This window comes from Wolffia australiana, chromosome 15 (assembly GCF_029677425.1).
Source record: "Wolffia australiana isolate 7733 chromosome 15, ASM2967742v1".
In the NCBI taxonomy this organism is placed as follows: Eukaryota; Viridiplantae; Streptophyta; class Magnoliopsida; order Alismatales; family Araceae; genus Wolffia; species Wolffia australiana.
Window position 1 is genome coordinate 13,505,500 of NC_135849.1, and position 143,626 is coordinate 13,649,125.

The 143,626-nt window shown below is 40.8% G+C and overlaps 8 protein-coding genes across 18 annotated transcripts; 2 read left to right on the forward strand and 6 right to left on the reverse strand.

Annotated features, from left to right (window-relative positions):
- Nucleotides 1-4,426: 4,426 nt before the first annotated feature.
- LOC144712935 (methyltransferase) lies at nt 4,427-6,177 on the reverse strand. Of its 4 annotated transcripts, XM_078587355.1 has the most exons (8): nt 6,033-6,139; nt 5,881-5,927; nt 5,714-5,783; nt 5,492-5,634; nt 5,281-5,347; nt 4,967-5,044; nt 4,731-4,876; nt 4,427-4,555 (listed from the first exon to the last, which is right to left on the reverse strand). In XM_078587355.1, exons 4-8 carry the CDS (start codon nt 5,620-5,622, stop codon nt 4,516-4,518), a joined length of 462 nt encoding a protein of 153 aa, XP_078443481.1. In that variant the 5' UTR covers nt 5,623-5,634; nt 5,714-5,783; nt 5,881-5,927; nt 6,033-6,139; the 3' UTR covers nt 4,427-4,515. The 4 variants fall into 4 exon arrangements, with proteins under 4 accessions (XP_078443481.1, XP_078443480.1, XP_078443482.1 ...); XM_078587354.1 differs by lacking the exon at nt 5,714-5,783 and having other exon boundaries at nt 6,033-6,177; XM_078587356.1 differs by lacking the exons at nt 5,714-5,783; nt 5,881-5,927 and having other exon boundaries at nt 5,492-5,632; nt 6,033-6,151.
- A 16,147-nt stretch (nt 6,178-22,324) lies between these two features.
- Nucleotides 22,325-23,563, forward strand: LOC144713168 (Plastid-lipid associated protein PAP / fibrillin family protein). Its single transcript, XM_078587676.1, has 4 exons — nt 22,325-22,615; nt 22,736-22,859; nt 22,951-23,130; nt 23,247-23,563. Exons 1-4 carry the CDS (start codon nt 22,340-22,342, stop codon nt 23,435-23,437), a joined length of 771 nt encoding a protein of 256 aa, XP_078443802.1. The 5' UTR covers nt 22,325-22,339; the 3' UTR covers nt 23,438-23,563.
- Nucleotides 23,564-38,236: 14,673 nt separating this feature from the next.
- Nucleotides 38,237-39,135, reverse strand: LOC144713185 (uncharacterized). The gene is made up of 2 exons (XM_078587697.1): nt 38,631-39,135; nt 38,237-38,506 (listed from the first exon to the last, which is right to left on the reverse strand). The coding sequence occupies exons 1-2, from the start codon at nt 39,118-39,120 to the stop codon at nt 38,433-38,435; spliced, it is 564 nt and encodes a 187-aa protein (XP_078443823.1). The 5' UTR covers nt 39,121-39,135; the 3' UTR covers nt 38,237-38,432.
- A 2,023-nt stretch (nt 39,136-41,158) lies between these two features.
- On the reverse strand, nt 41,159-46,523 carry LOC144713214 (putative clathrin assembly protein At5g57200). 2 transcript variants are annotated; one of them, XM_078587729.1, is made up of 15 exons: nt 46,243-46,523; nt 46,010-46,079; nt 45,650-45,747; nt 44,832-44,970; nt 44,587-44,714; nt 44,407-44,499; nt 44,264-44,314; nt 44,007-44,072; nt 43,871-43,936; nt 43,715-43,795; nt 43,484-43,564; nt 43,218-43,376; nt 43,049-43,127; nt 41,505-41,599; nt 41,159-41,415 (listed from the first exon to the last, which is right to left on the reverse strand). In XM_078587729.1, the coding sequence occupies exons 1-15, from the start codon at nt 46,321-46,323 to the stop codon at nt 41,293-41,295; spliced, it is 1,410 nt and encodes a 469-aa protein (XP_078443855.1). In that variant the 5' UTR covers nt 46,324-46,523; the 3' UTR covers nt 41,159-41,292. The 2 variants fall into 2 exon arrangements, with proteins under 2 accessions (XP_078443855.1, XP_078443854.1); XM_078587728.1 differs by having other exon boundaries at nt 43,197-43,376; nt 46,243-46,514.
- Nucleotides 46,524-50,996: 4,473 nt separating this feature from the next.
- On the reverse strand, nt 50,997-75,284 carry LOC144712791 (Tetratricopeptide repeat (TPR)-like superfamily protein). 6 transcript variants are annotated; one of them, XM_078587106.1, is made up of 16 exons: nt 75,086-75,284; nt 74,924-74,993; nt 74,615-74,697; nt 72,501-72,561; nt 69,559-69,728; nt 69,349-69,456; nt 60,108-60,290; nt 59,687-60,008; nt 59,408-59,601; nt 54,622-54,717; nt 54,121-54,300; nt 53,031-53,258; nt 52,792-52,935; nt 52,528-52,716; nt 51,716-51,835; nt 50,997-51,646 (listed from the first exon to the last, which is right to left on the reverse strand). In XM_078587106.1, exons 1-16 carry the CDS (start codon nt 75,149-75,151, stop codon nt 51,233-51,235), a joined length of 2,628 nt encoding a protein of 875 aa, XP_078443232.1. In that variant the 5' UTR covers nt 75,152-75,284; the 3' UTR covers nt 50,997-51,232. The 6 variants fall into 6 exon arrangements, with proteins under 6 accessions (XP_078443232.1, XP_078443233.1, XP_078443236.1 ...); XM_078587107.1 differs by lacking the exons at nt 72,501-72,561; nt 75,086-75,284 and having other exon boundaries at nt 74,924-74,968; XM_078587110.1 differs by lacking the exons at nt 72,501-72,561; nt 75,086-75,284 and having other exon boundaries at nt 69,612-69,728; nt 74,924-74,967.
- Nucleotides 75,285-95,458: 20,174 nt separating this feature from the next.
- Nucleotides 95,459-98,995, forward strand: LOC144713238 (NAC domain-containing protein 100-like). 2 transcript variants are annotated; one of them, XM_078587764.1, is made up of 3 exons: nt 95,459-95,833; nt 97,008-97,294; nt 98,510-98,995. In XM_078587764.1, exons 1-3 carry the CDS (start codon nt 95,665-95,667, stop codon nt 98,918-98,920), a joined length of 867 nt encoding a protein of 288 aa, XP_078443890.1. In that variant the 5' UTR covers nt 95,459-95,664; the 3' UTR covers nt 98,921-98,995. The 2 variants fall into 2 exon arrangements, with proteins under 2 accessions (XP_078443890.1, XP_078443891.1); XM_078587765.1 differs by having other exon boundaries at nt 95,460-95,833; nt 97,017-97,294.
- A 23,582-nt stretch (nt 98,996-122,577) lies between these two features.
- Nucleotides 122,578-127,061, reverse strand: LOC144712836 (uncharacterized). Its single transcript, XM_078587172.1, has 5 exons — nt 126,532-127,061; nt 125,526-125,629; nt 125,124-125,300; nt 123,538-125,045; nt 122,578-122,802 (listed from the first exon to the last, which is right to left on the reverse strand). The coding sequence occupies exons 1-5, from the start codon at nt 126,699-126,701 to the stop codon at nt 122,701-122,703; spliced, it is 2,061 nt and encodes a 686-aa protein (XP_078443298.1). The 5' UTR covers nt 126,702-127,061; the 3' UTR covers nt 122,578-122,700.
- A 2,797-nt stretch (nt 127,062-129,858) lies between these two features.
- Nucleotides 129,859-136,208, reverse strand: CRY3 (cryptochrome 3). The gene is made up of 13 exons (XM_078587626.1): nt 135,797-136,208; nt 135,577-135,716; nt 135,298-135,495; nt 135,073-135,222; nt 134,784-134,858; nt 134,569-134,685; nt 134,445-134,491; nt 134,270-134,346; nt 132,432-132,507; nt 132,271-132,340; nt 131,134-131,257; nt 130,997-131,046; nt 129,859-130,191 (listed from the first exon to the last, which is right to left on the reverse strand). Exons 1-13 carry the CDS (start codon nt 136,191-136,193, stop codon nt 129,994-129,996), a joined length of 1,719 nt encoding a protein of 572 aa, XP_078443752.1. The 5' UTR covers nt 136,194-136,208; the 3' UTR covers nt 129,859-129,993.
- Nucleotides 136,209-143,626: the final 7,418 nt, after the last annotated feature.

Consider the following 143,626-nt stretch of genomic DNA (forward strand, 5'->3'; position numbering starts at 1 on the left):
TTTTATTTTAGATTGTTAATCAAGAATGTATCTGACTAGTTGTATCTGGATGACACTCAGACATGGTCTTTCTGTTTGCTTTGTGGAAATTGGAGCAAATTTTGCGTTTTTTTTGGATTTCCGAACAGAACAAAATCAAATTCGCACAGAACATCGCACGAGCCCGTGTGCAGTTCGGTTTGTGCGAATTGTGCAATTTTTTTGTATTTTTTAGAAATAATAAATAAAAAAATACATCCCTCCTCGATCCCTCCCTCGTCGGCTCGATACTCTCCCAGTCTTCCCCCCCACTCCCTCGTCGCTCTCCCGTCGTCTCTACTCTCTTGTCCCCCTTCTCAATTTTTAGGTGTTTTTCAGCCCCCCTTCTCCCTCCGTGCCTCGTCGGTCGTTGCTCTACCAGCCCCTACTGCTCCCTCTGACCCTCATTGGCCATCACTCTCCCAGTCCCCCTGCTCCTTGCGTTCCTCATCGGCCATCGCTCTCTCAGTCCCCCCTCGCTCGTTGCTCTGGCCGTCACACGAAAAGCGCACCGGAGCTTTTTCGGCACTGAACCTTCTCAGATCACCAGCTGCCTGATCTCTCAGTGAGGTACGAACTTGCCCACTCTCTCCCTCTCCCTCTCCCTCTTCTTCTCTCTTTCACTCACTCTTCCTCTCGCTCTCCCTCTCCCTCTTCTTCTCCATTTCTCCCTCTCCCACACTCACTATCACTATGATTCTCTGTCTTCCGCTGTATCACTCTCTCTTCCTCTCGCTCTTGTCGCTCTCCCAGTCTCCATTTCTCTGTCTCTCACTCTCACTGTCACTCTCATTCTCTCTGTCTCCCTCTCTCTCACTCACTCTTCCTCTCCCTCTCCCTCTCCATTTCTCTGTCTCTCACTCTCACTGTCACTCCCATTCTCTCCCTCTCCCTCCCCCTCTCCCTATTCTTCTTTCTTCCGCTCACTCTTTCCCTCTCCCTCTTCTTCTCCAATTCTCTGTCTCTCACTCTCACTGTCACTCTCATTCTCTCTGTCTTCCTCTCTCTCACTCACTCTAACCCTCTCCCTCTTTTTCTCTCTTTCACTCACTCTCTCCCTCTCCCTCTCCTTCTCTCTTACTCTCTGTCTCTCACTCTCACTGTCACTCTCATTCTCTCCCTTTCGCTCTACCTCTCCCTCTCCCTCTCCCTAATTTTCTTTCCTTCACAAACTTTCTCACGCTCTCCCTCTCCCTCTTCTTCTTTCTTCCGTTCACTCTCTCCCTCTCCCTCTCCCTCTTCTTCTCTAATTCTCTGTCTCTCACTCTCAGCGCCACTTTCATTCTCTCTGTCTTCCTCTCTCTCACTCACCCTTACCCTCTCCCTCTTCTTCTCTCTTTCACTCACTCTCTCCCTCTCCCTCTCCTTCTCTTACTCTCTGTCTCTCACTCTCACTGTCGCTCTCACTCTCTCCCTCTCCCTATCCCTCTTCTTCTCCAATTCTCTGTCTCTCACTCTCACTGTCACTCTCATTCTCTTTGCCTTCCTCTCTGTCACTCACTCTAACCCTCTCCCTCTTCTTCTCTCTTTCGTTCACTCTCTCCCTCTCCCTCTCCTTCTCTCTTACTCTCTGTCTCTCACTCTTACTGTCACTCTCATTCTCTCTCTCTCGCTCTACCTCTCCCTCTCCCTATTTTTCTTTCCTTCACACACTTTCTCACGCTCTCCCTCTCCCTCTTCTTCTTTCTTCCGCTCACTCTCTCCCTCTCCCTCTCCCTCTTCTTCTCTAATTCTCTGTCTCTCACTCTCAGCGCCACTTTCATTCTCTCTGTCTTCCTCTCTCTCACTCACCCTCACCCTCTCCCTCTTCTTCTCTCTTTCACTCACTCTCTCCCTCTCCCTCTCCTTCTCTCTTTCTCTCTGTCTCTCACTCTCGCTGTCGCTCTCACTCTCTCCCTCTCCCTCTCCCTCTTCTTCTCAAATTCTGTCTCTCACTCTCACTGTCACTCTCATTCTCTCTGTCTTCCTCTCTCTCACTCACTCTAACCCTCTCCCTCTTCTTCTCTCTTTCGCTCACTCTCACCCTCTCCCTCTTATTCTCTCTTTCAATCACCCTCACCCTCTCCCTCTTCTTCTCTCTCTCACTCACTCTCATACTCTCCCTCTTCTTCTCTCTTTCACTCACTCTATCCCTCTCCCTCTCCTTCTCTCTTACTCTCTGTCTCTCACTCTCACTGTCACTCTCACTCTCTCCCTCTACCTATCACTCTCCCTCTCCCTTTTCTTCTTTCCTTCACACACGTCCACACACTCTCTCCCTCTCCCTCTCTCTCTCTCCCTCTTCTTCTCCAATTCTCTGTCTCTACACATGGCTGTTCGGTTATCCAAACTCTCACTCTCTCTGTATGGTTTCTGTTGGCACTCGGCAGACTCGCTGTTCTGGCACGGATTCGGCTGAGGAGCACATTCTTTTCGGAATTCGGGTTGCTTAGTTTTTGGTAAGTTTTCTTTTTGGATTTTGATTTCAGTTCGTGTTGATTTGGCTTGCTTTTTTCATATAACTTCCTTTTCTTTATGTTGATTTCACTCTCTCTCTATATTTCTGCGTAAATTTTTGGTTGTATTGATCATCGCTTAGAAACAAATCTTCTTTATGTAAGAACAAGCAAGATTCATGAAGGGTATCTCTCTCTATGTAAGAACAAGCAAGAAAGAAGACTCTTAAGTGGTCTTAGATATTTGTGGGATGCATTGGCAAGATTATATTTGGTGATTTCATGTTAAGTGGTCTAAGATATTTGTTTTTGAACATATCTTTGATCACAAATCTGTCAGCGGGAAACTGTTACAAAGTGGAGCAATTGAAGAGATAGAGATTAAATATTGCAAATATTAAGAACAAATACCTAAATATATTATTATTGAAATCTAATCATTCCACCCTCTAACTAAATTCTAGAAAAATATAGAAGTACACAAATTTTCATATAAGTCATTTTAATGAAATTAATTCTCAAAAATCTATTAAATCCATTCATTCCTTTCTTTTAATACCGAATGAATTCAGTGAAGTCACCAAATGAATTACCAAAATGAATTCAGTATAATCCCCTCTTCTGAATAAATTACCAAATGAATTCATTAAAATAATCCAAACTTTTTTCTTAAATCTAAGTTACAACAATGACATAAACCCCTGACATATCAGGTACCATTAATCTATAGATGCCATTATCACTAGATTCAATGACCATTAGATTTCTATAGATAGAAATTCTACTGTATAATAAATTAGAATATTTTTAGTATAATATATTTTGCTAGATGCATAACAATTTTTTGCAATTTTGTGCAGTTTTATGTAATTTACGAACAATTATATGTAATTTTTTACTCTACGTGCAAATTATGTTCTTTTCGTGCGAATTTTGTTCGTTTTGTGCGAATATGTTCGTTTGTGCGAATTCTGTCCGGTTGTGTGGATTTGTTCAGTTTGTGCAAATTTGTTCGGTTTGTGCAAATTTTTGCGAATTTGTGTGAATTGTCCGAATTGTTCGAACATCTGTTCTAATTTTCACACATAAAGAGAACAGCACAACGAACAGACCCCTGTGCGGTTCGTTTGTGCGGATTTTTTGTTCGTTTTAAACTAACAGAACAGAACGATCATGTCTAATGACACTAGATGTCTATAGGAATATCACAAATAAATATTTATATTATAATTAAGACAGAACATGTAAGTTTATTAGAAATAGGATTTTTCGAAGAGCAATGTTCTTACTACCACATTTATTAGAAATTTAGTCAAGCGTTTGTTTTTCATTAATTGCACATTTTTTAACTCAAAAAGTTGGTGCCCGATTGGCACAATGGTTTAGTCAGCTAATCATTGGGCACAGGTAATGATTGGCAACAACCAATATTTGACCTCAATTTAAATGAATCAGATAATGAAGAATGGTAAAATGGAGGAATCGTAGTAAAATTCTTTTAAAATTATAAAATAATTAGATAAATCCATAAAATATATTGCGAGTTATTATCATAGTGGTGCTAGTCTCAAAAAGGAATTCATTTTTCTTCAAATTTATCATATTGTTTTAGCTCGTACCGCACTCTCACTATGACTCAACCATTACAATTGGATCATTTATAGAAAGCAATCCATAGTACCAAGCTTAGGGAATGAATTCTTTCATGATTCTTACAAGATACAGATGCCAGAGGGGTCTTGTTACAAAGCTCATGATGCCTAAACATATGTATATTGACTTATAGTATACTACGCATAAAAAAACAACCATGAATTCAAAGGGAAAGTAAATAAAGCTATCAATGGAGATAAGAGAGTCAGGATTGCAGGAACGCAATGAGCACTACCGTTAGGCTTGCTGACGCTGTCACTTCTTTTCCTCCCAACAGATTTTCCATTTCCAAAATGTTAGTCTCAACTTCAGAGGCAGGGTAATCCCAATAACTGGGTTCATTCCATTTTAACTCAGAATTTACAATCAAATCAAAATTTAGATAGAAAATTTTCTCCTCAGCCAGGGTCTAGTGGTGATATTTTTGCCCTTTGAGAATGGTCCATGCTCTGAAATAATAGGATGCAAATAATCAGTAGAAATGATATACTTTTCCAAATTCCGAGGACTAATGGCATCATAAGGCTAATAGAAGGCTCTAATGTTTCTTTTGGGTTTTCATTGAAACAGTTGATTAGATTGCAGAAAGAAAAAATTATTAATGATAGATGGATTGATGATCACCTGTAAAGCTGTTCCAGAAGCACTATCAATGCAATCTGGTGATTCAAGACCATGGAAGATAGCTTGATGGTCACATTGGCCCGAGCCCTCAGCTGAGGTCCATGCCCGTACGAGCCGCCAATGCAAAACACTAGCCTAGATGATCCCTGAGATTGAGCGGATGAGTTTCATTTCGTGGATAATGGCGCATGTTTTTCTTATCACCCAGTTAAAAATATATGGAGTCATAAGCATACCCTTTCCCCGGCATCTCTAACTAATTCAGCGAGGTCAGTGGAACCCATATCTAGGCCTCTCTCATCTAGCATGATGACCTGCACACATTTCATGTGCCGACCTGGTTAATAATCAGATTTGGAAAGTAGGATATGATACACAGTTGATTAGATAAACAGAGAAACTGAGGAATAATGGATGTTAAACTTGAGGAGTGCGATAGTTTTTTATTTGAAGAATAAAGAAGTGTGATAGTGGAAGATAAAAAAGGCCCTGAACCGCGACAGCCAAATTATTGGATAAGCTTGTGCCTGCATAAAGAAAAACTAAATACCATGTCTTCAGGCCTGATATTCTGAAAGACAAGGGCGTCCTCTCCCTCAATTTGAGCTTTCACATCACTACAAAATTATAAACACCAAACAAAAGGTCATCCTGAATGCCTCGTGTTATTCCAGAGGCATAATAATTATGACTGTCGCAAATTTCGAATTATTGAAGATAATATAGAACAACCAAAAAGGAGGAAGAAGGAAATTGGATACCGGGTATTCTTTGGGTTGGATTTAAGCTGGAGGATGTCCATATTGCAGTAGAGTCTTATTTTTTCTTCATACTCTTCCACCAGGAGCTGCACCCCTTGGGACCTCTTCTTGCTTACAGATATTATACGCATAGGCACCGATCTCTAGTAAGAATTGGAAAATAAAAGATTGCGTCAGAGTAAATCATCGCAATAACCTATGTTTAGTACAACAAAAACTCACTCCACCAAAATCAAATTGTTAAATGGAGATTTTCATTTGGAACTCAATCTAACTGTGCGTCGCCAAACGTCTAAAAAAAATCATGGAACAAACAAACAATCATCAAACAAACAAATAAACGGCCACGCCTGCGATGAGAACGACTCAAGGGAAGATGGGCAGCTCACCACGGACTGTCCCGGGCATCTTACGTTGCTCTTACCTGAATCCGCTCCTGGGCGACAAATTCAACCCCAAACAGACACTGAATTAAGAATCGTCTCCTGCGCAAAAATCACTTGAACACAAACAAGAAAGAACGAGTCTTTCGATTCCTCACCTGGCAGAAGATGCGGATTCGTCGTCCGGGCTCTCATGAGAACCTCCATTATCGTAGATCACTGCCCCGCCTCTGCTCACTAGTCGATTCTATCGGGCTTCTCCTCCTCGGTCTTGTTGATGTTCTTCAATTGAATCCGATAAGAAACCGCTTATAGGCTAAATTATCCCTGCTTTCATAAATATAAATATAGTTCCGGAACGGGACGGGGCGAAGATCGTCCCGTTCGATGTCCGGAATCAGTGCAGGTACGCGGACGGGACGGTTTTTTGGTCCGAGACCTCCGAACGGGATGGTTTTTTCGTCCTAGTGGACGAAAACCGTCCCATCCGGAGGTCTTGGGATGAATTTCTGTCCTGATTTTTTCGTCCTACAACGGAAAAACTGTCCCGTCCGCGTGCCTGCAGTCTCTAGTTCTGGGTGGAAATTCATCCTGAGACCTCCGGCCGTCACGTCCGCGTCCCTGCAGTATACTTACCAGTTGGACATTTAGGTCTGAGGACCAGTTTGACCGGACTAAACCGGGACCGTAGGTACTCCATTTGAGGGTGGACTAGTTGGTCAGACACGTTGAGGTCCAAGGGACAAACTAATGGAGTGCACCCTAACCACATCGACAAAACGTCTTCAGAGTCATCATTGCCATCATCAACATCACCACCGGCCCGTGTCCAGCCCGATCGGCAGGCCAAAGCATCCGTGAAGACGCCCGGGTTTAAATACCCTGGGTAGAGCTTGTCCGCATTTGTATCACCATGTTTTAATTATCTGTTTTCAGTTGTTTGATTTCATGTTCGTGTTCATCATGACGATTTCACCATACTAGTCCTGATGCGTCCATATTGTCACATTTCATCTGTCGTTTGTTTCGAGTCGCTTTATTATTTCGCCACGTTTTTTCATTTTCAGTGTTGTAAAGGGGTCCCTTATCGGGCCCCTATGTGTCATGTGTATTGGGTGCATCATGGCCCTTATAAGGCTATCATGGCCCTTATTCCTATTTCAGTTATCACCCAAGAGAGAGAGAAGGAAGAAGAGTGAGGAAGAAGAGAAGAGGAAAGAAGAGGCGAGGGAGAAAGGTCTGTGCCTTCTTCCCATTGCTGCCTAAATCAGATCTGTTGGTCGCTTGCTCTACCGCCGCGACTAAATCAGATCGACCCTTACCCACGATCTGTGGGGTTTGACGCATAATCCCGTGGTGTTGTCAGTTCATCCACGGATCCGCTGAACCAGATTCGGTGACCGCTTGACCCCATCCACACAACGCAAGAGTCTCCGCCATCGTCATTGCACCGTTTACCGCAGCCGAAGTCTTTCATCTTGTTCATTCGCGTTGGCGTTGTTTGCTGCAACCGAAGTTTTCCACCCCACGCGATCGCATTGGCACTTTCGACTGCAGCCAAGGTCTTTTCATCCCGCGCAGGGTGCGGTGAACTCTTGTGTCACGCTCCTCCCTTCAGCGACAATCGCACCAATAGTCGGTGGTGACCAGTCGCAAAACTGCTGCGACGTTTTCCCCACTCTCAGCCACGGATCAAGCGTTGACCGCTGACCAGTCATCGCCAACAGTACGTTGTCGCGGATCATTACCTAGGGCCGGTGTTTTCACCGCATCCATGATCATCAGTCTGCAGCTGGCACCCCCTGACTTCGGTTAAGGCGTCCCCCACCCCCATTGCTTGCGCGCAATGGCCTTGCCTCGGTCTTCGACGTCACACTCCAAGCCTTTTGCCATTGCGCTGTTGGGTGCTGGCGCGTGCCCGCACAGTTGTCCGATAAGTTGTGATAACTGGTTGTGCATGACTCGACCTGATGACGTTTTCTTGTCTGTGGTCCGCTCTCGGGTGTGACAGAACAGCAATGACAACTCGGTGGCTGCCTGATACTGGTCACCATGCCTGGCCGACGACGCGCAAGTCGCCCTCGCACCGCAGCCACGTTGCATAGCCCATCGTTGCCACGGCCTCTCGCTCCGGCTGCCAATGTGTGCCTGACGCCAACGCCTCACCGCTCCCCTTGTAACGAGCCCTTGGCATGACGTTTCTTGCCCTGCGCAGTTCTGCCATCACACCGGCAGCACGTACCACATCCTTGTGGCGCTGCTTAACGTGTTGCGTCGACCATTTGAGCCCCTTGTTGTCAGCTGTCACTACCTCTCCTTCTCGCTCTTCCTTCCTCCGACCTCCACCCCAGTGCTGCGCTGTAGTCATCTCTCGAGCTCGCCATATCTTCTCCAATGGTACACACTCACATACCTGCCTGTACCGGCCTGTGCTCCGACGAAAATGCCAACGACGAACGCAGTCACCGACGAGGTACTCTGTACCCCTTGCTCATTAGCTGCATTACATCTTTTAGTATATTTTTGACTGCACTCGACCGCGCTCGGGTTAGTTTAGGTGAAAGATTACTGAGAAAACTACGTGTTGAGCGTCTTCCTAAGTATGGGTCGAGCATGTCTGATACGTGCGAGCCCCTACGGAATTATTCCGTTCGGCACCGTAGTCGTCGTTGTCACTCTAACGAGGGTCGAAAGGTCACCGTCATTGTCATCGCTCGCCTGCTCCGGAGCTCAGAACTCGGCGAATCCCCACTCCTCGGCCCTGCACGTACACTTCACCTAGGTCATTCACATCATGTAGTTACATTCACTCTAGTGACTTACCCGTCGGACGAAGTCATTGATGACGTCTGGCATCACAAACCGGAACGGAACCCGGGTAAATTATTAAATATCTATTTAATATTTTTTGTAAAATTCTAAAAATATCAAATCCAACTTGATGGAGAGGTTTATGTTGAGATCAGCATAGGCAACATATATTTGACAATCTTTGGGCATCCACTTGATGTATAAGATATTCAAAATTACTATGAACTTAAATTTTCTACTTGTCAACCTAATCAGACTGGGACCGGCCTGGACTGGACAGGGACCGAACAAGAGTAGAACTGAATCGGACTGAAGTTTAGGTAAGGTTTAGGTCTTTGCCATCAAAATCTATTTATACTCGCCAGAAAGCCACTAAGAAGAGGAAAAATAAGGGTCTAGCCCTAGGTCCCCTATTTTCTTCTTGAGTCCAATTTAGGGAGCCAAAAGTGGTATCAATGTCCATTATATGATATATAATTCTTTAAGTTTGAATGAAATACTTAGTAATATTGATAATCCATATCCTCTTATCCAGTAAGTCAAGCCCCCTAACTTAAGTTTAAACTAAGACCCGACCCTACCAGAAAATCTCATAATTGAAGTCAACATGAAATTGAAGCCAAAGGTAAAACCTTGACATTCAATCAAATTTTATTGTTTATAAAACAGGCTATAACGTCCTCCATTTCTACAACAAGATGTCTGAATCAAAGTAACTTCATGGGCCTAGTGTGAATTGAACTGAGCTGGTTAATGATGAAGCAAAATAGGGAGTTAAACTATGTCACTGTGATTTTAAATGGCACCTTCAGTCGAATAAGCACTAGAAAAGATTCAATTAAGCACTAGAAAAGATAATGGAAGAGGGTATTATGATAAAAATATTTTAGTGGGACAGGAATATGAGAATATGTAGTATATATTAAAAAAGATATGCGCTGTATTAATAAGAGAATAAGAATTGTGTGATATAACATATGAGGAATAAGAGTATATAGTATGTATATAATTGGATGATTATTAATTCGAGGGAAAGATGTAATAATACATTAAAAAATTTGTGGTTATGTTATTACTTTGAGATGGAAAATATAGATGAGGCTGAAGCAGATAAGTGATGAAAATAATTGGATAGTAAGAAGATAAGATGAGAGAAAAAATACTACTTTAAGATGAGGAGGGAGAAAAGGTACGATGTATTTTGAATCTATTTAACATAATGAAATAAGGGATCAGGAATGTTGATTGAAATAGGGAATAAGTAGAGGATAACGAGAGGGATAAGAGAATGATAGAAAATGTGTCATATTTATAAAAGATAGAGATGTAAAATAAGAATAAGAATGTAGAAATTTTTAGAGATTAGACAGGAAAGGAATATAAGAGCTAGGAATTTTAAGAAGGATAAGTATCTATCTCTTACTCAACTTTTGATCCATATAATTACATTCTCTAATGAAACCGCAAATTAGGGATAATTTGATGTAAGTTGACATCACAAAAGGAATGACACCAACATTGGCTTCCAGCTGAATGTCTGTTTCAGGATGGTGTCTCTTTACAGGTACAAATTCAACTTCCCATTATAAAAATAAATAAATTAGTAAACACATTATGAAAATTTGCAACAAAACAAGAGTGACCATCTCCGGCTTGTGAATGTCATTCCTATTACATGCGACAATTTCACTGGTACCTCTGCAAGCTTTGCTCCTGCTGTCATCGTTGTCAACTTTTCCATCCTCTGTAGTCCTAATTTCAAAAATTTACACCATCTGAGATACCTGCATCAGGGTTGATAAAAGAAGATATAATTTGGTTGTTTCCTTGTGAATGTTCAATATTTGTAATGAACATTCAATGGGTCGTATTAATGTGTTTAATTGTCCAGTCCAGCTGATGATAAAACCTTCTAATCTCATATGGAGATAAATCAGAAGATTAGAGACTAAATTGAAGGATAACTCATTTGATCTAAACTTCACAACTAACAAAGGCCATGTCCGTGTACCAGTACGAACCATTACTATATTGTACAAGTCCACCAATACAGGGCTGGTTCTAGATGGTGCTTGAGGGGATTTTTACTGATATGTCTAGTATGCCCTCTACGCTGTTGATGTCAAGAATTTATTTGATATTATATAAATTGCATCTTTTAAAACCTTAATTAAACATATAAACATGAATGTTTGCATACATTTGTATACATTTGTTCATGCATTGTCATACTTGAACCTAGGTCTTGATTGTAATCAAATTATCAAAATTAGTGAGTTTATTTTTTATTAACCTTACATGGATTTATAGAATTAATGCGGTCAATATGTATAAACAGCTTTACCTTTAATGCAGTCAATATGGGCAATATATTAATGAGAAGTGAATGATGGAAGCAAAATGGACCTAAATTGGTGCATATTGAAGCTCACACATGGGACTAGTGGGCCTTAGAGGAGCATCTGAACCTAGAGCACAAGTAGGCTTAGAAGGTTCACAAACAGCCAAAGTCATTTCTGACCCAATCAGTCACTATGCGTTCATGCTTCATCCTGTTACTTCATGTCAGATCAAAAAGTAATGAAAGTGCCCCAAAAAAGTACATCTAGCTGGAACACTTAAACAAGAGCATAGAAACGAGAGCTATATTTGAATTAGAGGGGCTTGAAAATGGAGTAAATGCATAAGGTAAATGATTTGTACATCAGTCAAAATTGAAAGTTTCAAGTATCTGAATTCCCAGACATAAAAAGCTGCATATTTTGTGAAGAACAAGATACACGAGATGGAGATAGAATAGAGCAATATTCAAGACAATATTAAGGATGTATTAAAAAACTATGTGGTCGTGCTCTTTCAGAGTTGAATCTTACCGGGGCTTGTATTAAAAAACCATTTTTATTAATATTATGGAAATATTAAAAAATTCTAGTGATGTTCTCTCAGTTTTCAAACTCCACTCAGAAAGGTATTCTTGATATTTATAGGTGTTCCAGACAATTTTTAGTGCTTCTTAGTCAGACTTTGTTGATTTTAACTTTTTTGATACAAATCTCCAAGTTTGGGTGAAGTATACAAGACCTGGTCAGAATCAACTGTGAAAGGACATCACTAAGTATCATTTTAACATATACATAATATTTTCTTGCATATTTTTCTATTTTATGTCTATCTTCCACATCTTGTTCTATATATACTCTACATTTAACACACTCTCTTTTCTCTTGGATACTCCTTAATCACACTTTTCAATCATGATATTTTTTCACTTCTCTGCCCTCTCTCCTCTTCAGTTACTTATCCTTACTTCTTCATCTCCCTTGATAAAAATTGTAAACATTTCCTCTAAATGATTTGACCGCTTATTCTACACTTAGTATTGAGTGGTTAAGGTGAATTTTATAAATATTATTACCTACGTCTAATTTATCTCCGTATCAATCATAACCCCTAAAAATTGGAGTTATTAGCTCACAGCATGTGCCCACTTTATGAGATTACGTTAATCTTCCTTATCTTATTTTTATGAAAATGAAAATATTGATCAATTTTTAGCCTCATTTTAACTATATCATATCCTCTTTCAAAAAAATGGACATCTATTTCTGTCTGAAACCCATTCGGTTAAAATAATAATATTAATTTCATGAATTTCATAAAAAATCCTGGTTATTTTATTCCCTTTAATGTTATCTACCCATATATCCTCCTGTTTGAGTTCGTCTTAATTTTTTTCCATTAAAAATGCTATTTTGTTCTTAGATCCTAGTATTTAATATCATGAGAGATGATTAATAATTTGAACCTAGTTTTAATATTTTTTAAATCATAATATCTACTGCTGAGATTTTTTTCTGAGGAAGAATTTGATATATAAAGGGATAAGAATCATTTTGTTCTTTATAACAAGAGTGATGCAAACCATTTTAAAAGATCTCACATATTCCTATTTTTTATTTTTGTTTATCATACAAAATGTCGTTTAATTTCATGATAGGATGTGCTTGAATCTTATATGGAATGAATGAATATTCTTCTTCTAGATTGTCGCTTCTCACAAATTTTCATGTTCTGATATTTCAACATAATTTTTGGCATTCACTATGAATGTAAAAATGATATTCTTGAAATTTACACATTTTATATTGATCAGTTTCAATCGTTCTATGATACTCTTAATGAATTTATGTCTTCAAAATTTTTGAACAAGTGATGATCTATAAGGTGAATATTAATTGATCCCATATAAGATAAACATAGATGCAAGGCACATCATATCAAATTGTAGTTCATTTTCGATGGTAAAACTTCACTCTGAAATAGGAATATCTGTCATCTTTAATATTGTCCCCATCACTCTAATGATAGGGAACAAGGGATTTATCTTCGAGTTGGGGTCATACTCAAGTAACTTTAACTTTATCTTATATTATGAACTTCTATTAAATGTTGACTGATCACCACTAATTTCTATCCTAGCATGAAAGTTACAAGGCTTATATAGATCATCACTTCCTCACTTCAACAAGTTTACTATTAATTTTGAAATCCCAGAAAATCTTGTTAAGATAATTTATTGTAACTCTAGATTACTTGATCAGAAAACTACTTACGGATAGGGTTCATTAGCCAAAAAATTTGCAATCTCCAAATCTTTAACCATGATAAGTTTAATCCCTTTTTTGAGTTAGTCTCAAAGTTAAACACGAAATCCAGGACTATTGATTAGTCCCGGATTGCTTCAATCAAGTCTATATTGAGTTCCATCTAGTGAGGACATCTTTGACAAAAAGTTATTGGTTTTCATACACAACTCCTTTAAATAATAAAATATATATTCTTTGTTAAACACATATTTGATATAATTTTTTTAAGCTGATAGAAATGTAAATAAATGTCCTATGTATATTTCTGTTGAATTCCTTGCTATCCTCACCATATGAAATTCGTGCCAATCTAGTCAGGTCGAAATGATCATGTTTAGAAAATTTATTAATTATCATATCAATACAATTTATACTCAATTAATCAAATATTTAGACATTATAGTACCATGATCTTTTAGATGAGCCTTTCATGACACATGGCCCTTATTCTTGAAACTCAACTAGACATTCAGTAAATATCCAATTTTTTTGTCCTTTTCTTGATGTAATACCCCAATATAAGGGGAATCAGATGATTATTAGTTTTTAATTACTTAAAAAAGGGTAAAAAATATTACTTCAGTCGTGATTCTATTGAAGTCATAATTCTGTAGTACATAATTCAGTATGCTTACTAAGAACGACCATTCATGGGATTTTAATATGAAGGGTCCATTTTTCACGAGCCCTATTAAGTGTGAGCTCAAAATTCTTCATATGACATAGTTTTACAAGTGTTTGCTATATATATATATATGTGTGTGTGTGTGTGTGTGTGTGTGTGTGTGTGTGTGTGTGTGTGTGTGTGTGTGTGTGTGTGTGTGTGTTAATATCACGGTACATCCCAAACCAGGTCGAAAGTCTGCAATCTAACCTTAGCTTTTTTTTTGGTACGGTATATCTCAAACTCACTAAGTCGTCTGCGATATATCCTGGTGATGATGTGGAGTCCATCGTGGCTGCCAGGTGGATCTCCGGCCAGATTTTGACCTGGCGGAACCCACCTGGCAGCCACGCTGGATTCCACGTCATCACCAGGATATGTCGACCTGCCAAGGGTTTTTCGATAAGAGAGAGAGAGAGGGGCATTCTAGAGAGAGACAGAGAGGCGGCCTAGAGAGAGAGAAGGAGAGAGAGGCTCTAGAGAGAGAAAGAGAGGTGTTCTAGAGAGAGAGGCATTTTTTAGAGAGAGAAAGGAGAGAGAGAGGCGCTCTAGAGAGACCCGACCTCTCTCTCTCTAGAAAGAGAGGTGTTCTAGAGAGAGAGGCATTTTGTAGAGAGAGGTGCTCTAGAGAGACTTCTCTCTCTCTCTAGAAAGAGAGGTGTTCTAGAGAGAGAGGCATTCTGCCGGACTTTGGTCGGGTCTCTCTAGAGAGAGGTGCTCTAGAGAGACCCGACCTCTTTCTCTCTCTAGAAAGAGAGGTGTTCTAGAGAGAGAGGCATTCTGCCAGACTTCAGTCGGGTCTCTCTCCCTTTCTCTCTCTAAAAAATGCCTCTCTCTCTAGAACACCTCTCTTTCTCTCTCTAGAGCCTCTCTCTCCTTCTCTCTCTCTAGGCCGCCTCTCTGTCTCTCTCTAGAATGCCCCTCTCTCTCTCTCTTATCGAAAAACCCTTGGCAGGTCGACATATCCCGGTGATGACGTGGAATCCAGCGTGGCTGCCAGGTGGGTTCCGCTAGGTCAAAATCTGGCCGGAGATCCACCTGGCAGCCACGATGGACTCCACGTCATCACCAAGATATATCGCAGACGACTTAGTGAGTTTGTGATATACCGTACCAAAAAAAAAGCTAAGGTTAGATCGCAGACTTTCGACCTGGTTTGGGCTGTACCATGATATTAACCCTATATATATATATATGGTCTCCTAACTAAGCAAGTGTTTGTGGATATATCTATATATATAGTTTACTAACTAAACATAGCAAATATTGAACCTTAGACCTATGTAGAACAACCAATTTTCAGGATATAATTCCTTTTTTAAAATAAACTTCAAGACATGCTCTATTTTTCATGAAGAATAAATGTTTCCATGATTTGGGATATTAAAAAAAGGATACTGATCAAATCAAAAAAGGTGTAATAATTTATCATTTTTATTGATTTAGTCAGTAAATAATCATAAATCAGGACTCATAAAATGATTGAACTACTAAGTGATGAGCAAGGGTCATCTAAGGCTTTAAAATTCCTTTCATATGGTGATTAGGGGATGAGCGGTCTGTATAAATTAAGAACATGATGAGATGAGTAGGGTAATAGGTAAATATAGTCACATGTAATATTTAATAAATAAGTAGAAAAATTGGGTATTGTGAATGATGATGACATACATGGACAAATGTGATGGATGAGATGGATGTGGATGCTTAAAGATGAATGTATTGATATATTATATGAATATGGATGAATAAATATGATTGGATGTATTTGAATTGGTGCTTGATGGTGAGAAGAAGATCATGAAATAAATGCAAGAATACTCATTGAAGATCTCTCATTTCTCTCTTTTCACCCTCTCTCTCACTCTGTCACTCTCCCTTTCTCTCATTCCATTTCAGCAGCATTATTTCTCTAATTCTCCCTCTCTTCTCTCGTTCTCTCTCACTCTCTGATTCTTTCTCTCTTTTTATCTATAATTCGCCCTCTCTCACATTCTCTCTCCCTCTATGATGCTTTCTCTCCTTTCTCTCTCATTGGCCCTCTCTCTCACTCTGTCACTCTCCCTTTCTCTCATTCCATTTCAGCGGCATTCTTTCTCTAATTCTCCCTCTCTTCTCTTGTTCTCTCTCACTCTCTGATTCTTTCTCTCTTTTTATCTCTAATTCTCCCTCTCTCACATTCTCTCTCACTCTATGAGTTTTCTCTCTTTTTATCTCTAATCCTCCCTCTCTCACATTCTCTCTCACTCTGTGATTCTTTCTCTATTCTTCCCGAATCCCTAATTCTCCCTCTCTCACATTCTCTCTCACTCTGTGATTCTTTCTCTATTCTTCCCGAATCCCTTCTGCTCATTTATTCTAAGTTCCTCTATTTGCTTCTTATCATTGCATAACCTTTCTTCTTGGACATTAATCTAGAAAGTTGATCCGCTGTCTATACTTTTTCTAGATTGTTGAATTTATTTAAATAGTGTTCAATATCTTTATTGCTTTATCTTCATTGTATCTCTTACTTTCTTTAGAGTTCTAAGCATAGTTCAGCATCTTGTGTTGATATATTAAACAATCATTGCTTATCAAATTATGCCTTCAGAACCATGAACCCACCCAGAGGTAGTGCCCCAGCCCAAGACAGGTCTGGGTCAGGAGCTAACTATCCTAGACATATGAACACGGGAACATCTCGTGCTATACGGAGTTACCCTCGTTCAAACCGTTTAGTCATCATTGACTACTATGCATGCTTACTGTGCAAGGAGAAGAACCTGCACAATAAGAGAAAAGCGATAAAGCGGTAGGTCGATAAGAGCACCAATGTATTTTGGAGACATTTCAAAGCTTGTCATCCTGCTCGTCATGCGAAGCTCAAGGGCGTGGTGTTGGAAGACCCTGATCAGCCGCGTATATCAGAGAAAATGCAAAGCAAACAACATGGAGAGCCAAGCCGACGAGGGCCGATTAGAGGGCATACGCCAAACGAGACGAAGAATGTCATTGCACGTTTTATATTTATGACTGATTCACAGTGGATCATTATTCAGAATGTCGCGTTCAAGGAGCTATGGTGCTACGCGACACAGTTCGACTTGGATCCCCCTAGTGTGAAGGTCATGAAGTAGTGGACCATCCAAATGCATGGACGCATGAAACAAGATGTGAAGAAGCTATGGGAGAACGTGGACCGATTGTCCCTCACTATAGACGTGTGGACTGCGGAGAATGGTACTGGAGTTCTGGGCATCATCGTTCATTGGGTGGACGATAAATAGGCGTACCAAGAGCGGGTACTTGCCATCCGAGAGATCGTTAGCAAGCATGATGGGGACAACATGGCGTCCATTGTTCTCCAGGTCCTAGATGAATTTTTTCTGCAGCCAAAGGTCAGCATTCAACATCAAACTTATCTTATTAATTAAACATGTGATTTTACATGTGACCCTATTTATTCAGGTTTACGCTATGACTATTGACAATGCCTCAATGAATAAAAGGATGTTGTCATTAATGGCGAAAAAGATAAAGAGTGTCAACCCGACGTTTAGCGCTAGAAGGCATGTCCCATGTGTTGCACACATTCTGAACATTATCGTGTAAGCGACAATAAAAAACTTCGCCATTCCTTCGGCCCACATTTTAAAACCCGAAGAAGGTGATGTGACCAGGACAGCAAACCAGTATGATAGCGACAAGGACAACCATCTTAGAGATATATTCTCAGCATCTAACGACAATGACAGAGCACGCCGACTATCATGTTTGGGTGATGCAGTTGTGAAGGTGCGGACACTAGTGCGTAGTATTCAGAGCTCTAAGCAACGGAGAGAGGAGTATGAAAAGGCATGCGAAGATGACCCCAAAGTCGAGGACTCTAACATGGTCGTCTTGGGCTATCCGACCCGATGGAACAACAATTACGCTATGTTGTTCGTTGTCGTGAAGAAACGCGATGTCATTGATGAAGTGTCGAAGACCTTTGGCTGGAAGGGGAAGACGACAAAGATGTCAAAGGACGAGTGGGAGTTGGTGAAAGAATTTTGTCGCATCCTTGGACAGTTCTCTGTATCTATCGATCATGTTTCCAAGATAGTGACGCCGACCATATGTGACATATTATTTCTCATAGATGGCCTCAAAGAACACATGGAGGAAGTGGTCCAGCAAATTGAAGATGGCATTTTTTTCACATGTGTACGACGGTTACATGAAGGAGATCATTCCAACATGGCGCAAGCGTGTAAGGTGGTGCAATGCAAGCTAGCACAATATGCAGAGATCTTGTGGAGAATGAGGCAATCACCGGCATGACATTGATGGATCCATTCCACAAAGGATCAATGCTCTGTCAATGCGTCAGAGAAGCAACCATTGCATATGTATGATCCTTGTTACCATGTGACTCACCGAGGCATGGAGCGAGTGGGCACACTGAATATGGGCACTCAAAAGGTAAAGAGTTGGACTCTTGGCTACAAAATATTATGCAAAAAGTCCAACTGACACATGCGTCAACGAAGTTGGCATGGGACGAGTTTAACCAATACCTAACAGAGGTTGTGCCTAATGAGGGAGTGTTCACCCCAGTATCTTGGTGGGCCAGCATAGCGGCGAAATGCTTCCCCTTGCTTCCATTACAAGAAAGTTGTTGTCCGTATGTGCAACAAGCGCTCCTACTGAGTGCATGTTCTCGATGGGCAATGCTATTGTCACGTACAAGAGATCATGTTTGTCCTTGATAAGCATCTAAACACTCATCATTGTGAAGTGTTGGCTGTGTGCAGACAACAAGCGATGGTACACTGATGTGGAGCTGGATTCGGATGGCGAGGATGGACAAGATGGGGTAGTCGCATGTGCTCGAGGTACACATCACCTCCATTGACTACATTTTATGCATATTTTACGTAATCATCATTTTTTATTTGTTATCTTTCACTATGCAGGTGATGATCAAGTAAGCACAAATCTTTGACAGAGCTGTGGGGATATTCTCAAACGAATGGCGTATTTTGACGGTTACATATTATAGAAGGCATCTTCTGTTAAAAACATTGCAACAATTTCATATCTATTTCTTGAATTTTGTTAAAAATTTACACTTGACCAAATTAGTAAATTACATATTCCAAAATTGCACTTAATTCACTAATATACAAACCATGTCAAAGCACCAAATAGTGAGGGTCAATTTTGTTAAAAAAATTGTTGAATTTTCCAACACTAAAAATTTACACTTACCCAATTAGTAATTTGCATATTTCAACTTTTCACTTAATTCACTAATATAAATATTATGTATATAAACCATGTTAAAGAGCCAAAAAATGGGGGTCAATTTTTTAAAATTTTGGCAACATTTTCCTGAAAATTTGTTGAACTTTCCAACTTAAAAAATTTACAGTTACCCAATTAGTAATTTACATATTTCAAAACTATAATAAAAATATTAGGTATATAAACCATATTAAAGCACCAAATAGGGGGGGATACTTTTTGTAAAAATGTTGCAACATTTTCATAAAAAAATGTTGAATTTTCCAACATTAAAAATTTACACTTACACAATTAGTAATTTACATATTTCAAATTTTCACTTAATTCAATAATATAAATATTAGGTATATAAGCAATGTTAAAGCACCAAAAAGTGGGGGATACCTTTTACAAAATTTTCATAATTTTTTTTGAATTTTCCAACATTAAAAATTTACACTTACCCAATTAGTAATTTACATATTTCAAATTTGCTCTTAATTCAATAATATAAATATTAGGTATATAAACAATGCTAAAGCACCAAAAAGTGGGGGATAATTTTGTTAGAATTTTTGAAACATTTTCCTAAAAATTTGTTGAATTTTCCAACATTATAAATTTACACTTACCCAATTAGTAATTTACATATTTCAAATTTTCATTTAATACTATAATATAAATATTAGGTAGATAAACCATATTAAAGCACCAAATAGGGGGGGATACTTTTTATAAAAATGTTGCAACATTTTCATCAAAAATGTTGAATTTTCCAACATTAAAAATTTACACTTACCCAATTAGTAATTTACGTATTTCAAATTTGCAATTAATTCAATAATATAAATATTAGGTATATAAGCAATGTTAAAGCACCAAAAAGTGGGGGATACCTTTTATATAAATGATGCAACATTCTCATAAAATGTTTTGAACTTTCCAACACTAAAATTTACACTTACCCAATTAGTAATTTAGATATTTCACATTTGCACTTAATTCAATAATAGAAATATTAAGTATATAAGCCAATAAGCCATGTTAAAGAATCAAATAAGCTTCTAGTTTATTTTCAAATTTTGAGATAAATATTTTACATATTCCTTAGTCGGTTAGTCCCCATAAAAACTATAGGTTATATGTTGCTCGATTAATGATCAAAATAATTTTTTATGTGGGCTTAATGTATACTTTTTGTCTTCGTAAAGTTCACTTATACAAATTTAGACAATATAAAGTCATAGAGGCATTTCTCTAATAATAGCCACAAGTAGCATTCGTTGGTGCAAGCAAGTCATAAGAAGGATTTTCATTGAAGACGGCTGGAGAAACTTTAAACCATAAATATTTTAAAAATCTACCATATGGGATTGTGACAGATTTGGAAAAAAAATATCAAGTTATCGAAACCAATATCTGGATATCGAAACTGATATCCAGATATCGATAACCGATATCAGCATCTGGTATTTGTTGCGTCCCTATATCTACGGTATCTGTCACCGATATCCGTCTACCCTTCAGAGATGGATATCGACCGATATCCGATATCTGGCACCGTCCCAATTTTCTTACCGATATTGGATATCGATTGTCCGATATTGGATATCGGTTGTCCGATATCAGATCGGACGGATATCGGTTGGCCGAACACTAACCTGAGCTATCTAAAAAAATAAGTGCGTCTCCCATTTCCTCTACCTCATTTCTTAGATAGAAAACTAATTAAAAATAAAAAATAATTTAGACAGAGAACCTAATTCACCCTCATACCCCCATCTTAGGTTATTCCTTGGCCACCAAAAGACATAGTTTCAATAATTCTTGTTGCACGAAAACAAATGGGACAAAAATCTAAAAAATATATTATTTAATATCAGGAAAATATCATGAAATTATAAATATACAAGTATTTATTGGCACTAGTAAAAATTTGGAATTCAATTTATTTATAACTACTGTGAATAAAATTCAGATTATATGTCTTATCAATTATGTGTAAGCAAGTTGAATTCATTTAAATGTAGGAATTTAATCTTATAAGAAGTAATTCCATTTACTGAAATTATAATAGGAAAATGTAACTAAATTCAATAAAATGATGTGTTGACTCATCAAGTGAAGCATTACCTCCAATACACGGATCTGTCACATGTGGTCTAGTTAGTATTTGGAATATCAGATGAATGCTCACGCTAATTTATTATTAATGTACAATAAAGATATCATTGCATATCAGTTGAACTCATATCATGGTATGTAAACAAAGGCGTACATTCCTTTTTTATCAGAGTTTCATCATGGCTCATTGTATAAAATGTACCAGTTAACACTTTTCAAAAAAACCATCCAAAGATCAGATCATTAAATTGCAAACACTTAAAAAAAAATCAGAATGTTAGTTTTAACATAATTTTAAATACATACAATATTAATTGGTTTTAGGATTAATTCACTCACTGAATAAAAAACATAGCCCTAAGGTTTATCAGAAGACTCCAAATTTTATTATATTTTGTACAATTCTTGATTCATCACAGTCCTCATAAATAAATAATTATTAGTTCTATGAGATATATCATCAAACTTACGGACTGATTAAATATCCTTAAAAAGTGATTTCCCCATTTATGTCATGACTGAAGAAAGTTATTACGTTTTCAATTTATTCCTTCTAATTCTCCAAGAAGTCTGATCAAGGTCAAGCCCAACATATTTGAAATATGTTCATCAGTTGTATTCATCGACTCCGTGATTGGATCTGGCGATCAAAGAAAATGTGATCCAGTCTGATCTGAACTCCCAACCCTAATTAAAACCTTTGGATTTTCTAAATAGAACAGTATTCCACTTCCCCTTACGAAACCGTCTCTTCAAATTTGGGAGGAAACTACAGAAAGTTGGTCAGAAGGAAGATCAAACAGAGAAGAAGACCACTAGAAGACTTAATAAAACAAGCCAATTTTTTCAAGAGTGAAAGTTTTGGGAAAAAGTGGAAGAGGAACCATTCAGCATATTATCTGCTATGAAAATTTTATTTGTCCCTTAGTTACTAGAAAGAATACTAGTGGAAGAGGGTACAAACGGGCTGATGACGTGGACCAATCAGCGCTTTCCTTGCGATTTCGTCGAGATAAATCCGAAACCAGAAGAAATCGATCGAGCGAGCTTCGATAGTTCAATCATGGCGAGCGCCGCGTCGTCGGCTTTCCTCCCGGCTCTCCCTCGCCCTCGCGCTACCTCTGCAAAGCCCCTTCTCCGACGAACCTCCTCTACCGTCCGATCTCCGCTTCGCGTGATCTCCGCCACCGCCGCCCAGCCTTCCGTGGCGGCTCCGGCGGAGCTCGTCGAATCTGTTCTATCCAAGGTTCCAATCATCATCCCCTAATTCAATCCTCTTGCCGGGTTTTTTTTCTTTTTTTCGATCTTGGAGATTCATCGGAAGAGTGAGCGAATTCAGCCTTCTTGAAGGGATTGATGGTTGCAGGTTAATGGAACGGATAGGGGTGTCTTGCTCAGCAAGGAAGGGCACGCCGATGTGGATAGATTAACGACGGATCTCTCCAAGTACTGCGTGGAGGAGCCGGTCAAGAATCCCCTCATCTTCGGAGGTGATCCATCGACCAAACGGATGGTTTCAGTCCTCAATCAGTTGATCGATTTCCGTCGAATGATTAAATTTGGTTTTTTGGGGATGGGCAGAGTGGGACGTGGCGTACTGCTCTAACCCCACTTCTCCCGGGGGCGGCTATCGAAGCGCCATTGGGCGGCTGATCTTCAAAACCAACGAGATGATCCAAATCGTGGAAGCTCCGGATGTTGTCAAGAACACGGTTTCCTTCTCGCTCTTCGGCAGCCTCGCTGGGCAGGTTTCCCTCAACGGTGAACTTCTGTCCCCCCCGTTTTTTATGCAATTGGGTTTTGTTTTTTGTGGAAGAAATTGTTAGATTTTGATGTATTTGATCTTGTTCTTGTTCTTGTTCTTGTGGTTCTTGCAGGGAAACTGAAGGTTTTAAGCGAGAGGTGGATTCAGGTCGTGTTCGAAGCGCCAGAGCTGAAGATCGGCTCGTTTGATTTCCGATATGGCGGTCAAAGCGAGGTTAAACTGGAGATCACCTACGTCGACGAGAAAATCCGACTGGGTAGAGGATCTAGAGGTTCTCTCTTCGTATTCCGTAGAATTGGCTGATACTTGTACAATTATTGATTCATCCATGGACGGCATGTGTGATTGATTGATAGATTGATATTGCTTTCACTTGTGGGTTTAAATGTATAGTGGGCAAGGAAATTCAAGCTCAGTGTTATTTTATTATCCTTTTTCCGACTGAATTTCTTGCTTGGTTTCCCTGCCCAAGTAAATGAGAAAAATTCTTGCTTGATTGACTGAGACATGAGATTAAGTTCTCTTGTTATTAGCATTCATTAGACATTGTTGAGTAATAGAGGCACCGGCGAGAGCAGCTCCACTGAAGCCAGCCGTGGTCTACTGACCTACAGACTCATAAGATAGTGAGGTGTTCTTCAGTGCTCATCCATGTCACTGGCTAACCTGAAAGAGACATATACCCCATCACTTACTCATCAAGATCATGCCTTCCTAATGGTTGAGGTAAGGGGACACTGTCACCAACGCATGGCCCTTCTTTTATTTATTCTTTAGATATACCCCCATGAAACAAGAACTTCATCTTCACTCTTCTCCATCCTCCCTCTGGTCCATACAGACTTGTCTATCCTCCCAGTGTTTTTGTAGTGAATTCGGCTTGGGGAGTTTTCTCACAGCTGCCAATGCGTGTAGAAGCCGCCACATCAAACTTTCCTGCTGCATGAGTTGCTTGTAGCAGCTAATGTTCTCGTCTCGCAAATCACTCGTGCAGCTTGCGCCACTCATGCAGCCAGCAAGGTTTGTATTGCCTGCACTGCTTGCGCTGACTTCGCCATTATTGCCTCTTGAGTTGCTTGTGTCGCCATGGCCATCAGCACCATCCTTGCCATCCATGGACCCATGCACCGCTGGTATGCCTGCTATGGCTGCCACGCTCTGCACGTGCCCGCTCCAGACCATTACTGTTTCCACTATAAAGCCCACTACTCATCTGCCACCTGCTGCCCGTCTCCTATCAGCACTGCGCCGGGACTGAAGGTCCACCGTGATCTCCCATCCTTGTGGTTAGGAATACTTTTTCTAGTTTCATTGCCTCTTGCCATGTCATTGAGGTTCGATTTCCGATGGTGATTAGGATCTTATGCATTATATAGTTTTGGCTTGTTTTGAGCTCTGATCGAGGATATTGACTATGGGAGCTGCTCTATTTTGATTACCATGGTGATGAGAGGTTGCACTCATACCCTCAAAACAGAATCAAGCTGTTGTCATAAGTCTCAGAATTAAGTGATTTTATCCATGCCTGTTTACATTGAGGCCACTTAGAATCCATTCCACTCATTATCCTGCATCAGTTTGGTAGTAGAACCAACATGTGTCCCCACCATCTCATCATGTATCCTCCCCTCATTTTGGTCCTCATTTCATCTTTTTTTACATGTGTACTCTGAGAAAATCTTATTCATGTGGGGGATCAATTATGACATACCAATGAGGCCACAACCCCCATCCTAACTTCCAGATTGATAGACCATTTTAATATGATAATGGATATACTTCGTGGTATGAATACTCATCTCATCCACGTCTGAGATATGTTGACCAGTTGGCTCAATGCACCACTCATCTAGGTTCCGAGTCTTCTAGTAACGGTAACAGCTGAGGTCAACCTACGTTGAATTATCTGCCTTCAAAACTGCACCGACCAGATCATATGTTGAGAGGTCGTGATAGGAACCATATGATAATCTCAATTTTTGGGGTTTTAATTTCGTCGTTGGTAATTTAGATTATTCAATAAAAAATATATTTAACCATACTTACTTTTTTTTAACCATATTTACTTAAGAATATTTAGTTAGAGATGAGTACGGATCGTCTCCATAGGGAACGATGATTAAGGATTTAATTTTCTCACTATAGTGATTATCGGTATGAGAATAGATAAATACGAGAATAAAATAGGCGACATAGTGATATCAAGGAAATATAAGAAAAATTACGCGAAGTGTTACGGGAATAAGGTGGATGGTGCAACAGATACTATAGTGATTGACTGCGCGAACAGTATGATAATAAAGATAGAGACTAGATAATGGAGATGCAAGTAAGTGAAATGATAGATGAAAAGATGATAACAAACTATAATTATGATAATGATGATGTCGGGAGAGAAACAACGTAAGGCGAGGACACTTACCTAAGATCTTTATGTTCCGCTAGGATCACGGCGATTTGCGAGTGCCAGTAAGCTCCCCCTCTTCTCGTATGCTTCTTCCAACACACCCAAGACACCAAGAACACACTTGATATATCTCAAAACTTACTATCTTTCAATCAACCCACACAAGTAGGAGGCAAGTTCAAGATGAATTTCACAATGATCTAGGCCTCTATTTATAGATCGGAGGTTATAAATGGAAAGAGGAGGGGAAGACGAAGCGGTGTTGAAAATTTTAGCTCAATCAGAGTTGTAGATCAAAAGTTATGGCCGTTTTGTTGGGTCCTAGAGGCCTTGACATGGATGAATAGATCAAAATATTCCGTAGGGGAAGACTTGAATGGAATCGAACGACATCGATAAAATCATGCAACGAAGTACTATTGCACGGATCGCATCCGTGATTTCTTAGATCCCAAAGCGAGACGAGTCGAATTGCTCAAGTGTGCATCCTCTAGACGTATCCACGCAATCCTCGGTACGTCGAATCTCCTCCTTCTCGTTGGCGTGCCTCGTTCAATCTCCATCTTCGTCGTTATGTCGTCCCGATCGATCCGGGAATGGAGAGGGGGTGTGGGGAGAGGGGAGAAGAAAGGGGAAGGCCCCTGAACAATTCTGTTCTGGATGAATTTCGTTCAGGCATTCTCCTATTTATACTAAGTGGGTATTTTTTCATAAGAACCCCCAAAACTTAAGCATATCTTCCAACGTTCAAAAGACCATTTGCGTGTGACCCTCTAGGCCAATGTATCAGTCTAGTTAACGACTCTGGTAGCCCAATAACCTTTATTGGCCTTCCAAATTAATTAACTATATCATCATATAAATTAATTAATGTCGGATCGATTCAACCCAATCGATAGGTTGAGACTCCAACATGTGGGGTGCCAAGCTACACCTCACGTTCTAGAAGATACAAAGGAGTGTGTATCGACTCACTCATGGAACCTATTTGTCATCGGTTACCATGTACGTATAATCCTTCATCCACTTGACGCCCCTTGGACAACTTGGGGTATGGTCAACCGTTAAACCCTAATCGGTCATCCAAGTTAGTATTGATTCATTCAAAAATCATCGGAGAACTTTTCTCTCGATATTTTACTACCTTGACCAAGGACTTCATCGAATCATCTTCCTTGAGCTGTCACCTCTTATACCAAGGTAGGACAATCCCATGTTGACCACTCAATCGTCTTCATGAACTTCTTGTTGTACCCAAACTAAGACTGTTTAGAATCCCATGATTAGAAACTTGTTGGCCATAATCAAAGTACAACCGTCCATCCACAAGACGTCTTTGGTGTCTCAAGTCTAAGGACCACTTACATAGCCGTGACGTGAATCGACCTGATTGACAGTTTGGTATAATACCATTCAGGGATTCGTACGGATCAATTCAATGAACTTTTTCCACTAACTAGCACACACTATCTATCCTTAGTGTCTCCGCACTAATGGCTAATGGGACCGGCCATACTCTTCATATGAGTGCAGTTAGATAGTGCAATTCTATCTGGATACTTCGATGTCCTTCTCGCATATCTATTCGAATAGGTATGTTTAGAACACATGCTTAAAGACTACTGATCTCCGTATTACGATCTCATCATTATTCATTAAGTCCGATCATGTATTCATGGACTTCATTATAAGCATCATACATGCACTATAATGAATATGTTCTATAAAAGAACATGGAATGAGATGTGTAAAGTGTGATTGGCTTGTTGGCCACATATATTTCCATCACGTTTGAAGTTGAAGAAATCTTAGCCTTTGAATTTTTTTCTCTCCTCGTCATCGTCATCGCTTTCTGTGTTAGTTGAGAAGTCAAACCGCTATGTATTACGCACTTTTCGTATTCTGTGTGTCGCTTTTCATATTCCTCGCCATGTGTACCTAGGATAAAGAAAAAGACAAAAGAGAGAAAAAAAGAAAAAAAAAGATTAAAAGAATTATTTCTCGAGGCTGATGTGGCGGCGCGTTAGCGCGCCACGTCATTTATTCTTTTTTCTTTGTTTTAAATGAGTGGATGTGCGCGCGCCATGTCACCCGGCGCAAAAAAACCAAAAATACTTTAAAAATTCATATTAGATAAAATAAAAGCCCAAACAATTAGTATAAATATATATTTCAACTTAGAAAAATCATGTCTTTCCAAATTTAAGGTTGAAAAATTCCAGAAAAATCATACTATGTCTCAAAAATTATTCCAAAAATAGATTTAATCATTTAAACTTAATAACATACAAATATGAGTGATTTGATGCAAATATACATTTAAATATGATCATATTAAAGCGTTAAACATGCATGTTATCACCATACAGACCCGTTGAGTTTCTGGATCATGTCTCGAGGAATGTTTAGTTAGATGTTCCTTTGAAGGAGCCTGTTATTCACAAGATAGCCTTGATTGGCAGTCCAAGATTAACAACTACTAAAAGTGGTGCAATATACCTTGAGAAAGAAGAAGGTCCAATTTTGTAAGATGCAGCTGGAGATTCATGGTGGCAAATTACATGTATGTTTACTGTCCTGGTAAATTTAACTTGCTTAAATCAAATAAAATTTGTAATTATGCAAACTCGCTCAAATTTATTTATAGTAGGAGTGACGTCGTCTCCACAGGAACCAAACTTCAAAGTTGAATCTAATGAGATTTAGGGTTAGTAATATAAAGATGATGAAATAAGTGTTTAGGGGAATTAAGTATATAACAAGATAATATAAGAGATGGGTAATAACGGTAGAGAGAGTGCTAGGGTAGAAGATGAGAAATCAGTATCTGGGAGAAAAAAATTAAGAAAATATGTGATAATAAGTGATTTTAATGATGTTAGGGAGACTAGGGAAAAAGGAGAGATAATATAAGATATTCTCTATATTACTTATATGGGTATTATTTTCATCGATATAAGAGTTAGTTAAGAAGTAGGGTGTTGACATGAATTTATGGTATTATGATTCAGGATGGTATTAAGATCGATAATAGAAGAATTATGTAGATTTTAAATTAAGAAGTAATAGAAATAAGGTGAGTAGAGAGATTATTATCCTATTAGTAGGTTATATGTAAGGTGGAAGATAGAAATTGTAATCATGGATTATTATGTATGGAGTTTGTTAATAGGAGAGTTTATTTTAATGAATTATAATAAGAGAGATGACTGAGAGATATGAGAATAACCATTATGATGATAATAAGAAAGGAATTGTCTAATTCAACATAGCTTAGTGAACGAGATAAGTATATAAATATAATACGACTTTAAAAGTAAAGAAGATAGGGAGAGTATATATTTCATTCGATTTTGGAAGATTTTATTTAATTTGATAGAGAGGGATAGGATAAGAAATTATAATTAGTGTTAATAAAATTAATTAAGAGGCGAATATTTATAATATTATATGATTTATAGGTAGATTATAATAGTAGAATGCGGTTTACATAGAATTAAAATGGCATTTATATTATAACAAGTTGCGATTAGAATGCTACTTATGATGCGGTCCATTATGACACGGGCTTCGGGCCAGGTGGGCTCGAAGCCCGGTCATTGCTTCTTTGTTATTTTCTTAGGATGACTCCCCAACTTGTTGGCCGAGTCCTGTGTGAATATGAAATGTCAATTACTTCAAGAATCGCATATCGGAAAAATCCAAAATAACAGTCGTAATATAAATGCCATTTAAGAATGCTAATTGAATTAAAACACCGTCCCCCGTGCTTGTGCTGCACTCTCTTGACTTTGGCCAGCTGATGACAGGCCGACTTTGTGGGCCTACTATGGGGCTTGTAGGCGCATCTTGTGGTGGCCCTTTCATGCTCAGCTTACGCACTAGTGGCTGTCGCCTGCGGCTTGGCTTGAGCATTTTGCACTTGCTGACCTGTGGCAGGCTTGACCTCTCGCGTGCCTCTCACAACTGCGGGTGCCTCACATAAAAACCAATTTTTTAATGTTTTTGTCTTATTCTATCTCTCTTTTTTTATGTATTTGTTCAACTTTGGCTTCATCCCTGAAAAATATAAACTAACATACTCCAATGAAAAATTAAACTTATTAACTTTAATAATGTTTTAAGCACATTTTCAATAAGAATTCATGGGCATGTAAAGTATGTAGAAGTTACATTAAAAATTGTTGTTTTAATAACATGGTCAACTTAATGCATGGTATGAAAATTCATATAGAAATGGAGATGTTATAAGTAAAATGATCCAAAAAATGATCTTACGATGATTATGTTTTATTTACTCATTTTGGGTTCATCAGAGATCACGTCAAGATATTTTGGGAAAATGTCAAATTATTTGTCAGAAAACATAATCTTACTGAAAATTAAGTTCCTCTAGCCTACTTGGGTAACTTGATCAGTTCAACGCATTATCTCAAGGCTAGAGGTTGATTGTCAAGTACATTAACCAGTTTGAGGAGTTATATATTTGGTGCAAGATTATAAAGTACTCCCATGTTACACTCTCTCATTTTCAAACTAGCTTTAATCATTACCTATGAACTGGTCATTCAAAATTTTGCCACAATAGAACATGCTTATTGTTGGGTTCTGTAGTTTGGTTCATCCATAAAAAAAAAATATATTTCATGGATGCGGAAGCGTGGTCGATTGATTCTCAATCTATCTATCAAAATGAAATTTTGTAGTACCTTTTGGGGAACACATTCCACCCTTGACTTTGATGTTCCGAGATCGTTCTGAAGCCGTTCACGCGTCCGGCCTCTAGAAGTATCCACGCGATCACTCGGTGCTTGGATCTCCACGTCTTCTTCTTCACTTCTTCTTGAGAACCTTGAAGATCTCCTCACCATGAAGACAATCTTCCTTGGAAGTGTAGAAGAGAGTGGAGAGGGGAGGGCTCTCAAATGAAACTTGCATGGGTGTCTAAAATGAGACCCCTTTCCCTCTTTATATTTCACTTAAGGTTTATCTCAAAAACCCTCCAAAGAAAAATATATCCACCAATGCCCTTATGACCTTGTGCGTGTGACCCTCTAGGCCCATGTATCGTTCTAGTTAATAACTTAAATGGCCCAATAACATTTATTGACGAACCTTATTAATTAACTATATCAACATATAGATTAATTAAATAAGGATCGATTTAACCCAATCGACAGGTTAACTTTCCAGCCCGTGGGGTGCCAAGCTACACCTCGTGCTCTAGAAGATACTGAGTAGTCTCAAACTCTCTCATGGAACCTTTACCGTCATCGGTTACCGTATATGTATAATCCATCATCCGCGCGAGACTCTCGAATGACTTAGATCATGGTTTATCGTAAAACTCTAATCCGTCATTCGATTAGTACTGATGCGTAACGGGGATCATCAGAGAACGCCTTCTCCAATATCCTCACTACCCTGGCCAGGGATTTTCTTGCATCGTCTTCCTCGAGTCAATCTCCTCTTATACCGAGGGCGGATGGTCCCATCTTGACCACTCAATCATCTCCGTAAGCTTCTTACTACATCCAATCTATAACTTATTTGAATCTCATAATTAGAGACTCATATATCACAGTCAAAATGTAGTCGTTCGCTTACGAGATGTCCTTGGTGTCTCAGGTCAGTGGATCACTTATACAATCGTGACTTGAATCAACCTGATTGACGTTTAGGTATAATACCATTCATCTTCCTCGAGTCAATCTCCTCTTATACCGAGGGCGGATGGTCCCATCTTGACCACTCAATCATCTCCGTAAGCTTCTTACTACATCCAATCTATAACTTATTTGAATCTCATGATTAGAGACTCATATATCACTGTCAAAATGTAGTCGTTCGCTTACGAGATGTCCTTGGTGTCTCAGGTCAGTGGATCACTTATACAATCGTGACTTGAATCAAACTGATTGACGTTTAGGTATAATACCATTCAGGGATTCATACGGATCAATTCAGTGAACTCTTTCTCCAAAGAGCACCCACTATCTGTCCTTAGTGTCGCCACACTAATAGCCACAGGATCAGCTATACTTATCGAATAAGTAGGATCAGCTAGTGCTATTCTATCCGGATAATTTGATGTCCGTCTCGACTATCCTCTAATAGGAGTATTTAGAATACATGGTTAAAGACTAGTGATCACTGTATTATGATCTCATCATAATTCATTATGTCATTGCACGTATTCGTGGACTTCATTATTAACATCACACGGAATAATAATGAATGCAAATAATTTATTCAATGAACTTAAATATACATGGTAGTGTGATTGGCTTGACGACCACATAATATCCATCAATTGCTGATAAAATGGGCATGTAATATTATGGTATTGGACAAGGACATGATTGCAAACATCTTGAGAGATAGTAATGGTAAGGAAATGAATTGGGAGACATAATGAACAAAATTTAGGGGTTTTAATTTGTAATTTTTATTTGATTAAATAAATAAAAACATTAAATCTTGGCTTGAAAAAAGTTTAATTAGTTAATGATGAGAAATTGTCATCTCTGTAGGAAACAAAAATTAGGGTTGAAAATGCCTTATGTATGGTGATTAGATGACAAGAGGAAATATTGATAAATCATGAATATGATGACATGAGGAGGGTCATAATTCAATATAGTCATTGGAACAACTAATTTATATAAACGAATGGAAAATGGGCACAACAAATAAGGATGACTGGTCAAATAGATATGAAATATGCGTATGGGTCAAATATGAGACAAATGTGGATGGTTATATGTGAAAGGATGTACACAATATGGTGGATGATGTTGATATAATAAAATGAAGAAAGAACAATAGTATCAAGGCAATCCTTACATTCTGCTAGGATCAAGGCAATCTGCGACAACAAGAGAGCCCCTCCCCTTGTCTTTTGCTAACTAACTAACTTAAATCTATGATGAATAACATGAAAAATGGATGGATTTTTTTGAACAAAAGAAAACTTAATGGATCTCATAATCACCATATATAAATTTACATAGATATACCGAAGAGTATGGGCTGATAGAGGAGAGAGGGAGAAGAAACTCCAATATAGTTGTTAGTCTAAAACATTACGGTTTTAATTTTTTGTTGGTATTTTTGAGATTAATCAATAAAAATATAAATTTGTACTCATTTAAGTAAATTTAGCTATTGATGCTTATAGATCGTCTTCATAGGGAATGATGATTAATGATTTAATATAGTGATTAATGTGATGAAACAAGTTATATATAAGATACGTAGTTGATTGACAAGAAAATGTGAGGTGAGATAATGATGATTAATACTAAAATTAAGATGATTATAATATATAGTATATAATAGATAATGACAATTAGGATTTAGAAGACTGAGTAAGAGCGAGGATGAAATGACGATAATCGAGAGAAATTCATGGAGTGATGTAAAGACCGAGTCAAATGAGTAAGGTACCGATGAGATGATGACATGAAAATGGTAAGACATGACAGATGAATATATGGACGCAAGGCGATGGTGGGATTTGATGGTGAAATTGATCTATACTCAAAATGATGTCGAAAACAATCAATGTAAGATAAGGATACTTATTTTACATCCTTAAGTTTTGCCAGGATCACAGGGATTTGTGAGTGCATGTAAGATCCCCCTCTTCTTTGTAGCCTCTCCCCACATAGTAAGGACACCAAGAACAAGCTGGATGTATCTAAGAAACTCACTAGGTTTCAGTCAGCTTACACGAGCAGGAAGTAAGTTTAAGGGGAATTTTGATAATCATCCACACATCTATTTATAGACTCGACGATATGGATGGAAAGTGATGTAGGACAGCTAGGGATAAGGGCGACTGAGAGGATGGATGGGACAAGAGGGGAGGAGGGGATAGACGGGTTTGGAAGGAGGGATAAAACAAACCACAGAAATCCACACGATCAAATTCGGAGTTTAAAACCGATCAAATGCTGGTGGTGCAGGCCTGTTCCTCGTCGAGGCGGGAGTACAGTCTTCAACCACAGCGACGATGCCGAAGCACCAAAATCAATATCCGAATTCACGTCACGAGGGTAACTCACGAAAGAGAGGGAATTTGGGAAATAAAACCAAATCAAATCTGATGGCGGTGGAAATTCACGCAGAGTACTATACGAGGAACACTTCGACACCAAAGAGTTCAACCGTACCTCGGCACCGTAGTGCGTGAAGAGGCTGCGGGGAATTTTGATCGTGACAAGACCGGGCAAATCTGGGCGTTGAACGGCCCAATGGATGACAAAATCTGGGCGTTCCGGGCGTTGTACGGCCTTGATAGAGAGCGAGACTAACGAGTGCGGACACGGGCAAGACGGGGGCGCACGGGCAGGCTGGGGACGGTCGTCTTGGAGCAGCCTGGCGGCGGCCTTGGGCAGACCTGGTTGGGGTGGCCTGGGCGGCCTTTGGGCGGCCCTGGATAGGCGGCCTGGGGGCGGCCTCGGGGCAGCCCTCATTGGGCAGCCTGGGCGGCCTTTGGCGGCCCTTGGGTGGCCCTGGCTGGGCAGCCTAGGGCGGTCCTTGGGCAGTCCTAAGCGGCAGCCCTGGCCAAGGGTGGGCAGCCTTGGCACTCCTGGGCGGTGGAGAGAGAGGGAAGAGAGAGAATAAAGAAGGAGAGAAGGAGAAGAGAGAGATGCAGAGGAAGATGGCCGGCAACGTGAGATGGCGGCACCAGCGGCGGAGGCGACGGTGGTAGGGTTGGAGAAGGGGTAAGGGAGGCTGGGCAGTCCTCCAAGAAGAGTTACAAACAAACTCAATTCCTGAATAATGACTGCCTAACTGTTTCTTGAAACAATGGCATATACATATAGGCCTTGGAGGAAAGAGAAAATACAACTTAACGACGAGAAATTAAAGACGAGAAATTGAAGATGAGAGACGTGACTTGTGTCACGTTAAGGGGCAGTTGTTGATCTGCCGTTGGCGACGTATCATGATGCGTGAAGGAGCGTGCATGCATGGAGACGTGCATGACGCCGGTGTGTTGACTTCGTCCGATGATGGTGGCGACGTGTCCGTAGCGCCGGCGTTGACTTCGGTTGACGGTAGTGACGCGTCCAATGTCAATGCGTTGGCATCCTCACCATCAGAAAGAGGGATTGAATACGAAGCGTCCCTCAAAATTTTAGCTCAATTGATCTTATGGATCATTAGATATCAAGATTTGAAGTTGGACCAATCCATTATCGACAGTGAACGCTTCATCATTTTTCATGGGGAGTAAGATGTCCAATCATCAATCATTTAGTGATTGATGCAATTGTCTCATCTTCTGCAATCACGAGATATGCAGGTGCCACATATAACTGTGAGGAAGAAAAGACAAATATTTGAATATCATTATTTAATCCTTGTGATGTGGTGGTGCTTCACCGTGCGTCACATCATAATATTTCCCCTTCGTCCATTTCTAGTGAATGAAACACTAACGCATGTCATTCATGTCACTAAGGGGAAATATTCCCTAATGACTGGCTGGCATGGCACGCGGTTCTGCGTGCCACTGCATTATCTATATATTTTTTCATCAGTTGAAGTGGTACACGTGTTATGGCATTGAAAATCAGGATGCCATAATTGCACCTTTTTTCAATGATTCATGCAGCTAATCATTGTGAATGCTTTAGATTGGTCGCCCTTTAATGGAATCTAATGGCGACGCGTGGGGGGCACATTTTTAAGTAAAAATAAACTAATCAATCATTATAAATAAAATACTAAGCCAATATATATATTTGACCTTGTAAAAATCATATCTCCATAGGTCAAAAATTCTAAAAAAATATTCTGAATCAGAAAATTATTTTTTTAAGAGTATAATGTCGGAAAAATCCGTAAAAGTACCATTGAATCCACAAAAAATCAGAATATCACTTTAAAGATAGATTTGATCATTAAAGTCTGATAAGACACATTTATATTATTTTAATGCATAAAACAATGTAAATTTCAGAGAAATAACCCAATTATTTGTGTGTTATCTGTAGTCGGATACAATTATTTGAAGTTAAACTAATTCTAAATTGTCAAACTTTCTCTCTCCTGTCTGACATATCTCAAATGTGGTAAGGGATCTTCAGAGTTTCCAAAGCTTTATTCATGTTTTTTGGCCTTTGGCCATTTGCCAATGCGTGTTAATCAACAGTTTAAGTTCTCCTCAAACTGTCCGTAAAGCACGCATCATTATCTGTTAAATTTTTTCTCTGAAAATATAAATATGCTGTGTGCATGCGCTTTCTCTAACTCCAAAATGGCAATGACTGCAATTTAAATCCAGTTTTCCTCCATTGGTTGACATCACCATACTTTTTAAAGTTTTGAAATCATATTGATTGTGATGGAAATTGATGCAATTTTTTATTGGTCCATGTCGTCATACAATAAAAAATAGAAATAGTTGAAAATATGATTGGTCCTAGAGGTATCTAGATGTGGAAAGTATGATTTTTTTCATAATCAAACTGCAAATCATGGCTTGAGCTATGATTGGCTGTGTACAACGATTAATCGCACAAATGTGGGGACATCTAAATAAGCCCAAAATATTATAAAATATCTTTAAATAATTGTAATTTTTTTCACTTAGAAGATCATTTAGTATATATTGACCTAGAAAATTGTTTCTTATAATTTTAGTACCAAAAATTCTAAATAATATATTCTGACTGAATATTATTATATTCAAAAATAGGATGCCAAAAAAATCCAGAACAATATCCAAAAAATCATGAAAGTAATCTAATAAATAGGAAGTTATCGAGTGTCCCACAAACCCAATTAGAGGAGTGTCTAGTTTCTACTTCAGCTCGAGATAACTTTTCTCTCGAATCTAAGTTCTCATTGAAGCTAGACTAAGGGACATCACTATTTTGCTTGTGGCTTGATGATTGGTCATCCTGAGACATGTCATAGAAGAGGTTCCCGCGCCTATTTCCTATGGCACGGAGCCATCAAGCATCGGGTAGAGAATGTCAGGACTACACATGGAATCAGGTTTGGAGGGCATTCTTTCATAGCATAGAGTGGAAGAATTCTTGAGCATGCAACAATCTTAGTTACTTTTGCAGCCTTCAACTGGGACATGGGATGGTTGGGTGTGGAGAGTCCCATTCCATTCTCCAGAATACATAGAAGAATATCCACGAGGGCCCCATGGAGGAGTTAATCATTCTCCAGATGCACATGTTCCTAAATATCTTGGTAGTGTGCCCTACATGTTCCCAGATATACTAGCATGATATGGAGCCCACATAAGTTAACCAAGGTGGATGATTCATGTTGGGGCTCAATTTGCGGAACGCTCCACTTGGTTTTATGGGCAATATGGCTGCACCACAAAGAGGTTGTATTTAAGGTAGGCGGTCTCAATGGGCGTCGTCTTGCATGATGTTCTGAGTTTATTTCATACTGGTATTGAAGAGGACCACTATGATCTGTTATTTTTTACATGTTTCATGTATATTATTCAATTCAGGTCTGATCCTCCCTATTTTTTCGAAGAAAAACGAGAGAGCGAGATTAGAGAGATATGATTAACGAGAAGAAAGAGAGGCGGAACAAGAGGGCCGAAGAGACGAGAGACGAGCAATGAGAGAGACAAAGAGAAAGATGAGCAAAGACAGATAGGAGAAAGATAAGGAAAATAGAGAAAGGGGCAATGAAAGAGAGAGATAAGATAGAACTGAGCAACAAAAGACAGATAAGAGAAAGATGAGCAATGAGAGACCAGGATGAGCAACGAAAAAGAGAAAAGAAAGATAAGCAAAAAGAGAGAAATGAGACAGCCATATGAGAGCAATGAGCAACGAGAGAGAAGAGAACCAGAAGAGAGAGAGAGAGAGATAAGAAGGAAATGAGCAATGATAATGAGAAAGAAATTAGATATAGATGAGCAGCGAGAGAGCAAGGAGAAATGAGAGAGAGAGATATGAAAGAGACGAGTCGCGTGATAGAGAGAGATGCAAGAAATATGAGAGAGAGAGAGAGAGATAAGAAAGAGAAGAGTAACACCATAAAGAGAGATGCAAGAGATGCGAAGGAGAGAGTATATTAATGATAGAGAAATAAGATATATATATATATATATGGAAGAGATGAGCAACGAGTTAGAGATGACGCATGAGAGAGAAATATAAGAAAGAGACGAGCAGAGAGAGAGAGAGACCACAAATGTGTAAGAGAAATAATAGTGAGATGCGCAAGGAGAGACGAGAAATGAGAGAGAGAGAGAGAGAGAGAGAAAAGAAAGAAATGAGCAACAATAGAGAGATGAGAAATCAGAGAAAGAGAAAGATAAGATAGAGATGAGCAATGAGAGAGAGATATGCGCAGGCAGAGATAGAGTGCGACGAGAGACGAATGAGACAAAGACACAAAAATGAGATAGAGAGAGAAAAGAGAGATGAGCAAGGAAAGAGACAGATGCCAGAAACTAGATAGAGAGAGATAAGACAGAGATGAGCAACTAGAGAGAGAAAAAAATCGAGAGTTGGGAAACAACAGAGAAAGATAGAGAGATGAGATCGAGAAAATTGAGATAGAGAGAGATAAGAAAGACAAACCAAAGAGAGGAGAGTTAAACGAGAGGATGGGGTAGAAAGAACCATCCCTATTCACATCTTCAAGAACGAAAGAAAGAACGCAGGTTTTCAGCAAGAACTTGGAAAAGATCATTGGAGAGCAACGAAGAAGATGATTAAGTGTATAATTAGTAATGATTACATAATAATGCGGACTTTAACAGATATTTACATGATACATCGTAAACAGAAGAACAAATTTATCAAGGACTGATTGAGCAGGAAGCGATCCAAACCAAGAATAATCCGCGATGACGGCTTCTCCTCCTTTCCATGTTCTATGTGCAATTTAAGAATCTTCATCCTCGGACAGCGCGATGGCCTCTTTGATCAGATTCTTCTCCGCAGGATCCGGCGATAAATCTGCACAAGGGGGAAAAAAAATCACAAACCTAAACCTAATCCCAACAACCGAATGTCGTAATTCGACAAAACAAATCGCGATTGAAACAAGCGAAATCAAACAAATTGGCGACAAAGCAAGTACCTTGGAGGTGGGCGGGGGAAGGCCAGCCTCTGGCAGTCCGGATCGAGAGAAATTCCTCCTCGGCCATGGCGCTGGACGCGGCGCCGAGGATTCCGACCAGGCCGCGGGAGCGCTTGCGAGGGGGTGGAACCCAGTAGGAAGAGCCGGGGATGAAGGGGAGCCAGTCGGGGGCTGCTCGGCGGACGACGATGCCATGGATGACGTCTTCCAAGCGCTTGGCAGCGGCAGATCTGGAAGCGCCGCCGCGGCCATCGATTTCTTCGTCGATCTCCAGCTCGAAGATCTCCGCGAGCTTGCCCGATCCGCCGGACCTTCCTCGGAGGTTGATCAGGCGCGAGCTCGGCGCCGGGGCGCGGTAGGGGAGCGGCGATTCCCCGATTAGGGCTCGCGCGACGGTCCGCGCCATGGCCGAGTTGAGAAGAGAAATTGGGACAGGTGGGGCAGGTATTTGTAGGCTCCTCCTGGGACAGGGAGGTGGCCTGTTCGTCATCCCCCAAAATTTACCCGCACTGAGCGTCCCGTCACGTCATTTTCCGTCCCGTTTCCGTCCTTTTTCCTTTCTGTTCGGTCTCGTTCCGTCACGTCATTTTCCGTCCCGTTTCCGTCCTTTTTCCTTTCTGTTCGGTCTCGTTCCGTCCCGTTCTATTCCGTCACAATGAGTCGTTCCGTTCCGTTCTATTCCGTCACAATGAGTCGTTCCGTTCCGTTCTATTCCGTCACAATGAGTCTCGTTCCGTCCCGTTCTATTCCGTCATAATGAGTCCCGTTCCGTCCCGTTCTATTCCGTCATAATGAGTCCCGTTCCGTCCCGTTCTATTCCGTCAAGATGAGTCCCGTTCTCTTCCGTCGCAATGAGTCTCGTTCCGTCCCGTTCTATTACGTCACAATGAGTCCCGTTCCGTCCCGTTCTCTTCCGTCGCAATGGGTCCCGTTCCGTCCCGTTCTATCCTCGATCCGTCCCGTCCCATTCAATCCCATCCTGTTCTCTCCCGTCCCGTCCCCGATTGGGTGAAAACTGGGACGGAAATTCGTCCGGGGACAAATACACGGGACAGAAATTCGTGCCGAGATGAACAGACGGGACGGTTTTCCTATCGTCGGACGAAAAAACCGTCGTCCAGAGGTCTCGGACGATGGACTGTAAGGGATGGACAAAAATCTGTCGGATTCCATTCCGACGGTTGATATCTTACTATGTGGCATTGCGTAATCAATTCCTTGACATTTTGCATCAAAGTTCATGTTTTTTTTAGGGCGCAAACTGACGCCGCCAAAAAGTAATTGCACATATGTCACTCCGCTTTCTCTCTCCTCCATATTTCCCAAAAAACTTGGAAAAGTATATTAAAAATGTTCAAAGTGATTTTTTTCCGTCTAGGATGAAGGACGGGACGGTTTTTCTCCAGATGGGACGAACCTGGCAAAGTCAGGACGCAGACGATTTTTTTCTTTAATGGATGAATCCCTGGACGGGACGGTTTGGATGAAGTTGAAATATCCGGACGTCAGATGCGACGATCTTCGGGAACTATAATCCCATCCTGTTCTCTCCCGTCCCGGCTCTTTCCATCCCTGACCCATTCTCTCCCATCCCGCCTCATTCAATCCCCATCCCATTCTGTCCGTCCCATCGCGTTCAATCCCATCCTGCTGTCCCATCCAGTCTCATTCCATCCCCACCCCATCTGATCAGGATGGACAGGAAGCAGCACACAAGGAATTGAAGAGGGCTATGATGTGATCCGCACTCGCTCCTACGAAACCCCTCCGCCCAGTCAACAATCAAGCCGGACAGGCCCAACAATCAAGCCGTCTTAAGCCACGTGAACGCGGGTGATTAGGGGCTTTTGACACATCAGAAGTCGTTCTGACATTTACCATCCTCAGCTCCTATGGTCACGGCTCCTTTTGCAGACGGCCATCCTTGCAATCAAGGACACTCTTCCATAAGCAATTGGTGTGCACCATCCCGCAATTGTATCGACGTTGCTCACCCTGCTGATTCTCTTATCATGTTCTTTATCTCTTTGATTCTCTTCTCGAACATGTTCAAGTCGAACTAAGATTATCATAGTTGAATTTAGAAGATAGACAACATATCAGGCCACAACAAATGAATGATTGACAACTTGTTACGGTCCACTAAACCCACGAGGGGCATTATCGTCTTTCTACATTCCCTTGATGTTTCCTTCTGGTTGGAGGGCAGGATATGAGTTATCAGGGTTGTTTCCTTCCAGTAGTATCTCTTTCTCTCCCTTGACGATGTCCACTCCGTCAAACCCTCTGGTGACGTCCACTCCGCCAGGGTTCACCCCGTCCTCGATACGATCCCGGCTGGGATCCTATCACAACTCCAGTAAACAGGATGGTGATTATAATTTGTCATTGTTCACTCTTTGACTCAGGAGTAGGGATTGTTGAGCAGCATGTTGACTTAACATATAATTTTCTTTATTAGTAACTGATCAAAACCACCTGTTGGAAGCGTCCCAGGCCCGGGGCAGTAGGCAGGGAAAATGCTCAGCTGGGTTGGAAGGGCAGTTTAAAAATTCAAACCGTACCACACAACGACAGCGCAACGGCCCAATGCCATGGACTGGTCTATTCCTAACCAGAACCTGTTTTTTACAGGGGGGGGAGGGTGGAGAAGGGGAAGGTGTTAGAGCAAGCTAGGAGTTGTCTTAGCAGGGAGGGAGACAAACAAAGGGTTGGATGTGGGAGCTGCCACTCCATTCACTCCGCCGTACAGGTCGTCGAGGAGATGCCAATCAAAGCTCCCGCCCTGAGGGGAAATATAAGAGAAGAGAGATAAGGAGAGAGAGATGGATGCATATAAGAGAGAGAGATAAGGGGATAGAGAGAGAGGGAGACCAGCTTGGTGCCGGTGAGGTTGCCACTGACAGGGGAGGAAGCAGAGAACAATGCGAGCTCCCACCCTGCAACGGGGTTTGGCTTCTTGTCCTCCTCTGTACGAAAGAAGAATCAGAATGGAATAAGAGATAGGGAGGAAGAGAGAGAAAGATAAAGATTTATGAAGAGATGAAGGAAGAGGAATATTGATGGAGAGATAGAGGAAGGAGTTAAGATGAATAGAAGATCGAGAAATAAGATAAGAAGTTTATGATAGAGATGATGGAGAAGAAGAGAAAAGATGATAGAGATGGAGAGGAAAAGGCAGAAGAAGGGGATGGACGAGGAAGGAGAAAAAAAGTAAGAGAGATGGGGGAGGAAAAAGATGACCCATTGAGAGAGAGATAGGTAGATGGAGAGAGAGAGAGAGACAGAAGAAAAAGAAGAGGAAGAAGAGAAAGTATTAGAGAGCAGGGAAGAGGAAATAGAGAAAAAGTATTATAGAGAGGGTAACAAAAAGAAGAGAAAGGAGAGAGAAAAGTATTAGAGAGCTGAGAGGAAAAAGAGAAAGAATGATAAAGAAAGAAGAAGCGGGAAAATACATTGATAGAGAGGAAGAAGAAAAATACTAATATTGAGCGGAAGAAGGAGAGAAAAGGAAATAGAGACGGGGAAGAAAAAGAAGAAGACAAAAGAAGAGGAAGAAGTTGAAGAAGAATAAGAAATAAGTAATAGCGAGGGGGAGAAAAAGAAAAAGACAGAGAGGGAGAAGAAGAATAAGAGGAAGAAGAGAAAAATTATTGGAGAGGAGGAAAAAAATAGAGGGCGAGGGAAGAGAAAAAAGAAGAAAAAAAAGAGAGAGGAAGAAGAAGAATAAGGAGAAAATGAGAAACAGGGAGAGAGAGGAAGAAGAATAATAAGGAGAAAATGAGAAACAGGGAGAGAGAGGAAGAAGAATAATAAGGAGAAAATGAGAAACAGGGAGAGAGAGGAAGAAGAATAATAAGGAGAAAATGAGAAACAGGGAGAGAGAGGAAAAATAATAGTAAGGAGAAAATGGGAAACAGGGAGAGAGAGGGAGAAGAATAAGGAGGAGAAAATGAGAAACAGGGAGAGAGAGCAAAAGTAATAACAAGGAGAAAATGAGAAACAGGGAGAGAGAGCAAAAGTAATAACAAGGAGAAAATGAGAAACAGGGAGAGAGAGGAAAAGTAATAACAAGGAGAAAATGAGAAACAGGGAGAGAGAGGAAAAAAAATAATAAGGAGAAAATGAGAAACAGGGAGAGAGAGAGAGAGGAAGAAGAATAATGAGAAAATAAGAAACAGGGAGAGAGAGGAAGATGAATAATAAGGATAAAATGAGAAACAGGGAGAAGATGAAGGCAGAGAGAGGAAAAAGATAGAGAGGGAAATAAGAGGAGGAATAAGATAGAGAGGGAAAAGAAGAAGAATGAGAACAAGGAGAAAAAAAGGGAAGAGAGGGAGAGAGAGGAAGACGACAAAGGGGGGATAGGGGAAGAAGAAGAAGAAGAATAAGGAAGATAGAGAGAGATATAAATTTACCAGGATGGGCAAAAGCCGAGGAATGAACAATGACCCTGGTCTTCATCTGGGTTGGCAGTGGCTTCAGGTCGCGCAGATCCTGGAAAAAGACAGAAGATATTAAATGATTCTCCTGAGAAGAACGCCAAAGAAAATATCACTGGCTCACCAGTAAATCTCCCGTCCTCACCGGTACAGGCAGCTTTGTGGCACGATCACCTTCTCCTCCCAGTGTTCCTTCTTCAAGCGGCAGCATCCTTGCTCTGGTATTGGCTGCAGTATCAAGGCCATTGTTTGCTGCAGAGTTCTCTAGTTTTTGAGAAAGACTTTTAGATTTATCCTCGTGCCCCTGAAGTTCCCAAAAGAAATAATTTTTTCGCAAATTACAGCTCATGAATCTTATGGTTGGGAACTATCGTTTTCATTATTATTTTTATGACATTGAAGTTTACTAACCAGTTTACTTTCAGAAACAGAACCCGCTGGAGGAGCTTCCCCTATGTATTCATCCATGATTTTCAGAAATGATGGCGGAGGCTGTCGAAAAGAACAGACAATATTTCTTCAGACGGTGGCATAAAAAATAAAACTTTGCTCCTTAAACGAGATAAAATTAAGAGGTACTCTAAAACAATTGAAAGTCATAAATTAATGGAACTGTTTTCTATTGGTGGGAAAGTATGGAACCTGTTTTAACTGAGGGAACTGAAAATTGCGACAGAGCTCCAGATTTTTGGCTAACTCGTAGAATTTTGAGAGACTTTCCACCTAAGTAGGAAATCCTGAGTATGAGCGAATTCCTGAGAGATTCATAAAAAATAATTTCTGAACAACTAACAGTACCTGAAGGCCAGCTTTTTTGTAGATGCAGAGGGCTCTCATAGCATCATTCCTTGACATACCAAAGAACTGAAAATGGTAAATATTAGAAAAATGGTGGTAGTAGAGAAAATACCGGCACACACACAGCCAAACTTACCAAATCTACTAGGTTGATAATTCCGTCGCTGATAGCACAATAGATTTTGTAACTTTCCTTCACCAACTGCACAATATTTTAATACTTGTTGGTTAGACAACCACACAACTATAAAAGCTACCAAACAGATGACGTAGACAGATACCTAATGAAAGAACACAGAAGTTGCATAAACTTTCTATGATAAAATTTCTCATTCCCCAAATCCAAGATAAAAAAAAAAGATAAAACAAAAGAAAAAACAAACAGGATCTTACCAAAGCTAAAGCATACTGGATGAGCTGGTTTCTATATGCTGATATTTCAGACTACAAGAAAAATGAGGAATCAGAAACATAAATAGGAGGGAATGTACTTCTGGCACGAGAAAAAAGAAAAACCATGCCGGACTCTATACTACCTGACACCCAGTAAGACGGAAAAGAAGCTGCTGTAGAGAAGGAAGTTTCGTCAGGAGTTCATCACAAGGCATTAATCTCATCCTGCTGTGAGCCTAGAAAGAAACCCCAAAAAGGATTATAATGAGCTCAAGAGATTAATAAATAAAATTAGACAATAATCCGTAGGCAGACTTCTCCACCTTGGCAGACCCAGACGAAGAGTTGATCAATGACTCAGTTTCAACGTCAAATTTTAAGGTACTTAAACATTCAAGACGTTCCTCTAGAAAGAGGGCATATGCTGACACCCAGGAAGAACACTCCCTAGCTGCAGAGGGGTAAAAAGAATCATAAAAGGAAGCCAAGATCATTGGAAAATCTAGTGGAATGCAGATCCGGAAATAAATGATTTTTTCATGCATGATCTAAGCGACATAAAAATTACCAAGAGGGGAAGAATTGTCCGTGAAGTTAAATGAGTGGAAAATATGTCTTCGATGAGCATAGTTCATAAGTTCTTCCCTGAAAGTCTGGTCTCCGTTCCTCAAACTTCTGTGAATAATGATTAATATCTTCAAGGCAACCTGCGAGAAACAGGAATATTAGAGCGATGCTATCACCGTGCTCGTCTTCTTCTGTGAGGAAAAGTAATTTTCTCGAGAAAAAATGAATAATAATGCAATTTACAAAACATGGGAACGCTCTAAAATGAACGATCATACAAATAAATATTAGGTGACTTGGAAAAAAGTTATTCAAATAGGATGAATAACTTCTTCATAAAACTAAGACATCTGGGGTTAACATAATGATAGAGTACTGATAGGGACTCATCAAAGAAAACCCACTCAATGAGCCTCAGGCAACGACCGAGTCATGGGCAGGAAAATAACCAATTCTTGAACAGCCTTAGGATTATAAATACTCCATTGTTTTTCTTCAATAAAAAATGGATCCCCCTTTGTAAGTTTATTAGAAACACTTTTCATGAATGGCTATTCAGTGTATTCTTGGCACAAGTATCTGTATCCGTCTGTCATGAAGACAAGAACTCCCAATTCCGAAGTTCTTGAAGCCTAGGCCATTCTAACTCCACATATTCTTCTTCTCTCCTCCTATCTTCCTCTTATTTTTCTAGAATTTCATCGGATATCCATGTGGATCATAACACATAGCAGAAACGATTTGTATAGAACCAGATAACGATGAGATTTTTTTATAATAATTAAATTAAAAATCAAAAAGGTGGGAAACGCAACGAACCGTCCAACTATGGGTCTTGGCTAACCTCCTTGCAAGCTTATGAACACAGTAAGCCACATCAGATGGAGGCCGAACTGAAGATGTGGCAGCCAAAATTTCTGAAACGAGATGTAAAAGAAAATTAAGAAACCTCAGAAAACAAGAAAAAATTGAAAAAAAAATCGAAGAAAACTACAATCAAAGGTTGAAAAGATGAACACCTATTTTCAACAAAGGATCAAATATAAAAAAACCCAAAACTTCGGGCCACACACACAATCCCTTCGATGTCACAATCCAATCCACAGTACAGTAGGATTCCGAATAGAGATCAAACAAAACAAGACCAAAACTCAAGAATTTGGAGAGAGTCTTGCTCACTTCTGATACACCGCTCTTTCGGAAGCGATTCGGCGTGCCTGGTGGCCTTCACGATGGCAACATCGATATCCTACGGAACATGCAGAGCAAGATAAAGCAACAAAACGAGGCCTTCACTCCAATCACGGGCGCGACACAATACAAGAGATAATGACAGACATTGAACACAAACGGAGGGAGAGGTAGAGAAAGAGAGAGATTCGGATCTTCGTAGAATCGATGGAATTACTGACTTTGAACTCGCTGACGATCTTTGCACGGCCAATCAGAGCAGAATCCTTGATCGCATGGTAGACCTTTCGCCAGGCCTTCATCGTGGAGACCACGACTCTCAAGCGGCAGTGACAATCGCGATCACCTCGGCGGAGAGCAGGAAGAAGAACTGAGAGCAGGGGAGGAAGAACTGAGAAGAACACCTCCTCTCTTCTATTCCTAACTACCTCACTCTCTCTCTCTCTCTCTCTCTCTCTCTCTCGTTGTCTCTCTCACTCTCTCTCTTCTATCTCTCTCTTGTCTCTCTCACTCTCTCTCTTCTATCTCTCTCTTGTCTCTCTCACTATCTCTCTTCTATCTCTCTCTTGTCTCTCTCACTATCTCTCTTCTATCTCTCTCTTGTCTCTCTCACTCTCTCTCTTCTATCTCTCTCTGTCTCTATCTGTCTCTCTCTGACTTTCTCTCTTTTCCTGTCTCTCTCACTCTCTCTTCTATCTCTCTGTCTCTCGCACTCTCTCTCTTGTCTCTCTCACTCTCTCTCTTCTATCTCTCTCTTGTCTCTCTCACTCTCTCTCTTCTATCTCTCTCTGTCTCTATCTGTCTCTCTCTGACTTTCTCTCTTTTCCTGTCTCTCTCACTCTATCGGTCTCTCCCTGTATCTCTCTCACTAACTCTTTCTCGGTCTCTCCCTGTATCTCTCTCACTAACTCTTTCTCGGTCTCTCCCTGTATCTCTCTCACTAACTCTCTCTCTGTCTCTCCCTGTATCTCTCTCACTAACTCTCTCTCGTCTCTCCCTGTATCTCTCTCACTAACTCTCTCTCTGTCTCTCTCTCACTCACTCTCCCTCTGTCTCTCTCTCTGTCTCTCTCTCTATCTCTCTCTGACTCTCTTTGTCTCTCTCCTCTTCTCTGTGTCTGTCTCTCTCCTCTCTCTCTCTTCTCTCTTCTCTCTTCTCTCATTGTCTCTCTCCTCTTCTCTGTAAGTCTGTGTCTTTGTCTCTCTCCTCTCTCTCTCTTCTCTTCTCTCATTGTCTCTCTCCTCTTCTCTGTGAGTCTGTGTCTTTGTCTCTCTCCTCTCTCTCTTCTCTTCTCTCATTGTCTCTCTCCTCTTCTCTGTGAGTCTGTGTCTTTGTCTCTCTCCTCTCTCTGTGTCTTTGTTTCTCTCTTTTCTCTCTCTCTTCTCTTCTCTCATTGTCTCTCTCCTCTTCTCTGTGAGTCTGTGTCTTTGTCTCTCTCCTCTCTCTCTTCTCTTCTCTCATTGTCTCTCTCCTCTTCTCTGTGAGTCTGTGTCTTTGTCTCTCTCCTCTCTCTGTGTCTTTGTTTCTCTCTTTTCTCTCTCTCTTCTCTTCTCTCATTGTCTCTCTCCTCTTCTCTCTGTGTCTTTGTCTCTCTCCTCTCTCTGTGTCTTTGTTTCTCTCTTTTCTCTCTCTCTTCTCTCATTGTCTCTCTTATCTTCTCTGTGTCTTTATTTCTCTCTTTTCTCTCTTTTCTCTTCTCTCATTGTCTCTCTTATCTTCTCTGTATCTTTGTTTCTCTCTTTTCTCTTCTCTCATTGTCTCTCTTATCTTCTCTGTGTGTCTTTGTTTCTCTCTTCTCTGTCTTTATCTCTCTTTTTTCTCTCTCCTCTCTCTTCTCTCTCTGTCTCTCTCTCTCTCTCTTATATCTTCCTCTCTCTCCCTTCTCTCTTCTCTTTCTCTGCCTCTCCTTTCTCTCTCCTCTCTCTCCTCTCTCTCCTCTCTTCTCTCTCTGCCTCTATCTCTCTTTATCTCTCTTATATGTCCCTCTCTCTCCTCTTCTCTCTTCTCTTTCACTGTCTCTCCTTTCTCCTCTCTCTCTCTCTGCCTCTATCTCTCTTTCTCCCTTATATGTCCCTCTATCTCTCCTCTTCTCTTTCTCTGTCTCTCCTTTCTCTCTCCTCTCCCCTCTCTCTCCTCCCTCTTCTCCTCATAACTCCCTCTCTCTCTCTCTCTCTCTCTCTCTCTCTCTCTCTCTCTTTTCTCTTCTCTTTCTGTCTCTCCTTTCTCTCTCCTTTCTCTTCTCTCTCTACCTCTATCTCTCTCTCTCTCTCTCTTATATGTCCCTCTCTCTCTCCTCTCTCTGCCTCTCTCTCTTATGTCCCTCTCTCTCTCCTCTTCTCTTTCTCGTCTCTCATTTCTCTCTCCTCTCTCTATCTTCTCGATCTGCCTCTCTCTCTCTTCTCTCTTCTCTTTCTCTGTCTCTCATTTCTCTCTTCTCTCTCTCTTGAATGTCCCCCTCTCTCTGCCTCTATCTCTCTTTTATATGTCCCTCTCTCCCTGCCTCTATCTATCGCTCTCTCTTATATGTCCCTCTCTCTCTGCCTCTATCTCTCTCTCTCTCTTATATGTCCCTCTCTCTCTGCCTCTATCTCTCTCTCTCTCTCTTATATGTCCCTCTCTCGCCTCTTCTCTCTTCTCTTTCTGTGTCTCTCCTTTCTCTCTCCTCTCTCCTCTCTCCTCTCTCTTCTCTCTCTGTCTCTCTGTCTCCTCTCTCTTCTCTTTCTGCCTCTATCTCTCTCTGTCTCTTATATCTCCCTCTCTCTCCTCTCTCTTCTCTTTCTGCCTCTATCTCTCTCTCTCTTATATCTCCCTCTCTCTCCTCTCTCTTCTCTTTCTGCCTCTCTCTCTCTCTCTCTTATATCTCCCTCTCTCTCCTCTCTCTTCTCTTTCTGCCTCTATCTCTCTCTCTCTTATATCTCCCTCTCTCTCTTCTCTTCTCTTTCTCTGTCTCTCCTTTCTCTTCTCTCTCTGCCTCTCTCTCTCTCTCTTATATCTTCCTCTCTGTCTTCTCTTCTTTCTCTGTCCTCTTTAATTTCTCTGTGTGTCTCTCTTCTATATCTCTATGCCTCTCTCCTCTGTCTTCTCTTTCTCTCTCTCCTTTCTCTCTCCTCTATTTTTCTCTTTCTCTGTATCTCTCTCCTTCTCGCTCCTCTATCTTCTCTTCTCATGTCTCTCTATCTCTTTTCTCTCTCCACTCTTCTCTTTTCTCTGTTTCTCTCTGTCTTTCTCTCTCCATTTTTCTCTCTCTTCTCCCTCTCTCTGTCTCTCTCTCCCTTTCTCTCTTTCTTCTTCCTCTCTCTGTCTCTCTCTCCCTTTCTCTCTTTCTTCTTCCTCTCTCTTTCTCTCTCTCTCTCTTTTCTCTCTCTCTCTCTCTCCCTCTCTCTCTCTCTCTCTCTCTCTCTCTCTTTTCCTCTCTCTCTCTCTCTCTCTCTCACTTCTCTCTCTCTCTCTTCTTCCTCTCTCTGTCTCTCTCTCCCTTTCTCTCTCTCTCTCTCCTTCCGCTCTCTGTCTCTCTCTCCCTTTCTCTCTCTCTCTCTCTCTCTCTCTCTCTCTCTCCTTCCGCTTTCTGTCTCTCTCTCCCTTTCTCTCTCTCTCTCTATCTCTTTTCCTCTCTTTTCTCTCTCTCTTCTCTCTCCCTTCCTCTCTCTCTCTTCTCCCTCTCTCTCTATCTTCTCTCTCTCCCTTCCTCTCTCTTCTCCCTCTCTTTTCTCTCTCCTCTCCCTCTCTCTCTTTTCTCTCTCCTCTCTTCTATTTTCTCTGTTTCTCTCTGTCTTTTTCTCTCCATTTTTTCTCTCCATTTTTTCTCTCTCTTCTCCCTCTCTCTGTCTCTCTCTCCCTTTATCTCTCTCTCTTCTCCCTCTCTCTGTCTCTCTCTCCCTTTCTTTCTCTCTCTCTCTCTTCTCCTCTCTTTTCTCTCTCTTTCTTCTCCCTCTCTCTGTCTCTCTCTTCTCCTCTCTATTTTCTCTCTCTCTTCTCCCTCTCTCTGTCTCTCTCTTCTCCTCTCTTTTCTCTCTCTGTCTCTCTCTCTTCTCCCCCTCTCTCTCTTCTCCCCCTCTCTTTCTCTCTGTCTCTCTCTCACTTTTTCTTTGTCTCTGTCTCTCTTTCCGTCTCTCTCTTCTCTATCTCTCTCCGGCCCCAATCCAGCCTCCCCTTCATTTAATAAATACTCGATTTTTTTAAATTTTTGGGTGGAAATTCTTCCGTGGCAGGCCGTTGGCCGCTGACAATAATTATGGGGCCCACCCTCGGCCTGGCACTCATGACACGTCACCATCAATTGACACATGTCTCAGTAACCATGTCTCGCTAGGTATGGCCCTTAAGTATACCCAAGGGTCAACGGTGGGGCCCACAAATAAAAATAAAATAACTCCTATTTTAATAATCACATCATTATCCTCATAATTAAAGGACGAGGAGGAGCTAAGACCTCGTGATCTGTGCCAATCTAGTATTGATTTTGCCAAGTGGGCCCACTCAGAGCTTGGGCCCAATTAACAAAAATCCATGACCTGATTGATGGGCAGAACCCTCACCAAGTCAACGCGTCGACAATATTGGCATGCGGATGGCGATATCACAGTGATTGCTGGGCAGAACCGCCTCGACGATATCGGCATGCCGATGGCGATATCACAGTGGTTGACGGTGTGGTCAATCCCTCTTCGAAGTCCTTAAAATTCATCGTCATTCACGTCAACGACAACATCATCAATGACGGTTATCGATGACCATTATCGAGATCTGATCTGGTAGTCTCTGGAAAAGGAATTCATGGTCACTGGCCGGGTCCTATTTGATTTCCGGTATCCAGTACAGCATCCGACCCGATACTGTAATCCGATGTCGGCATCAGGATGAGCAATCCCTTCTTTCTGGCGTGACTGTTGCCCTTGCTTGAGGCTGGAATTGGCCATCGCTATTTCTCTCTTCCTCACCCCGACCAGTGCTTGTATGTTTTTCCAAATTTTCATGATCTTGGTCATTAACCATGCCATTTTTAAAAAAAAAGACCAAAAATACAAATTACAAACTCGGCTGACTATGACGGCAACGTCATCGTCACCCATCCGCGATGAAGCCGTCTACGTCATCCTTCACGATGAAGCCGTCTACGTCATCCGTCGGCGTCATATTGGGCACTGACGGTCATTGTTATCATCGACGTTGTCACAGGCCAACAACGTTGACGGACAAGTTTGACTGGGATGGTCAAGTTTGACCAGCAAAACCAGGACCATAAGTGGAAGCAATTCTTCTGGCCCAGGAGCTCTCCTCGGGACTTGAGAAAGACATGGAGTGGCCGGCGATGGCGCACCACCTGAGGCTAAGCAACGCAACAGCCAGCGACTCGTGGCCACGGTCAAAGGCGTTGACTATCCATGAGTTGATGTCTGGGTCTTCACCATGAATAAGCTCCTCAAAGAAATGCTGTTTCTCAAACAAAAGTGCTCTCTCAGCCTCGGAGATCATCCTCAGGCTCAGCACCTGCAGAGCTTCCATGGCAGAACTGTGCAAGCCCGTCTTCGTGTATGCCGAGAAAACATGCCCACAGGTCGCGGGATCAGGCTTTACCTTCCACCGTTGCATCAGCTCGACAATCATCTCAACGATGTCAATGCGACTCTGAAAAATAAATAAGTTCGGCATCGACTTTAGTTCATATCATTTAACATATGGCAAATATTGGTGCACCTTTCTCTCGGCTGCCAACAGAACAGTGTTGAATAAAACAACGTCAAGCTCAAAACCCTCTGAGGTTGACTGCTCCAGGAGAGTAAGCGCTGAGTTGAAATCTCCTCTGGACAGAAGAATCTGGAAAAAATAAAAATCCCCCATAATATTGATGAATAAGATAATTGTAATATTGATATAATCGATTGACATCTATAATTCAGGGACGCGGATGGGACGATTTTTTCGTCCGGGGACGATAAAGTCATCCCGTCCAAGGATACGAACGAATTTCGGGACGAAAATTCGTCCCGGGACCCACCGGACAGGACGGTTTTCCTTCCCTGGGACAAAAATACCGTCCATCCGGAGGTCTCGGACGACGGACGGATGGATGTGGACGAAAAACCGCCAGATTCACATCCGACGGTTGAGATCTCGCCACGTGACCTCGCTATGACAATTTGCATCAAGGTCCTTGTGTTTTTTCACGTGTGCAAACTGACGCCGCTCAGAATTAATTATACATATGTCCATTTGCATTCTCTCTCCTCCATATTTCCCTTAAAATACCTAGATAAATCTATATTAATATATTAAAAATATAAAATGGGTTTTTTTTGTCCGGGACGAATTTCGGGACGAAAATTCGTCCCGGGAGGACTGGACGGGACGAAAAACCGTCCCGAGATTATTGGACGGGACGGTTTTCTTGTCGGTGGACGAAAAACCGTCCCGTTCTTCGTCCCTGAGCTAACATCGGACGAATTTCGTCCCGTCCTCTCCTTCGTCCACGTCCGGGATGATCCAGATCTATATTGACATCATAATACCTTGATCAGCGTAGTGTAGGTGATGGCCTGTGGGAAGTAACCGCTGCGGAGCATAACAGACAGAAGGGCGCAGGCGGATTTGAAGCTGCCACGCAAGCTGCAGCAGTCGATCATGATGTTGTACGTGGCAGAATCCGGAGGAGAATCACTGTCCTTCATTTCCTGGAAAACTTCAACAGCCATGCGACCCTGAAACAATTTTTTTTTTAAATCAAGAAAATTCAATTAATTATCATTAACTTGTTTTATCTTAAACAGAAAGACCTGCTTGGCCTCTACTAGAGAGTGCAAGACATTATTGTACATTGCCCTCCGGCAATAAGACTTTGGGTGGAGGAAGAGCGTCTGGGCCAGGTGAAAGTACTGGAGCATCTCTGCTGCCATACCTTCGTTTCCAAATACCCTTATCTGCATGAAATAAAATAATTGATCAGTTCTGGTTGCCTTCCATGTGTAAGATTTTTGTACATGAAGAATGATAAATAGATGAAGAACATACATACCAAAATTTCTAAGGACACAAAACTGTGCTGAATCCCACGATTGATCATATCATTCTCTAAAAGATCTACTCTTTTTTTAACTTCTACGCGAGAAAATATGTTTCCCTCCTCGTAGGGTGCATTGACATTACCAAACAACTGAAATAACAATTCGTATGTCCTGATGTTTGGTTTTACATTTAGGTCTTTCATCTTTTGCAATATGCCAATCGCACGTTCTGGTTGGTCCTGCATCACATTTGAAACAAAACCAGCATAACTTTCAATTTAAATTAATAATTAAATGGCAAAACGGTCATATGATCAAGCACGATGCACAGATGGATGGGTAGAAGAATGAAGTCAAATCCCAAATATTGACCTTCATAAAGAAATCTAAAAGCCAGATGTTAAGGGAAGTATAATAATCTTTTTTTAAGAAAAAGGAAGTGTTATAGTTATTTGAAGAATAATATCCTGCCTACAAGGACAATGTTACGATCCCCATGGAGATCTAACAAAATCAAGAAATGGGACGAGGGGTAGAGAGGAAAATAGGAGAGATGGAGGAGGTAAGAGAGAAGAAGAGAGAACGATAGGTGAACAAACTCTCAAGAACCTCCGAATGGGGAGTTCTTGCCCTTACGAAAGCCAGATACAGCTACTTGTGCCAAGAAACCACAAGTTTATCTTTCATTCAAAAGTCCCTCTAATGACCTTACAAGGGGGTATTTATCACCCTACGATTTCAAAAATCAGTTATCTCATCAGGACTCTTACAGACAAGTGGCCTCCATGCTATCAGCTACAGCTTTTGGTACAGCTGGTAGGCGATTGAATCTTAATATTGTATCAGAACCAGAATGCAGTTTCAAATCCCAGAAGCAACACACTGTGTTTGGGCAATAAATAGGTCAGCAGTGGGTGTTGTGAGGCAGCATTCAAAAAAAAAAAAATCCTGTCTGAAAGGAAAAATTGGACCCCTGCTATCAGCTATAGCTTCAAGCACAGTTGGTCATATTTGAATCATGATAGTTATATAATTAAAAACCAATCAGAATACCAGTCCATGTGTTTTGTGAAATTTCATAACCTCGAGAGGTTAACTCACCACCACATTGCAAGCAGAGAGAAATGCGTTGAACGGATGTATATACTTGAATGAGTTGCTTAAAATTTGTGCCAAAAAATATTCTGCCATGTCCAATTCCAAATTTTCACTGTAAGCTATCGAGATGGAAGATAGTGTGTTGTTCTTCGGATTCAAGTTCCTCTTCTGCATTTCATTGACCTGAAAAAATAATATTTAAAATTATGGAAAGATTTGATGTTAGCTGAATAAAGTTTGGCGAGATTTTCTTTTTCATAAGAAATACTATGGGACATTCCTCTGACAGAATGTTGAAACGTTCAAAAGCAAAGTTTCCTAGCCTTGAAGAAGGACAAAAGTCAAAGTATGTAATTTATCTTATATGATGAACCAGACATTTTTTTAATTAAAAACACTTTCTCGTAACCAGAAATATATGATGAACCAGACTTTTTTTTTGAACCAGACATATATTAGCATGAGCATCCTTCAATGGGAATGACTTCAAAAAGTAGCACATACCACTCGCATTGCACATTCAACCCCTTTCTCGGAAATAACAGCTCGCACAAATCCATCATATGTGTGAGGCGATGGTTCCAGTCCCAGCTCATGCATCTGAAAACACAATTAACAAAAGTTACAAACAAGAGAAAACGGACAATAGCGACAGTTGAATGTTTTTGGAAGAAAATCTATGCTGAATTATAGGTAGGTGTACAAAAATGACCAAGATAGAATATTGTAAAATAATAAATATGTTCTATTTTTTATAACTTCTAAATATTAGGAAATCATCAACCAATTGGTTTTGTATTTCAGGGTGTGTCAAGTCCAATCCCAACCCGGAGCATCTGCTGCCACACGATTGATTTTTTATTTCACACTCATTGACTGGTGATATGATAACCCGATGCTGTTATGCCAAATGCTGGTCCCGTACTGTATCAAGACCCTTTTACCAGCCCTAAGAGGCCCAGACATCCAACAGTAGAAATACCGCTGAGCAGAACTGCTCGGGGAAATTGATCTCACCATAAGCTTTCCCAACTCTCTCTCTCTCTCTCTCTCTCTCTCTCTCTCTCTCTCTCTCTCTCTCTCTCTCTCTCTCTCTCTCTCTCTCTTGTTCTCTCTTTCTCTCATCCTCTAGCTGTAACCACATATTCTCTCTATTGCCCTCTACACTCACTAGATCGACTCATGGACAATACGCCCCAGGGATGTCAGTGGCGAATCTTTGTCATTCCTTCCTCCACTTCTCTTGTTGTTCGAGCAACTCTTGAAAATTCTCGTTCTATTAAAATCAAGAACAGAGTATCAAATTTCATTACAATCAGTGATCGACAACAGGTACGCTCCAAGAAACGTAACATTGGTATCAGAGTCAGGAACTTCTGCCGAAATCGTCCAAGAACGTATCAATAATAGGTCCAAGGTGCCAAAGGGAACAGCCAAGTGCGTCACTAAAGCGGCGATGGATGAGCTGGATTCCCATCTATCGGATTTGTGTGACCAGGTCGAATGAGATCATGAAAATATTGCGGCGTGAATAGGAAATTGGACACCCTCGTCACCAATACAGGAAAGCAATCCAAACAAGACTCATCGTCCCGACGGACATCATCTGTTTCCTCGTCGGCACAATGTTCACTGCCCAAAGGTGGCTCAAAGGAGAAGTCCTAATATCAACCACCACTAGAATGGTGTCCTTGCCAGAGATCGAAGGGCAGGTAGAGACGACCAAAATGCCGCCCATCTTGATTCCACAGGGTCTTATTACATCCCCACAGGCAGGTCCAGAAATGGAATTCTAACTCTGAAGAAGTTGATTCCACCACTGCAATCCCTACCATCACAACCGTGACCCTTGCTTTCACTGCCGACTAGTGTGCCAAGCCAGCGACCAATTCTTTGGGCACCAAGTCAAAAGGAAAAGTGCAAGGACCACCAGCCAGCTGTTGTTATGTTAATGTTACAAGGTCAGAATCTAAACCAACTCTCTGTGTATGGTCTCTCTATTGACATGTGGCGTACCAAAACAAGTCGAGCATACCACAATTAAGAGATCCGAGCATATCCCTACCCCTACTGCCAGACCCAACCCAGAAGTGATGGATCTGGATCCAGGGATCACTAATCCAGGTTCCATTATTCTCCGATCTCCGAATTCCTAGCGATTCCAGGATGCATAATGGTCCACCCTGGGCGGCGCCGTTGGACCAAATCCTATGTGCAGAATAACCAGTTCCATCATCTCTCTATCCAGGAAAGCCCCGTATCACGGGAGGAACCAGCTACCACATGGAGTACCAGTCATCGACCCAGCCGGCCGGCAGCCCAGCCTACTCGCAGCTCTGCTCATCAAAACTGAAACAAACAAGAGGATCTGTTCCCATTTCATTTAATTATGCTACGACTGATAGGGATGCAAGCCATGTGGATAGCAGCCTTGACCAATTACTGCCGTGGCTGATGATGGTCAACGTCAGGGCTATATCTGGCCGACACCTGCCAAGACCTGCAGAACTCTATCCCTCCACTGGCCGTATATCCTGCTAATTAACTGTCTTACCATCCACTACCGGGGCTTGCAAAGGTGCCTCCATGCTCTACTGAAAATGCACTACCTATGACTTTATTGCCACAATTCACCAGAGACTGGGAGACTTAATGATTTAACGCCAACAGGAACTGCCCAAGACTGTATCCACCTCGTCAGCATGGCCCGATGCATAGAGTGCCCAAGAATCTGCTCAGTTAACGATCCACTACACACAACACTGCAATTTCAGGAGGGAAGCCAGAATGACCGACCTTCAGTAATGGCACGACATGAGAGTGAGGCACACCGAGAGGACAATGAAGAGAAAGCCGAACTATCAGACAGATTTTTTCAGAGTCTGCTGTTCAGAAGCGAACAGACTAAGCACAAATCTCATCCTCAAATTCAAACAGCAGTAATTCCAACATTATCAGAAGTTGACCCAGGAATTTGGTAGAGCATTATTTCTGATCTTTTCCGGCAGACAATCGAGAGTGACTCCGGGTCGGATCATTCTACCTCGTAAGCACAGTGGCAATATGGTTCTGCTGAAAAGATGATCAAATAGGTTTCCAAAACTGGCATGAGTTCTAAGAACAACTGTGTTGGTACTTTGGCCTCAAGCCACACCAAGCAAATGCGCGTCTTTTCAATCTACAACAGCTGGGAGATATGATCCATCAGCACATCTATGTTCAGAAGAAGCCACGCTAGCAGCCCTATTCAGAAGCCCATGCCCAGCCCGTTTTGGAATCCATTTAAACCTTCTCTCTTGAGAGAAGGGCAGGAAGAAGTTCATTTTGAGTTCCCAACTCTCTCCTCTTTTCCCTCTGGTCGCAACCCTCCCTCCCCGTGCTTGCAGGTAGAAGTTGTCAACCCTACCGCGTGACGCCCCCTTTATCGGCAATCCTTTGCCCTTTCTCATCATTCCCGTTCTTCCCTTCCGATACTGTGGCATCATCAGATGTAGAGACAGATGGAGGACCATGTGACATCATCAGATGGAGAGACAGAAGACAAAAATCAGGTGGCATTGGCGGTGGTGTCCCTAAACTCAGCATTGGGTATATCATCCCGATCTTCTCTCTTGATTAAAGAATGGATTATGAAGCAAGAGGTGGATATCCCCATCGATACTGGGACTCCAATATTTATCTTGTCTGACATGGGAGGGATATTCATTAACTCCTTGTGGGGAGAGCTCCATAAACTAAAAAGTACTATGTTACCTATTAGCTCGGTGTACCCACCCTGAGACAGATGGACAGCCAGTGGTTCAACAACGGAGTTGAAACCCACCTCAAATGTTTATAAGGAAATGAAATCCAAGGGATGAACTAAAGTTTTAGCAGACAAAATGTGATCAGATGCTAATTATCAAATGGGAGATGGCGTCTATGTGAACTCATATATTGAAGGTTTTGGCAAAGAGCAATGCTAAACTATTGACCAAATACTAAATGGACCTTTCTCCAAGTATTGGAAGCATGGATATCAATTACAGCTGTCTAGAGATAAGTTCATCCAGTCTCCTATGTGTCCCAATCACACAGAGCAGTGGGAAATTCTGATCAAGTGGCCACTATACTGCCCTCCTTCACAGCAGAGTTGGACTGGTAATTGTCTCCAGAGAACATCCTCACTATTAGAGAACCAAAGGATGGAGTTGAAGCAAATGACTCATGGAACCTATTGCCAGTCTGCAAAGGCAATTTGCTGATCTTCACCTTGAGGACAATGTGAAAGTGATAGGCAAAGACTAAGAAAGGCACCAACAGGAGAGGGAGAGAACAAGTGCATCAGAATGAAGGACATGCTAATCAGGAATCTGTAAGCTTGTGCCGCACTAAGAGGTAGTGCTGATTAATTTGAACTGATGGAGGAAAAGTTGAGAGAAAAATGTAAGTGGTTACGGGCTAAAAGAGGCTGCTGAGGCTTAAGGTTATCAGTCCATTGAGGCAGAATGCAATCACGATATTGGGATTTGGAGGGGAGATTCCACTCCACGGTCTTCCTATTACTCCTCTCACAATTTCTCATATACTTGAAGATATGACTACTCCAAGACATAAATATTTGGTAACTGATGAATCTTTGGTTTTCCCAAAGTCCTATTGTTTCTAAACTATCATATCTCAAACCCCCTGTAAGCGTTATTTCTGTCATTTAAATTTTAAATACTATGGCCAACGCCGATGGAGGGCACTCTTGAAGTTGTTGAGTTGGGCCAATTTAGAACGGTGGATCCTGCCCAAGGGGCTATGTAGCCATCACTATCTTTCTACATTATATTTCTATATTCCATTCCAAGATCCTTTCTTCATGAGACCTAAACCAAGTCTTCCTCACAATATCAAGGTTAATAAGGCTAAACCTTCACAGCCCTTTGTCCACGCAGCTATCAAGGCTAAACCTTTCAAAGTTGTGCATGTTACATACCCCTCTATCCTTGTCGCATAGAGACCGCTTTCCACTGCGGTGGCCTTCGAGTCGAATCTCTAATGAGAAAGATCAGTAAATTGACTACATTTGATGGTTCCTACAAATGATCAATCTTTAATTTAATACATATCCATACATTCTGCCATACATTTGATGGTCCCACACAGCTATCAAGGCTATGTAGATATTCCCTTTATTTACAAGGGATAAATCTTTTCGAAGAAAAAAATATTATTTCTTGAAAATATTCCAAAATAGCAGGATCGATACACATGAAGCAATGAAATATGAAAATTGAATATAAATTTCACCTCTTGATCCTACCTGGAGGAACAACTGCTCAGTTTTATCATACTCTCTGCATTGTGAAAACGCATGGATCAAATCATTGAATGACCACCTTAAAACTCTTTTCATTTCTGGAGACAAGAATTTCTTATAAGTATCAAATGCGATACTTTTTACTGTTTTCCCCTCACCCAAAATGGAGGACTCATTTATTACAGAATGTCCATGCACTGCGACATCAACAGAACACAAAGAAAAATGATTCGTAAGAGCAAAAAACTTGGCAAAAAAGAATCAAAATTATCTGGACATTACCTTCGTTACCACACTTGTAGTCAAGCTTAGAAGCTTCACAGCTACCATCACTTTTGTCATGGTTGAAATAAAAAAGTAGAGGAATGGGAATATCTAATCTTGAAGATCGAAACTTTTGGCTAGAAGATACTTTCAAGTGATCAACCTCATGCAAAGATTTGGAGATCATATGCTGCAAAAGAGAGTGTGCTGCTTGGAGGTCCCCCAGCTTTGTGAAAGACAATATGAATTTTCTAAGAGATATTAGACTTGGGTTATAGTAATTCCTTATATTTTTCCAGATTTCATAGACGCCTGATAGATTTCCCTGATAAACAGCAACCTGTGTATTTTGGTAGAAAGTAGGTTTAAACTGTAATGTCATCAACTCAAGCCTGGCTCAAATTGGAAAAATAAACCAGTAAGATTTTCTCATTTATACCTTGAGCAACTCCCAATAGGTTATTTCAGATTTGCCGGTTAGTCGTTTATCCATCAAATGCAAGCAATAATTAACATTCGGCAAGCTTTGAGAATTCACACATCCACTAAGCAAAATGTTGTATAACGATAATTTGGCGCACAAAAAATCATCCTCTTCAAAAAGGGTAAGTTGATTGAATGCCTGCATATGAAATATACATCAAACTACTGAGAATACATCAAATAAGGAGAGATAAATTCAATTGAATGCAAACCAAAAAGATACTAAGATCTTGAACTCATTATTCAAAAAGTTGAGTCACAGTTAAAATCAAAACAGCACTATGGCCCTGAAAGTCCTAAAAATAAGAACTCGACTCCTACTTTCTACTGACTTCAAACTTAACTAAAACATCCATCGTATAATAAGTAGCAAATGGGTCGTGTGGCTATCAAGTAGCAAACTGAATTGGATGACTATTAGTCGTCCCCCGTTTTTCTCTTAAGTAGCAAATGGGTATTGTGCTACAAGCGATTCACACTCCATACAAACATCTTACTTGTAAGTGAGCCAAGTTTATATAAATGACCCACGGATCTCTATCTTATTTTCAATGGGCTTAGGTAGGATATTCCCATGTGGGGAATACCTGCGTACGTAGGTGTCCACATCACCCAATCATTAAAGTAATCACTGAAGGGCCAGCATTTAAGCTGGCCCCAGAGTGAATATTGAATGAGCTTCTCTGTCAGTTTTTAACCATGGCCAATGATCAGGAAAGGAGCTGCTAGTGGCAATGGTAATCAAGAGAGACATCCAGCACAGAGATTATTTTCTAGATGATGATGGTGATGATGATGAGAATGATGGTACAGTTATGCAAACAAGATCAAGGTGAGGGGAACCCATCTTTGCATATCTTATCTTCGTTCTTAACCCTGTTGACTAAATGCGCTCATCCACTATCCATCATCTCCCTATTTTTGTTTCAACCTTACCACGCTCATCTTATTCTCATCCTCTTATTCTCATCATACCTTAACTCTATTCCCTGCAACCCTAAATTGTCCGAGGAAATGCAATACTTCATGCACATTTAGTATGCCTTATTAATGCAGAATTGACTGTTCCATAGTGACACTCATATTGCGTCCAGAGTCTTGTATCAAGGTGCAACACAATTGGTTTCAGCATCTACCATCCTTGTCAACTGAGAAGACTTGCATGAAGTTCTCAGGGTCACCCTTCACTTCCTACAGACTTGGTCGGCAACACTGACTTCTAGCTGCTTGGCGGTCAGCCCACAGCAGCAACAGACCCAACAATGACAAAGTTTGGAGAATTCCAAATCTGACGGCAAGCTTTTAAGAGAAAGGGGTGCATGAAGTTGTTTGTTCCTGGTCCTGGTACTGTTCTAATTCGAACACGTGCATAGCTTCTTCACTACAAGGCCTGCTGGTCCAGCTCATAAATCATAGCATTAGTGCTTTAATAGTTAGGATTGCAGATGGGGTCGAAGATGGAGCAGGCACAAGCAATTTGGAAGATGTTGGTGTGGCCGTGGGTATGGAGCTCAATTCGAACCCGCACAAATAATTCCAAGTCCTCAATGACTTGAAGTTTTTGAATTGCCCATGACAGAAGAAGGGTGGAGAATACACAAAGAACTGTGAAATAGATATCGTAACGGCATAAGTACAAAGAACACTAGGAGCATGTTGTGAATCAATGTAGACGATGATGATGAGAGGATGCTGAGAAATGAAGAAGGTAAAGTGATAGGCCAGAACCCCTCCACAATCTATTACATTAGGACAAATGCATTATTTCATTGATCATTAGTCTGTTAACCATTGCGCAATTACAAGATTTTAAAATGTATAGCATAAAAGCGCTTCCAATATACCAACCAAAAGAGTTCGATGGATTTTTGGAAGGTAGATGATGATCTTTAAGGTGCTTCATGGAGTCTTTTTGGGATCTTGAGTCTTGCATTCTTGTATTTTTAGTATTTATCTTTCATATTTACCTTACACAATCTATCTCCATATTGTGTATTTTGGGCCTAAAAATATCATCAGATCCAGTGACCTGCGACAAAGTTTGCAAGCTCTAGAAATAACTGAGTTTTGAGCACAACAAGCACCATCAATGGATGGAGGCTCAAGGTGATACCTGGTATAATTACTAACAAACGAAATAACAAAAAGTTACAACCAAGAGGATATCATCTTAAGCCCTATAATAACAACCAAATCACATGACACCAGTGTAGGCCTTGTCACATCCCGTATCACTAGCAAAGCTACACTGGCTGACATGGTAACCTTGGCCCGCTGCAAACCAAACTGCTGAACAGGTCATGCTTGCACCATGACCAAACCAATCCACTTTTTGGGATGCCTTTTATCCCACCACCTATCAGGCCATATGGCATGCCACCTAGTCAACTATACTGTCCATTCGCATGATGGCTAACCTGGCCTTTTTGCTAAGTTGCGCAGCAGGCCTGAGCACAGACTCCATCATGGTCAATGCCAAACTGCACATTGGTTGAGTCCAAGGCCTCCTGCCCTAGTTCACCTCATCAGCCAAGCTTTACACCATTACTGAACAATGACTCCCCACAGTTGCAAAACCAAACTGCGCCATTTATAGTGGCAAATCCTGACCTCATTTGGACTGCATCATTAGGCAAGGTAACCCACTCATGATGCGGCTTACCTTGCCCAATAATGCCCTCAACAGGGGTCAGTCTTCTAATATATTCATGGCCAAGATTGCACTTCACGAGGGTCAAACTGCTAGCCAAGCTTCCCATGTTGTCACAACTAAGCTTGGCATTGTCAAACGTGGAATTAATGTTACAGGCTTTGGTCTATGTCATATAAAAGACAGCCTGAATGGGGATTATTTCATCAGCCCAGTGATAGATGGATTCACCGCTAAATTCATATTTGAGACTGCAACTGTCACCTCCACTATTTCTATCTCAGTTTTTTTTGGTAGCATTGTGGATGGTCATATCAGCAATCAGCCAATACATCATTGGGAATAACCGCCCTTGATAATGGACACACGTAACCACCGTCATTGTTCTAAAGATAGTCTTCTCCGCTGGCTACATCAAAGCTCCCAGTTTGGCTACACTGTTGCATTACCCTAGCCAAATCTGGCATTACAATGGCTCATATGTAACTACTAAACACAGAAGGTCAGTGTTTTTCCCAGGTTACAGCTGTGGAGCTCTAGGATTCAGACAATAGAAAAATTCAAGACAAGAACAACACTTGAATAGATACCAGTTACACAACTGGGCCACTCACGACATTTATAAGTAGGACCATCAGGGAATAAGGGAGAGTGAAGAGGGGAGCAGTGTTGGACCTTTTCACTTTGCGCCAAAAACCAGAAACAACGGATAAGAGAGAGAGAGAGATACAGGAACACAGGATGCTGGATATCAGTATTCAACAGTAACTCAGGTTGTCTATTACCAAATTAAGCTCCAACAGGGCACGGGAAGGCAACAATAATGTATTTTCTGACCCAGGCTGAACTTGGGAAGATGCCAACAGAATCGGTTATGTTAACCCTAGGAGGGGGAAGTGGATCAAGAGAGATGGAGTGAGAAGGAAAATAGAATAATGTACCAAAGATGTTACAAGAAGAGGGTATATATATATACCCTAAGTGAGAGAAGAGAGATAAAGGGCTAATGGGCTTATAGAACAGGGCCCATTAGCCCGATATAGGAATATATCACTAACACCCCCCCGCAAGCGAAGTATGGATGTCTTCCATACCGAGCTTGGACACCGCACGTTGGAGAAGTGGACGAGAAAGTCCCTTGGTGAGGACGTCCGCCGCCTGATCAGCGGATGCAACAAAGTCAAGATCAAAAATCCCTTCGTCAACACGCTCCTTAAAGAAGTAGCGATCACGCTCCATGTGCTTTATCCGTCCCTGCTGGCCCGGATTTAAGGCCAGTGCAATCGCTGACTTGTTGTCACAGTAAAAATGGATGGGACGGGAATACTCCACCCGAAGATCGTGAAGGATCCCGTAAATCCACTGACCTTCGGATGCCCCATCGGCGAGCGCGCGGAACTCAGCTTCCGCGCTTGAGCGGGATACCTTGTCTTGCTTGCTGCTCTTCCAGCTGACTAGGCTGCCAAAGATGAACGTGCAGTACCCGGTGGTGGATCGGCAATCCACAATCGAGCCGGCGAAATCTGCATCAGTGTACACTTTCACTTTTCTGTCCGAACTCCGAGGGAAGAGCAGTCCCTTCCCGGGGCAACCTTTTAGGTATGCAAGTACCCGGTGGGCGGCCTGGCGATGAACCTCTCGAGGCGAGTGCATAAACTGACTAAGTAAGTTGACTGCAAAGCTGAGGTCGGGCCGAGTGTGTGTCAAATAGAGCAATTTCCCCACCAGCTGCTGATACTGATAAGGATTCACCAGTGGAGAGTCCTCCCCTTTGCCCAATTTGACGTTGGGATCAATGGGAGTGCTCACCGGAGCACACTCAGTCATACCAGTCAGGGTGAGCAGGTCAACGGCATACTTCTGCTGCGAGACGAAGATCCCCCGGGGGGAATAAGCCACCTCAAGGCCAAGGAAATATCTGAGGAGGCCGAGAGTCTTAATCTCAAACTCCTTGGCCAGGGCAGCACTGAGACGGACAGCTTCGGCAGCATCGGAACCCGTGAGCAAAATATCATCGACGTACACTGCCAGGATAGATACACCGGTCGGCTGATGACGGAAGAACAATGAGGCATCACCGTTGCTCTGAGTATACCCTTCGGCTTTCAGAACGGAGGAGAAACGGCCGAACCACATCCGAGGTGACTGCTTCAGTCCATAGAGGGACTTCCGCAATCGACAGACGGTGCCGGGAGGACCAAGGGTGTACCCCTCGGGCTGCTTCATATACACCTCCTCCTTCAGATCGCCATGTAGGAAGGCGTTCTTCACATCAAACTGCCGAATCCCCCAATGGAAGTGAGCTGCCAATGCCAAGAGAAGACGAACCGTTTCCATCTTCGCCACCGGGGAAAAGGTCTCGAAATAATCCACTCCATATGATTGGGTGAACCCCCGAGCGGCAGGCGAGACTTGTACCGCTCAGGGTGCCATCCGCATGATGTTTCTTGGTGTGGATCCACTTGCAATCCACCACCCTCTTGCCAGGAGGAAGGGGACCACATCCCACGTGTGGTTCTTGAGCAAAGATTGCATCTCCTCGCCCATCGCGCTTTCCAATGAGGAGAAGCGATAGCATCGGCTACACGGCGAGGAATGGGATCCGACTGATGCAGTGAGAAACAGCCGGTAGGGAGTACTCAGCTGGTCGAATGAGAGAAAATGAGATAGAGGATAGCGGGGTGTGCGAGTGCACTGACGAACCCCCTTCCGAAGGGCGATAGGCCAACCCAGCTGTTCCTCATCATCGATAGAGGGCTGAGCGGAATCGTCCGACGGAGGATGAGCGGAAGCGAGAGGTGGGTGTGACAAATGTGCGTGAAGTGAAGTGGGGTCACCCGCACTAGGGTTGGTAGGATCGTCGGCGGATGGGAAGGAAGAAGCCAACTCACCGGGAGCAGAGGAAGAGGACTCACCCGCAGACGGGAGATCCTGTGAGGACGGAGCTGGAGAATCCTGGCCAGTGAGAATGCCCGGGGGAGGAGGCGGCAAGGGTGCCGGAAGCGAAGGAGGAGTGGACAGCACGTCCAAGGACCCCTCAGGTGTCACCGACGGAGAAGAAAGGACATCAACGGGAAAAGGATCATGGAGAGACGAGGGTGGCGTTGGAGCAGTGGGCTCCACACTCGGAACAGGCCCCAAGTGGGGAGCCGAAGGAGCCTCATCCAACGGGAGGCGGGATGAGGAAGAGTAGTCCCCGAAATAGGGTTCATGCTCGGCAAAGGTGACATTTGCCGAGATGAAGAAACGCCTTGTGGGCGGATGGTAGCACCTGTATCCCTTCTGGAGGGATGCGTGGCCGGCGAATGCACCTCAGAGCACGAGCATCGAACCGTCCGTGATGGAGAGGTATCGTGGGCGAGGCGGTGCAGCCGAAGACCCGAGGAAGGAGACCCGTCCGCAGAGAAATATCCGAAAAAGTCGCATTCATCCGGTCCAGGGGGCAGGAGAACTCCAATGTAGGGGAAGGAAGACGATTGATGAGGTGGGTACTCGTCAAAATCGCCTCACCCCAATACTGCCAAGGCACCTGGTAGTTCACCAACAGCGTCCGGGCGGTGGAAGTGACATACCCAATGCGGCGTTCTGCCATACCGTTCTGCTCCGGCGTAGCTACACGCGAAGTTTCGTGGAGGATTCCACGATCCGCAAAAATGAGGCAAGTGCGGTATTGACGGTCGCGGGCATTGTCCGACCGAACCGCTGGATACCACGACCAAACTGAGTCTGGACCATGGCGCAGAAATGTCGGACGGTGGATGTGACCTCTGACTTCGTGGTCAGCAAATAGACCCACGTATACCGGGTGGCCTCATCCACAAAAATCACGAAGTAGCGGTGCCCCCTCAGACTAGGCTGCGGGGCCGGTCCCCAAACATCACTGTGAACCCGATACAGCGGACTCTTCGTATGCATTTCAGAGGGAGTAAAGGAAGATCGGCGATGCTTGGCCAACTGACAGGCCGCCAAACAACACTCGATAAGTCGAGTCCAGTACATAAAGAAGGGAAAACTCGCTGCATAGTAGAAAAGGAGGGTGGCCAAGCGCTGGTGAGCCAACTGGAGACGTACTCTACACTGCTCGTCGGCTGGTCGAAGTGCCCGGTGCACCAAGAAAGTAGAAGAGCGCCCCCCGTCGTCCAACAGTAGCAGTCCATGTTCCCGCCTAATCGGTGTAGTCCTTCCCACCTTGTCAGACAGAAACATGCCGTCAGGTTGGAGGTGAAAGGAGCACATAAGGGCATCAACAAGACGCGTTGGAGACATGAGAATGGCCCGCAAATCAGGCACATGGAGGACGTTGTTGACCACACCGAGGCCATCCACAAAACTGCCCGATTCCGGCCACCCGAGACGTCCACCGCCGCCGTAGAACGGCATGCGGCTCTCACGATGCCTCTCGTACGATACAAACCGGTCATTGAAGGGGGTCATATGCTCGGTGGCCCCCGAATCAAGAACCCACGTAGTATCAGAGACGAGAGGTGAGTGAAGAGCCGTATGACCACAGTACCACTCAGAGGAAGGAGAGGGCTGAAACGCACCAAAACCGCCGAAGTAGGACGTGGACTGGGTCTGGGTCTGAGTCTGAAGGGCAGCCATCTGGGACTCCATTTGGTCACGGAGACGAGTGAAGTCAGCCTGGAGTTGATCGATGGTGGAAGCGGAACTGCTCGTGCTGGTGGACGTGGCGGCAACCAGGGCCTGTCCGTCGGCGACTTCCTTCTTCTGCTTGTGCTGGAACTTCGGGGGAACACCATGGAGTTTCCAGCAGCGGTCACGAGTATGCCCCACCTTCTTGCAGTAGGTACAACTGGGGCGAGTCGTGGAGTCGGAAGGTGTCGCCAAGAGGGCCGCCGAGTCAAGGGCCGGCGCCGACGGAGTCCCATGGAGTGCAAAATGACTTTCCTCCTCTAGGAGTTCCGGGAGGAGCTCGTCGATGGTCGGGAAGCCTTCTTTGCGATGTAGGGCGTTGCGGCGAATGTCATGATACTCGCGGTTGAGGCCATTGAGGAACCCCATGAGTCGCAAAAGAAGAACATCTTTCCAAATTTTGCACGTCACATCGTCAGGCGGTAAGTAGTGATCCACTTCGTCCCACAATTTCTTGTGGGCTAAGGCATAATCGGAGATGCTCATTGTGCCTTGACGAAGGTTGTACGCCTGTCCCACTAACGCAAACAGTCGCCAGTAGTCGTTGTCTCGACCACAGTACGTCTTCGCTGATCCCAGAACCCCTTCACCGTCGTCGGGTAAGGAAAACGCTGCCGAAAATCATGGGACAGCGTATGCGTGTAGAGCCACCCCAGGACAAACTTCTCTTCCGCATTCCACGTGGCGTAGTGGACATGCGTCGGTTGGAGCGGAGCCTCGGTGCAGTGCTTGAACAGGAAACGTGATTCCAGGGTGGTTTGGACGTAGCGGGTCCATTCCAGTAGATTCGGGCCCCGAAGAAGAGTAGATTCGGGGACCGCTGGGAGGGGACTCACAATTTTGTAGGAGAGAGGCTTCTCGAGGAAATCGGCATCTTCGAACGGCATGATGTCAAGTTTTGGGTGCGGGACGGCAACCGGTTAGAGGGGCGACCGGCGTCGGAGAGGCAGACGGCCAGAACAGGGCCTGGAGGACGTAATGGGGCCGTCCAGGGGGCGGATGACGGAATGGATGACGAAAACAGTCTCGGGATGACGCACAGATGAAGAGGATGACGGAAAAATCGTCCGGATGACGGTTCGGACGGGTCTGTTGACGGTTCGGACGGTGATCGATCGGATCGGATCGAATCACGGGTCGGACGGGATCGGATGACGGTTCGGACGGGATCGGTTGACGGATCGACTCGGGATGACGCGCCGGGATGACGGTTCGGCGCTTACTGCGGCTGCTTCGGCTGCGGGCTCCGGAACGGCCGTCAGACGCCGGAAATCGAAGGAGGAAGACGGTATGGAAGATTTTGAGGATGAAAATCGGAAGAGGAACGATTTTAAACCGAAAAAATGACTGGAATGAAGAAGAAATTGCGGAAGCGGAAGGGGAAGTTCCGCAAGAGAATGGAGACGAAGTTCCGCGTGACGAAGATAGTCTGCGCGGGGAATGTTCGTCCGGTAGAGGGATCTCACTCCTTAGAGAGCCATTGGCTCTGATACCATGTTAACCCTAGGAGGGGGAAGTGGATCAAGAGAGATGGAGTGAGAAGGAAAATAGAATAATGTACCAAAGATGTTACAAGAAGAGGGTATATATATATACCCTAAGTGAGAGAAGAGAGATAAAGGGCTAATGGGCTTATAGAACAGGGCCCATTAGCCCGATATAGGAATATATCACTAACAGGTTACAACCTTACTCAGGTTCTCTGAACATCTTAGGATGATGTCAAAGACACTTATAGGCAACTTTATCTCACTTTTCATGGATTATTTCTATTTAAATATATCTATGTATTCTTCTGCAGAAAATGAAATGCATTTGAAAGCAGATACCACAGTCATCTAGATAAAAATATTTGCATCATGAAGAAATAACCCCGTGGTTAAATGTCAAAAACCTCTTTGAGATATCCTCCCTTGCAAAGAGCTTGGACAATGAGAGTCCAGCAGCCTTTATTTAAGTTCACAGATTTTTCCTGCATGATTCTCCATGTCTCCATAGCAAACTGCAAGTATCTTCATATAAGATTGAGCAACAAAGCCATGTCATCTGTTTCACATTTCCCAGATAACGGAGACATGAAAACAATGTTGGCGAAAGAAAATACCACGGGATCAGGCGCTTTCGCACAATATTCTAGGATGCACCCAAAATCATCACCTTGCAAATTCAGAAGTAAGGTGGACGCTTTATCCTTATCACCCAAATGCAGTGCATTGACTACCTGCATTTCTAAAGGTGTACATGCTATATACCCTCCATGGTGCCACTTGTTACCTACAAATATTGTAAATGATTACACTCAGAACACGAAAATCATGCCTTTTCTACTACTCTGCAGCAGTAGGGTTTATTTCCAGAAATTAAGGCTAACTTATTCACATAGTAATGTTTCAAAGTCTCAATGTGAATGTCATCACGGGATAAAGATAAGTTATTGGTCAACCATAAATCATCATGAAACCTAACAACATTATAAGCATCGCTATTTTAAATTTAAAGTCCACTCGCACATCTCATCATCAATGTTTCTCATCATTAGATGAAGTCAAAATCTAAACCATTAATCATCATGAAACCAAACAACAATATAAAGCGTCGTTATTTTAATTTAAAGTCCACTTTCACATATCATCCTCAATGTTCCTCATCATTAGATGAAGTTGAACTCTGAACCTACTGAGAACCTATCACCAATATGAACCGCACAACATGTTTCATCATTGAGAGATAGCCTACCCGAAATTGTAAAGCCAAAAGCTTTCAAAGAGGCCGTTGGACGACAAGCTCAATCTTTATACAATATAATTCACGACGAATCACTTAAATTACATGTCACGGAAAGAGGAAAACAATGAGCATGGGTCCAGTGGATAATTGTGATATGATCCCTGACTCTAGATGTATGTATAGCCCTCTCCCAAGGAGTGCGCAAGAAAATGTAACTGCTATGGCCAACTGGCAGACCAGCCCAGACTAGTCCCAGTGTCCACCCAGCCCAGTAGCGTGAGGCCCAGCATCGGTCAATACCAGCCATATAAAGACCATTAGAAAAGAGACTTTTGTTGTGTATACAAGTCTTTATCAAATCTACACAACGGCCGGTTTTTGAATACAGCCTAAGAATTTTGATAGACTAATACCGCATTTTTATTTTGAAATTAACTAATATCGCATTGTTATTGCTTATTGTTGGCAAAAAAGATGCTGGTTTTAATTTTTTTCCCTATCACCATTAAAATAGCAGTACCAGAAACTGATTGGAAGAATTATATACTTGAACCATTCACCTCTGGACATTGCCTTCACTGTTGGACTCCTCAGTCAGATCATGCACAATCCCAGGGAGCAGCATATGCAGGCAGCCAACAGAGTTCTGGGCTACCTCAAAAATACATCTGGACGTGGGTTGATGCTTGGAAAAAGGGTAGCAGATGAGGATGGAGATCTACACTGACGAAGATTATGCTGGATCAGTCGTCAATCAGAAAGTGACTACTGGGTTTTGCACTTCCCTCGCAGGAATTTTGGTTACTCGGCAAGGTGAAAAGCAGAAGGTAGTCTCCTGGTCAAGCGCTGAGGCCAAGTTCAGATCAGTCTCAAGGGGATTGTGAAGTCTTGCTGATTCAGGGGTCCTGATAGAACCCAAAATTGGCCCAGAGAAACCAAAAACTCTGCTTTCGTAATATCACATAATTGTGTGCATCACGATCAAACAAAAAAATGTCAAGGTAAACAGTCACTTTATCAGAGAAAAAATTGACCAAACAATAGGCTGTATGGAGTGTACCCATTTCGTGCCATTTATGACTTCAGTGGGGTTCTATCAGATTGTGTCGTTCATGAAATAGAGTGACCGATGTTTTTTTGTTTCATATTCCGATAATGAATCAAAAGCGTGGTGAACAAGGTGCACTCAAAGTAATAACCAAAGGCGTTCTTGGAAATTTATTCTGTTGGCTGCTGAACAAGATGCACTCAAAGTATCTGAGCACCAACTTGAGGGGGGTGCCAGCATATTAAGTTTGATTAATGTCATTGTGGTACGATACGCCACTGTATCTACGAACGCAGGCCCAGGCCCATGCCGACGGGCCACTAGCGAGACCTATTTCAGCTGGGCGATGAGGAGAAAAGGGCTTTTTCGACATGGTGAGTGCTCTTGCATTTCCTCCATTGAAGGCGACTAGCTGACCGTTCTCTTGCAGACGACCAACCCTGCTAGAGGCGGCCATCAGAACGAGTCCACGCGTGTCTACTCCACTTGCTCGGGCGTGTCAACCCCGCCACCCTCTCCCTCATCTATCCCTCTATCTTCCTTTATCTTCCTAGTTCGGCCTGCTGGCCTGTGGACCTTTTTGTGTTGAGAACAATTCAAGTAAGTTGAATACCAAGATTGTGTGCTTGAGTTACAAGATCGTAACACGTTGGATCTTTATTAACCTTCCCAACAGTAATTCCTATGCGGCCCAACATATATAGCCCATGGGAACTTTTCTTTTAATGGCCATTGGGCCCATAGATGAGGCCCATCAGCCCTCCACTTAAGTGAGGTTTCCCACTTCATTTTTAGTTAATTTAACTTGTTTCCTCTGAAAACCCAAACCGCCCTAACGGTGAGCACCATTGGTGGTGAGTGGCATCCTCCATAACGTTGACGCTACATGATGGATAAAGTATTTTTCAAGTAGCTATTAGGATGTAAAATTAAGTACTTGAAACCTAACTATTAGGTAAACTTAAGATGATTAAAATCAGAACCTGTTCTGGAGATGGATATAGCAGGATTGAAACTTAACTTTAAAGTGTTGGGTTAGTATATATGCAACTTCATCTGAGGATGGGAACTGAACAGAAATGTGCATTGTGCTCAGTCATTACTAGCGCATTGAGATGGTGTAACAAGCAGCAAAGCTAAGAACTTGGTGCTGGCGGTTTGGTTTACATAACATGGCATTGCTTTGAAATATCACATCAAAGCACGTTTGAGAGTTTAGGACCTTATCAGTTTACCCAAGCAAAAAGCATAATTCATCATTCCCAATATACCTTCTGATAATGTTGTGAAGTTCTTCTTAAGGCCATTCTTTAGAAGAACATTTCGAGAAACCTGAGGTGAAAAAAATCATTAGCTTCTCGTATGCTTCAAGCTTAACAATGACAAGGGAGAAAAAATATCAATAGACTATGCATATACAGAAACCATCTATATATTGTACACCCAGAAGGCCAAAAAATGGCTACAAAGAGAACATTTTCCACCGTTTAAAACTTGAAATTGAAGCAGAGGAGACAAGAAGAAAACTGAATAGCATGGGAAAGCCTCCATCTCCCTGGAGCACATTTAAGGGGAAAATGAAATCCGTTCTATTCCATTTTGTCGGTCATAAATAGTGAAATCCATTGTTCCAAAAGTACGTAACTTCCTAGAAAAGCAAGAAAGACAAAGTGCTCCAGACTACTAACTTCAGTAATAAGGGGCAAAGGAAGAATTCATAAGCCATGGTGCACTTGCTCTCCATAGGATAGTAAGACACTCAAACTATCTGGGGTTCATATGTATTATGATACCCTCCCAGACAATTCCTAGGAAAAAATTAGAGAGATACTGAATGAATTTCTCAAACAATATAATAATTTGCAAACCAAAGGCCAGTAACAGAGTCGAGAACAGATTGGGGATGTAAGGGAACTGGGGCGAATCAGAGATACAAGAAGGCGAGGGAAGGTGGAAGAATGACAATGGATAGCTTGGGAAACAACCACATCAGCCCAGTCCCCTTCTAGACTGCAATAGCTCCAATGCTCTAGAAAGGACGCCACCATAATTAGCTTTACAAAAAAGACTCTTCTTCTCAACGAAAAAGTGTCTAGGCATGGCTTTGACAGTAACTACATGCTCTCATCCATACACCGATCAGATGATAAAGAAGTGGAGATGTGCAGTAAAAATATGCCACATGCATCTCTTGTTGCATTATGATACGATACTTGTACCAAGGAAGGGAAATACAAAATATTCCCTCAAGAGTATTTCCAAAAAACAATGCGAATCCAAAGAAGAGAGTACCACATACAAGAATGAGAATCAAAGACAGAGGACCCTACTGTAGAACCCAAAAGGATTCAACTCTTCTCGACATCAGGTGCATTTATCTCTCCTGTGAAAGCCCGCTTCATAAAGTCTTGAAAGAATATTAATGTCCCCCTTTTTCCCCTTCCCTTTATTGAAAGGGTCTTCCCACATGTGAGCTTTTCTGCACGAGCACCCAGCTGTGGGGACTCCCACTTGAACCTTTTGTGATACATTCTTGAAAAGAATGCATCACATCACTTTAGATGCATCAGTATCCAAGAATCATCCCAGAGTGAAGTCTAGGGGAATCAGTAGTGGATTGGAGATCATGGAATGCTTAAAAATTTGAATGCATTGTGCGCTGCCTCTACACATGTAAAAGAACTATGGTAGAGCAGATGGGTAAGAGGACAAGAGATCTGTACAGAGACGCCAACAAAAACATCAGTGGTCTATAATTTCCCCTCAGTAGAGATTCCAGACATGGTCTATAACTTCAGACATAGTCAATTGGTTCTCCGTAGAGATTCCAGACATGGTCTATAATTTCCCCTCATGTTCAGGCATAAATTTGCTGAAAACAAAAATATCACGAAATAGCAAAAGCACTGGTCAGCAAAAGTATGGCCAGAAGATCAAGTGCACAAGAGATTGGAACATGGTTGGACAATTGGAGATGCCGAACGGCATCACCAAACAATTGCACAGGCCCAGATGCATATGGAATGTTTTCACTGGTATGTCTTCGTCTTTCATCTGGATTTGGCGATAACTCGCTTGAAAAGATTGACTACCCACGTAGGCCAAAGATTGGGAAAGTCTTCATGCAAAGAGACAGACCAGTGAGGCCTAGATCAAAATCAGTACATGAAAAAATAATGGCAGACAAAATAACAGTGCAAGAAAGGAAACATATTTCATGTCTCATCGTATAGATATCTGACCAAGGGCTTTAAAAAATTAGTTAAACAATTGCATCGTACGTCACTGGCCAGAAATGATGCGCACACAAAATAGATGACAAACGAAAATCAATACGCACACTAATAAAAAGCCAGCAGCGAAATACAGTGGCAGCGAGACTAACCGTCCAACTACAGTTATTGTTCATCCGAGCACAATAGGCCAGATCAGATCGTCGCTGAACGGAAGATGAAACAGCAAATATTTCTGAAATCAACAAAATAAGAAAAATAAGACGAGAAATAACCATCAACATCCTCCAAGACTATGATCAAGGACGCCGCAGAAGTGTGTAGGATCATTCATTAAACAATTAAGACTCAATGGAAATGACCCAAAACTTCGCCACACTTCTCCGACGAACCCACGGCCCAATCAAAAGGAGAGGGATTTTTCAAAGTAAATCTATAATCAGCATGGGACTCTTGCTCACTTCCGACATGATGCACTCTTGCAAGGGACTCCGCCTGCTTCGTGGCCTTCACGATGCCAACATTCGTATCCTAGCAGAATTACAGCGGAAATCATAACATTAGGCATCACATCATGAACAACAACGAGAGTTGATGCTACATCGATCGAACAGAATACAAACTTTGAGCATCCAACCAACATCGGCGGAATCCTTGATCGCGGTACGGGCCTTGCGCCATGCCTGCATCTTCCCGTAGTCTTCACCAGCACCAGATCTTGACCTTCTTCGACGCCATTGATGGAAAGAGGAGACGGCGAAGAAAAGCACCTTCGCCTTCCCAGATGCTGAAAACCTCTCTCTTTCTTCACCGCTTCAGTTTTAAACCTCCGAAGAAAACAGGTTTTATTTGGAGTATATCAAGGAAAATTGACATATTGCTGACGTGGCAGTGATGATGTGTCATATCTTATGTTATGATAAAGTTCCAAGAAGATATATTTTTTTATGTCAATGAAGAATAGAGGAGGTTCATGGCTCCGATTCGGAGGCTGATGATAGGCTGAATGGGATGGAATCCAATTTGGTATCAGTCATCCGTCCTGACCTCGGAATATAAACGAGACGAGAGCCCTCATTGGCTCCCATGGAATAACTCCATCATTAAACACCACTAAATTAATGTAATTTTTAATTGTTATGATTGTTGTCATCATCATTTTAGTGCAACCCCTCTCATAGGAACATGACAATAACAGCAAACCATGTAATGTTTTCGTAGTATGTATGCAAGGCTTATTGTAATGACATGCCATGGTACTATCTCTGGCTTTGGTTGAGTCAATAGACTTTGGAATGAGTTATTTTTTTCATAAATGGGTGGCCCCTTGCTCATAGTTATAATGTATCTCCATAATAATTTTTAAAACTATAACGTATAGCTACCAAGATCCATCTATTTTATGATTGTGACATTCTATACTCATGTATCAGTATACTTGTAAACTATAATGCCCCAATAACATTTATTGACCAACCTTATTAATTAACAATACCAACATATATATCAATTAAAGATCTATTTAACCCAATTGATAACTTAAAGTTTCTAGCCAATGAAGTGTCAAGCCACACCTCGTGCTTTAGAAGATAGACAGTAATAATTGAACTCTCTTATGTAACCTTGATGGAGCACGCCAGGCCGTTCCGCCGGAGACGTCTTCAGAGCCACCATCCTCGTCATCGATAGCCATGCCGGTTCGCATCTGACGGAGGCAAATTGCGGTGTTAAATTTAAATGTCGTTGTATTTTTAATTTGCCTACAATTAAATAAATTTGATAAAGTATAGAAACTTACTCAACAGTATAGTTTGAGTAAGGTCATCTCCACAGGGACTGGCCTTTAGGTAAATATTCAATAATTGAGTTGTTAGTTATTAAGATATAGTAATATTACTAAAGATAGTGAATATTAGAAGAATTAAGTAATTAGAAAGTATAGAAAGTATTAGTTTAATAAGATAATCAGATAAGAGAAAATATCTGAGATTATATATATGTACTAGAGATACTAAGAATGATAAAGAATTAAGATATTAGATATTATATTTAAGAATTATAGTAATTTAGCTAGTGAAAAGATAGATAAGAATTTAATTAGTTTAATAAGAGTAAATTAGAAGAAGAAGAAGTTAGATAGATATATTAAGAGAGAATGAAAAGGTTAGGGTAGTATTTATATGTACTAAGAAGATAGGTGAAGAGATGATTTTTCTTATTTAAATAATACATATTCTATTTATATGACATTTTAGAAAGAGTTTTTAATATATATTTATATATATATATTAAGTGGCATCCACGTCATTCGCCCGGAATTCAAGCGATTAAGTGGTGCATATTACTAAAATAATTAAAAGAGAGAGAAAATGAGCATTATTGGCTCATTATGGCATTGCAAATCGCGATGCCATAACGAGCCAATCATTAATTCGCAAGTAATTACTACGTGGCGCGGAAGGCAATGAAGAAAAGATATGTTTTTAATTTTCATGCAATAAATGCATGCGGAGATCGATTCTCCGCGTGCATTTATAATTATTCCTAGTTCGTTAGCGTGTACATTTAATGCACGCGCTAACTGACACACGTGATTCAATGTGCGTACGGCGTCGATGCACCACGTGCATTAAATGCACGCAGATATCGATGATGTGTGTGTCAAAAATTGCGGCTAACTTTGTCATTTTCTGTTTATTTTAAAGAAAAAAATAAAATGAAAGGGTGACGTGGCATTTTCTGGGCCATTTAAATCAAACAATCACTCTTCAATGATTGGGCCTGTGGATGTGGACAACAATGTGTCAGATCGTGATCCGAGGATAGGGAAAATGAGAAAAACAATGCCAGGCAATAGAAGAATTCCATTTTTTAAGAAAGATAAAAGAGATCCAACGGCCAGATTAATCCTTAGTAAAACCTTGATATCTTGAGATTTAGATGTCCGATTGGGCTGAAAATTTGAGGGCATGTTTGTCTTTTCCCCCTCTACAATCCAGACGGTTGGATCTTTAAATAAAGGTTTGGAAAAAGGCAAAATTCACTTTTTGAAGCTCTACACAAGGATTTGGCCAGGAAGGACACATGAGTTGCATTGGAAGTCAACAGATCTTGATACTGCATTCAAAGTTGTAAGTTTCTGATTTGTATTTTGAACTTCTTCTTGAACGATTCTTAAATGCCGAGGCATGGGAGAAATGTGCATGCCCTAGAAGTTGTTTTGAATGAAATTAGCATTGCATTTTGAGTCTGATTCGAGATCTCATTTTTAATCTTCAGTTTTAAACAGATTTGGAACAATTCTGCATCTTTAGATTTTTAATTTAGGGTCGGATTTCACATTTTCCCCAAATTCTTCACTTTCTCTCTCTAGGTTAATTCTTCTAGTTTCTCTCTCTAGATTTCAAAATTGATTGTTTTAAAATTTAATTCAATATATGAAAACCCTAAATATTTAATTTCATCCATAATTTCGTCCATCTTGAACTCCAATTTCAAAATCCCTTTCTTGATTATTAAATTTCCAATTTTAATTCATAAAAAATTGTCTTAAAATTTTATAATAATTGGGAAATTAATAATCCAAATTAATCTGATCTTATAATTGAAAGCATTCTATCTTGAGTTTTTTGACGGAAATATTTAAAATCAAAATTACGTTGTTACTTGATTTTGATTAATTAAAAATATCATTAAGTAAAATTAAGGTTTAGTAATTGCAAAATTAATTCATGCTTGAATTGATTCATTAAAAATTGGATAAAAAATTTCACTTGCTGTCTCCCTGTCGTTCGACCCCTTGCTTGCTCTATATTCTATATTTAGTGATTAAGGGTATTTATAAATTTTATTGTATAAGTCTAAACGCCAAATCAACGACATATTTACACACATTTTTAGGCTTATCAAACGCCCTTGAGGTGTTCGACAGGAAGCCCTATAGAATATCGAAGGAATCTTTTTATATATTTTATATTTATATTTTTTATGATCGACTTTTGAAGTTATAAGGTTTGATTTAGTCGAACACCTAAGAGGTGTTCGACCAAATGCTCAAACGAGGTCGAAATAGGAGTTTATATACTACTTATATGATGTTTATATATTCTATATAGATTTTACCAGACCTCGAAACATCAAAGTTCTAACAAGGATTTTGAGAGGGTCTGTTGTCTATCACTATCTCTTAAAGTATGCGTCTTATAATATCTCATATGAGCTATATCTATACACAACCTAAGCCCTAAATAAGGGGCATGTAATCTCTCCTTCATACTTACTACAATCTATTCTTGTGTTCTATTGTCTCTTTTTCTGGTGGAAATATATGTGGTTGACAAGCCAACTGCACATTTCATATCTCGTTCCTTGTTCACGAATAGAATATATTCATTATAGCTCATGTGTGACGCTTATAATGAAGTCCATGAATACATGATCAAATTTAGTGAATTATGATGATATCGTAATACGTAGATCACTAGTCTTTAGGTATCTGGTCTAAATATTCATATTTAAAGGGGTGTTTCTATCGAACGACCGCGAGGTGTTCGACAGAATGCCTGAAAGAAGTCAGAATAGAGGGGAGAGTATTTTTTAATTTTTTTTAAAGTTTAGATAGTAGAACTGAGATAAATTGAGCAAATAATCATCGAACACGTTAAGTGTTCGATGAAATGTCATAGAGAGTTCTCGGTACCCAATTCAACGAAAACATGAGAAAGATAGGGATTGAATAAGCAATTAAGTGTCCTAAGTAATGGAAAACATGAAAATCAGCCAAATAAACACATAAAATAACCTAATTCGCCCTGATTTGAAAAGAAGGGGTGGCTGCGCCGATCGCTGGCGCCTAACGTTGGTATGTCGTCTCCCTTTTTCTTCTCCTATGTCTGGGTGCGAATCCAGGCTGCTTCAGAGCTTCTTCGGCTCCTTCCTCGTCGGTGCTATCACAACGCCCCAACTTGCTTCCAAACGCGAAAGGGATCTCCGCCGCCGATGAAGGCTTAAGGTCGAAAGATATCTCAAATTAGGGGTTCTCGGCCCCTTTTAATAGCCAGGGAGGGACCTCCCAGGCTGTCCCATGGAGGGGGATGGCCTTGGGGGTCCTCCCAGGCTGTTAGATGGCTTGGCGGTCCCCCTCGTTGGCCTACAAACCTCTCCGGCTGGCGGCGTCGACGGCCAGGGGCACGAATGGAAGGAACTTCCCCTGGCTGTCTGATCCTCTTTATAAATGTCCAACGGCTGCGATTTAATCGCAGCCATGGACCCCTCTTATGGTCTACCCCTATCCTGCCCCGTTAGTGCTTCGTCAGCCCCCCACGTCAGCCTTTGTTTTCATCTGATTTGTCCGCCCATGGGCTAGAGTTCCGTGTCAGCATCCAACAGCCAATCAGAGGCCTGAAATAGATAAAAATAGTTAAATGAACTGGATAGATCCCCTCCATCTGATCTTCTTTAAGAAGATCGGACAACTGAGATCATATCCGCCTTTTAAAAAAGCGCGAAAAGAGACAGGCTTCGGGTCGGGCTGGTTTGAAGCCCAGTCTCCTTTTTTTCTTTTGTTTTATTGAGATCACGACACATCGGGTCGCGATCGCTTGGTCACCCGATGGCCCGGCCCATGCAGCGATAAAATAGACTATGGGCTGTAAATCCCATATTGAAAAATTTTAATTAACGAAGCGCTATATAAATGTCGGAGTGTATCATCAACTAAATCAAAAACAAAGCCATACATCCCATGCGCGCGACTTGACTTCTGTGGGCCTCTCTATGGGTATGTTCTCCTTGTGGTCGGCTGGGCATGCATGTGGGCTGGCTTGAGCCTTGCGCTCGCTGGCCTGAGGCTGACTTGGGCTCTAAGTGCTTGGTCGACTCCTTAGAGGACCTAATAAACACTTTTTTATATTTATATATGTTTCTTTCTTCTTCATTAATTTTCTCTATTTCTTTATTCTCTTTATTTCTCCAATGTCCTTTTATTCCCTGCAATATCATACATTCTAAATAGAGCATTATACAATTAAAAAAGTTATTAAATATATTTTTACTAACAAAAAAAAAGACATTAAAATGTATTATTTTATCGTTTGCTCTATTTAGTGCATGAAATGTGAAATTCTTATAAAATTGGAAAAAATACTCATGAAATGATCCCAAAATGACTTTGAAATATGTATAATTATGTGACACATTTTTTGGGTTCTAGAGGCCTTGACAAGGATGAATAAATCAAAACATTCTGCAGCGGAAGACTTGAACGGAATCGAACGACATCGATAAAACCATGGAACAAAGTACCTTTACACGGATCGCATCCATGATTTCTTGGATCTTGGAGGGAGCCGAGTCGAGCTACTCAAATGTCAAGCCTCCAGACATATCCACGTGATCGTCGTCACGTTGAATCTCCTCCTTCTCGTCGACGAGCCCCGTTCTGCCTCCACCGTCGTCGTTACACTGTTTTGATCACATCGGGCATGGAGAGGGGTGTTGGGAGAGGGGAGAAGAAGGGGAAGGCCCTTGAAAAATTCTGGCCTGGGTGAATTTTGTCCAGGGCCTTCTCTTATTTATACTAAGTGGGTATTTTCATAAACCCCCAAAACTTAAGTACATCTTCCGATGTCCAAAAGACCATTTGCGTGTGACCCTCTAGGCCCATGTATCAGTCTAGTTAACAACTCCAGTGGCCCAATAACCTTTATTGGACTTCCAAATTAATTAACTATATTATCATATCATATAGATTAATTCATGTCAGATCGATCTAATCCAATCAATAGGTCGAGTTTCCAACAAGTGGGGGGCCAAGCTACACCTCGTGTTCTAGAAGATACAAAGGAGCGTGTATTGACTCACTCATGGAACTTGTTCATCATCGGTACGTATAATCCTTCATCCACTTGACACTCCTTGGACGACATAGGGTATGGTCAACTTTCAAACCCTAATCGTTCATTCGAGTTAGTACTTGTGCATTCGGAAATCATCTGAGAACTCTTCACCGATATTTCACTGCCTTGGCCAAGGACTTCATTGCATTATCTTCCTCGAGCTGTCACCTCTTATACCTAGGGTGGACGATCCCATCTTGACCACTCAATCATCTTCGTGAACTTCTTGATGTACCCGAACTAAGACCATTTAAAATCCCATGATTATAGACTCGTTGGCCATCGCCAAAGTACAACCGTCCGTCCACAAGACGTCTTTGGTGTCTCAGGTCTAAGGACCACTCTCACAACCGTGACGTGAATCGACCTGATTGACAGTTCAGTATAATACCATTCAGGGATTTGTACGGATCAATTCAGTGAAATCTTTCCACTAAAGAACACCTACTATCTATCCTTAGTGTCTCCACACTAATGGCTACAGGACCGGCCGAACTCATCATATGAGTGAGGGTAGATAGTGCTATTCTATCCGGATACTTTGATGTATTTCTCGTGTATCCTTTGAATAGGAATGTTTAGAAAACATGCTTAAAGACTAGTGATCTCCGTATTAGGATCCCATTATAATTCACTAAGTCTGATCAATAAGCATCACACATGCACTATAATGAATATGTCCTATTAATGAACATGGAACGAGATGTGGAATGCATGGTTGGCTTACCGGCCACATATATTTCCATCAACATTTTGGGTTTATTTGCATCCCTTCTTACTGGCACGCTAAGGCGTCAGTGAAGACACCGAGGGTGAAATACCCAGGTAAAAGCACATCCGTATCTTTCTCGCATTTTGATTGTGTATTGCCTTTGTCATTTTTACCATGTTAGTATGTTTGTTTACATCGTGTCTGTATCCATCGTGTCGTGTTCATGTTTGTATCATCGCATGTCGTGCTGTTTCGTGTCGTCGAATACACTTCAAGATCTATATTTAATTTTTGTATTAAGTGGGGTCCTATGTATAAGACCCCTCTCTCCCAGTATGGGCACTAGAGCCCTTATTAAGGGCCATCGTGCTCTTATATAAGGGGGCACGATGGAGCCCTAGAATGTTCACATCAGAATTTGCATTGAGTTGTTATTTTCAGTTCTCGGTCTCACGCAAGAGAAGAAAGGAGGATGAGAGGAGAAGAAGAGAGGAGGAAGGGGAAGGGAGGTGGAGAGAAGAGGGTGAAGGAACAACTGTGTCATTGCAGGCCTCGTTTGCATGCGCACGCGTTCCTTCCCCCCCCTCCATTCTCCTCGGACGCACTAGTCTGCGCGACTCTCACAACCGGACCCATGACGGTTGCCGGTGCAACGCCGTCCGCCTATCACAAATTGCTCGCCCTCGACTCCGTGCCGGACCACACCGTATCCGCTCGACTCGACTGCACAACGGCCGCCCACTCTGTTCGCCGAACAGCGCCGCGCCCACCCCATAGTGCATGTGACGACGTCAACACCGTAGTTGCACCGCCGGTGTTGCTTATGGGTCCGCCTTGAGTTGCTGCCGCGGGACCTCATTTTCGCAGTGCCTGTGCAGCGTTTGTCACCGTCCAGCTCGTCCTATAATGTCGGCAACATCGCCAGACTGCCTCGCATTGCCCCATTTTTGCCGCTTAGTATTGGACAACAATCATCCACCACGTCAAAGCCACTCACGCTCGCGTTTGACCCCACATGCGCCGACCAGCGAACCTGAATGCTAGCTCCAACCTTCCCCGATGCTCACGCGGGTTCACAAGGTGGCAGTTGTTGTGCCTCCACTCAACTCTTGGCTGCATCCATGACCCTACAACCGTCACCTCTTCGTAGCCACATGATCACTGCATCCTTCTAGCTGCTGACTAATAGCTCTTGGCGTACGCGCTGCGCCATCTCGACCGCCCTAACATCCTATGCGCTGCTGCACACCACGCTGTCTCATCACGTGAGTCGCTGCCCGCCGAGCATGTCTGTGTGCCTACATCGCTTGCATCTTCCCCAGCTCCCTCACGGTGTCTGCCTCCGCTCACGCCGTCCATCCTAACATCGCGCCCACCGAGTTTAGGCATTTGCTTGAGCCGCCTCGCCTTTGATTCCTCGCTCTCTTCACCTCTAACCTCCAGCATCACGCTCCTGCACCGTATCTACGCCGCCAGTCAAGCCAAGTCGTGTCGTCAACGGCACGCCTCCGCCTACCTGCTCGCATGAGGACAAGTACCGCGCTTGGGTTAGAATTAGGTGAGATTTCATATCTAGATTACTACGTCTCGAGCGAATTCCCTAATACAGGTTGAGCCCATCCATTACATGTGAGCATCAATGGAAATATTCTGTTCAACGCCGTAGTCATTGTCGTTGCTCCGAAGAGGGTCAAAAAGTCACCGTCACTGTCACCGATGGCCCACCTTGGAGCGCAGAGCTTGGCGAATCCCCACGAGTCGAGACCTGCATGTATGTCTACCTAGGGCTCATTGCATCACGTAGTTTCATTCGCTTAGGAATTATCTGTCGGATGACATCACTGATGATGCCCAAAATGGGTATTAGAGCATCGTCTCGATACCCGTCCGGACGACGTCACCGACGACGTCCAACATCAGACCTTCACCATCATTGGTTATCATTATCAACTTGGGTATACATAATCCTTCGTCTGCTCAAGACTCTTGAATGACTTAGAGTATGCTTAACCTTCAAAACCTAATTTGTCATTTTAGCTAGTACAAATGTATAAAGGGGATCATTCAAAAATATGGTCTCTAATATCCAAATTAACATGGATAGGCATTTAATGCATCTTCCTCATCAAGTTAATCTCTTTCCATACCAATGGCAGATAGTCACATCTTGAATACTTGATCACCTTTATGTACTTGCTTGAATTTTGTGATTCCACCTATTTGAATATTTCTATATTCAACCTAAGACATATTTGAATATTGTGATTAGAGAATCATAAGTCGTAGTCCAAACAGCCGTAAGGAACATGGGTTGCTTTTAAAAATACTTATTTCAGTCAACTAGGTCAAATTTAATAAAGAAATAGTTAAATTATTAAAAAAATTACCTATTTATATATGATATACATTTAATCAAGTTACATTGAAAATAAGCCAAAATATGATTAAAAATCTGAGAATGCGTCAATGAGAAATTCAACTCATGCAAAATTCTCACCAAGAGAGCTCAATGATTTCTCAGACAGATTTTTAATCATTTCTAACTTTATAAATATGACAAGAATGATTATAAAAAGTGGTTTTTTATATCGTACTATTTTAAATGACAAGGAAATCAATGGATAATTCAAAACGTTCAATTTAACATACCCATTGACCTTAGGTGAAATGTGGACGAGAATGGCAATATAATCTAGGATATTATATTTTGAAAAATTAGACAGAAAGTACTTTTATCATTTAAAGATGATAAATTTTAGATAATATATGATATCACTATTAATTAACAATGGATTTAATGCCTCATTTTTGGGATTCAGGGTTGAAATGATGTATTCTTCGAGATATTGATTTAGAGATAGTACTATTTTGTGATTAGATTTGCTAATTATCTGATTTGATCCAAATCATCACCATTTTTCCCAATTCACTATGAATTTTTTCATCAAGTTTGTCAAGGGGATTCTCTCTTGTGACTAAACCAAGTCTTATGATTAGTGGTGCCCATAGATTCTTTTGTTATTTCACCAAAGTGAGCTGTCTGTCCATGTAAAATTTATGCATTTATGTTAAGGTTTGGCCTCCAAAATCCTCATTTTCCAACTCATCCCCATGGGAGTTGTTATATCACGGAATTCACTTTCGAAACTTCTGGCATGTTGGCAATAATTATCCCTCCTCTTTTCATGTATTGATCGTATTTTTGCACAAGAAAGTGTCCCCAAGTACAAAAACACAAATCACTCTAATTTTGACCAAATAAATATGACTACATAGCCTATCAAGGATTTCTCAGCTCAATTTCTACAAGAGTTAAATGCATTCACATGAACATGAGATATCTGGACTATCCTTTTCATTTAAGTGACAATGGATTACCCTAATTGCTCCGCCTCATGCTGAAAAGTGGCCCATGTCATGCATGTGGTGTGCCCCACCCCATTGAAGAGGTCTCAGTCAATCTCCATTGTACGATATCCACCAAGTGCCTCAATATTGGGCCATTTGTTCTTTGCACAATAAACATGGTAAATTAGTTCAAAATGAGAAATTTAGCCTTTGAGATGGGTATATAATAGATGTGGTGAATATTGGTTCAAAACTCATTAACGTGCAAACCAATATTGATTACTCTAGACTACTATGGGCAACATATGGTCCACCTTAGCACCATGTAGGAAAATGCTTCATCACTGGCTTGCTGATGTGCGCCCACTTTTCGGCCCAACCATTGTGGCTCCACGCCAATACCTTTGCCTTTTTGATCTTTTTTAATTCATGGAAAGTTATAAAACATCTTAAAATTATAATAAAATTTTAAATTTTCTCTTTTGGTTTCTAAAATTTATCTTCTCAAAATCCATTGCCACCTTAAATAACTAATTAGATAGAAAAAGGTTCAGTCTGCAAGAACACCTGACTTGAAAAATCAAAATATTTTCACATTTTAAGGTGGACTTTAATTCTTCTAATATGCTTGTTGGTTTTGCTTCCTTGTTCATCCATTTAATTCCTGAATGAACTAAATTCAAGAACTTTCATGGAGTGGTCATACATGAACTAACCTTAGAATAATATAAATTTAAGATTTACTGGAGTGGCATGGTAATGGTGATAATATCATAAAATAATGATAACATTCATCATAGTTATGAGAGATTTGCATTACAGGTAGTGAATTATAATGTAGAATGAATGCAAAATGTGCACTTTATCAAGTGTGCCCCATCACATCACTTGTCTAGACCCCTACATCATCCATCGCATAATCATCATCTTGAAAAATTTTCACGCATTCACAAATGTTGTGATGTCAAAGAAGTTATGAAAAAAGATGTTCACCAAAACATTTTCTCCTTCCAAAAAACTTTGTAATCCAAGATTCCTAACTCCCTTGTCCTAACATAATTAGGACTTAAACATCCCACTGAGTTAACATCCAACTTAGAGGCCCCAATCTCAGCTTTTACAACATCTTGACTGGTTTGTGATACTTCTAGAGGTGATAATATCTTTAAAAGACAATCTAGAACAAGACAGTTCTTAATTAGAATGATTCCACATGACATATACATGCCTTTAATATTCTATGACAAGGGAATCTTCCTTTCATCTCTGACATGAATGATGTGCTTCAGCACGTCATTCAGTTAAAAAGAGAAAAAGAGAATATTCAATGCTATGGCGTGAAGTGACGCGACACCACAACATGGAATAATCGATTAATAATAAAAGTGGCGATTTACACGTGGTGGCTTTGAAGGAGGTGAGCACATAAGTCGAGGTGACATGGAATATGGACAATTTGACTGCTTAACCAAAATGGAAAAAGAAGTGTCAATGCAAATGATGAGGAGAGAGAAAAAAATAAGGGGTTAGGATTGCTCTAAATTCAAATCGCAATATCTGATGATCCACAAGTCCAATTGAGCTGAAGTTTTCAGGGTTTCTTTGTCTCCTCCTCTTTCCATCCATTCCCTTTGATCTACAAATAGAGGCCATGATCGCTTTGAAATCATCCTTAAACTTGCTTCCTACTCATGTGGGCTGATTGAAAGGTAGTGAGTTTTTGAGATCCATCAAGAGTGTTCTTGGTGTCTTGGCTATGTGGGAAGAAACATTAGAGAAGAGGGGGGGGGAGCTTACCAACACACATAAATCGATGTCCTCCTTGCAAAACATAAGGATCTATGGTAAGTGTCTTTGCCTAACATTGCTCTTTTCCAACATTGTTGATAGCATGATTCAATTCCATGATCATCTTTCACCGTTACACCACCGCCCTATGTCTGCTTAATCTCGTCTCTCCATCATCCCATTGTTCACTTATTCGCTCATTGTTGTACCAGACAAGTTCTCTACCCTATTCATGTTACGCCTTGCGTCATTCTACTTTCATTTTCACTTTGACTTGATATCACTATCTCGCCAAGTATATTCTCATCTTTTCACATCATATTAAGAGTTATCTGTTCGCATTTCAATAATCATCATAGGTGGAATATTGAATCCTTAATCATCATGAGCTAAATATTACAAAGTAATGGTTTATGTAATTATTAAATAACCTCAATTGCCGACGATGAATTGAACCCTAAAATTGAGATTATTAGACAACAAGAGGAGCAGCACTGCCCTTAAGGATAGTAATGTTAAGGAAAACCATAAAAGAGAGGAAGTATATAAGAACACATGAAAATATAGATTAGATCATAAAGGATAGAGTTCATACACAGAGATAGTGTAAAATAGACAATATGGAGAGGTAGGAAAATGGGAAAACATTAGAGTTAGAGATTAAATAGGAAAATGACCAATCAGGCATGTACATAGAACATCCTATAATTGAATGTTATCTACGTTTATCAATAAAATGGATATCATCAAAACAAGTAAATTATCTTAAACCGTTTTAATGTATGCACCATTAATAAACCAGAATTTTGGTTAAATAAGTCGTTTAAAGCTCTGATATATGCAATAATATTTATGGAAATTTTCTTTCGTAGAATAGGGTAAGTAAGGGTGAATCCTCAAGGAGCAAGTAATGAGAGAGTAAATTTTTAATTCAAATATATTTTGAAATGCCGATCTTTGGTGATTTTATATATTTTTTTGGATTTTAAACTATTTTTTATAGAGAAAATTAACTAAATAGAAAACTAGTCAAAACTGCTTTAAATAAAATAATTACTTATATTATTTATTTTAACTTCTAATAATTTATTATGATTTTTAAAAAAATTTCTAGGGCAAGAAAAACTTTAAAGATAAATAGAAGCTTATGCCATATTTCCCGCGATGAAATTTCGACAAAAATGAGTAGTGCACGAAATCGCTGTAACTTTTGCTACGGGAGGAAATTTTGAGTACCATTTGATGCGTTGGAAAGCTTGAAGTCTAGGCTATCTTTTGGAATCATAATGGTGAGAAAATTTAAATAAAACCTTTAGGAAATCATGCAAACCTTGTTGTCACATCCCCCAAGGGCCAAGTGGTGCTCTTTCTCCAAGAATCTTGATCATCCTTGAACTCTCTGTCCCACACTCTTGTGAAACAAGAATGGATCAAAAAACTATGATGCACTTGGACTCCAACAGCAAGTTGGGAGAAGAAATCCAAGATGGGATACAAAGAGAGGGGAGAAGAGAATAAATAGAAATGACATAACTCACCGAGCAATTGGATTTAATTCCAAGAAATTGGAGGGCTAATATTTCTTGATTTCAAGCCTGGACCCACGTGCCCTCCTCATATTTAAAAATAGACCATTCAAATTCAAGTTGTGGGTTAGTTCTATAATTCTTACCTTTAGTTGACCTGGTTTTTAAGGAGGTTTAAATGACCTTCTAGAATGGGCTTCTTGTGTATTTGGCCTCCTTTCATTATCCATTTGATTTCTAATTTCCTCATACTTCTAGCTCAAATTCACCATTATATTTACCTAAGTCTTTTTAATCAAATAAAACTCCAAGATGTGAGAAATCCACTTGAATCTATAAAGCCAAGTGGCGTTAGTTTCAAAATTCAATAAAAATATATAAAAATAGAACTTAGGAAAAAAATCACAAATCTCTCATTTTATCCTTAAATGGTTAAAAATGCTAGAGAAAATCTAAAAATATTTGACAAAAATTAAGTATAAAAGCATAATTTTACTGATATAATTTGACATTATCAGTGACCCTACATATTTTGTATAGATCAAATTGAGCACTTGTTGGGGATCAACAAGGGAAATTTAACAGTATATATTTTTTTTCAAATTTTAGTATGAAACTGGAAACTTAGGTTCTAGAGAGACGAAGATGGCAGGCTTTAGAAGATAGAGAAAGAAAGTGGTAGAAATATAATAGTAGAGAGAGAAATTGGTAGAAAATAGATGGAATGGATGGTGATGATTTAATTAGATGGACTGTAAGTTCTCAAGATGCTGATGGTTATGCCCGGAGTTATCAATGTTTCTCCCTATGATTGGGCATTTTTATACTTGGTCATGACAAAGTATTTTCACTACGGGGAGATGGTTTCCAAATTTTAATCATTACAAAGGCTTTATCAAGCAGGCTTATCAACTTACTATTGCCCTTTTTATGGCCATAATAGCTGAGCCAAATAAAATTTTCTCCACAGAAATAAAAACATAATTGCAATGAACCTTTAAATTAAAAAAAAAATGAAGATTTACTCACTTGAATGCATCTTAATGACATGCACAAAGGCTTGGCCTCTAGATATTGTTGGAAATATAAGGATTAGATCAAAATTATCTAAGATTGATTGAAAACAGAATGTTGAATCAAATACACATCTAAATACCAAAAATATAAGAAAACCAAAAGCATCATTTGTCATTTGAGCATATCAAAAAATGTCCAAAAGTATTGTATGCAAGACCCTCTTGGCCAATGCATCAATCTAGTTAATAACTTTGATGGAACAATAATGATTATTGGGCGGACATTAGTAATTAACTATATCACATATATATTAATCATTAATGATCTATTTAACCCAATTTACTGGTTCGTGCGCCACGCGTAGGGCGCCAAGCTACACCTCATGCCCTTTATGATAAAAAAGAATATATCAAATTTCTCATGAGATGTACCATCATCAGTTACTCATGAGACATTGGATGGCAGGACTCATGAGACTTGTTCTACTAAACTCGATGGCAAGCAGGCAATTAAATTTATTTTTACTATCCAATTACAAATTTTAGCAATTTATCATGCATATATTCATGCAATATGGGTGAGGAAATTTGTTACCGGTGATAAAAGTTTTAGTGGAATTTTCATATTACTAATATTATGATATCAAATTAGTCATATTATGCCCACAATATGAGCGTGAACAATTTTAAGCACATTGACAAAAGATTTATGATTTTTTAATTAAAGATTCATAGTGGAGGCATGTTTATTGGTCATATTTTCATTAACTCCATGATTGTAGAAGAGCCCAAACTTGAACAAGGGTTTGAGTTTATAAGCATGGTATTCTATTGAGTTTTGGATTCATTGCTCTAGACAGATAGAAGTAACATTTTCTTGCAGGCATTGTTTGGTGGTGCACACAACCACGTACCATCATCGGACGTGACACCAGTACTGCAAGAGACGTCCTGTGTCATGACACGTCGCCAACGTCAACTTCAGACCCAAGATCCAAGCGCCATTTAAAATTAGATTTGAATTTTACAGTTATTTAAAGTTTTCTCTTTCCTCCAAGGCCTATATGTTGGCCAATGCTGTACTAAACAACTTGGTGATTTTTTCTTTGGAATTGAACTTTTCTTCTAAAGAAAGTTGCCCTAATCTCTTCTCTGCCACCGCCGCCGCTTGCCGCCACTTGCCGCCGGCTGTCACCATTGAGACGAGATCTTCCTGCCGTAGCTGCCAACAACACGTCCGCCGCATGCCGTCACCACCACCACATGCAATGCCTGCCCACATGGCCATTGCTTGCGCTCGCACGCCCACCACGCACTGCCCCTACCAGTGCGGCCACCGCGCGCCACCCTGTCCGCGCGGCCGCCGCGTGCCTCCCCGCCCGCACGACCATCGCGTGCCGCCCCACCACGCAGCCACCGCATGATGCCACTTGCGCGTCTACCGTGTGCCGTCACCCTCCTGCATGTGGTTCTACAACTACGCGCCTCGTTTACCGTTTAGGTTTCGGGACACTGCCCCGAACCTCAAAAGGGGGCGACTCCCCCTTGACCCCCCCCTAATTGACCACGCAGTTGGATCTGCATCCACCCTGTCATAGCGCATGTCACTCAATCCCACCAACAACGCGTCGACCACTGCCTGCATTGCCTCTTCGCACTACGCCTGTGCTAAAGGTCAATTCTTCCCTCTTTGGTGTCGGTATTACTTCCTCCAATGTTTCTCGTGTGTTTTCCAATGCCGTCAGACACAGTAGAATAGGTGTGTGTCTTTTTGTAATTGTTTCGTTCAGAATATCGAATTTGGAGCTCTGTTTTCACCGTGGTGGACAGCCACCACGGTGATATGTTTTATCCATCCTTACTTGATTGTTAGCCTATCCGACCACGTCAGTCCTAGTCATCCTGCATCATTGTTTTCCACCGAAAATTCATTCATGTGACATACCTAAGGAGAATAGGTTTGGTATCCATCTGAAAATTCTCATGTCGTGCAATTTTCATGCTACACATACATACATCGTTCATGTCATTCATTGTACCTTGATAAGTACCTCATTTTGGATTGAGTTGAGCGATATTGAAATGAATGCCTCTTTATTTTTTTGTGCAGAACTGTGATCGAAGATATTTCTCGAAATACCTCGACAAATGATAGGAATGATAGGTGCTCATTTTGTTGTAAATATGATAATCAACAGACACTAAGTTTGTTACCCAAGTGGGAGGTTCTTGTACTTTTTTTGTTGATTACATGAACTTACATCATGATGACTAAATCTGACCCATATAAGTTATTCATTTTTTCATATAATTAAGAAATTTTATTAACGCACTTCATGTGTAGAGACCTTACGTCAAATTTCCACTGTTGAAGGGAACTACGGGAAATTAGTGGAGCTGTAAGTTTTTTTAAGAGTGGGCCATGTTACATTTGCTCGTCTAAGGTTTATAGCCTTATTATCATGCACATTGTGGATTCTCTTTTGGCGAACGGTGACAGCGAGGTCCAGAACCTCTACATGCCCTGGGGATTATCCATCTAAATATGTTTTACTTGATGATCTTCAATATCTATCACCATATTATCGTCTCCTCCAATATCCCGTCAAAAGTTCAAAGAACAATGTAGGCCTTGTGGAGAAATAACATTTCTGGAGCAAAATATATGCATTTCATCCGTTGGTTTAAAAGTATCCTTGAACAGCAAAAATGCAACCTATCGTTACATTGCAAAATCATTCAATGAAGCCCTCGTCATGGTATAGTCTGTATAAGGCTGGCGTCGGTCAATAAAATTTCTCTGTTGGGTAGATATTGTCGCTGTTAATGACGCTATCTTCACTCCTCTTGCTTGGTCGCTGGGTGTCAGCCTTTGATCACTGGCTTAAAGTGGAACTTCCTCCCATGGAGTTTGTGTTCTATGCATAGTCAGGAAAGCGATGGCTACAAAGCTTTGGGGTTGCTGTTGTTTTGAAAAAAAAATAACACCCTTGTTAACAGGATCGTTCAGGGTTACCATAATTGAGCTTGATGAGCAAATCATTGGTTATCATATCATTTAGAGAGCATCGTGAGGGTTTCTCATACCTCTCATTCGTGGGCCACAGATAATAGTTATTCGGCCTAAAAGCTACTCATAAAATTCATAATCCTCTTCAGCAGAAGGCGAACGAGCCGACAGAATGTCATACCAGTCTAATCCGTGTCATACGCTCGACGCCACGTGCAAGAACACTCCACTCGTGCGCCGTGCAGAGTTGCAGATGATCTAGAGAGAGAAAGATAGAGAGAGAAAGATGTAGTGATTGAACCCCTACGTGACGGCATGAGCCCAAAAGCAAGAGAAGGGTCAGAAACAAGAGGGAGAAAGAGGGGCAGAGAGAATCAGATAGCAGTTAGAGAGAGGAGAGGATGATTAGAGGGCTAGGGAGAGGCTAAGAAAAGGAGGGAAGGAGGGTAGATGACAGAAATGGTTATAAAATAGACAGAAAGAGAACCCAGAGAGGGCAAATGGAAGAGGGGAACATCTTGCCCTATAGAACTTAATCTTAATATAGCCATGATATTTAGTTGTAACGGCTATGATTAAGTTTATTAACTTACCAATATAACGTCAAATTATAGGATTATAAATATCAACCAACTTAACGCCAATCTTTGTGGGAAATACAACTGATCCCTGCTTACCATCTTTTCTCTTCTTCGTGTTCCCAAGCTAGAGCAATTTTCTTCAATGAGACCTTGGGAAAAAGAAACTTATAAAAGAGAGAGAAACCCAGAGGTAGAGGAGAGGTGGAGACATGAGTTGGGCTGATGTAAAAAAAAAAGAGGGAGAAAGAGGGGCAGAGAGAATCAGATAGCAATGAGAGAGAGAGAGAGAGAGAGAGAGAGAGAGAGAGAGAGAGAGAGAGAGAGAGAGAGAGAGAGAGAGAGAGATAGGGTCAATGGGGCCCTAGGGAAAGGCTGGAAAACGTAGTGTAGGATGTTAAATGAGAGGATGAGCAGAAAATAGACAAAGAAAGGGACTATGAGAAGACATATAAAGGCGACCTAGAGGGCAAATGGAAGAGGACTAAGAGAGTAAAAGATGGGAGAGAATAAGAAGAGACCTAGAGAAGAGAAATTTATCAAAGAGAGAGAAACCCAGAGGTAGGGGGAAGGTGGAGAGATGTGTTGGGCTTTATGTAAAAGGGAGGAGAGAGAGACGAAGGGAGATGCAGAGATAGAGACATAAAGCAAGTTTCGACGTGCGGCCAGGGTGTTGCGTCCCCGCCGGCGGTCGCGGAGGCGCTTCGCATGCAAACGTAGAAAAACCGGGAAGGTTGTCGGTGAGAGAAGGCGCCCCTCATGCAGACCATGTGCACTTAAAGGAGACGAGATGTCGTAGCCCTCGCTAGCCACCTTCGAGTGTCGTGGCCTCCTCTCTCATCGACCCCACCCACCAATTGGCGATTGAGAGAGAGAGAGAACGAGAAAGAGAAAGAGAAAGATAAAGAGATAGAGAGAGAGAGAGAAAGAGACAAAGAGAGAGAGAGAGAGAAAGAGAGAGAGAGAAAGAGAGAGAGGAAGAGAGAGAGGAAGAGAGAGAGGAAGAGAGAGAGAGAGGAAGAGAGAGAGGAAGAGAGAGAGAGAGAGAGAGAGAGGAAGAGAGAAAGAGAGAGAGAGAGAGCGAGAAAGAGAAAGATAAAGAGATAGAGAGAGAGAGAGAGAGAGAAAGAGATAGAGAGAGAGAGAGAGAGAGGGAGAGAGAAAGAGAGAAACAGACGAAGGTATACTGGTGAACCAATAAACATAAATACAACCAGCTGGATAGATATATTCAACCATTGTTACCAGCGGCGTATGTTAATGATAGGTCAGACATGATTCAGTATCCGCCATGCGATGGAAAAAACCCTGCTTGTGAGTTGGATTGCAGGATATGTGCGTTCATACTTGACCGATGTATAGTTAGATCTGTATATACCATTCACTCTTCTATTCATAGGTATATAGACATGAAGGTAACAGATACACTGAGAGATATGCAGGCAGATAGATGTGTATACAAATAGGTAAACAGGTACAAATATATAGACATACAGACAGAGATATAGATAGATAGATAGAGATAGAAAGATAGATAGATACAGTGATAGATAGAGAGAGAGATAGAAAGATAAATAGATAAATACAGTGATAGATATACATATGCAGTGATAGATGCATAGATTGAAAGATAGATAAATACAGTGATAGATAGACATATGCAGTGTTAGATAGAATGAAATAAATATGGAAATGTTTAAACAGGTGGAAGATTAAATATCCAGGAAGACGGATAGCTGGTGTTTAAGGGAGGGTGTGAACTTGAGTTTGACCAGGCTCCTGGTGACAGGACAGCGGAGTAGGATATGTTTGACTCTATGGAGATGCTGGGTCCAAGGGGAGCGTGTGAACAGGAAAATGACAGGAAAACAAAGAGCTAGGGAGGCTGACAAGCCCTCAAAGCCAGGCCGTGGCGGCTTTTTCCCCCAGCCTGGCCCATCTTCTATTGGCTCGGGTACTCCGAGCCGGTTCTCCAGAGCTGGTCAAACGCTGTCCTTTCTTCGTCCTACCCCCACGTGGATTGCCGGGCAACCACGTTCCTCTCTCTCTCTCTCCCACTCTCTCTCTCTACAGAGAAACACCGGCAGAGAAAGGATCGAAGAAGTATTTAAGAGAGAGAGAGAGTTGCAGGGGGTCGTTGCTGGATGATATCGTCTCTCCTCTTGGTTGCTTCAACGCTTGTCTGAGGAGGATGAGCATAAACTGAGGGCTGGAAAGGGTACTGAATCTCCCCTTTGTGTTCTAGCTCGCTGTATTTGAGAGGATTTGTTCCTCTTCTTCGAGCGAGGGAGTTGCAGAGCTTGAACTTGGGAAAGAAGAAGAGGAGAGATGGAGGGAGAAAACAAGGAGGAGTCCCTTCCACCGGGGTTTAGGTTTCACCCTACTGATGAAGAGCTTGTCGGCTACTACCTGACCCAGAAGTCATCAAACTCTGCCTTCACCGGCAGAGCGATCGCAGACGTTGACCTCAACAAGTGCGAACCCTGGGATCTCCCAGGTGCGACATTGCCCTCCACACACATTTCTTCTATCATCTCCTTTGAATACATCATTGAGCTCTCTCTCTCTCTCTCTCTCTCTCTCTCTCTCTCTCTCTAACACACTCACAACGTGTGTGTGTAGCTCTTCTACCTCTATGGTTGGAATCTCGTGTTTTAAATTAAGATTTATTAAGCAATAACACTTTGCCTACTATGATGATTATGTATAGTTCCATATGATCATTGGTTTGTGCATGGGATGGAAGTATTTCATAAGTGTGGATCATATGTGCAGAGACCTTATCTTAATTTCCGATTATTTGGTGAGCATTTTAGGAAAAAATAGAGTTGTATGCCGCTAAAAATGTGGATGGTACTCCCTAGAGCACACATATGTGGAACTCATTGCTTCCATCTGCAAGAGTTCTCCAGAAGGGCTATCAGGGTGCATCTCTTGGAGGAGAATACGGAGGACATCATATTGTTCTTTCATATTAATTTCATCATAATTTTCTGCCTCATCACATGGCTTCTCTAGATATCTCCAAGATCTATCTATTACTCTCCGCACCTTACATACACACACACACACACACAGACACACACATGCACATATGTCTATCTAACTATTTATGTCTTTTGATATGCCATGCCATATATCTATCCATCAATGGACAATAATCTATTGATCAGTATCTACATAATTACATTCTTCAATCGTGCAGTTTAACTTTCAATATATATATATATATATTTATATATATAATCAGTCTATCTACCTAAAGATGTTTATTTCTGCTTATCAGTCTACCTGCAGATATATCTGTCTATCCATCCCTCACTGAAAATCCAAGATTTATGTCTATCTATATGTCTATCAATCAACATCCCCTTGTTTATCTATTTATTTCTATATCTTATAACAAATTGACAATCTCTGTAAAAAGATGCACATCATATGCGGACCAATTATATTTTATCCTCCACATGCACTTCATGATACATGAAGTTCTGTCAGGAAGAGTGCTTTCTGTCTCTCTATCTTTCATGAGAGAGAGGGAGAGAAGGCAGATAATATTTGCTGAGGAAGGCCAAAGAGCGGGGACAAATACATTCCTTCATTATTTTAATAATGCTTAATCTATCGACGAGGACAACTTGATTTTCCTCTTCCGTGACTGACGGATGCAGAATACGCAGGGAAGGCGAGGATGGGGGAGAGGGAGTGGTACTTCTTCAGCGTTCGCGATAGGAAGTACCCAACTGGCCTACGCACGAACCGCGCCACCTCCGCCGGCTATTGGAAAACCACCGGCAAAGATAAGGAGATTGTCGGCGGCGGCGCGGCCACAACCCAGATTGTGGGCATGAAGAAGACACTCGTCTTCTACAAAGGAAGGGCCCCTCGCGGCGAGAAGACCAACTGGGTCATGCACGAGTATCGTCTCCTTTCCAAACCCGCCTACAAAAACTACCACGTAAGAACCCGCGGATAATTTCTCCAAACTCTCTCTGTTTTTCTCTCTTTCTCTCTCTATTTCTATTTCCCTCTCTCTTCCTCCCTCTCGCTCTCTCTTCCTCCCTCTCGCTCTCTCTTCCTCCCTCTCTCACTCTCTTCCTCCCTCTCGCTCTCTCTTCCTCCCTCTCTCATTCTCTTCCTCCCTCTCGCTCTCTCTTCCTCCCTCTCCCTCTATCTCTCTTAATCTCTCTCTTCTTACTCTCTATCTCTCTATGTTTTTCGCTTTACTTCTCTTTCCCTCTCACCCTTTATTCCTCCCTCTCTCTATCTCTCTTACTCTATCTCTCTCTTCTTCGCTCTCTCTAAATCTCTCTTCCTGCCTCTCTCTTTCTCTCGCTCTCTCTCTGTATATCTCTTTCTTCCTCTCTCTCTTCCTACCTCTCTTACTGTCGCACTCTATCTTATTTCTCTCTTCCTCCCTCTTTTCCTATATCTCTCTCTCCATTTATGTAAATCTCGCTCGTCCTACATCTCTCTTACTCACGCGCTCTATCTTATTTCTCTCTTACTCTCTCTCTCTCTCTTCCACCCTCTCTCTATATCTCTCTTTCTCCCTCTCTTATAATATCTCTCTTCCTACCTCTCTCTCTATTTTTTTTCTCTCTCTCTCACTCTCTCTCTCTCCCCTGTTCTAACTCGATCTCTCTTTCCCTACCTCTCTCCTGCTCAATCTCTCTCTTCCTACCTCTCTTACTCTCGGTCCCATTTTTCTCTCTCTCTCTTGCGCGCGCTCTGTCTCTCCCTATGCCTCTTTCTCTTTCTCCCGTCCTCGTGTATCTCTCTATCTCTCTCCCTCTCCCTCTTTCTCTCCATTGATAAATGTATCCATATATATCTCCCTCTCCCTCTTTCTCTACATATGTTTATATATATATCTCGCTATCTCAATCCCTACTCTATATATATCCCTCTCACCTGTGTCGCAGATTTCCCTCTTTCTTTTCCCCTCTCTCTCCTCCCTCTCTCCCTCTCTTTCTCTTTCCCATTCTTCCTCTCTCTCTTACTCCCGCTTATCAATCTCTCTCTTCCAGCCTCTCCCTTACTCTCGCTATCTTTCTTCTCTTTCTCTTACCCTCTCTTTCTCCCCTTCTCTTTCTTTTCTCTCTCTCTCTTTCTTCCTTCCCCCCCTCTGAAATTAGGTCCTTCGTTCTCAGATTGCTGGTTTTGTTTGCAGGAAGAGTGGGTGTTGTGCCGAGTATTTCAGAAAAGCCAGGGTGCGAAGAAACCGATGCCGACCCAGCTTCGCCCCATCAGTCATACCGACGAATCGCCGGCAGCCGAGGCCTTCCAGCTCAGCCCTTTCTACCGCCACGTGGCCGCCACCGGCCGGGGACATGCCGATCTGGCAGAGCTGACTAGGACAGCCCTTAGAGGAACCCATGGGGGGAACCCTCTCCAGCCTTTACTCAGCGGCTTCGCCTTGGGGAGTTTAGCACAGCAAGCGCCCACGTGGCACTCAGATGCCTACGTGGCGCCCTCTCTACAGGTAGGTCTCGACTCCTCTCCCACTTGCATTCTCCAGAACGAGCCCGTCTTTCAGCACGCTGAGTCTTACGCTGAGGACGCCCTCTGGCCTTCTTTTTAAGCTGTCTACTGTCCCCGTTGCCCACAACATGGCATAGCTTTAGTCACAGTGATATGAAGACGTTTGTTGATGAAAGTGTTCAAATGAATCGCCAGATGCTATCGTAAATGAGGCAAATACCACTCCTGACAATATCAATATGACGGCATAATAGACAGGTAATGAAGACCTTAGCAGTGTTGGTTGTGTGCTTGTTGTAGGCGACAACAAAGAAGATCCTCCTTGAACTCCGAAGGCAAGGGAGCAAGTCACCAGAGAACCAAAGAGAGTGAATAATAAACCAGAGGAGAGAGATAGGTGAGAATGAAGAAGGGAAACATAATAAAGAGAGAAAATACTCATTCACTTGAGCAGTAAAACTGTCGTCCGTTGTAGTTTCCCATAGGGTTCACAATGATGGAAATATGTGTGTCCGGAAAGCCAATTACACATTCCATATCTTGTTCAATGTTTTGGTGATAAAATATATTAATGTAATGCTTAAGTGATATTTATAATGAGGTCTCTTACACACAATTGAACTATCCAAACTATAATGATATCGAGCACGTCTTAAAACATGTATCATAAATATTCAGTGAAATTCCCACAAAAAAAAGAGCACCCTCTGTTTGTCCTTATTATCTACACAATAATGACTATGGGATCTGATGCACTCATAATTTGTGTGAGACTAGATAGTGTTATTCTATATGAATATTTTGATGTTCATCTCCATTATCCAAGTTATTGGCCCATTGGAATCATTAAGTAGACTCATAATACACAAATTATATTTTAGACATAGGAAAACATAATTTAGTCCTAGAGCTTTTTATTAAAATGTCGCATTAAGCATATATAGAAGAAATATCTAAATAAAAAATTCACGTAGGCCAGATTTCTTTTCGTATCCATTAGTGTTATCTCATCTCGAAGTTGGTATTGCATGACGATTTCATGAGGGATAATGTATTGAATATTGGGAAGGGCATAGCAATATCCATCTTGTACCAATATTCAGGTAATAGATGATAATAATGGATATCAATATCCAAGATCCAACACTATTACATGTACAGATAACATCATCTATTTTCATCTTAGGGGGTAGGATGACGATACCAGATATGGTGTCAAATATTGTACCAGATATTCAAATAATTTATTGTATTACGAAAAAAAGTTTTTAAAAAATTATGCTATTGGACTTAATTATTCTTATATATTTGGATAATATTACTATAAATAAATTATCCAAACAATCTTCAATCAAATTCAACAGGTTGAAATAATATGAGGAAAATTCAAATTTCAAATGGGATATTTTTTAGCCCTGCATAGTCCAAAAGCCGCATGACTTATGAGGATCTAGTAGTGGAAGACTAAGTCAAATGATCATTTCATGGGATTCATACAACACAACTGCTTCTGAAATAATTTTGTTTCAAATATTTTACAGTGTTTCTGTTTTTTTTCCCATAGAGCAATGCACTTTTAAAAGTTAAACCGATAAATGGATCATGGATATCCATCTCTGGATATCAATTTTTCATACAGGTTTTGATATTTTCTATCAGAATATTAGATTCTTATATCCAATACCAGAATCTATCACGACCAAACTGTCTCAGTTTTTTATACGGTAACTGAAATCACATTGATTTCATTGAGCTATTGAAAATTGGATGTCCTAAATAGGAAGAGGTGAATTCCAGTGTTTATCCTTCTCCCTTTTCACTTTGGATGCTCTTCCCTCTCAGTGTGATCAAACCAACAAAATGAGGATGGCGGATAAGTAATAAGGCTGGTCAAGATGGAAGAGGAGATTCAATGTGCTGAGGATCATGAGGATTCTTATAGAGGCTTGACTTTTGAACAATTCTACATGTTTCACTTGAGGAACCAAGAAACATGGATCCAAGAAATTCTAAGGTGATTCAATCAATGACGTTTACTTTATTTTAAAGGGTCGTAACAATTCTGATTTGTCTTTTGCTATGTAAATAATTAAAGCATCATGTCGATCAGGGTCTCAAACTCCAACACAGAAGAGAGTAAAATCCCTCTGAATATATACGATCCAAATGGGCTGATCCAAAAGGATAATGACAATAGGCGTAATAGGGGGACAAGGCTTCCCCTCTTTTATGGCATTAACAAGTTGATATGCAAAAATTAGGATTTTAATTCCTCATTGGTATTTTTGATTTTAATAAATAAAAATATAAACCTGTACTTATTTAAGTAAACTTACCTAGTGATGAATACGAATCGTGTCCACAAGGAATCATTATTAAGGATTTAATATTCTTAGTGTTTAGCATGATGAATGAGTTGCTTATAAATGCAGAGTCGAGCGACGAGAAAATGCAAGGCTATATAGTAAAACTTAGTACTATTTTTAATATTATTTTAGTAGATATTGATAATTTGGATTTCAAAAGATCAAGCGAGAATGACGATGAAATGACGATGAAATGACGATAACAAAAGAAATCCACAAGAGTAACGCAAAGTGAAAGTTGTATAAGGTGAATGACGAGTAAGATAATGATGAGATGGTGATGTGATAATAGTAGATTGATTTAGAGGGTATATAAATGTGATGTGATTTGATGGTGGGATGTAAAAGTGAAATAAATTTAAGTTACCGATGAGGTTGATAATAAACAATGTTAGGTGAGGATACTTATTCTGGCAACATCATAGTGATTTTCAAGTGCAGGTAAGATTCTCTTCTTCTCTGTTTAATCTTCCCACACACGTAGGACACCAACGACAAGCTTGATGGATCTCAGAAACTCACAAGCTTTCAATCAGGCCACACAAGTGGGAAGCATGTTTAAGGATGAATTTGACAAGGGTTCATTCCTCTATTTATAGACAAGACGGAATGTATGAAAGAAGGTGCTGAAGATGAAGTACCCCTCAAAATTCAAGGTCAATTGACCTTTTGGATTGTCATATATCAAAATTTGAGGTTCGATCAATCATGGTTCTCAAATTTTCTCTCTCTATGTCATTGGCACTAACACTTCCTCTTTTTCGTTAGCAGTTGTAAGTCTTGAGAAATTCCTAGTTTTCAGTTGAGAGAATCTTCTTGTCATCTGTAAATATCAACTCTGAGAGTGCCACATGTACGAGCAGAAAAAAAAAAGACAAAAATAATTCTTTTATTGATAAAATCCCAAAAAAAGCAAGTTGAAAGTTAATTGAAGATACAGAAATAAATGACTCCCATACTAAAATGGAAAAATGGTCCAGTAAATCAGTCTGGTCCTTAAAATTATGCGTAATATGGAATGTCTTCCTTTACATATCATATTTATAAATAATAGTGGGGTTATCAGTAAGTTCTTCAAGTGAAAATATTTTTAAAGGGAGAGGACAGTAGTCTTTCTATTGTCGAAGTATATACAAGAAATGATAAATGATTTTGAGACCTTAAGTTTGGATACACAAATTGAATTAATATATATATATATTACATATTATTTACATTTCCTTACTTATCTCGAACATTCTCTAGTAGTTATTCATTATTTGAATAGATGTTCGTGTTATTATCTCTAACAGACTCTAATAGTTGTTAGGTTTTCACATGTCAAATCAAAATCCTTCATTTATAGAGATCCAGATATAGTATTTTGAATTCTTTATTTTTTACACCATATTTTCTATTTGATATGAAATTCTCTTTGCATAAGATTATCAAGCTTATATAAATTGATAAATAAATAAAAATCAGCAAAATAAATCAATATAACAGTGAGTTTAAGTTTTTGTGAATTTATTCCTAGAAAATAGCTAACAACTGTGAAAAAATGTAAAGATATTTCAAACTATATTAGAAATAAAATTTACTCTTTGATTATCCAATCCCTGTGGATTTGATCCCTAACATGTACGAAGGAAAATTTATCATATTGTTGCATAAATCTTTTAGTTGCATAGCTTGAATAACTAAGAACTTCAACTACACATTATTGTGTTATGTTTTTTAAATATTTTTCTTGAACTTTGATACTTGAATTGAGCATAAAATGCTGATGAAACTTATATGAAAATCATGTTCTGTTTGTTTGGGTTTTTATCTAGTTGAGATGGTATTAAACATGAGGTCTTTTTAAATGAAAATTTAAACTACTCATCCCAAGCTGTACGCAAATCAAAAAATAAACATTTTCAACCACCTTTATTTTTTGAAAATTCATGATTCACTACATCCACATAGGTCAGCCATGCGTAAAAACAAATTAGATTGGAAAATGATAACATATGAGGTTTGTGGCATATTATATGGGCTTGAAGAATGAACTTCTTGTGTATTGGCCTCTTTTTAAGACCCAGACCATGGCTTGGGTTTGTTGTCTGATCTAGGACCTAGCTTGGGCAAATGTGAGAAAGTCATAAAAATTTATTCACCTAAGTCCATTATATTATTCACAAAATCACAAAAAATCACACAATCCATTATTTTATTCACCCAAGTCTTGTATTTCAAATAAAAAACCCCAAGAATATGCGAGAACATCCACTTGACTCTAGGACTAATATTTGTTTAGCTCTCATAAATCAATAAAATCAAAAATATTTTAATTCATGAAATTAAATTTCAATTTTATCATTTTAAACTTAAATGGAGAATAACGTAAGTGCAAACATTAAATAAGTGATAAATACGTAAATGGTGATCTAATTTGATGTCATAACATAGTCTCCCAAGATATCAATTTTATTGACCTCTTTGTAGACAGTTGAACCTTGAACCCAAGCCATGTCTCAAATGCCATTATTTCATCTTCCATTTTCATAAACATTTATATAATAGGTCCAGAATCAATTGATTGAAACCTATGGATCAAATGGTACAATTAGAATAAATTGATCTTTAAATTTGCATCTTGTCTAGTTTTCTATTATAATAGAAAAAACCAAACCTTAGCCCCAGTCACCATTAAGGAATTTCACAAGTTTGTCTTCTGTTTTCAAAAATATTTTAATAATAAATCTAGCTCAAGCATATATTGAATGCTCCTACTAATGAAAGAATCATGTTTTCTTAAGAAACACAAAATTAGTTAATGCGCCACCTGTTCCATGTGATATCATTATTAAATATAATATACAGATCAGATGTCAATCTTTAAAACAGATCAGTATAAAAAGTGTCGATGAAATTATTTAGCCCCATGCTTCCATGAAGACATAAATCACTGTAACTCAGTAGTTTAAATAAACTTCACTAGCATTGACGTAGGTAGATGAACAAATAGGAAAATCATATTTTAGTATAGATAAAATAAGTTGGGCTCCATCTTTCTTTGATTTTCCTTCATCTAATTTTTATGTAATCAACAAAATGCACAATTTCCAACTTTCTTATGAATCATCCTCATAAAGTGTTGGGTTCTAGAGGCCTAGATCTGGATGAACAAAACGCAACAGAAGATATTTGCGAATTGAATGGCATCATTAAAATCATGCAACGATGTACCTTTGCACGGATCGCATCCATGATTTCTTGGATCGCGGAGTGAGGCGGGTCAAGTTGCTCAAATGTGCAGCCTCTAGACGTATCCACGCAATCCTCATCACATCGAATCTCCTCCTTCTCATTGACGAGCCCCGTTGATGGCGCACGCCATCGAAGTTTGTTGACAACGTCATCCGCGTCGCCCACCATCGACGTCGAAGATCAGGTGAAAGATGCTCGATTATCACTTTTGTTTTCATCGCTCTTTTTTCTCGTGTTTTGTCTTTTCTCGTTCTCGTCCTTTGTTTTCTTCGCACTGTGTCACGTCCCGTGTCTGTCGTTTTATTGTCATGGAAAAGGGTCCGTCCATTTATTCCCCCTTTTCCTATTTCCTTATGTTTAAATTCCCTCTCTTCCATTTTGTAATGAGGGGGCCCATTATATAAGGGCCCCCTTAATGGACCTCATTCCCCCTTGGCTGACCCGATTTGGGGAGGCCATCTCCTCTCCCCTTATAAGGGAAGAGGGGGGCACCCCTTCGTTCAGCGAAGAACATGACGGAAGATTGAACGGGAAGAAGAGGAAAAGGAAGGAAGGAGAAGAAGGCAGCGGAAGGAGAATTGGGGAAGAACATGAGATAGAGGGGAGGAAGGCGAATTGAATTGACCTACTCCTCCCTCGCTCATCCTGCCCGTCCCCATTCTCGACGCCTAACTTGGGGGTGGACGCGCCACCTTCTCCTCCGGCGTCGTGAACGGCGCCCTCTGAACCTGCAAGGAAGAATGGGAGGATAGAGAGTAAAAGAGGGGTGAAGAAGAGAGGAGAAGAGGGTCAGTAATTCTCCTCGACCGTCCCCCCTCAATTTTTCATGCCCCCATTTCTCAGCGATCGCGAGCCAAGTCACCGCCGTCGCTGGGAACTCCGCCATGGAAGTGGCAAAAAGAAAATGAGACGTTGATGGGAAGAAAAGGTACGGGAAGGGGGGAATCGACCATTGGACTTCTCGTCTCTTCCCCTTCCCCCCTTCTCTGATTCTCCCCTGTCCCCTCCCGCGCGGGAGCTTGGTCATTTGCCCGGCCTCTCCATTGCCGACCGATTCTCTCTTTGCGCCAGTCCAAGCCACGGCCGATCATAGCCGATGCCTGGACTGACCGACCTTGACCCAGCCGATTCGCAATGTCCGGCCCCAACAAGGAGTCACACCCGGCTTCGGTTTGCGACGCCTGCTCGTGTAGGCCGCACGTGTGGTGGCCCCTGCACCGAGTTACCAACACACCAAAGCTCGCAGCCCCTTCGTCGTTGCGCCGTGCTCACTCGCTCTCACGCTCGTGTCGCCTTGCCATTGTGCAGCAAGGAGTTGTGCCCAGCAGCACACCGGCATTCGAGACGCACCGTCGGCGTCGAATTGCTGTATGTGCTGCTCGCCGAGCCGACGGTATCTGAACCCGCGTCCGGTGTTCGTGTGCGCTAGTGCCTACCCATGCACGCCACTGCCTCGCTCTGTGCCCGCGGACGCCCACCCGCATCTCGGCCACATCCCTCCATCCCCACGTATCGTCAACTGCTACTGCGCTCTGCCGCCAGTTGAGCCGCTGCTTATTCTCCGGCTCTTCTCCATCGCACCTGCTCCAGCCACGCATCGACGAACAGCCTACATGACGCACAGCCGACAATGAGGTACGCCATCTCCGCACAACTCGTTATTTTACCTTATGTAGTATACTTTTGTCTCGATTCCACCGCACTTGGGCTAGGTAGGTGAGAGCGGAAATAATAGAGAGAAAATTGCAAAATATTCGAGTGTCTTACCTGTACAGACGAGTATGTCCGCTACATGCGAGCCCTATGAATTGATTCTGTTCGGCCGTAGATGCCTTCAACGAGGTTTGAGAGGTTTGAGAGGCCATCGTCACCGTCACCTGGCGACCCCCATCCAAGCTTGGAGCTTGGCGCCTCCCTCGAGCTGGGGCTTGCATGTACGACACGTAGGACATTCAACTTGCATTGTAGTTACATCGACCTATAGGATTACCCGTCGGATGTTCAATACCATCATCACTTATCGGCATCGAGCCATCATATTCGATGTCGACCAGACGACGTCCTCGATGACGTCCTCCCTCACCAGTCCAATCTCCCTCGTAGTCGTTACATCGTTCAGATCGTATCGGGGATGGAGAAGGGGTGTGGGGAGAAGGGAGAAGAAGTAGAATGGTCCCTGAACAATTCTGACCTGGGTGAATTTCGTTCAGGGCCTTCCCCTATTTATACTAAGTGTGTATTTTTCATAAAACCCCCCAAAACTTAAATATGTCTTGCGACGTCCAAAAGAGCATTTGTGTGTGACCCTTTAGGCCCATGTATTAGTCTAGTTAATGACTACAGTGACCTTCCAAATTAATTAATTAATTATATCATCATATAGATTAATTAACATTGTATCGATTTAACCCAATCAATAGGTCAAGTCTCCAACACGTGGGGTGCCAAGCTACACCTCGTGTTCTAGAAGATACAAAGGACTGTTTATCGACTCACTCATAGAACTTGTTCGTCATCGGTTACCGTGTACGTATAATCCCTCATCCACTTGACGCTCCTTGGATGACTTAGGGTATGGTCAATTTTGAAACCCTAATCGGTCATCCGAGTTAGTACTGATGCATTCGGAAATCATCGGAGAACTCTTCACCGATATTTCACTGCCTTGGCCAAGGACTTCATTGCATCATCTTCCTCGAGCTGTCACCTCTTATACCCAGGGTGGACGATCCCATCTTGACCACTCAATCTTCTTAGTGAACTTCTTGCTGTACCCAAACTAACAATGTTTAGAATCCCATGATTGGAGATTCCTTGGCCATAGTCAAAGTACAACTGTTTGTCCACAAGACGTCTTTGGTGTCTCAGGTCTAAGGACCACTTACACAACCATGACGTGAATCGACCTGATTGACAGTTCAGTATACTACCATTCAGGGATTTGTACGGATCAATTCAGTGAACTCTTTCCACTAACGAATACCTACTATCTGTCCTTAGTGTCTCCACGCTAATGGCTACCGGACCGGCCATACTCATCATACGAGTGAGGCTAGATAGTATTGTTCTATCAGGATACTTCGATGTCCTTCTCGCGTATCATTCGAATAGGAATATTTAGAACACATGCTTAAGAACTAGTGATCTCCGTATTACAATCTCATCATAATTCACTAAGTCCAATCATGTATTCATGGACTTTATTATAAATATCACACGTGCACTATAATGAATATGTTCTACCAATGAACATCGAATGAGATGTGGAATGTGTTATTGGCTTGCCAACCACATATATTTCCATCAGAAAGCACCAATCCTAATAAAAAAAGTAGATAAAACTAATATCAGTGATGAGATAATGGTACACGAAGAGATGAAGATTGAGAAGAGAGAATTCAATAAAATAAGAACATTGGAGGTTCAGAATTGACAACTCTAAGGGAGAGGAATGTTTGCTATAGAGATCCATATGTCTTTGATAGATATTCCTTCCCCTACAACCTAGATCTACATAGATGTATCATCCCATGCTATAATTTTTTAACCAGTTGTAGTAAGAGAGTGAAGAAAAAAGTACATGTAAAGGAAATACTTATCATGGTGAGAGTGAGTGGAGTGGAGTGAGGATTGGGAAACACTAGCATTGATTGTCACATAGATGACAGAAGATACGTGCCAGCACTAGGTGAAGTGGAGCGAGGGATGCATATAAATATTATTGATTAAGACATAAATGGATCTCAGATACGTACCAGAAAGTGGTGAAAATATTTGTGCTGTGTGAAAAGATGCGGACCTGAGTCATCCTCGAGGAATATAACCTTGGACAAATGACAAAGAAATTAGAGTAAAAAAGAGAGAACAAAATATAACCTTATTTTGATGTGCCTAATTTTCTGAGTCGTAATTTTTTCATGATTCTTGATCAAAGTCACCAGCTGGGAAATCCTATATTATTGGATATCAATAATGGACCCTAACAATATTATGAATGAGGAAATGACTCATTTGGAATTTATTGGGAATAAAATCTAATGGTATCTTATTTATATTGATGGGAGTATTATTATCGATCCAAGGCCATGGATGGATAGATGAGAGAAAGATGGGGCTAGTCCAAAATTTTCAGTCCAAAATGCTTTCAAGGTCGTCGCATATTGTATTCTCAAGTTGGAGAATTTAGGATTATTGTTTATTTCTCTCTCATCCAAAATCCATATCATGGATTTCAACAATGGTTGTAGTGTCCTTACATTTCCCAAATATTTCACAATGAAATCTCCTTGAACGCAACTTTATTATTCTACCTATACATGTCCTCAGGATGGGAAATGATTGGAATGAAACTCCATTTTGGAACCGTGTGCCCAGTCCAATTTTTCTAGTCAACCTGAAAAAGGAATAAAATACAAGGTAGTTCATGTTTAAATTCATTATATCATTTCATCAAAACATATTTATGAGCTATGTTTAGTAGGTTGGATACAATTATCAACAGTTAAACATCAAATTATATGCATACATCATGACGCCTATAATGAAAATATCTAATGTCTATAAGTCAATAATACATTGCATATATCATTCCATGTTCATTATTAAATATATATATTTATTATAATACACATATTATAGTTATAATAAAGTCCATGCATAAATTATTCAAATTAGTAAAGTTTGATGGCATCAGAATATGGATATCACTAGTCTTTAAGCATGTGTTGTAAATATTCCTATTTGACTGATACTCGAAAAGGAGTTCATAATATCGAGATAGAATAGCACTATCTAGTCTCACTCATACAAAGATTTTATGGTTGATACCATAGCCATTAGTGGAGACATTAAGCATTTAGACTTTGTGCTCTTTAGAGAAAGAGTTCATTGAATTCATCCGTAAGAATCCTTGAATCATATTATACCAAACTGTTAGTCAGGTTCATTCACATCATAGTTATGTAAGTGGTCCTTAGTTCTTAGACACCAAGGATAAGCCAATATATGTCGTCTAAACATCAATCACACATTTTGTATATCCTTTCATCTACATTAATATAGTATATTCGGTACAGTGCATGTGGCATGCTTATAATGAAGCCTATAAGTACATGATTGGATTTACGAAATATGATGAGATCATAATGTAGAGTCACTATTATGAATATTTGTATTGAAAGGATACTGAACTAGTATTTGAAACTGGTATTTTGGAAATCAGAAGAATATGTAAAGTTTGGGGGTTTTGTAAAAATATCCACTTAGTATAAGTAGGGTTCTTTTCCTTCTTCTCTCTTCTTCCTCTGGCTCGTCTCCATTCCCAATTTAATCGAGAAAACATAAAAATCACGGTTGAGCGTGAATGGAACCTGTTAATAGGAAGGAGGAGATTAAACATACCAGGGATAATGTGTATATGCTGAGAGGCTACACACTTAAGAGACTTGACAAGTCTCACTCAAGGATCTAATAAATCATTCATGCGATCAAAGTAGACGTGATTTGATCAATTATTATTTAGATGCCCTTTTAAGTTCTTTCCAAAGTCTTCCACGGTATGAATGCAACTTTTTCATCCAGATCAAGTCCATAGAATCCAAAAAATGAAGCTTTGGGGATGCACAATTATAATTTTATCATGACCTGCAAGTTCCTATTTGTAAAATTCCAAACCATCTTATCTTAGTGAAGCAATAAGTTCATAAATCTTATTAAATGTTTAAGATTGGATCATCCTCCTTGGTATAAGAGGATACAACTCAAGGAAGTGGAGTGATGAACACATTGGCCTAGGTAGTGGATTATCGGGAACGAGTTCTCCGATGATTTTTAAACCCATTAGTACTAACTTAAATAAGATATGATGGTTTAAGAGTTTCCAATAAAATATGTCATCGTAGGAGCATCAAGAGGATGAGGTACATGGTAACTCATGGAAGAAAGGTAACAAGTGTGAGTCAATATGCTTCTTAATATATTCCAAAGCATGAGGTATAGCTTGGCACTCAATTTCCTTGCCAATTAACGTATCATTGCCTTAAATCAATTCATATTAAGTTAATCTAAATGATGATATATATAATTAATATATAATCCCATTTATGGTTATTGGGCCACTATAATTCTTAACTAGATTGATACTAGTGCCTATAGGGTAACATAGAATTGTTAACTTCAAGTTTAGAGCTTTTCTGAAAATATCGCATTTAATTATAAGTGGGGAAAGACCCTAAAAATTTCACAAGACCAGAACTGTTCAAGTGTTCTCCCTTCTTCCTTGTTTCCTCTCCACTCCTAATGTGATTTTGACAGCATAAGAATAATGGTGGAGCAATTAGGGATTATCAAGATGAAGGAGGAAATTTGATATGGTATTTATCATATTGATACATCTATATGCTGGCCATTAGAATCGCTAAACATGCCTCATTGAGAAATCTCATATATAATCTTTGTACATATGATTTGATAATTGGTTTTAGATTGTTGTTACATTTTAGTTGTTAGTCTTCTCATGCATGAATCATTTAAGGTTCACCTCCACTAAAGCCCTACAATCCACTATCATATGCATCAAACCACCTTATAATTTAAATTAGGCGTTTCTCACTGGTTTTTCAGGTTTACAAATAAAGTGTGAATAATTTGTATTTTGATGGACACATCTAATCATTGGCCACATCAAATGTTGGCCCATGCAAGAATCAAATTGGAAAAAATATTGATATGGACCATAAAGTTATTATAAAAGAATTTCTTCATGAACATGATGTCAAAATATCTTTCTGATCAGGAAATATATATTTTATCATTTTTATGACATTGGATTCAAATGAAAGAGAATATTTTGACTTCAGAATATATTTTCTAAATTTTTATACAAGTGAAATAGAATTTATACACTTTTAAAAGATAATTCTTAAATATTTCCATATATAGTCACGGATTGCCACATGTCATAAACCTCAGATTCAATTACTTTTTCATGTGTTAAGAATTGTTATAGACAGGGGGAAAGGTAAGAGAAACTCCAAGAATATAGTGTCATACCTCATGAGAAGTAGGCTTTTCTCCTTATGAACACAAGCTCGTCCCAAAACCAAGTGAAATTTTATCATATATATTCTGCTATTTTATGGGATATTCATACTTAGAGGTGTAATTGATATTTTTCACCTCACTTTCATGATTTTGGGCTCTCAAGGTGAGCAAAATCCAAGAAAAATTAAAGGCCATTGCTAAGGGACCATTAGGGAATTACATTACGGGGATTTGATAACACGCTAATTATGATGCTGATATCATTAATTTTTCATGTTTATTTTTGTTACAATAATTTTTTATGAATATTGCAAAGATTAAAATGAAAAACCCAGACATATCTAAAGTAGCTACCCCAAAGCTTAGTCAACCAATGTGACTTACTTACAGGCTTGACATGTATGATAGTCAACCCACACATATGTGCTCATATGCCACACAGAATACATGTGTGTTTATTTCATAGTGAAATATGTGAGCTAATATAGTAGTTTATTCATTGTGTGTACCTAATCAAAGAGTCCTTATGAAAACCCTCAATTAGAACTCTAAGCTGTTGTGTGAAGGTGACACACATGAGTGTCTTCCTTCATTATAGTATTAGGATCCAAATACCTTTAGATCAAATTAGTGGCGTACACTCCAGCTCTGATTTATTGACAAGAGGAACTAAAAACTTTTGTATGACACAAGGTCAGAAAATTTTTCATTGAACTTCAGTTACACTTGAATTAATTAATTAGAAATATTCCGTGCATGACAATTGTCGTCAAGGTACCCAATAGTGGCATAATACAACATGTTGGGTTTGGTGTGTAATGAATTGTAAAGACAACGTGAAGATATTTACTTGAGGAAAATTCTTGTTGATCATAGTAGGACTCAAATATATGAGATATCAAATACTTTATTCATATTTTGCATGCTTGAGTCCTCATCAGTATAGCGCCATGTATGAAGATGATTGAACGGATCAAGAGGTCAGAAGTGCTTGGAGTTAAACTACACGTTGAGATAAGCACAAACCTGATTCTGGAATCCTTACACGAATCATTATCTCATTTCATAGTTATAATTAATGCAAACAAACTTCTTACTACTCTTATTGAGCTGCTGAATTTGCTTACCACATATGTGGACAACCTTTAGAAGGATAACCCTAGTTTTTCTTCTTTTGTAGGACCAATTAGATAGGAATATAATGTCAGAATCAAAGAGAGAAAGGGAAGAAGAAGTTGGAAGTAATTGGGAGTAAAATGAAAATAAATGGCACTGCTTCTATTATGGGTTGAAGGCTCAGTAGAAGAGAAACTAGAAGAAATACCTCAATAGATGCATGCCAATCTTTCAGGTAAAAATGTGATAGAGACTTGTCTTCTAGAGACTATACATCATGGGTATTGGATATTGGATGTGTGTCTCATTTTTTAAACACTTGCATGTACTGATAAGTAGGAGAAAGCTGGGATAGGGTATACTAGAGTTAAGGTTGGGAATGACACAATAATGTTTGCTATCTCAATGGAGACAATGAATCTCAAACTTTTCTCTAGAGGTTTAATGTCTTTAGAAGACAACTATTATGTTACTATCCTATTAAATAACATCAATTGTTTTTATTTTTTGATAGATTTGTGACCATAGTGAAAAAAGTTATTCTATTTATTTTCAACATAAATTGGTTGATTTAGCACCATTGCTCAATGGCTTGTATCAGATGGATGTTTCCTATTTAAATCTCCAAGTAGGTGGTTTGTTAGTAAGAGTAATTTTTTTTAACATGATCTACTTATGGCACTACCAGCTTGGGCATGTGGGAAATGGAAGGTTATTTAAGTCGCATAAAGCTGAATACTTAGGTGTGTTTGACATTGAATCATATGTGAGTCGTGAATATTAGAATATGGGTAAGAAACCACTCATAGAATGGGAATATGCCAATGGCATACTAGAACTGGACATTATGATGTCTATGATCCTATGTGTGTCCAAGGAAGAGGTGGTTATTTTTACTTCATTACTTTCAGTAGGATTTATTTAGATATGTAATGATGTACTTGATCAAGTATCAGTCTGAAACATTCAAAATTTTAATGGAGTCTAAGAATGAATTAGAAGAAAATATGTAAATACTATCAAGAATCTTCGAGCAAATGAGAATAAAATACTCGAGTAGAAAAATTCACACAATTCATGAAGGATAATAGTATCCTAACTCAGCTGAGTCCTCCCTACACCATAGATGAACGGTATATTAGACAGGATAAATTACACATTGTTGGACATGGTAAGATCAATGATGTGCTTCTCACAAATTACCAGTATACCTTTCAGGATATGTGATTGAAACACTGGCACATATATTGAACATGATACCTAGAAAGTATGTGACTTCCATGCCACGTGACATACAGAAGGCAAGGAACCCAACTTCAAGTATGCCTTAGTATGGTGGTGTCTTAACCATATGACAAGGCACCACCTAGGTAAGCTAGAACCAAGAACTATGTTATGTAGATTTGTGAAATATTAAAAAAAACACATGAATACTAATTTTCCTGTGGCAGTGAGTCACCATGTTTCTCATAAGTGATGAGAAGACTATTGCTCCAATAAAATAATCTTGGAAATTTCTATAAGTCCTAAATCAAATACTACCTCATCAGACCAGGACTCAATTCCAGAACATGTTCACATATTTAGACAAATACCATGTAAGTCAGGAAGAATAGTCAGACTACCTAATTAGTACGTCAGACAAAGCACTACAATCAAGTACAAACACTAAAACTTAAGGATGATGATCCCTTGACTTACGACAAAGCAGTTCAAGATTCCAACCAATGGATTCTAAAATTCAGTCTTATGCATAAAAACCAGAGTGATACTTTTTGACCCTCCGAAAAGAATAAAACATATTAGGTGTAAGTGGATCTTTAAGAAAAAGGTTATTATAAGACAAAAAAGTTGATTATGATGAAAATTTCTCACAATTTGCCATTATTAAGTCAATAAGAATCCTTCTCATCCTAGCCTCCCACTATAGCTATGGAATGTGGCAAACTGATGTCACAATTGGTTTCCTCAATTGAAACCTTGAGGAGGAAGTATATATGAAATAACATGAGGTTATGCATGCAAGAAGTTGTGCGAAAATACTTGCAATGACAGTCATAAATTAACATGCTATTTTTTAATATTAACTTCATTATTGTTATGAGCTTATTTTCAATGAAATGATAAAAGATGCATGTTTTAATATTAACTTCATAAATGCTTCAATCTAATTTATTAATTTCATGAATAAATTAATTCAACATTTCAGAAAATATTTATTACAATTTAATAATATTTTTTTAGGGTTTTATTATATTTTTCAAACCATATTTCAACCTATTGGTTTTTTTGATATTTGTTCGGAATTTTCTGACATTAAATTTTTAAAATAAATAATTTAACTAGTCAGAAGATAAAATTTTCATCTTATTTAAATATTTCTTAATATGTTTTTTGACTTTTCTATGTCCAAAAATTTTGTGCTGCTCTGGTTATCTGCCACACAAATCCTCAGAGAGAGAAAATTGGTGGGCTCAGATTGCTCCTGATTCAACAATGATATCCAACACCCTAGACAGAGTTTTGGACTGAAGTTTTAAGTGTAGTTCCATCTTTCTGTCCTTTCTCCATCCACCATGTTGGATCTATAAGTCAAACCAGTCATCCTTGTAAAAAAGGAACCCTTTTACTTTGTTCCTAATTACTATTAGTAGAGTGATTTTTTTCATTCAAAATCTCATTTGGGTCCTGTGTTGCATTCTCAGAATGAAGGATTCACGTAGAGATGTTCAGATGTAGGCACTTGAAGACAAAGCACCAAGGGCCATTGGACTTGTGTCAACTAGGTTAGTGTATGTTTCATCTTTATTTGACACATGTCTTCATTCTCTTTACTAGGTTATCATCACTGATAACCTAGGTTTTCACCATCTGCATGTTTCTACCCAAGTTCACCGCTTGTTGATGCATATGTAACTGATCTCCTTGACCATCAACAACAATAAATCATCACTTTTTTATGTTCTCCACCATCTCCATGGCATCTGTTGGTAGGATTTCATTCCTCCACCCCACTCCAATCAACCCACACCATCTACAGTCACTCATCATTACTGAAGTCCCAGCTAAGGTATTCGATTTATATTTTAAAGTATTAGTTTCCATAAGTTCCCTAGTTATTTTTTAAATTTTGAATAATTTAAGTTAAATATAATTAATATTTTCCGACCTTCCTACACTTATTTTGAATTAATTTTTCACTAGTTTTCTTTCATCAAATTAGATTGAATTCCTTAAATATTTCCATAAGACACAATGAGAAGGTTGCAAAGATCCACTTATGGATTAAAAACTTCTGAAAGATAGAATTTAAGCTTTGACGAGGCTATCATATCATGTTGACTTCATTAAGAATCAATATGAACAATGTGTTTATAAGATGAGCAATAAAGGCATGCATTTCCAATAATTTGTCGATGAAAGATTTAGGAGAAGAAACCAATGAACACCATTAAAAAAAATTGACAATAATTCTTATATGAAAGATGGATAGAGGAGTTTCTTGGGATTCTCCTAATCCATCTACATGAACACCATTGTCAATGTTTTTTGAATGGATACCTAAAAGAGAGGTGTCATACTGATGAGGCATTGAGTTAAAACATATCAGGAGCATCTATAACTCTTAATGATAAAATGATGATGGAGAAAGTCCCATATGATATGGATATTGCATCTATCATGCATAAAGTGCTATATAGACCTGATCTTGCATTTTTAAAACTATTATAAGCATCCCAACCAGATAACAATGACAAAGGGTTAATCAGATGCAATGTTATATATAGAGCAGATTTGAAGAAGACCTAGGATAGGAACACTAGATAACAATGAAATGTATCATTTACTACTTGATAAGGACTAAGGGTTTATATCTGATTTATGGTGGAGAGGGGCCAATGTTTCAGGGTTAAGCTGACTTTAGTTCCTAATAACATCCACAGTACAATGAATTTAAATGGATTCTTGTTCACTTTGAATAGAGGTGAAATATCCTAAAAGCATTCCAACCAGAGGGCTACTGCAGACTCAAAGGAATAAGCTAATTATATTGTAGCAACCAATAACACTGAGAAAGTAATGTGATGAAGGAATTCATCACCCAACATGTCCTTGTCCCTTCAGTCTCAGAACCTATACCTTTGGTGTATGATAAAAATGGTGTGGTAGCACAAGCAAAATATCTAGGAGCTCATTTGATAATAACAATCATTTCTTGATGTAATATTGTGATGGAAAGAATTTTTTAAACTGACAAAGTAGTAGATCCACCAACAAAATTTTTGCTCCAGATGTTTTTTAGGATGACTATAAAATAATGGGATTAATGTATAATGGTGAATGCATATTATGTGCCATCAAGCTAATCATATTTCCATGTTAAGTTTAAAGTTTGATAAAATAAATAGCTGTTCATTAATGTGTGATGTGTATTATGAACTCCATGATTCATGCAATAACTTAGTAAATTACGATGAGATCACAATACAATGATCACAGTACGTTTAACATGTATTATAAATATTTCTATGTGAAGGATACTCAAGAAAGACATCAAACTATTTGAAAGGACATAGACAACCTGATATTGCTTATATGATCAGTATCATTGATCTTATTCCCATTATTATGGACACACAAAGGACGGATGGTGGGTGATCTTTATGGAAAGAGTTCACTGATTAATTGCAATGTAAATGTATAGGATTGTAGCAGGTAGAGACATGTGAATAAATTTTAAAGTATTCAACAAAAATTTAAATAATTTAATAGAGTTAATGTATTAATTAATAAAGTTAATAACCTTAATGGTTTGATATTATTTATTCACCAGACTTATTAATTAAGTAAATAAAAATATATATTAATTAATTAAGGATCAATTAACCCAATTGATAGGTTTAGTTTCCAGTCATGGGGTGCCAAGTTATACCTCATACTCTAGAAGACAAAGTAATGACTGAAGTCCATCATAGCACCTTTACCATCATCAGTTACTATGTATTGTAATCTTTCATCCATAGGAAACTCTAGAATGAGCAAGGGCATGGTTAACCCTCAAGAACTAATCCATCATTCTAGTTTGTATGTATGCATAACGGGAATCATTTGAGAACATCTTCTCTAATATCTCTACTATTCTGGTCAGGAATTAAATGCATCTTCATCCTTAACTCAATATCCTCCTACACCAAGGGTGGAGGATCCTATCATGAGTGCTCGATCATGTTTATGTAGTTCTTACTATATCTAACCTAAGACATTTGAATCTCATGGGTCGAAACTCATAAGTCACTTTCAAAAATATAGTCATCAATCTACAAGAAGTCTTTGGTTCTCAGTTCAACAGCCCACTTATATAACCACAAGACGAATCAACCATATTAATGTTTATGTATAATAGCATTCAAGGATTATAAAAAATCAAATCAGTAAACTTTTTCCTTTAAGAGCACCAACCATCTATCCTTAGTGTCTCTACACTAATGGCCAAAGGATCAGCCATCTTTATCCCAAAAGCAATATTAGATTTTGTTATTCTTTTCAGATAGCCCGATGTCCTTTCTGAGTACCTTTCAAATTAGAATATTCAAAATACATGTTTAAATATTAATGATTTTTTATATTCTTAGGATAATACACTTAGTCATTTCATGTATTCATGGAGTTCATTATAATTATTACACAGGAATGATAGTGATCAAATATTTATTTAATTGAACTCTGAACATGACATGGATGTGTTATTTGCTTGATGGTCACATAATATACATTAGCCACCACACGTGAAGGATTACCTCGATAGGAAGAAATATGAGAGCACCTCCTAAAATATAGTATCATACTCAGCAAGAAATAGGATTCCCTCCTCATGACCTGCAACTCTTTCCACAATTAGTCAGAGTTTATCATGTGTGCTTTAGTAATTCATCAGAATATTCATTGTAAGAGGTGAAATTAATTTTTTTTACTTCATAATCATGATTTTAGGTTCCCAGGGTGAATGGACAAACCATGAAAAAATAAAAGACATTTCAAGGTAATTATATTGAATTAAGTTGAGAAGGCAGGTTCGGATAACATGCTAATTGTGATAATAATATCATTTATTTTTCATGTTTATTTGGACTAAAATAGTTAAATGTGCATCAATTTTAATAATGGTATTTTGATTTTTCTATATTTTTTATTTTATGTTGTCAATATAATATTCTTGAAGAAAAAGATCTCTGGGCTTTTCTGACATTAAACGTTTGTAGAAAGATGTCATAAAAGAATTTATATTTTTTAGAATTATTTAATGGAATTTCTAAAATAGTTCCAGATTTATTAACATGCCACCACAGGTCATAATCCTATGCATTTATATTATGCTTCATGATTAGATGTGGCCAACGATGACTACCGTAAATGATTGGCATGAAAACTTTCACTAAAAGGTGCTGAGTCAAGAAGAAATCAACAAACCCCACTAAGTAAATAACATGGATGATATGGTTTTTATAATTTGAAGGACTTCACCTTTCTAGAGAAGGCAAATTTCCATGCGTTTATTTTCATAATCTCATTATGTCCATTATTGTAAATAATATGAACTCTTTATAACAGGTCATTGTGACCGCCTCAGATATTGCTTCAAACAACACAGCAAAGGTGAAACTTAAGACTCACCTAAACAAAAATGTGGATGGCATTGCAATGTAGGGCTCCATAAGTCATGCATTGCTCATGTTTATATCCTTGCCATCCCAGATGGAATCAAGACACTCAACTGACAGATGATGCTATTTTTAAAGGAATATCTAAGGAAATTGACGCATCACCACTGCCACATACATTCGTGGCCACACCCACCTCATCATCTTAGGCACAAAGTTAAAATGATAAGGATGATAATGAAAAGGCATGCTGGATACACTGGCTCAAATGTTAAGCATTTGGTCTCTTCAACTCCAACAATGTCATCACAGACCGCAAAAAAATTGTAATCCTAAATAGGATATGGTAACAACATGTTTATCAAAGAGAACAGTGGTCGATCAAAATGGCCACGCATATTGAATGCACCACAGGATGACTACATAATAACATTAAAAAGTGTGGCATGCTACATGATCTTTTGTCAAATGCTGGTGCCCCTCCATGAAGCCATTGAGATGCTTATCACATTAAAGTTAGTTTGTAATTCTAATGTATGGCCAATCTTGGTGGGTTATTTGAAGCGCTAAAACGGAATTTTTATGGCATTTATGGAAAAAGTAGATAGCTTAGACCCATCATTGATTGGTCATTAATAAATTCAAAATTAGGGTAAAAATTACATTATTGTGAAATTGAGTTTAATCAATAATAATTATAAACCTTTACTTGTAAAATAATTTTGTTATTGAGTGATGAGTAAGACTCTTCATCACAGGGAGCAGACATTTGGAAAGAGCTATCTCTATCAGCTGAATTCGAGAAGGTGAGACGGATTATGTATAGCATATAAGGTAATGAGTGGGTGAAGATAGTGATCACGATAGAAGTAATAGTAATTTAATATGGGGGGACACGTATAGTACTAGTAGTGGATGTCTATCAAATGAGTCAGAGCTAGAGGGCAGAAAGCATGAAATAGTGACATGAGATGAGATGGGAATGAATGATAAGAGGAATCCAATTAGGGTATTATAAGCTAGGTTTTATACTATAGGAGGATGGGAAGATGAGACAGGATCATCACTGCATATGTGACACGTGAAGTGGGTGATAGACGAGGCTAGATAGGGATGATGATGGATGAGGATGAGTGTGGATGATGGATTGAAGTGGTGGATTTTGATGATAAATGAACTACCTAAATGTGTTTAAGAGCAATCAATGTAAGGCAAGAGGATAACCTTAAATCCCTATGTTCATCAAAGAATCTTCCTGATGCAGATCAACCTACCCACTTCTCTGTTGACCGTCTACAAGCACTAGAGATGCCAATATACCCTTGTGGACCTTCAAAACTTCACTTTCTTTAAATATGCCTCTATTAGAGGAAGTGAGCTTAAAGATATTTTTTAAAAATATTGGGGGCTCAGTTTGTAGATACAGCTATATGAATGGATAGAGGACCCTTAAAATTTCATTTTAATCAGAGTTATGGATCGTCAGATACTAAGGATGGAACTAGGATGATTCCTAATTGTAGATTCAAAATATTTATCTCTCCTTGTTCTTCTTAGAGTTTTCTCTCGTCCTAGCATTTAATGTGATGATTATCTCACATTGTTCCTCATCACCCGTGATCAACAGCTCCGATCGTGCCACGTGGCACCCCTAGCAAAAAGACAAAATTGTAGACAGCAATATATACTATTTAAATGGCTAGGTCGCAGCTGACCAGTGCACACCATGTCAGTGCATTTCGCTTAATCCATTGGCACATGCATGTCGCGTATGCAGGTCAGTGCCACGTGTACACATGGCGCCATCTGTCGGATGATACGTCGGCGCAACCGCAACCGCTGACAGTCAAAGAAAAAAAAGAGTGATTTTTTTAATCTCATACTCCTCGGTCTCCATGCGGCATTTGTTACAAAAAATGCCCTTTTCATTGGGCCACGTCACCCTGCACTAAAAAGCTAAAAGGAAACCATTAAGCTTTAGATGTCATTATGGCATTGCTAGTCGCGATACCATAACAGTTTAGGTAAATGATTGGCTGATGCCCACCATTAGCCACGTTTAATGATTGGCTGTCACAGATCATTATCCTTGATTGTGGTTGGTCACACGTTGATGAATCAAATGGCAACATGTGGCATCATGAAAATAAAAGGTTTGAAAATATTCTAAAATTCATATTAAATTAAATAAAGGCCAAAAAATTATAAATAAATATGTATTTTGACTTAGAAAAATATTATCTTTACGTATTTGATGTCGAACAATTCCAGAAAAAATATTCTGACTCAAAAATTATGTTCTTTCAGATGCTGTTGTCACAAAAATCTCTAAAAACAGGTAAAAAGGCAGGAAAATTATAATATAATTCCAAAAATATATTTAATCATTTTGGGATTTATAACATGCATTTATAATCAAATTAAAGTGAATTAACAGGTAAATATGGTCAGATGGAGCTATTAAAAATGTGTGTTATCAGTCAGCAGGTGTAAGCCTCATCCAAGCATAATATAATGAAGGCAAAGCTGCAAAATAACACAATATCATTGTTGTTAGAGCCAATAAAGAAGCTTCGAAAGGTTCTGTTTCCCCAGCAGCTGTATGTTTGAGAGAGGTTATGACAGTTGATTTCTGCCAATGAACTACGACTGATATCCAGCCAAGAAAACACTCCCTTTGTAACACTGCATGTCTAAATTATACCCGTCTGATACTAAGTATGCGACCTCATAAACTATACCTTCCTTGAATATTTTGTCAAACACTCATTGCACCACACACGGAGACAAATAATACACCAAATTAAGATGTTAATGAATACCTATTTGATACATGCATTGTCGGTGTGGAGCCACTGAAATGGTTGAAGCAAATCAGACTACCACTATCCAAAGATAGCAATAGAACACTTCTGCATTTGCCCAACACACGCTGCTTCTGAGCATCCCTTCTCTGTTGGGAGAGGAATCATTACTTTTAAGAGAGCAAGTTTTGTTTTGAATTATCTACTTTTTCGACTTGATGCACTAATTATTTTCCTTCAAATCATCTTTGTCTTAAACTTGCAGGACATCATTTTAACTATTCGGAAGAGTTCTAATTGTTTAAATTTAAAAGTATTGAGAGGTTCAGAAAAATATGTTGTAAATTGTATAAATTAAAGCCTTTGTTTATATCTTCATAAAAATAAAAAATTGAAATATCATTCCAAAATAGCAGTAATGAAACAATAAATATAAATATTTCAATTTGTGTGTAATCTTTTTGAATTATTTTTCATGTCTAGCGTATTTTTTCTTATTGCTTTTCATGACTTCAAACCCTACATGGGAAGAAGGTGAGTACTAAATTATTCATACACAGGGAAGAATGAAGGTAACAAGAATGATTACAAACAGCACCGCACAGAATGGAGGCGGAGATATGATTATATGATAATCAAAAACAAAAATGATAAAAATCTTTACATCTCGACCAGCCGCTGGCTGATCTTCCGAAGCTCTTCCAGAGCTGCCATGGCTGCCGCCTGGCCGTCTCCTTCTGCCTGGAAAGCAGACTCCAGTACCTGCCATTATTGAGATGTTGAGATATAGATAGATAGATAGAGAGAGAGAGAAGAAGAAGAAGAAGAAGAAGAAGAAGTAGAAGAAGAAGAAGAAGAATAAAGAGAAAGAGAGAAATAAAGAAATTGAGAGTACAGAAATAGAGAGGGAAGGGGTTGGAGATGGAGAAAGAGAATAAATATGATGATGCAGTAATTGACATAGATTGAAATATAGGAAGATAGAGGGATAGAGATATAGATATAGATGGCGAAAGGAATCGATAAAGAGAACCCGACAGATAGAGATACAGAAAGAGATAGAGAGAGATAGAGAAAGAGGCGGAGGCAGAAACAGATAGAGATAGAGGTAGAGAAAGAGGCAGAGGAAGAGGCATATAGAGATCGAGAGAGATGTAGAGAAAGAGGCAGAGCAGAGGCAGATAGAGATAGAGAGAGAGGCAGATAGATAGATAGATAGAGAGAGAGAGAGAGAAAGAAAGAAGTAGAGGCCGAGGTAGAGATAGAGACAGAGACATAGAAAGAGGCAGAGGAATATTGAGATAGAGATAGACATAGAGACAGAGATAGAGCTAGAGATAGAGATAGAGATAGAGATAGAGATAGAGATAGAGATAGAGATAGAGATAGGGATAGGGATAGAGATAGAGATAGAGATAGAGATAGAGACTGAGATAGAGATAGAGACAGAGTGAGAGATAGAGTTGTAGAGATAGAAAGAGGTAAACGTGGTCTCACCTGAACGTTATCCATCACGGCTTGGCCAAGATCCTTCAAGGAAACCATCACCCCCGTATCCCCATTTCTAAACTCAACAGAGGACGAACTCCGATCACTACTCTCGCCAGTCGCCATCGCCTCTGCGGCATCACCATTCGCGTTCTCCGCCGCGGACTCACCACCATCCCTGCCCAACCTCCACAGCCACTGAAATGTACTCGGCAACGCAGCCCTTCCCTTCTTCTTCCCTTCTTCCTCCGCCTTCTTCCCCTCCTCCCCACCTTGCACAACCGGAAGAAAAACCTCTTCTTTCTCATCCTCTTCTCTTCCGCCAGCCAACTTGGGAGATGTCTGCGTCTTGGGCGAAGTAGAAGAGTCTTCAAAGAGCCTGCGCCTGACTGCCGAGAAGCTCGCCTTCTCCCCAACAAGACTCTTCAGCGGGGAGATGTCTGACTGGGTCTTCAACAGAGGAGTAGCGGGGCTTCTTCCGCCATTGACGTCTTCAGAGTTTCTGTGAATGACCCGCCACTTCTCCTCCCAATAAGAGTCCGGTGGCGGACGGTGAGGCGTGGCAGGGGAGAGCGAACCAGAAGAAACACTGTAGCGCCGGGCGTGATGGGTCGAGCTCTTCCTGGCCGGGCCGCTTCCGTTCATCTCCAGGGGGAGCTCCAAGAGAGCGCGGAAGTTCAGATCCATCGCCAAGTCCTGCAGAGACCTCGCTTTCTCTATCAATTTCTTCAAATCCACCTTGTCCGGGAAGTTGAGCAGCCTCTGGAGGCAGATCGTGGCGTTCTCCGCTGCCAGGAGGGAAGATCTCAGCCGTAGAATCATGGACGCCGCCAGCCCGGCGATGAACGCCCCCCTCGGGCAAGACAAGATCTTGAAGTTGGCCTGAGAAAGATCATGACTTTGTTCTTGCCCATTTGATGAAGAGAAGATCTCGTCCCAGATGATGAGTAGATCTTGAAGCTTGAACTCTCGGCCGAAGAGGACGCGCAGCCATCGGAGAGCGAAGTACTGGGGCTCCACGCCCAGATCTTGGAGGTGGCAGTGGAGCACCGAATCAACGGCTGAGAGCAGCTGGTACACCGCCGAGGACGCCTCTATCACTGGGCTCAGCCCTGAGCTTGATCCGGTTAATGGGTATGGCGAAAAGAAGTCGGCTATGGCGACCACGCCTTGAGCTCCTTTCATTAAGGCATCAAACATGCAGTACGTATCATGCTCCATGAACCTCTCTGATAGAACTATGCCGAGCTCTCCTTCTGCCCCGTACGCATCGTTCAGAAGGATTGTGTCTCTTGTTTGATCGTCGAGTTCAGTTCCATTACTGAGTTCTTGAGGCCCTTCTTCTTCTTCTTCTACTTCTCTTTCATCCCAGGCTGAGTTCTTTCTCGTCTTATACTTGAAGGATCTTCCATCAAACTCATCGTTGAAGTGGTCTTCGTACTGCCTCCTCACTTGAGAGAGCAGCTGCACGTCCTCATTAAGGACGTAGATAAATGGAGCCATTAGCTCGTGCATACCTGTAAAATCAAGAGGAAAATAAGAGAAAAATAAAGGGTCGAGTTGGTTTATGATGTTGACGATGATGGGAAATCCACCTTGTCTGTATCCATACTCTGGATGCTGAAGACACCATGATAATAGTATTCTCCTTAGCATGGCCTGACAGGGTTGATTTTGGAAGAAGCTGCCTTCCTCCGGATACAAGCGGGACAAGTCTTGCTCTACCAGCTTCTCTAGCTCAGCATTATGAAAGAAGCGCCCCCACGTACTGTCTGCATGAGCACGCAATCTAACCTAATTTAATCATATGAGAAGATATTTACTTTAAGATAAACCACGCATTGGAGAGGCAAAAGAATTCAAGTTACTGCTGAGGGCTGGCAATGATAAATCCGAAGAGTATGATAACATGCACATCATCATTATATAATATTAAATCGGGACACGTCCAGATTGTCTTGATATAAAGAAAATATTTTCAGAAAGGGCAAAAGTACCAGGATTTTGAGAAAGCGGATTGTCCATAGTTAGATCACGAGACCTTGCTCCGTCCTTGTCAAACTTAGGGTCCATTAGAAGCTGACGCCTGAGGATCGCATACCTACACATACAATCGAAGATAATCTGGAATTTGAGCAAGAAGCTAAAAAGTTGAAATACGGTAAACTGAAATGGAACAAAATCAGGTTTTTTCTTGACTCATTGTTTCAATCAATCCGTTTCTATTCCAATTTATGATAGGCAAGAGTAGATACATCTAATGAGAGTCTTCGTTCTTATTCGGGGCCAATCATTTCGTTCCACGGATATAAATCGGTCTTAAATGTTCTGCCCCTAGAATGAAAGATCATAGCTCGTTTCGAAAAAAACGCCCAGAAGTAAGAAGCTGTCAACAATATTTCCATCTTTAAAGTGAAGAATACACTTTAAAAATAAAATCAGCTTCAGGAAGTGTGTAACTTTGCAATTGGTCTTCATGCAAAAATACTATAAAGAAATGGTTCAAATACCCAGGTTTTTATAATTCGAAAAATGAGAGTTTTTACATGCCAAGCATCCTGATCTCAGACGGCAAGAAAATGAGACTATTTGACGATGAAAAATTCTCAGGAAATCTTTGCCTTTGGATCGAAATCAAATTAAGAATACACTTTAAAAATAAAGAATCCCCTCACAATTATACACTTAAAAAATAAAATCAGCTTCTGGCAGCGTGTAACTTTGCAATAGGTCATCAAGTAAAAATAAATTAGTTTGAAGAAATGGTTCCAATACCCAGGTTTTTAAAATTCGAAAAAATGAGAGTTTTTACACGCCAAGAATCCTAATCTCAGACGGCAAGAAGATGAGACGATTTGACGATGAGAAATTCTCAGGAAATCTTTGCCTTTGGATCGAACTCAAATCAACATGAATGAAACGCTCAAGGAGTAGTTCTTGTTCCTTGATCAATAAAATGAGCTGGCAGCGATGGGAATCCATGACATTAACCACCGTCGTTACCTCCGACGAGAATCCGCGGTCACCCGTCTGAAATCGTCAACGGAAGCATCGGAAGACGACGGCAAGATCCCCAAGTTCATCCGCCATTGAACGCCCCGTAGATTGGCGAACCGGAAACCCTCATCTCGCGATCCGCAAGAAACAGAGGGCGACGACGAGATTTGAACCATCCCAAATCCGCCTCGCAGCTCAACCAACCCTTGCCGATTACCTGGAAGATCGCGCTTGCCACCGGAAGAGGAATCAAAGAGGAAAAAAAACCGGATGCAATCGCTTCTGCCCGATGAAGAATTCTAAGAAAAACGCCAGAATCAACAAAGAACAATGCGAAATTGAGGCCGTCCCTTGTCGAAAGAGGAAGCCAGTCGTTGACGAACGAGCAGGAAGACGGGAGAAGAGATCGAAGAGACGATGGCCATGGAGGAAAAGCGAGACGTAAGAAGACCAAGCACGGGGCCCTCTTCCACGTCGTTTCTCTCTCTATTCCCCATTTCACCGAACTTTCTCTCTCTAGTTCATCTACAAAACGAGGCAACCGCCCCGAGTTTTTCCTCGAATTTATTAAGCCCTTATTTAATACTACGACGTGGCGTTCTGTGGATCAGCCACGTGTAAAGCAGATAGGAGCGCTGACGGGGCGCTGACGCGGCGCTTCTCAGCCGTTTTTTCCCTGGAGGTTGACTGGACACAGTTAAGTTGAGGTGACCTGTTACTGTTCCTCTTCCACATGAAAACGGGTCCCACACAACTAGGATTGGAGCATCCGTTCCGTTCCGTTCCCTCCCGTCAGTAGTCATTTCTGTCATTAGTCATCAGTCACCCGTCCCAGGATGACTGAAAGAGAACCAGGGAATTCAAGAGAGGCCAAAGTTAACTTGGGTTGTCCAGTGCTCTTCCACAAGAAAATGGGTCCCACATTACTAGGAGTCGCGTCTCTGTTCCGTCACCCTCTGTCACACCAGTTGATGGATTACAGTACCATGTTATTTCTGCCTAGGCTGACCTAAATTCAGTCAAACCAGACCGAACCTGACTGTCAGTCAGCCTCTTCAGTCCCAGTTCATGTTTGCACGTCGAACCGGACCGAAGATCGCACCTCTCTCTCTCAATCTCTCCCGCTCTCTCGTTCTTGTTCTGTCTCGCTTTCCCTCTCTTCCTCTCGTTATATATCTCTCTTTCTATCACCCTCTCTCCCCTTCTTCTTTCCCTCTCTCACGCTCACTCTCTCTCCCTTTCTCTCCCATCCCGTATCCTACTCTTCCTCTTCCCTCTCTCTCACACTCTCATACTTCCTTTCTTCCTCTCCCTCTCTCTCACACCCTCTATCCTGCTCTCACTCTCTCCGTCTCTCCATCTTGTTCTTTCCCTCTCTCTCATCCTCTCTCCATCTCTTTCTCTCCCCTCTCCATCTTGTCCGCCACCTCTCTCTCTCCATCTTGTTCTCTCCCTCACTCTCGCCCTCTCTCCATCTCATTCTCCCTCTCTTTCACAGTCTCTCCACCTCCCTCACCCTTTCTCTCTCACCCTCTCCCTATCTTTTTCTCTCTCTCTCGCCCTCTCCTCTTTTTTTCTCTCTCCCTCTCTTTTTCTCTTTCTCACCCTCTCCCTCTCTCTTTCATCCTCTCTCCCTGTCCTTCCCTCCCTCTCTCTCACCCTCTTTTCCGCTCTTACTCTCTCTCTCCCTCGCTCTCACTCTCCATTCCCCCTCTCGTTCTCTCCCTCTCCTTTCTCCCTCTCATTCTTTCCCTCTCTCTGTCACCCTCTCTCATGCTCTCACTCTCTTCCTCCCACACTCTCACCTTCTCTCTTGTTCTCCCTCTTCCTCTGGCACTTCCCCACATCTGCCTCCCTCTCTCTCCCTTTCTCCGTCTATCATCTTGCATGCTCCCTTTCTCTTTCCCTCTCTCTCTATCTCTCTCTCCAGTTCTCCCTCTCTCACTCTCTCTACCTCTCACCTGCTCCCTCTCCCTCTCTCCAGTTCTGCCTCTCCCACTCTATCTCCCTCTTCCTCTCTCCCACTCTCTGGCTCTCTCTCCAGTTCTCCCTCTCGTCTGCTCCCTCTCTCTCTCTCTTTCTCTCTCCCTCTCTCTCTCTCCTGTTCTCCCTCTACCCCTCTCTCTAGTTCTCCCTCCCGTACTCTTGTACTCTCTTTTGCTCTCTCTCCCTCTCTCTCTCTCCTGTTCTCCCTCTACCCCTCTCGCTAGTTCTCCCTCCCGTACTCTTGTACTCTCTTTTGCACTCTCTCCCTCTCACTTCCCCCTCTCCCTCTTGCACTATCTCAGTTTTACTCTGTCATTCTCCCTATCTCTTTCTCCCACTCTCTCCTTTTCACACTCATTCTCTCCCTGTTTCACTCTCTCATTATCACCCTTTAACCCTCCCTCTTCTTCTCTCCCCCTCTCATTCTTTCGCCCGCTTATTGTCTTACTCTTCCACTCTCTCCCTTTCTTCACTCTTTCACTCTCTTATTATAATACTGTCACTCTTTCTCTCTCCCTCTCTTACTCTCTCATTATCAAAGACTACTTCAACACCCGAGGTGACATTTAGATGGTGTCTTGTTAGATGCAGTGAGTAGACCAAGTCAACCGGACATTGACTAGCAATGACTGACGAGACCGCACCGGATCAAGACCAGATCGAGGCCGAGACCGGACCGAACATTAGGTCTAAGTTTAGGTTTTCGGTAAAACCAGACCGAGACCAGACCGCGTCCTTATTTCTTTCATCAGTCATCCATCTGAGAGGACGCAAAGAGAGCCACCGTTAACTTGGGTTGTCCCCCCACCGTTCTCTTGCACAAGAAAACAGGTTACACATTACTAGGATCGGAGCACCCGTTTCATCACTCCCGTCACACCAGTTGTTGAATGACAGTTCAATGTCATTTCTGTCTTTAGCCATCAGTCGTCTGTCCAAGATGATGAAAGAGAGCGAGAGAATTTGAGAAATGGTCAATTTTATCATCATGAATGTTTGATGGCTGATGATGGTGAGAGTTTGAGGGAAGAAGGGAGCCATTTCCATCATTCGTCATTTGGATTAATGACAGAATGGTGACAATGACAAAGTGTGGACTGATGATGGTTGAGAGGGCAATGAATCCTCTGAACAAATGACAGAACTGACAGCAGTTCAGTATTCCTTTCTTTCTATAACTGTGAGAGAACAAGTTTTGGAATTTACCAGAGACGCCATTCCTGAATACCTTAACTGCCATGGATATATATACATATATATTTCTTGGCACCTATTTTCACTCTGTCACAGATTCTCACACAGTGCTTGGATATGTGACAGGGGAAAATGTCAAAACTGCCCATTGAGTGCAGATATAGAAGATTATTTAGGAAAACCTGAAACCATGTCTTACAGATATGGGTCAATCAACAAAGAACTGATAGCGAGAGAGATGTATACATGTTTATAGATAAAGGGAGAGGGGAAAATTGAGGTTACGGGTTAATGGCGGCGTGGGTTCCTAGGGTTGCCCTTGTTTGGGCCGGGGCTGCTCTTGTTTGGACTGTATGATCCAAATTTGAGAGGGACAATAGGCCTAATATAGGACATTCCTGGTGAATGCCTCTTTCCCTTGGGCACTCCCTTTAGCTCTGGCAGCCAGTAAGCCACATAGTCCCCATCTGGGTCATACGTCTGTGCCTGTTCACAACGAATATCTCAGATGAAATCTGACCTTTTTATGTACATTATCTGCTTTATCTCTCTCTCTCTCTCTCTCTCTCTCTCTAGCTTTCTAGATACCCCTTCTCTTTCTATTCATCTCTCGCCACCTATCCACTCTCTTCTTCTATATATGTATAGATCTGCTTTCTTTCTCTCTCTCTCTAGCTTTCTAGATACCCCTTCTCCCTTCATTCATCTCTCGCCACCTATCCACTCTCTTCTATTTATGTCTAGATCTGCTTTCGTTCTCTCTCTCTCTAGCTTTCTAGACACCCTTTCTCTCTCTATTCATCTCTCTCCACCTACCACTCTCTTCTTATATCTATGTATAGATCTCCTTTCTTTCTCTATCTCTCTAGCTTTCTAGATACCCTTTCTCCCTCCATTTATCTCTCTCCACCTATCCACTCTCTTCTTCTATCCTTTTCCCTTCATTTATGTCTGTCATATTACCCTCAACTCCTTTAATATCTCTATAACCCCTTGAGGTGTCGATGTATCAACTCACTTTCGATCTCTCTCCATCAGTGAATGTACCATTCTGTCTACCTCTATCAATCTATCGACCAAGCTCTCCAACTCTTCCTCTCTCCGTCAAAATATGTCTACTCTCTCTCTCTATCTGTCCCAATCAACTTATATACTCTATTCATCTTTGTAGCTCTCTGTGTCTCCTCTCTCTAGTCTCAGTCATTCTCTATTTCTCTATCCCTACAAATCAATCTACTCTCTCTAGCTATTTATTAAGAAATTGTGGAAGGAAGTATTGGAGTGGACTTACTTGTTTTGGAATGCTGAAGTATCGATCTTCTCTAGGGTCGTTGCCGACACCTGCAGCACACGTTCATTACAGATCAGACAATTAATCAATTGATCTTGATAGAATCTATACCGATAAGAAAGAGCAAGCAATCGAACCTGCCCCATATGTCCAGTTACCATAGTTAGAGCACGGATCATAGTCCAGCAAGCAGGTCTCAAACCATTCTGCCCCCATTCGCCAATCAACCCCCATATCACGGACGAGGAATGAACAGACAATCTGTGTTTAATGATCTCATCAAAATAAAATCTTTCTAAAGAAGTAATTACTGTTTCATTTCCATGAAAAATAAAAAAATCTTCATTTCCGCAGTTATAACTTCTAAATTATAGAAGAATAAGCAAAAGATGGTAAGGAAAAAAAAAGTAAAATTTTAACAACAAAATTTCCTGAAATCTGGGGGCAAAGCTACGTCCAGCAATGAGAAGGAAGGGTAGCTATAGATGAAATTCAGGCGTCAAAGTCTGGTCTGTGACTTGGTCAGCCGGTGTTCTATTAGAAGGTGATACGATATGCACTCACATCTATGAATGCCAAACCCTGGCCATTTAGAAGGTCAATGGGCCAGCCCAGACAGGCTCAATACCCAGGCTTACTTATGCTGGCCAACAGAGGGGAAACTACAGATTTGGACTCCGGTAAGTGCTCTCACGCACCCTTCGTCACTGCCTCCTCTCCAAATCCTTTCCTCTGGCAGACATCCATCCCTGCGAACACAGACTGGATCTCCTTGAGTGCACGACATTGTCCATCCTGCCTGCTCAACAGCGTTGTCCATTCTGACAACCCTCCTCTCTTCTTTCCCTCGCTCTCGACTTCTTTTTATCTTCCCAGAACTACTCCCAAGACACGGTGTTGAACACTACTGAGAATTCTCAATCAAGAACATTGGAATGAACATATTGGAGTCATTGCAGAAAGGAATTTTTGGATCAATCATTTTGGGTCTAAGTGGACCAATATGGTGGATTCAATAAGCTACAACGGTCGAATGAAAAAAAAAGTAACAGCCGCTTAATTCATGGTTAAAACAACGGTCATGTATTCAACAAAAACAACATAATAATAACCATACTAAAATATAATAATAACCATACTCTCTCTAGTTATTTACAAACGAAGTCTGAAAAGTCTGTTTTGCATAGATACAAAGATTCTTGAAGTCACTAATCTGCCATTAGATCTACACTGAGCATGAAAAATATTGATGTATAACAATGGAGGGTATTCACCTGCCGTCCTCGATTTGACATAAAGCCTGTAGCAGAAAGCTCTTTCATGTTGGCGTCGATGAGTGGGTACCTATGGAGTTTCATACCCCGTACCATAATTTTTTTAACACAGGTTTGCAAAATTAAAAACTACAATGAACATAGGGGAAAGATGAGTCCACCCCGTGCGGCCATCTCTCCATGCCGCGAACAAGACTTTGTCTTGACTCCAGTTTGCTGCCACATTTCTTGGCCCACCTTGAAAAGATCAAATAATACATCATATAATGATAAACGAATAGTGCCCAACAAACAGGGTTAGGGGACGATGACAAATGTGGCTTGGATGAATGACTATGAATTAAAGAATTCAATAGACAGATGGCAAAGACTGTGATAGCCCTTGTCAACCTGATGATAATGATGGTGATAACAGCATGATGAAATGCTCAATCCTAGCCAGGAAATCGATGGATGACAATGGCAACAATGATGAGATATCTTGGAACCAGATGACAATGATCATGACTAGGGTGCTGCCGTTTAGATAATGAATACAAAAATGGATGTCAGGTAGTGGCATCTGAAGTTTGTTAGTTTCGTTTTCATTTTTTATCGATCATTTCCCATTTTTTATCTGTTATCCATTATCAGATAAGATAATGATAGCGAATTTTTCTGTACGATATCCATTTTTGTATCAGTAATCCAGCAACATTTCTCAATTTTGGAGGTTTTCCGTACGATATCTGTTTCAATATCTGATATTGTGAAGGGATATCGATTTCGACTAATAAGAATAACATAAGATACTAGTATATGTCTCCTTATCTCGAGAGAGAAAGAGAGAGGGAACACAAGCAACAGTCAGAGAGAGACAGATGAACGGGAGAGAGGGAGAGACTGGGGGAGGTGAGCCAGAGAGAGTCAGAGACAGAGGGAGGGAGAGAGAGAGATTTGGGGAGGACAGTCAGAGAGAGTCAGAGACAAAGGGAGGGGGAGAGAGAGAGCAGGAGGGCCAGAGAGAGGGAGGGAGGGATAGCGATCAAGAGAGTAGAGCACATTAGTGCGAGAGGGAGGGAGAATGGGGAGAACGAGAGCGAGGGAGGGAGCGCAAGAGAGGGACCGTGAGAGCAATAGAGGGACTGGGGGAACAAGAGAGAGGGAGGGAGAGTGAGAGAGGGACCAGGAATGAGAGAGAGAGAGTGCTAGTTGGAGAGAGAGAGCAATGGAGAGAAAGAAAGAGTGAGAGAGCAATAGTGGGAGCGAGACAGAGAGCGCTGGTGGGAGAAAGAGCAATAGAGAGAGAGAGGGAGACAGAGAGAGAGAGATCAGGAGAGAGAGAGAGAGGTAGGGCGAGGGAGAGAAACTGAGAGAGATTCAGAGAGAGGGAGAACGAGCCATAGAGAGGGGCAGAGAGAGCAAGCAAGAGAAAGGGAGAGCAAGAGAGAGAGGCTTAACAATATCGGTTTTCGAAATCTTATCATTTCGTAATCATTATCCAACTTAACAACTTCGTTATCCGTTTTCCACCCTGAAACACTTATCCAGTACGGATATACGTTATCTTTATCAGAGCATTTCGGACTTTTCCAGACATCCAATATCGTAATATCCGATGACAGATATCCGACATGGATACCATTATTAGCACCATAATCATGAAACTTTTTCATCAATTAATGGATGCTGGTGTTGATGGTAATGCAGCTCTTAAATACCAGATGAATGACAAAGATGATTCGGCATAATTATCATCATTATGTGGCTCTTTACTACACAGAGGGAGGTGATGGTTCAGAAGCCATGGTGGGAGAGACTATAGATGAAAAAGGTAACACGAAGACAGAACCAGACTACAACTCGACCATGAAACATTTGCTGGCCTCCGAAAGGGACTCTAACACATATTTAAAATAGGAGGGAAAGACTTCCTTGACAACAAAGAACCATAATGCCCCTAATTCGCTAAAAAGAACAAAATAATTTATAATCAGTTCATGAAAATGGTATGACATACCAGAATGGAAGATGGAGTTCCCATACTTCTTCGAGAGAAATCTGAAGTAGTCCCTCCATATCAGCTCAAATAACACCCTTGATACCAGTTAAAATGATTTTATATAAATATCATTCATGGCCCAACTCCTCTAATAAAATGAAGGATGAAAATAGTGCCTTAAATATGGGAGTACCAGTAAGTAGAGTCATTGGCGGTTCTCTCTTGCTCGTACCTCTTCACCTGAGAGGATTAATGGAGGGAATGAGTCAGAAATATAACGAGAACCAAACATTTATGTTTGAGAACGAGAACCAAACCTCTTCATAAATATAACGAGGAGAAACACAACCGAAGGCAAGCCAAGGGGAGAACTTAGTGGAGTAGTCTGGTCCCAACATGCCGTTCCTTATCTCCTTGTAAATCTTTATCAGGTCCTTTACGGCGTAATTGATTTTAAGTGATGAAACATTAGTCTCAATCTGAACACTTTAGCTTAAGAAGACATTTTCAAAGAGTTCTATTAAGCTCTTGCCTTTGTCCAGAAATATTCCCGAACTCTTCCCAGAGCAGAACTCTCACCCCCAACGAATCGCAAACCCCTGTCGGACTGCAGTTGAAGGATTAGATAAAGCAAAGCTACAAGAGAGCTTAATTGGCTTAAAAGTCGAAAAAACGACACCTCATGGTTCAACATTCAGTAAATCAAAAGAAAATTTTCAATGTCTCCACCATTTATGTTACCAATCAAACCTCGGAACCAGAAAGGAAAAGAAACTGAATGATATTCTTGATATTTTTAAGCTAAGGTGACTTCAACGCACCGAATTTGGTGTAGAATCGGCAAACCCAAGTTGTTCTAGTGAAGGAATACTCCCCCAACCGCCGAATTCATCGACTCCAGAACTAGGGAGCGGACCCAAAGGAGAGGGCAACTTGTAGCAGCTTCTGACCTTGCATTTGTACTCCACAGACTGGAACCAATTCCATAAAATAACGAAATTTAGATGCCATAACCATCAAAATAAGCGAAGGATTCTAGATTTTACCTTGCGGAATTGCGTGTAAACATCCGGTATGCCGGCCACATTGAACGGAAGATCATCGATGTGGTACATAGTGCATCCCCAGATGAGCTGCAGCTTCGTCGGCGCGACAGATTTGGACGCCGCCAATTGCTCGAGACGAGCTCGAACCCGTCGTTCGACGAGAAGCTCCTCACTACATGTTTCCTTGTGAGCAAACACCTTTGATCACGATTCGATCAAAGAAAAAAGTTAGATTTATGCGAATTCCATGATTCACAAAATCGATAGATGATTCGTAACTGTGTGAGCGCCGAAGGTTTTAACGATGTTAGGGAGAACGTCTTCGGGCTTCCCATGCTGTATCAGCAAGTTAAGCCCCCGCTTCTGCAGGTTTTCTCTAAGATCGCGCAAGCACTCGATCAAGAACTGCGCTCTCAAAACTGCCCAAAAAGCATACCAAAATTTTAAAAAATCAGCAATAATTCAAGAAACCAAAAAAAAGATTAAATCACGCGCTAACCTCCAGTCTTCGGAAATCCAAAGTAATGCGTCTTCCCGAACACGCGCGGATCGACGCAGTACACGGGAAGAATCGATTCCGAAGCCGCCCAAGCTTTGCAAAGAACCTCGTTGTCCAGAAGCCTGAGATCGTTCCTGAACCAGACAATGGCGACGCCACGGCCATTTCTCTTCAGATCAGCGGCGGAGTAGCGTCCGATCGCCTCCGCCGCGGCGGCGGCGATCTCGCCGCCGGCAAGCCCTGGCACGGCCTTCACCGCCGCCGCAAGACTGGAGGTGGAGGCCGATTCCGAAGAAGATCTCGTCGCGAAGCTCATCAATGTCGAAGGACTGTACAGGGAAGATCGACCTCGGCCTGCAAGTCGAAGAACCAGCGAAGAACAGACCAGAGATGTCATCGCTGATGGTTTACATAATTACATTACATTGGAAAATTCGCAAGGAAATGCCACGAGTTTCCGAAGTCCCCCTTGCCTACGTGGCTGATTCCTGGCCTCATTTTTAAGGGAAAATACTACGAAAGAGCATGAACTTTCGTTTTTGTCTAAAAAATAGCATGAACTTTCATGTTTTCTAAAAAATAGCATGGGCCAATAAGAAGACGCCACTTGGCGTCTTCTTTTTTTTGTCAGCCATGGTCAACTGCTGACGTGGTAGCCACCGTGGCAGCCAGGTGGACTCCACGGTGGAATCCACGTCAGCAGCCGCCGCCGACGCCGCCCGTCTCCGCCGCCGATGCAGGCGGGGCAGCGGCGGGGAATGGGGGAGGGGGCGGTGGAGCGGGCGGGGAAGGGGGGAGCGAGCGGGCGCGCAACGGGCTACCCCCATCCCCGCCGCTCCGCCGCCCCCTCCACCTTCCCTGCCGCTCTGCCGCCCCCTCCCCCCTTTCCCGCCGCGCCGCCGCCTGCTACCCCCTTCCCCGCCGCTCCCCCGCCCCCTCCCCCATTCCCCGCCGCTGCCCCGCCTGCGTCGGTGGCGGAGACGGGCGGCGTCGGCGGCGGCCAGAGATAGGCGGCGTCGGCGGCGGCTGCTGACGTGGATGCCACCGTGGAGTCCACCTGGCTGCCACGGTGGCTACCACGTCAGCAGTTGACCATGGCTGACAAAAAAAAAGAAGACGCCAAGTGGCGTCTTCTTATTGGCCCATGCTATTTTTTAGAAAGCATGAAAGTTCATGCTATTTTTTAGACAAAAACGAAAGTTCATGCTCTTTTGTAGTATTTTCCCCATTTTTAACTGGTATCCGTCACTGGTATAGTGCAGGGACGCGGACGGGACGACTTTTTTCGTCCCAGGACGAAAAAGTCATCCCGTTCAAGGTATGAACTAAGGTCGGGACGAAAATTTGTCCGGAGGTCTCGGACGACGGACTGACTAATCTGGACGAAAAACCGATGGACTCACAGTCTACGGTTGAGATGTAGCCACATGGCCTCGCTATGACAATTTGCATTAAATTCCCTGTATTTTTACGCGCGTGCAAACTGACGCCTCTCAGAAATAATTGTACATATGTCCCTTCGCATTCTCTCTCCTCGGTATTTTCCTAAAAAACTTAGAAAAATCTTTATACAGATTAAAAATATAAAACAGGTTTTTTCGGGACGAGGAACGGGACAGTTTTCTCCCCGGACGGTACGAAAATTTGTCCCGAGAGGACTGGACAAGACGGTTTTCATACTGTCGGACGAAAAATTTGTCCTGCTCTTCGTCCTTGCGCTGAATCCTGACATCGGACGGGGCAAAATTTGTCCCGTCCATCGTCCATATCGGGGATGATCCGGAACTATACTTAAGGTTTGGCATGAGATTAGTAGATAAAGATTTGGCATGAGGAAGTGTACTTAAGGTTTAGGATTGAGCAATCTAGATCTAGGTTTAAAAGGGTGTCATCGTTAACCACCATAAATTTATCAACATTAATTTTAGCATAAAACAGCAGAAATCGAACAGAGTCAATGATGATGATCTGTCATCCATTCCGTCCCTTGCTATTTGATAGACTGTCCTCTGCTATGAATTCTAGGAGTCTATAATAGTTTACATGATTCGGAACTTCTATTTGATACTTCCCAATGAAGTACTTGTTATCGATTTCCTCTTTCGTTTTAAAAATGTATGGTTTATAACATTCATAGAGGACTGCCCTAGGATGACATGGGCAAAAATACCTCAAAAGTCATATTCTCCTTTGATAATTATTAAATATTTGAAAATGGTCCACTTTTAGTTGAACAAGAGGACTCCATGTTTTTCCTCAGATAATGGTTTCTTTTAGGACACTGGGCCGTTTTCCTTCATAGCATATCCCACTTTATTCTCCTACATCAGAGCATGCATAGCAGGAGCATGATGTGAAGTTGATAATGTCACCTAAAGATGCTAGTGAACTGCCATTACCAGTAATATAGGGCCAGAGTGCTAAGGCCATTGAGAGCATACCATATGGAAAACAAAGTAAACAACTGGTGGAAAATACCTTTCAGTTATTCAAGGTGATAGGAAAACCCAAATGGAACAAGATAGAGCTATATCAATTGTAGGAGAAAGTGGACACCGGACTCTTCAAATTAATTGATTTTTTAGCAAATTTATCAGAGGAAGGAACTCGATAATCATATAGTTTACTAACTAATATGGTAGGTAAATGAGAGGATCATATAACCTATCTAGGCATATGTCTCTCTTAGATTACACAAAGGCCCTTCTCAAGCATTTATCACAAAAGTTGTATCAGTAGACATGCCTGACACCCTTTCTGAAGCACAATAATTGAAGACTTGGAAGACCATAAAGAGGAAGAAAACAATAACTAAATAAGCATAATGTTTGGTCCTTGGTCCCAATACCCCACAAGGAAAAATCAATTGGATGTTAATGGGTATTTTGTATTTAAATGTCAACCAAATGATGATGTTGACAGATATATAGCTAAACATTTAGCTAAAGGTTACACACAAGCCTTTGGAATTAATTACATAAGATCCCTAGTAGCTTACATTAGCACAATGCAAAACTTTATTCATTAGGCGGATGTCAAAAAGGGTTCTCTAAGATGCTATATACATATGCATCCTCGAAGTTTTAAGATTGAGAGTAATCAGAACATGGTGTAGAAACTGAATAAGACCTTATATGGTCTCAAGCAGTCATCATGAGAGTGTTTTGGTGAATTAAATCAATCAATGAAACGCAAGGGTTATAAATAGATTAGCAGAAGGGTTATAAATAGATTTATGATTATCATACTTTATTTAATACACATATATCCACTGGAATAAATCTTTAACTTTTTATATTTAGATGATCAAACAGAAATAGAAAATTTAAATCATTAATTAGCAAAGTATTTTGAGATGAAGAAATTTGGTAAACTATGAGACTTTCTAGTTATAGAAATGGCATACTCAAAGGATGAGATAGTATTATTGCATTATAAATACACTTTGGCTACTTTAGTGAAACATGGATGATTGGGTGCAAACTCACACCCACGTCACTACACAAAAATATTAAACTGGGTGTAGAGGAAGATAACTCACTAACTGATAAGGACCGATATCAATGCATAGTAGGAAAACTAATTTACCTTTGACACACCAGACATGATATTTCAAAGTCATAGTTGACTTTCCCTTAAGTCAACCTAGGAGTGTCATAGACTGATGTGCGGTGGAGTGCAGGTGTTGTGTGAGTGGGGCACACGTCATGTCCCACCAATAAACAAATGGTATGTGGTCAATGCGCAAAAGTTTCATGATTGGCATGTGAGTGGCAAAAACATGGTTTGTAGATGGAGAATGCTGAGGGATGGTTGCGCATGGGCATGAACTAGGGATGCGCAAATGTTGAGTAGGAACACCTTAAATGGTAGAAGCATGAATGCAAGCTTAAGAAGAGTGAGGGAGATCTTATGATGATTGAGAATATATGTTGACTATTGAATACAAGCCTATCACAACAAGATAGGATAACATGACTGGCAACATGCAGCTAGTGTGGCAAGTGAGTTTGATGTGGTGGCGACTATAAAAAATTACATCAACAAGACAACTCCTAAGGGAAAACTCAAATTACACTTTCCAACTTAAAATTTTCCCAGAAAACAATAACAGGATCCTAAGGTCCTTATAGAATTAGAGAGAGGATGGAGAAGGATATAGATAAGTTTCTACTTTTCTAGGTATCTATATAAATAAATCAAATAAGGATCATTAACATCAATCCCTCCTCATCTGGCCATGGAATGTTCTTTTTTATTCTCTTTCTATGATGGTTGACTATCCCAAGGAACAATAAATTTTTGCACTAGGGAACAATTGGCGGACGTGACTGTTTCACTCAAGTCATTTGGGTTTCTATGGATGCATAGAGGTGGCAAACACTCATAGCGGATGACAACAAAGTAAGGGTTTTGGTGGCGCACACGGCCACACCATCACCAGACGTGACACCACTACCCCAGCAGACATGACACGTCGTCGGTACCAACTTCGGTCCCAGCATCCGAGAGTCGTTTAAATTAGATTTGAATTTTGTAGTTATTTTCAATTTTCTCTTTCCTCCAAGGCCTATACATAGGCCAATGCTGTACTGAATTACTTGGTGAACTTTCTTTTGGAATTGAAGTTTTCTTCCTCTAAGAAAATTTTGCCCTACTTTCCTATCTGCCGATGTCGTCGCCGTTGTTTGCCACCACTACCGCCATCGAGAGGAGGCCTCCCTACCTGCATATTCCCCCGCCGCGTACAATCGCCGCACACGGCCGCTGCCTGCGTAGCCTCTCGCCCGTCGGGTGCAGCCGCCCGCCCATGCAAACGCCGTGCGCAGCCACCAGCCCATGCAACCGCCCGCCCACGCGAACGCCATGTGCAGCCGCCCGCCCACGCGGACGCCGCGCGCAGCCATCTGCACTAGAGAACGACAATTGTCATCCGTCACGTCACACGTCACCGTGACGGAAACATGACGGATGACGTGATGATGACGGAATTCAGTGGTAGTGGCAGTGACGGTGACACGTGACGGTGACAGGGTGCCATGGACGTGTGACGTGACAAAATGTCCGTCACGGATGACTACCGTGACGTTTATTTAATACGTTTTAATAATGAATTTAGTGACCAAAAATTATGAATATAATGAATTTAATAAATTGATATTGATTGAAAAATTAAGGAATTAGTGTCTTTTGTTTTAATATATTGAGATAATCAAATTATTAACGTAAAATTGTGAATATGATTAATTTAATAATTAATTTCTTGATGAAAAAATTAAAGATCCAGGGAGGTTTTTCTTGAAAACAATTTTGTAATTATTATATTTAATGTGAAATTATGATTATAATAATTAATTTCGTGACAGAAAAATTAATTTTATTGATTTTTTAAAAAATTTTAAGTAATTAATTTGCTGACAGAAAATTTGTATAAATAATTTATTAATTAATTTCTTGATGGAGAAATTAAGGATGTAGTGACGTATTTTTAAATAAAATTTAATAACTAGTTTACAGATGGAAAATTATAAATAATATATCTTTAAATACAACCAGGGATTAAAAAAAGTAGCATATCTTTACCCTCTTTTGGATGAAATTTCTGCAATTTTTCTAGTACTGGTAAGTTTTTGAATTTTTTTCTTAGGAACACGTCGGACCACGAGGAGCTGAAAGTGAGACCAGAGTGTGATCTAGAAAGGGAGATAGAGAAATATGGAGAGCAGAGGGGGATGGAGATAGGGAGATGGAGAGATAGAAATAGGGAGATAGAGAGAGTGAGAGCAGAGAGTGATCAAGATAGTGAGATAGAGAGATTGAATTAGGGAGATAGAGAAGTAGAGAGAGCAGAGAGGGATGGAGATAGGGAGATAGAGAGATATAAATAGGGAGATAGAGAGAGTGAGAGCAGAGAGTGATCGAGATAGTGAGATAGAGAGATTGAGATTGGGGGATAGAGAAATAGGGAGTGCAGAGAGGGATCAAGATTGGGAGATTGAGATAGCGAGATAGAGAGATGGAGATAGGAAGATGGAGATATAGATATAGGGAGATAGAGAAATTGAGATAGGGAGATAGTGAAATAGGAAGAGTAGAGAGGGATGGAGATAGGGAGATAGAGAGATAGAAACAGGTAGATAGCGAGAGTGATAAAGATAGGGAGATAGAGACATTGAATTAGGGAGATAGAGAAATAGGGAGATTCAATGTTGCCAACATTGCATATGCAGATCAACTTCAAAATATCATCAGAGTTAACTCAGATATCCGCTGATGCTAGACCAAAGAGACATTCTATTTGCAAAAAAATGATGGAGAATCAATGGAGAAGACAACTTGACAGAGAAGCTCCTCTTGGCAGAAAGCGGGCCCAGACTAATAGAGAATCAATGGAGAAGAAGGAACTCAAAGAAGAGCTCGAACTGGCAAGAGCTCTCTTGACCTGGCAAGAGCTCTCTCGACCTGGCAAGAGCATTCGACCTGGCAAGAGCTTGACAGAAAATCAATGGAGATTGGAGAAGAGTGTTCGACTTTGAACTAACAGGGAATCCAGCTAGAGGAGGTAAGCTCTTAGAACTTATAATTCAGAAACTATTTTCCATCAGCAGTGGTGTTGACGCCGTCATGGTGATGGTGATGTGATGGGACAACTCTAGAAGGATGCGCGACGAGAATGTGACGGTTTTTTTTTTTAAAACCTGGGATGTGTGACGTGACTGTGATGTGACGAACATATCGTCACGTCATCCATTTCATCACGTCCAAGATATCACATCCCAGACGTGCCGTTCCCTAGTCTACCCATGTGTCCGCCGGCCCACGCGCCCGCCACTTGCCGTCACCTTTCTACGTGGCCGCCGTGCGCAGCCGTCCTCCTTTGTGGCCCAGCACACAACCCCCGCTACGCCAACGCGTGCCTCAGACCCTTCGTCCTGCATCAGCATGCCTCATTTACCGTTTAGGTTTCGGGGCACTGCCCCGAACCCCGCAAGGGGGCGACTCCCCCCTTGATCCCCGGCCAACTGACTGCATAGTTGGATGTGCGACACCCTGTCAAAGCGCACGTCATTCGATCCTGCCAACAACGCATTGACAATTTTTCGCATCCCATCTTTGCACTACTCTGGTGCCAAAGGTCCACTATTCCCTCGTTGGTGTCAATATTACTTATCTAGTGTTTCTCGTGTGTTTTTCCATCACCGTCGGATTTAGTTGAATAGGTTTGAATCTTCTCGTGATCGACCATTCATGATGTTGGATTTGGAGCTTTGTTTTCACCACGTTCATTGTAAGACATTCCTTCCACCCTCGATCGAGGAAAGGGGCTGCACCATCAACATTTTTACCGGATTCAAATGTTCAAAAATCGATCGTGTTGATTTGTGGTCTGTTTTATCCATCCCTAGTTTAGTTAGCCGATCCCACCTGCGGCAGTCCTAGTCATCCTGCATCAGGTTTTATTAGATAAATGGTGTGTCTTTATAGGAAAATAGATCAAAGACATTGAACATAGAGCATTTTCCCCATTATAAGGGTAAACCAGTGGCATTGGATTTTTTTCCTTCTTGCATGAGAATTGAAAAAGGCCTAGGAGAAAGTTTCTAGTAGCACTCTGAATGTCTAGCTTGGTGGGGCCTCTAGGAGGGGGTCTCTCCACCCTTACACTTACCATCACTAACTCAAATTATTCAAAGACTTGAATAAAATATGCGGAACCCATGAGATACTAATAAGTTTCATTACTATATAGAATAAATTCATGAATGTCTAGATGTAGACTCCTAATAAAATGAGAAAAAGCCTCAACATGATCTGAGAGATTAGATCATT

Bases quoted from the DNA above. Each gene is read 5' to 3' on its own strand.
- LOC144712935 (XM_078587354.1), bottom strand. From the start codon at position 6,081: ATGGAGGTTCTCATGAGAGCCCGGACGACGAATCCGCATCTTCTGCCA. The intron at 5,635-5,880 runs GTGAGCTGCCCA...AATTCTTACTAG, and splicing joins GATGCCCGGGACAGTCCGTG to AGATCGGTGCCTATGCGTAT. The intron at 5,348-5,491 runs GTATCCAATTTC...ATAATTTTGTAG, and splicing joins TCCAACCCAAAGAATACCCG to TGATGTGAAAGCTCAAATTG.
- LOC144713168 (XM_078587676.1), top strand. From the start codon at position 22,340: ATGACGTGGACCAATCAGCGCTTTCCTTGCGATTTCGTCGAGATAAAT. The intron at 22,616-22,735 runs GTTCCAATCATC...TGATGGTTGCAG, and splicing joins TCGAATCTGTTCTATCCAAG to GTTAATGGAACGGATAGGGG. The intron at 23,131-23,246 runs GTGAACTTCTGT...TGGTTCTTGCAG, and splicing joins TGGGCAGGTTTCCCTCAACG to GGAAACTGAAGGTTTTAAGC.
- LOC144713185 (XM_078587697.1), bottom strand. From the start codon at position 39,120: ATGACGAACAGGCCACCTCCCTGTCCCAGGAGGAGCCTACAAATACCT. The intron at 38,507-38,630 runs GTACTTGCTTTG...CCCCTTGTGCAG, and splicing joins TTCCCCCGCCCACCTCCAAG to ATTTATCGCCGGATCCTGCG.
- LOC144713214 (XM_078587728.1), bottom strand. From the start codon at position 46,323: ATGAAGGCCTGGCGAAAGGTCTACCATGCGATCAAGGATTCTGCTCTG. The intron at 44,971-45,649 runs GTTCGTTGCGTT...TGTTTCTCGCAG, and splicing joins CCAAGACCCATAGTTGGACG to GTTGCCTTGAAGATATTAAT. The intron at 41,416-41,504 runs GTCTCCCTCTCT...ATTTCCCCTCAG, and splicing joins ACCTCACCGGCACCAAGCTG to GGCGGGAGCTTTGATTGGCA.
- LOC144712791 (XM_078587106.1), bottom strand. From the start codon at position 75,151: ATGCAGGCATGGCGCAAGGCCCGTACCGCGATCAAGGATTCCGCCGAT. The intron at 60,291-69,348 runs GTTTTTGACATT...TTTCATATGCAG, and splicing joins AGGGAGGATATCTCAAAGAG to GCATTCAATCAACTTACCCT. The intron at 52,717-52,791 runs GTCTTTCTGTTT...AAATTGTTTCAG, and splicing joins CTCTAGTAGAGGCCAAGCAG to GGTCGCATGGCTGTTGAAGT.
- LOC144713238 (XM_078587764.1), top strand. From the start codon at position 95,665: ATGGAGGGAGAAAACAAGGAGGAGTCCCTTCCACCGGGGTTTAGGTTT. The intron at 95,834-97,007 runs GTGCGACATTGC...TGACGGATGCAG, and splicing joins CGAACCCTGGGATCTCCCAG to AATACGCAGGGAAGGCGAGG. The intron at 97,295-98,509 runs GTAAGAACCCGC...TTTTGTTTGCAG, and splicing joins CCGCCTACAAAAACTACCAC to GAAGAGTGGGTGTTGTGCCG.
- LOC144712836 (XM_078587172.1), bottom strand. From the start codon at position 126,701: ATGGTTCAAATCTCGTCGTCGCCCTCTGTTTCTTGCGGATCGCGAGAT. The intron at 125,630-126,531 runs GTAACGACGGTG...TTGTATGTGTAG, and splicing joins ACCGCGGATTCTCGTCGGAG to GTATGCGATCCTCAGGCGTC. The intron at 125,301-125,525 runs GTACTTTTGCCC...GTGCTCATGCAG, and splicing joins TCCGCTTTCTCAAAATCCTG to ACAGTACGTGGGGGCGCTTC.
- CRY3 (XM_078587626.1), bottom strand. From the start codon at position 136,193: ATGACATCTCTGGTCTGTTCTTCGCTGGTTCTTCGACTTGCAGGCCGA. The intron at 135,223-135,297 runs GTAAAATCTAGA...AATTGGTTCCAG, and splicing joins TTTACACGCAATTCCGCAAG to TCTGTGGAGTACAAATGCAA. The intron at 134,686-134,783 runs GCAAGAGCTTAA...TACGCCGTAAAG, and splicing joins GGGAATATTTCTGGACAAAG to GACCTGATAAAGATTTACAA.